At 35.2% G+C, this 144,179-nt stretch overlaps 7 protein-coding genes and 1 long non-coding RNA gene across 17 annotated transcripts; 5 read left to right on the top strand and 3 right to left on the bottom strand.

The window, feature by feature from the left end:
* Positions 1-17,676: 17,676 nt before the first annotated feature.
* On the top strand, positions 17,677-19,742 carry LOC126911029 (uncharacterized). The gene is made up of 3 exons (XR_007705589.1): positions 17,677-17,818; positions 17,969-18,826; positions 18,976-19,742. It is a non-coding gene; the product is annotated as an uncharacterized LOC126911029 (long non-coding RNA).
* Positions 19,743-25,877: 6,135 nt separating this feature from the next.
* On the top strand, positions 25,878-91,688 carry LOC118271140 (carbonic anhydrase-related protein 10). 9 transcript variants are annotated; one of them, XR_004783275.2, is made up of 13 exons: positions 25,878-26,084; positions 69,220-69,322; positions 70,034-70,081; positions 73,124-73,260; positions 78,418-78,609; positions 84,033-84,128; positions 84,212-84,278; positions 84,559-84,713; positions 85,159-85,296; positions 87,771-87,816; positions 88,343-88,430; positions 89,165-89,273; positions 89,927-91,688. XR_004783275.2 is itself a non-coding variant. In XM_035587082.2 (12 exons), exons 2-12 carry the CDS (start codon positions 69,271-69,273, stop codon positions 89,970-89,972), a joined length of 1,086 nt encoding a protein of 361 aa, XP_035442975.2. In that variant the 5' UTR covers positions 25,878-26,084; positions 69,220-69,270; the 3' UTR covers positions 89,973-91,688. The 9 variants fall into 9 exon arrangements, 5 of the variants coding, with proteins under 5 accessions (XP_035442975.2, XP_035442974.2, XP_035442977.2 ...); XR_004783274.2 differs by having other exon boundaries at positions 89,165-89,278; XR_004783273.2 differs by having other exon boundaries at positions 89,162-89,273.
* Positions 46,717-49,241, bottom strand: LOC126911006 (fibrohexamerin-like). Its single transcript, XM_050695719.1, has 5 exons — positions 49,206-49,241; positions 48,575-48,801; positions 47,905-48,044; positions 47,327-47,455; positions 46,717-46,853 (listed from the first exon to the last, which is right to left on the bottom strand). The coding sequence occupies exons 1-5, from the start codon at positions 49,239-49,241 to the stop codon at positions 46,717-46,719; spliced, it is 669 nt and encodes a 222-aa protein (XP_050551676.1).
* LOC126911005 (fibrohexamerin-like) lies at positions 50,700-53,217 on the bottom strand. The gene is made up of 5 exons (XM_050695718.1): positions 53,202-53,217; positions 52,462-52,684; positions 51,813-51,952; positions 51,315-51,443; positions 50,700-50,833 (listed from the first exon to the last, which is right to left on the bottom strand). The coding sequence occupies exons 1-5, from the start codon at positions 53,215-53,217 to the stop codon at positions 50,700-50,702; spliced, it is 642 nt and encodes a 213-aa protein (XP_050551675.1).
* Positions 91,689-99,438: 7,750 nt separating the features above from the next.
* On the top strand, positions 99,439-101,521 carry LOC118271141 (alpha-(1,3)-fucosyltransferase C). Its single transcript, XM_035587087.2, has 2 exons — positions 99,439-100,630; positions 101,206-101,521. The coding sequence occupies exons 1-2, from the start codon at positions 99,648-99,650 to the stop codon at positions 101,498-101,500; spliced, it is 1,278 nt and encodes a 425-aa protein (XP_035442980.2). The 5' UTR covers positions 99,439-99,647; the 3' UTR covers positions 101,501-101,521.
* A 7,584-nt stretch (positions 101,522-109,105) lies between these two features.
* On the bottom strand, positions 109,106-111,007 carry LOC118271458 (alpha-(1,3)-fucosyltransferase C-like). The gene is made up of 2 exons (XM_035587549.2): positions 110,000-111,007; positions 109,106-109,454 (listed from the first exon to the last, which is right to left on the bottom strand). The coding sequence occupies exons 1-2, from the start codon at positions 110,950-110,952 to the stop codon at positions 109,124-109,126; spliced, it is 1,284 nt and encodes a 427-aa protein (XP_035443442.2). The 5' UTR covers positions 110,953-111,007; the 3' UTR covers positions 109,106-109,123.
* A 16,474-nt stretch (positions 111,008-127,481) lies between these two features.
* Positions 127,482-130,231, top strand: LOC118271449 (uncharacterized). 2 transcript variants are annotated; one of them, XM_050695841.1, is made up of 3 exons: positions 127,482-127,711; positions 128,931-129,038; positions 129,700-130,231. In XM_050695841.1, exons 1-3 carry the CDS (start codon positions 127,676-127,678, stop codon positions 130,213-130,215), a joined length of 660 nt encoding a protein of 219 aa, XP_050551798.1. In that variant the 5' UTR covers positions 127,482-127,675; the 3' UTR covers positions 130,216-130,231. The 2 variants fall into 2 exon arrangements, with proteins under 2 accessions (XP_050551798.1, XP_050551797.1); XM_050695840.1 differs by having other exon boundaries at positions 127,495-127,711; positions 129,661-130,231.
* Positions 130,232-137,487: 7,256 nt separating this feature from the next.
* On the top strand, positions 137,488-139,654 carry LOC118271450 (alpha-(1,3)-fucosyltransferase C-like). Its single transcript, XM_050695717.1, has 3 exons — positions 137,488-138,477; positions 138,901-139,011; positions 139,438-139,654. The coding sequence occupies exons 1-3, from the start codon at positions 137,498-137,500 to the stop codon at positions 139,652-139,654; spliced, it is 1,308 nt and encodes a 435-aa protein (XP_050551674.1). The 5' UTR covers positions 137,488-137,497.
* Positions 139,655-144,179: the final 4,525 nt, after the last annotated feature.

Here is a 144,179-nt window from a genome sequence, read left to right as displayed (position 1 = left end):
GACTATTTTCTATTGGTTTTTCGATATTCTCAATAATAGCATGAAGTGTGAACGGTTGGCAATTTCGGGATTTCAGTGTGCCAACGCTAATAGACCCGTACTTATCTTCTTTTGAAGAAATAAATTAAGTTTATACTATTTTGTTGTTTTCTGATGTTGGACGTGCATACTTTTAATAATTATTGCTATTTTTAACCGACTTTCACATGAAGTCGGTTAAAAATTCTAAGGTATGTTTTTTTCCTATGTATGAACACCGAGTACGTCCGTAGGTTTATGAACCGATTTGCGTGTTTATTTTTTTGTTCGACGCGGTTAAGCTCAAATGAGCTTCAATAAAAAGTTGTTTCGGATTCTATGGGCTTGTGGCACCGACTTTTAAACTAGCAGAGGCTAGACATAGACAGTATAATTATAATAGTTTTTTTTGGTTTTTGTTAAAAATGCAACATTGAAAATTAACTCATTACTCGCGTTTGATAAATAAAATTGATTGACGTTGATTTAATACTCGCATTACCATTGGCCAGTAAATTAATAGTTTATAGTTGCTTCTGCCTTAAATATAAGTTTTAATCTTTGTCCTGGCTTAGAAAGCGCGCTTCTCTCGACTCCTTTAAACCCAATCAATCGCTGAACGCTTTTCTATTGTACTTAGATAACGTTTAAAAAAGATCTTGTTGATTGATTGTACGTGTACCTACTTATTTCTACGTCTTTTTTATTGAGATGTATTTTGTATCTGACGTTTTTTCTAATGAAATAGAGTAGATGACTATATTTTTTTTCTATGGAAAGATGCGTACTAGGACTGTGTGCTATAGATGTGTGCTGTGGATGCGTGCTATGGATGTGTGCTATGGATGTGTGCTATGAATGTGTGCTATACCTAAATGTGTGCTATGAATGTGTGTTATGGATGACTTTCTTACTATCGAACATTTTGTTGTTATCGGCAACCCGTATTGAGATAGCGTGATTAGTGCTCATACTTTCTCTAAATGAGACCTTTGGTAAGCAGTAACCACTTACAGGCTATCGATGATGAAAAACGTTAAAAAACACAATCAAAATTAACCACATTTCCACAAACAAATTATGCTCCCATTACCACCTAGTAAAAAGCAGTACAAGCAAATATCTTAAAGTCCCCTCCCCTCTACCCCTTACCAATACCGGGTAAAACTAAGGTACCAAGACAAGACATTTTCACTTCCCTAAGTACATGTGACAGCGACTAAACTTCCCGACCTGGTCGGCAGGAAGTCGGACAGACGGGCCGGATGTGACGTCACGATGCACTCCCCACCGGAACACCGTTAAAAGCCTTCGAATGCATTTGTCTTAGTTTCGTGTGTGCTAGATCAATAGTGGGGGGGGGGGGATGCTACAATTAGATTTTAGTATGGAACCTTGATTTATTTAATGGCTTTGTATATTTAAATCTTTATTAAGAGGTTCATAATTAGTAACAGCTCTGTCTCCTAAGTCCACTACGGCAATGAACTACTTACTACCTCCTCTAAAAATACTGACTGCACAGTTGGCGCGGTGGCTGGGCAACTAACTGCCGTGCAACGTGTAGCGTGTTCAATTCCCGCACGGAGAAACTTGTCTCTTATAATACTTATTAGCTACTCCCACGCGGTTTCCCATTCTGGTCAGCTCCCATTGCTTGTAGCGTGATGTTATATATGTCACGCTACGTTACTAACCTGATCTAACATAAACATCTATTAACCTTACATCCTCTGGTGTTGCGGGTGTCCATGGGCGGCGCTGATCGCCTAGCATCAGGTGACTCGTTTGCTTGTTTGTCTCCTATTCCATAAAAAACCTATAGCCTTCCTCCATAAACGAACTATCCAACACTGAAAGTTCAAATCGAACCAGTAGTTCCAGAAATTATCGCGTTCAAACTTTTCAGCAGGTGATCGTCAGCAGCTCTGGGACTCTTATACATACACCTGCGGAAAGAGAAGGAGTCACAAATATCTCTATCTAATATCTACTTAGCCATCACGAACATTAAACTAAAGTTATGTTAAGTAATATTAAACTTTAACAAACAAAGTTATATAGAAACAGCTATAGTTTAGACAACGTCACGGTCTGAAAGTTCGGGCATTAAAAATCAATGGCTGAACTAGACAGGCGTCACTTTCGCATCGATGCACACAACAGAACAACATCCGAGTTTTATGCGAAATAAACAAAAACAATCAACTGTCTAAATAAATAAATAAACGTATAGATAAATATGTTTTGTATAGGTGACAATTGGATAGAGTAGTGTCTAGTTAAATGTTAAACGTGATTGCAAAAACATTTTTTTTACATAGATAAGTAAAGTTATAAAATGCATATTGATTTTTCTATGTAGCTGCTGCCGACTGCCAAGCGTGGGGATTATGCCACCCCTTTCACCATTTTCATTTAACGATTACTTAACTGAACTATTCGTTAAGTAACCATTAAACGACTCTGAGTGCGGTGGTTAGACTGCAATGAGAAATTTTAAAATAATCTACAAGATGGGCATTAAAATCAAAATGAGGCATCTACCCTATTACCATGCATTTGTTTAGACACTAAAACTACAAGTACAACGATTGTCGTTTTTTTTAAAGGGAAAATCGTCCAATGATTTCTTCCGCCTTGTGCGATGCGAGAGGGAGTTTGTCTGTCTGCTTTTCGAGTTGGAGCCCCAGTAACCTGCTAAGCATTCCGATTGTCGTTACTGGACTCACTCGCGCACTCAGAGTCATTTAATGGTTACTCAACCCAGTCCTTAGCAATGGTTTTCCATTCAAAATCGTTACTAAAGAATACTATAAGTAAGCATTAAATGACTCTGAGTGTGGCAGTTAGCTACGGATCTCGGTTAATAGGTACCTATATTTTAATAAAGAAATATAAAAAAATACAATCAGCCACTCTATTGCGATATTACAAGCGGAATCAAATATTCAATAGTAAAACAGTGGTCGTGAATTTTTATTGTCGGCCAAACGATTTTTTTATGTTGTTATTTTATTCATTATTTATGTTTCGTTCTGTATCGAGTTTTATAGTATAGTAGACTGTGTAAATGCTATCACACAGATTACTTCGCGATGGGGTAGGCAGAGGCGCTTTTGTATTACCACTTAAGTACTTATCAACTATTCTGTTCTAACTTCCACGAATAGGATGTGATATGCAATATCGAAGACGTGTGTGTGTTTCATTGTAGTAAACTTACTGTTCTCTGTTTTTTAAGCGTTCATTTTTCATCATCTCGTATTACAATTCCAATGGATAGGAATGAGCTTGTCCCATACATTAGGCAATAGAATTTCTGAAAACAAAAACTTACGAACGAGGAATAGAACCCGAGACTACGGTAGTCACACTTATAATCACTTAACAAACGAGGATAACTTGGCCCACTTCTGTAAAAAGAAAAAAATAAAAATAATGAAACCGCCTTCCTATTTCTATGCCGTCTCCATTTTACAATTCCATTTTAAAACTTTCTCCTGTGTCTGATAAATACTATGCTGAAAACCGCACCAAAATCGGTTCAGCCAAACGCGAGATAATCACGCACAAACATACATACATATATATATATATACATATTACACATACATACAATACATACAGGTCAAACTGAGAACCTCCTTTTATCAAAGTCGGCTATAAAACATACATAGACCACTTTCTAATAGATACTACAAACTCCATCTATCTCTTCACTCAGATAATGATCAAGATATCAGTGTTAACTGTTCACAGGTGCGGGTTCGATGCCTGGATGGTCACGCCACACTAACAAGGGTGTTACTGCAAATCTCACGCGATCTACTCATCTGTATTCAAGTGATTACCTTGCTTTGTTATCCAATGCATTGTTAAATAGCTGCAAAACTGAGAAAGATCTAATGATATATAATATTCTATAGATGTAATATTATATTCTAGAGAGATTTAAAAAGTATTATATTGGTATAAAACGGCAAACAAGCAAGCGGATTACTTGATCTCCAACCCGCTTTAGCGTGAAGATTTATTTATTTATAAAATCTTACCTAAAATCTATCATTACAGTTTTCCCAATGCGATAGTTAGGCCTTTATACTAAAGCTATATATAAAGATAGTAAGGCCTTTATACTAAAGCTATATATAAATTTTAAAACAAAAAGGAACATAAACTGAATATATAAAACATAACGTATTTATCTATTAAACTCTGAATCTAAGATACCCTGAACCTCTCTTATGTAGAGGACCATAAGTCCAGCAGTGAAAAAGTGTGAACAGACGAATAGTTGTAGATATGTCATTAACACAAATTGGTGTCTGAAATGACGTAAACAAGAAGCCATCTTTAATTGCAATAAAAGCAGCATGGCACCTATTAAAATATAAAAAATACACCACCACCGTAAAATTCGTAATAAAAAAGTATCAATAAAACGGATGCCTTGTTCCGATTTAATTATAAACCGTAGTGCAGGCACGCGGTATCGACTTCATTCATCCTATACGCTTTTATTTTGGCCACGGTGTTGCCAGGATTTAAAATTTTTGTCCGTGGTAACTTTATATTTATGGTACAACTCGATACTAGAAAATGTTTGTTAATGTAGTTTCGTTTTTTTTAGTTAGGTTTTCGCTTCTGGTTGTATTTTTTTATTTCATATTTTGTTAGAATAAAATTAGTTTTTGAATGTTGATTGAAATGTTAGTTGTAAAGCGGACTACAATTTGTTCAGGGATACGAAAAGTTTAAATTTAGTAAATCGAGTTATTAATAGGTACGTTTTTAACTATAGTGGATCATTTTTGACACATGCAAAATGAAAAACTTACTTATTTCTATCTGGTATATTTTGTAGAATGTGTCAAAATAAGTCCACTATAGTTAAAAACGTACTTAGTGATTTTTTGCAGTTAATGATTTCTTGCAATAAGCCGACGAAATGTTGGAAGTCATAATTAGTGAAAGTAAACCATTTTTATGGTTGAAGATGGGTACGCCTGTCGATATGTAGAATCCATAACAGCATGAAAACAGCAATCGCTATTTAATTATCCAATTTAATTTTCAATAATATCTACGTTTTATAAAATATATCTGGCAACACCAACAGATATTATCCGGCACTGTCGTCGAGTGTAAAGCTGCCGACGATTGGTCTGGCTTTTCCATCGCTCCGTATACATCGCACGGCTTAAAATCTGACGTTCGAAATTTAAATGTTTCACTCTGATAATTGAAGTTTTGATGTTTGTGTACCAGGGTTTATAGTGAGGAAATGCCGAAATTACGGCAGAAAATGTTGCCAGTGTATTAAAATGGAATAAAATAAATATTGTATGAATTTGGCTGTGCTGTTTACTTATCCGTTGAGCAGTGTATTTATAAAAGGATTGATTGAGATTATATAATATCGTTTTGTAAAGGGCTCAGAACACTACACAATAATTTGAAAAGTAATTTCATGATGTTTTTGCATGCATATTGCCTATTTTATATCACCTGCTAATTTTTTATCTGAGAGTTTGGTATCATTCAAACATTTCATTTTCGATCGAATTAATGAATCGAGATATAACTCTACGAAATTAAATCAAAACCAACTCACTCATACAAAACAAGAAGACAAAAAAAATATATAAATTCACACAACTAAAGATTTACTCGCAAATCTCAAACAAAAGAATATAGGAGTTATTTATAAGGTGAACAAATAAAAAAATGGACGAAATTTCGTTATACGGGAAAATATGAGTAGCTGCAGTGGTTCCCAACCTGCCGTCTGTAGACGGCAAAATATGGTCAACGAAAGGAAAAAAGTCACAATACATCACCTAATAAAAATATTACGGTTGAAATTCGAATTAAACTTTTACTTAAATTATTACGAATATTTTTGAGTACGAACAGGCTCTGGAGAAAATTTTGTGTGGGACCACAAAATAGAAAGTAATAAGTGTGTAATCGATTTTTTTAGGTAGGGAAAGTCATGCAATTATTTCTCCTCCTTTGGGCTATGTGAGAGGGAGTGTCAAACTCATGCTAACTAAAAACCACCCAGTTCCTACTCCTGCCCTTCGAACCGGAGTCCTGATAAACCCTGGGTAGTCCGCAGCTCGGACAATAGTTGTCCTTGTCCCCTAAGTTAACAAAAATGTGTCTTCTAAAAGTGGTCCCGAATAAAAAAATCGGTTTGGACACCTAAATCAGTATTTTAAATTTTCTTTGTCCTTTTTTGTTTATTGTTTTATTCTTTTTATTAGTTACATAAGATCTTGTATTACATATTTTCATGTAAATAAAGAAAAGGTTGGGAACCTCAGAGATGGTCCCTTGACTTTTATTATGCTCTCTTACAAATTTCCGACAAGACAGATGTTAGCCACTTGTCGGCTAGCCCTAGCTATTTGTCATCGGTGAATTTTTTATGCTTACACCTTGGATTATTATTTTTTTTGCCTGCCATGCTATTTTTTGTAAGTATATGTGAGATTTTTTTATGGAACTTATGTACTGGTGTGTGTGGTAATGCGTTTTGAGGAATGACTTTAGTTGTGTTTAGTTCCGTGATATTGTTAATGATTGTAGTGTTATTTAGTACTATCTGTTGGAATGTAGTTTTTTTTTGAGGGTGGTAAATCATCTAGCTCTTTCTCTATCTCTCTCGCTAGGCAGTCCGCAGCTCTGGGATTCTCCAGGGTTAGAATGTTCTGATAACTTTTCATTTTATTAAGATTGTCGATAGTTTACATCACATCTATAACCATCATCGACATTATCTTATCACACCCTTCAAGCGTCTACTACTATACAAGAGGAATCACTCAATGACTTCCGTGTATTATCGACCGGCTACCAGAGTCATCCAGCAGGCCTCTTTTTTACTTGATGGGGAAAAATCATCGAATGACTTCTCTACGCCTGGGGTGAGGTAAGAGGGAGCATCAGACTTTTACTGACTAAAAACCACCCTGTTCCCATTCCTGCTCTTCGCGACGAAGCTCTGGTAAACCACTAGATAGTCCGAAGTTCCGAGTAGTCTGCAGCAGCTTCCCACAACTTCTAAATAAAGCTTTGAAACACTTTGTAGATGCACCAAAATTAAATTTAAATAACAACACAATACCTCAACATAAATTCGAAGCAATCCTTTAACTATTACATGAGAATTTCCATCAATATCTACGAAATTGAAATTAAATTTATTTGTGGAACATTGCACTGTCTCATAGTCTCAAAGGAGTTTCATCTCTCTAATTTAATTATCTGGTTGGAACTCGGTCGTATTGCGATACCTTTGCGCTATTGTTGATAGCAAATAATATAATTGCATTCCTTGAACATCAGGTGACAAGCAAAGTTTCACAGTTCAGCTGTGTGTCTTGTTGTCTGTGAATTCCAGAGATGTTGATTAATTATTGTGATTAGGCTTAGATGTGAATCTAAGCCTAATTTAATATAAATCTAAGTCAGTGGTGACACTGATATGTCGGGGTTGGTATTTGTTAAAAGGTAGGTGAGTAAGTATCATCCAATTTGTTATGTACCAACGACGAAATTTTATCTAATATACATCTTTAACTTTACATACTTTCTATCTTACGGCACAATAAGAAAAAGCCATATGTAATCTCCACCCTTTAATGTTTTAACTTTAAATGAAATTATTTTAATTTGTCTTAAACTGTATAAAAACAATAAAAATACTTTATGATGGTTTTTATTGCCAAATTTTTATTGCCATAGAAACGATAGAACCCACAATAACCCAAATAGGTAGTGGTAAAAGACGAGATGTATTTAAAAAAAAAAAATGAATCCAATGTTAATTTTATGTAATAATAGTGCGTAGTAGTTGCGGGAGCGTTCCGTTGACACCTGCAGCAGTGAACGTCTTGTAACTAATATGATGATGAAGCAAGGATAGCAAACAAGGTGAAATAGCGGCCAAACATCGACCTAATAAATGTAAAAAAACAATCCAAAACTAAACCACCAAAACCAATCTTAACCCGCAAATACAAAACGGAACAAGTTAGAACACGTCAAAACACTTCGAGAAACAATTAATCCTGCCATTCTTGGCTCATGGTGACGCCACAGCCGAATGGACCAGAACACAAAGTTGGGTATGGGCATCCAATTTGTATCCGCATCCGGACCAACTGCCTGGCATCCAGGTCCAGAAACTTCTGTCACATGTCTCGTGAGTTTAGGCGATTTCTATTGAACTAGGTTCAAGCAGGGTTTCCACAAAGACATAGATTTAATGGAAATGGCCGCGGGTTTATTAAAAGTCTTACGTGTATATTATTATCGACTGTTTTTTGTTGTGATCAATATTCTCAACCCGTGACATGTACGGCTGGATTATGAACCTCTTTTAAGTGAGAGGGTTTGCTATCGTATCTTCGTTCTTGGCTGGTGAGTTGGAAATCGCGGCTTAAAAAGGTTCTAGTTTATTAGAGAGCGCTGCTGGTCGGTTTCTGCCAAATGTGTAGTTTATGGGCTCTTATATGACACCCACCGAAAGAAGAGGTGAAATGTGGTTAAAAAGTATAATAACCGAATGCAGTCTTAAAGACAACTAAAATGGCATATATTAGATGGTAATAAGTGTCGCGTCTCCCACCAATAGCGATGCGTTTTTGTCTATCGATACATAAATAAGCAAAAATAATCACAAATATTTATACTCGTAACGTTGATTAGTTGGAAGAAGGGAATAAATCCTGACTTTATTCCCTTCTTCCAACTAACGTTTTTCATGGCCGCGTGAATCTATACGAAGCAAGTGGTTTTTGTTCCTTTCTTCGAACTCACAATATAGCGCTACGTCTATAGAATATAAAAGTGTAAAAAACTGAATAAGTCAAAAAGTGGCGTTTATTCCCCTTTTCCAATTGGTGGTTCAATAATTGTATTCTACTCTGCTGTAACTACACGGACACAAAATCAACTTGTCTATACTAAATGGTAATTCGAAAGTGCAGTTTTTTTTGCAAAAAAAAACGAATCATTATTATCCCTTTATTTTTTATTGGTATTTGGCTGCTATCTTGTCAGATGGTAAGCGTTGATGCAGCTTAATATGGAGCACGCCTGCCGCTTATAAACAACCTATATTTTTAATAAACAGCATGCCACATCTAGTTTTGTAGAAAATAGTTTTCTAACACCGAGTCGGACGTAGCATGTCTCAGTTGGGAGTTGCTCCCGATGAGTTGCCAAACTTGAGATACATGCATTACGTACAGACGAACTTACATATTTCTGTTAAATATACCTAGTACTTACATATTTTGTTACCGATTGATATAGCTTTGAGTTTTATGCTCTTAGTTTTTGAGTTTAAAAGATAAAAATGTAAAACTACGTGTAATAAAAGTGCTTTTTAGATGTAAATGAATTTGTAAAAGTAGGTACCTATTTTTCAGTGTGATCGCAAGACGACTTTGATCTTAGAGTAGATGGAGAGTAAGTAGTAATTTCAGATTTTAGTTTACGGGTGTGTTCTTAGTGACGAAATTTTGTGGATGCTATATTATTTGCGGCATGGAAAATATGTGGATTTAGACTGGTTGTTATCCGGAGCTGCGGACTTCCTAGCGGGTTTACCGGGGCTCCAGCTCGAAAAGCAGGAGTAGGAACGGGGTGATTTTTAGTCAGTAAGAGTTCAATACTCCCTCTCTCTCCACTCCCTGGCGAGAGCAGTCATTGAATGATTTTCCTCCCTTAAAAAAAAAAAAAACTGGTTATTACACGAAAATATCGTTCACTATAACGAGACACAAGCCAAAAATCGTTGATATCGAGTACTCGTAGCGGGCTATGGACGTTTTATGTAAAATGCAGAATATTCAGTCAAATCTGAATAGTACTCAGTGTCGATCCGAACTTGGTAGAGGCGAAATATCAAGAAGGAAATATGTAAGGTAAGTAAAGTAAGTACTATAAAATTATCTTTTTTTTTTTTTTTTTGAGGGGGAAAATCATCCAATCACTTCTCCTGCCTTGGGTGAGGCGGGAGGGAGTGTCAGACTCTTACTGACTAAAAACCACCCCGTTCCTTCTCCTGCTTTGAGCCGGAGCCCCGGTAACCACTATAAAATTATCTGCCGCGGCTTTAATGGGAGGTAGTGTTTAAAGATTACAATAGTAAATATAAATAATTGATTATGAGTTTTTTTATTCAAATAATCTACATGTGAGTTTGTTATGAAAGAGTTATCTCTTTCACTGTCTCTGTCGCATTATGACGCATCGTGCGTATTTGTGAACCACTTTATTCAGAGTCATCAATGTTCATTTAACTTCTTTATGTTCTTAAATTAAATTAACTCCTCCGGGATACGAAATTTCTTCAATATTGTAATCCCCAAACATAACACTACCTCCCAGTAAAACTGTGGCAGATAATTTTAGAACACCTTATGTAAAAAGTCTGATTTTAGAGTCTGTCCGTTTATAGTCGTGATAGCTCATTAGACATGTAAAAACATGGCCAATATTTTCTCAACATAATCCCTATTTATCTAATACTGCCATTAACGTCACTAAAGCCTCATACTAAGACATTAAAATGAAAATATATGAAGAAACCTTAATCTTACGATGTACAAAGTAGGCTTAATGGGAGAAACGTTTATAACGCATGACGAACGGCAAGGGCCATAGAGAACCATCATTATTTATAATGTTACCAGTTTATATTGAACCCTGACGTACCACTACACTCCCCTTCTTTCATCCTTATTTTTATATGGTTTTAAGGGGCAGGGGAGGTCTTTTAAAGATGGTTTTTCTGCCAAGAATTGTTGTACACGATCTTGAAAGCAAATTACGTATTTTTGCATGTTCGTGAACTAACGAGCTAAGAAAAGATGTTTCTGAAATGATGTGAATTATGAGATACGGGGCTTGATGCTTGACTTGTGTGATGTGTTTTTGATTGTGGGGTGAGTAACCTGGGGGTGGGTTTCAAATAGCTTACTATTTATAGTTTGTTATGCTTACTTGATATATTTAGTGGGTATAGTTTTTCTAGGTTTGTATTTTAAGGAGTTATTGTTAGACTTTTTTATCTTTTTCGTAGTGACACGAAAAAATAACACTTTTCTTTTAGTAAATATTAGCGAGAATACCTGAAATAGAGGTGTTGTGTATTGTTGTATAATAAAACACACTAATATTATAAATGTGAAAGTTCGTTTGTTTGGATGTTTCCACATTTGTCCGTCAATCACGCTGAAACTGCTAAATGGACATTGACGAAATTTGGTATACAGACAAGATACCAGCTGACTTGCGCCACAGGATACTTTTTATTCTCCAGGAACGCAAGCAAAGTCGGTGGCAGAAGCCAATGTAAAATAAAATAAACATGAAGTTAAGTTAAGAAACTTACAAAAGTTAAAATAACAAAATCTATTAACAATCATAGCAAGAACTTCATTAAATAAACACTTCTTCAGTAAGAAAACTTCAGCTCATAAAAACAGAGAAATAAAAGTAAAAACAACACCGCCTCGGGTGAAAAGCAAATTTTTAAAATCGGATAAAACTTGATCGCAAATCTCTCCGAGTCAAACACTAAGCGGAAAAACAAAATGTTAAGCAGTCCATTACTTCTGACTTCATTAGACGATTTACTTTAAAAACTTCACTTCGAATCCGAACCTTACCCCTTAAAACATACGGTTGATTCTTCTGTGGAAGTTGTCTGCAACTGTAAGGCTTTTTTCCTTTAATTTCAGCGACAGTGGTAAACATTAGCATTCCGACTAAGCTGCTTAGCGGTTCTAAGTAAGTAAACAAGTAAGTAAAGATAAAGGATTTCTGTAGTAACATGTAGTTTCTGTAGTAAATTATTTTGTTTTGAAACGTAATTACACATATACATAGTTTGTTAGGAAATACTCTGAAAAAATAGATGGAGATAAATAAATATTTATGTTTTTTTTAAAGAAAACGTTGCCCCACACTACGGTTTCTCCTGTATCTTGGATGCGTTTACAAACATACAAGTTCATAATCATCATAATTCATAATCATCATAATTCTTTATTGCACATCGACACCAGCAATTTATACTACGCTAACTCGAAATTTGGAAAAAACGTTTTTTTATGCCAAGTTGCTTAAAATGTGTGTTTACATACTTCATAAAAAAATTGAGAAGAAATATTCAAAAATAAGAAAGTTACAAATCTTATAAAACGCTAAGTAAAGGTACTTTTTGAAATCACTTGATTTATATTACGCCAACTATTATTAGCGGAGTGTGCGCGGGGATCACTTTGGTCAAAGTCCGTGCAACACTGCACTAACTCATAGTTAGCGTAGTTTAGTGCGTTCGTGTGTATACTTGTTCGTTTGTAAAATGAACTACTTAGCGACTTTTACATAGTAAATACTTATGTGTTAACGTATTAATTAGTTTATTAATGGTACGTTGACTATGTTTTTGTAAGTAAGTACATGTTCTTTATAAAAATATTGAAATATGCATCAGATGATTGATCATGCACTACGACCTCCCGTACTACACTACGCTAACATAAGTTAGACGTGTATAAGATGTAACATTTTTTTGATGAATTACGTTTATATACGGCTAACTTGCGCTAAATCAAAAAATATAACTAAGGAAATATAAATATGAGATATTACAATGAATAAATTAAATATTAAGCATACCAAATTTCAAAAAAGTATCTTAATTAATGTAAAAGTTATCACGTTTTTCCCTTTAAACGCCTCTACTGTAAAGTACGCTTTTTGGACTTAGCGTAGTATAAATTGCTGGTGTCGACATATTCTAGTTCACATACACATGACACCCAGACCCGAAACAACAATTTGTGGATCACACAAAGAGTTGCTTCGTGCGGGAATAGAACCCGCTACACGTTACGCGGCAGCCGGTTGTCCAGCCACCACGCCAACGCAGTCGCTCGTTATTTATTTTAAATCGCCAAAGAACAAGAGTTACCGACAAAGCTCTAAAAATATGTAGGCTGAATTGGCAATGGGCAGGCCACGTCGCTCGAAGGACTGATGGCCGCTGGGCCAGGAAGGTGATCGAGTGGCGACCGCGGACCAGAAGACGTAACGTGGGCAGACCTCCCACTAGGTGGACCGACGACATCGTCAGAGTGGCGGGGAGCCAGTGGATGCAGGTGGCAGCTTGTCGTTCTACGTGGAGGACCAAGGGGGAGGCCTTTGTTTAGCAGTGGACGTCTCTCGGCTGATGATGATGATTATTATTATTTATTGTAAATCCACTTTTTATCAAGTGTATCATAATCTTGTTTTATTACTACGCGGTCAGCATTTATATAGAAATCTCCAAACCTCAAGTTACTGCCGAAGATTTTAATGAAACGATCATAACAGTTAAGTAGGAGTAAAGTACTTAGTTGGAATGCTAACAAAGACTTTAAACAGGTAATGTAATATAAGGTACTCAACTCATAGAAGCTGACTTTTCATATCACAAAACTCAATATCTTCGCTATAGACTGGAAACCTAAACTCAATATGAAACAAGCTAGATTTTCAAGTAGTGCCCGTTTGACTGTGCTATAAATGAACAGATTTCTAAAACTGAAGCTAATCATTTCAGTCACGTATAGTATAAACTTAGTATAAACACATTACATACAAGCAGACAAATGTTTCATTAACATAAAACCAATTTTATTGACATAAATCACTGCGTGAACTATACTAAGGCGCACAATAACTAAAGTTTTACAGTAGTGCAATTCTCTTAAGCAAAAAAGCCAATATTCAAAACGATAAAATGAATAAAACAATTTTTTAATACGAAAAAAGCTAAACATCGGCTGCGGCGCCAACCGAGCGAAGGAAATTCCAAATTCAAATCAGTTCGTGAGTTGAGTGCGAAGCGAGCGGACGTGCTGCGACAACCATTTATTCCGTTACAACTCTATTTCAAATGCTAAATATATTGTCGAAAACGAGAATATTGCGGGGAACTGTTTGCATAATTTACATTTGAGACGAATTTCAGGATCTGCTCGGCTTCCCAGATTCGTTTGTAATCTTGATTAGTGTTATTTGGAGGCAAATTAGACATACGTTGTAAAGTTTTATTGTAATTGCTTTACGTAATTTAGCTCTGTGTTTTGAATTGAACTTGTAATTGTATTCGATTCTATGAACAACCTAATAAACTTAGTTGCTTTTAAATTTATAGATAGATTTCCAGATAACTCAATATTTTTGTAATAACTATCGTAAGACATACTCAATTAACTAAAGTTAAATCAAATATTGAGATTAACTTAGTTACTAACGATAGCCATATATTATAAATGGTGAAATGAGATTGTTTCCCATAAATCACGCTCGTTAGAATTGAGCCCATAGATTTTTAAAGTCTGACTTTCTACTAGAATGCATCGCACTGATAACTAGACTCAAAAAGCTAAATACTTACCTAACCATAACCTAATACTTACTACCACACATACTACATGGTATCATGTATCAAATGCCAACACTAGACTAACACAATGTCCTAAGAGTAACTAAGAACTAACCTTCTAATAAACTACTACATTAATCTAATAACAAAACTCCACAAAAACAAATAACATTACCATCAAAAAGTCGGATCATAATAAAAATATGACAGAATACCTCTGGCTTCACAAGGCAATGTTTCTCAAACTTAATTCTTAACTTCAGTGCGCGCGACGGTAGTTTTTATTAAGTTACAGTGAAACAAACTAGTCGGGAATTTTTCAAAGTTTCCCCAAGCAACATGGCGCCGCGACGAGGCGACGGGGCGACGCTGCCGCGGGCGGCTTCCCGATGTCAGCCTCACCTTAACTAGAAGTTGAATTCATTCAATTAGCTGAAAGTTTTAGTTGGGGCAAATTACGGTATTTTGTCTGATAAGCTGTTTTTTTTTTCATGGAGTGGAAATATTTTGAATATTTTTGTAGTCTATTATGTTTTTTTTTGTATTTAGTTATGTTTTATCGTTTGCAATGTCACACCTTTTATCCCCGGGGAGGTAGGCAAAGGTGTACGTTACGGCACGTAATGTCACTGTACAATGTACACCCACTTTTCAGGGGTGAGCCTATTGCCATATACTAACATAATCCCAGATTCCGTGCTAATACTGAGAAATTTTCGAAAAATCTAAAAAAGTCCAGTAAGACCCGGGAATCGAACCCGAGACCCCTTGCCCGGCAGTCGCACTTACGACCACGCGACCAATGAGGCAGTAGTTTAGTTTTTAGTTCAATTATTTAGTCTGTCAAAAGTGGATGTTAAATATAATGTGAATGTTTGACTACCGTTTCACTAAGTAAAATGTGCAATACTGTGTACGTAGATATAATAATATTTATCTTTATGAATGCTCAGTAAAACTATACATGCTATGTAGTAGGTACGACATTTTTTATAGATATTAAAAATGTTTTTCACCTGAAAATATAGATTCTTCTCGGAAACTTAATCTATCAATGTATCAAATATTGAAACTGAAAAATGTTATATAAAATAAAACTAAAGCCGGTCCATGAAATGGTTGAAGTTATATTGACAAAACCTATTTTCCATGTGTATGATGTGTAGCATGTTTTCACAAGTAGAGCTTTTCTCCATTAATGTACGTGAGTAAACCGTGTTTTTAGTTATTTTACCATGTTTCACCTATTATAATATAGAACTCCTATAATTACCCCCTTCCCAATCCCAGATTTGTAATGCCTCTGATGTTTCGGATGTCCATGGGCAGCGGCGATTGCTTATCATCAGATGAGTCTGCTCGTTTACCGGCTTATACCATGAAAAAAGATACAACAAGTTGCATTTTGTCAATGCACTTTTCTGGCTATCCCTTCGAGGATAAAACTCATGACTTTATAGCACACTTATTAAACAACATTTCATTCCAAAACATTACAACACCACCAAAAACTAAAAAAAAAACTAATCGACAAAAAATCCCCCCAATAACAAAATTGAAACACTTTCCGAAATAAATTTTAAAATCGAACAGAGAATCACTTAGTTGGATCCCGGGGGTGTATTAACCCGTACTTTTATCTCAGTTCGCAGCTTCAGGGGGGATGAATACATCAAATGGATGCAGCCTTTCGACTTTCGGCTCTCGGCTTTAATCGTCGGCTAACCGCCGTACCCTAGGGAACCTTTGATGCTAAACGCTGTATCGTTTCATGGTTTTTTTTTTATCTTTTTCACTATATACCCTTTTTGTTGTATAGTTTTTTTTTTGTATTGATGTTATTTGATAGGTTTTTGGAGGTGTTGTTTTTCTCTGTATGGGTGGAGTTATGAAATATAGTTGTGATGTAATATATTATTGTTTTGTTTACTCTATGAAAATATTTTAATTAATCTTGTAATAAGGTTGACTTTTGCGGGCTTAGAAATTCACATATTAAAGCATGCAAAATGCGTTATGAAAGCATGACGTCATGCTTTGACGATGACAATGCTTTGATTATGATACGTTGCTCACCCTCTAAACCAACAATCTTAGTTTTTCTCAAAAAGTAACTTCCTATAACTGTTTAAACTGTACTTAAGAAAGAACTGCAATATAAGATATATAACTTTAAAATCATTCGAAATCGCAATAAAACATATTCAAAACCGAATAGTTGCAGTAAACGTGACCGTCAAACATATCTATACATATAATAAAATCGTAGAAAAGTGCTGTCTGTACATTGAAAATAAAAATAAAAAGAATAGCAGGGGTTATTGTTATGTCGATGTCGAACCCAAAAATGTAATTAACTTTTTTTTGTCTGTTTGTCTGTTTGTCTGTTTGTCTGTTTGTCTGTTTGTCTGTTTGTCTGTTTGTCTGTTTGTCTGTTCGTCTGTGCGCGCTAATCTCAGAAACGGCTGATCCGAGTTGGATGCGGTTTTCACGAATATATTGTGGGATGCTTAAATTTACATTTAGTGTTTGTTTCATGTCAATCGGTTCATAAATAAAAAAGTTATGTCAAATTAAAGAATCACGTCGAACATTCTATGCTTATACCATTAATCTCCGCAATTATTTGACGGATTTGGTTGAAATTTGGTACAGATATAGTTTAGAACCTTAGAAAGGACATAGATATATTTTTATTTCAAAAATCAAAAAATAAAAATAAGAAATAAATTATCTATACATATAATAATCTATACATATAATAAAATCGTAGAAAAGTGCTGTCTGTACATTGAAAATAAAAAAAAAAAAATAGCAGGGGTTATTGTTATGTCGATGTCGAACCCAAAAATGTAATTAACTTTTTTTTGTCTGTTTGTCTGTTTGTCTGTTTGTCTGTTTGTCTGTTTGTCTGTTTGTCTGTTTGTCTGTTTGTCTGTTTGTCTGTTTGTCTGTTCGTCTGTGCGCGCTAATCTCAGAAACGGCTGATCCGAGTTGGATGCGGTTTTCACGAATATATTGTGGGATGCTTAAATTTACATTTAGTGTTTGTTTCATGTCAATCGGTTCATAAATAAAAAAGTTATGTCAAATTAAAGAATCACGTCGAACATTCTATGCTTATACCATTAATCTCCGCAACTATTTGACGGATTTGGTTGAAATTTGGTACAGATATAGTTTAGAATCTTAGAAAGGACATAGATATATTTTTATTTCAAAAATCAAAAAATAAGAAATAAATTATTTATAAATAATTCTATGTCGATCGTTACACGACTTCGGTTCATGTTATTGTTTTAATTCATCGAAAAAAAGTAAATAAATAGTAAAAAGGTATGAAAAAAATAATATCAATATAATAAAACATTTAGTACAAAGAAAATGCTCTAACGGAGTATAGATAATTCTATGTCGATCGTTACACGACTTCGGTTCATGTTATTGTTTTAATTCTTCGAAAAAAAGTAAATAAATAGTAAAAAGGTATGAAAAAATAATATCAATATAATTAAACTTTTAGTACAAAGAAAATGCCCGAACGGAGTATAAATAAATAATCCAAGTTGTCTTTATCCTCGATAGATGGCGTTGGGATCGAAATAGATCGCGCTATGGTTTCGTTACATTCATTTGGTTGGGTATCGGCCGAGCGCTTCGGTACTATCGTAGAAAAAGTGTATTATCAGTCGTATGATTATTTGTCTGTAGTGGTCCTGCTGTTTCGTATATTCTAAATTGGTTTCGTTGTATTTGTCAATTAATAAGTTTATTTGTTGGGTTTTCCTGGTTTTTTGGTTAAACTATTTAACGTAGGTTTAGTTTGATATCGATTATTAGTAGTTACTGTAGTTAGTTTTTTTAATAAAATTGTAAGTCTAATTTATAAATTAATTAGATTAGATTTAAGTCGTTTCTTTTAAATTATTTAGTTTAAGCTTGGTTATTATAGCATAGAGGATAGGGCGTAATATAGTTTCTTTTTTAATTGTTATAAATTCGTAATTCGTAGCTTTCTTTAGTTTTAAGTTAGTTTAAGTCCGTTTTTAAACTATTTTTTCAATGCCCTAAGTGAGTATACATCTATTAAATTCAAACGCAGAGCTCATTATGTTGATTTTTGAAGAGTTCCCTGGAATATCTTCCACATCTCATTTTTGAAGAGATCCCGCGAGATCGGGAACTATGTGGTTAAAACCAAAAATTTGCCGGAAGTCACTATTCCACGCGAACGAAGTCGCGGGCAAAAGCTAGTTTATAAATAATTCTATGTCGATCGTTACACGACTTCGGTTCATGTTATTGTTTTAATTCATCGAAAAAAAGTAAATAAATAGTAAAAAGGTATGAAAAAAATAATATCAATATAATAAAACATTTAGTACAAAGAAAATGCTCTAACGGAGTATAGATAATTCTATGTCGATCGTTACACGACTTCGGTTCATGTTATTGTTTTAATTCATCGAAAAAAGTAAATAAATAGTAAAAAGGTATGAAAAAAATAATATCAATATAATTAAACTTTTAGTACAAAGAAAATGCCCGAACGGAGTATAAATAAATAATCCAAGTTGTCTTTATCCTCGATAGATCGAAATAGATCGCGCTATGGTTTCGTTACATTCATTTGGTTGGGTATCGGCCGAGCGCTTCGGTACTATCGTAGAAAAAGTGTATTATCAGTCGTATGATTATTTGTCTGTAGTGGTCCTGCTGTTTCGTATATTCTAAATTGGTTTCGTTGTATTTGTCAATTAATAAGTTTATTTGTTGGGTTTTCCTGGTTTTTTGGTTAAACTATTTAACGTAGGTTTAGTTTGATATCGATTGTTAGTAGTTACTGTAGTTAGTTTTTTTAATAAAATTGTAAGTCTTATTTATAAATTAATTAGATTAGATTTAAGTCGTTTCTTTTAAATTATTTAGTTTAAGCTTGGTTATTATAGCATAGAGGATAGGTTGTAATATAGTTTCTTTTTTAATTGTTATAAATTCGTAATTCGTAGCTTTCTTTAGTTTTAAGTTAGTTTAAGTCCGTTTTTAAACTATTTTTTCAATGCCCTAAGTGAGTATACATCTATTAAATTCAAACGCAGAGGTCATTATGTTGATTTTTGAAGAGTTCCCTGGAATATCTTCCACATCTCATTTTTGAAGAGATCCCGCGAGATCGGGAACTATGTGGTTAAAACCAAAAATTTGCCGGAAGTCACTATTCCACGCGAACGAAGTCGCGGGCAAAAGCTAGTTCAAAATACATTTGCTTAATATACACAATAAAACTTCGAGTCCCACTTGGGCGCCAAAACGTCTCGGCAGCACAAATTGACAGCGCCACCTAGCGTCTCGCGACAGAATTGTGCAGCGACGCGCCAGTCCGTGACCGAACTTCACGATGAGCGGACGTGTCACGTTTACGTCTAACGAAATGTACTGAGAATTCTTTTAGATTCATACTTTCTGTTGTAATATAAGACTGGAGAATTTTGTATTCTGTCATTGTCTTTTCGTATTGAATTCACTTTTCAATAAAATGTATTGTCTTTTGTTATTTGGACAGGTGCTTCATTTTCTATTTATAATAAAGGTTGGCTGAAAAATAGTAGCAAACTTCACACCTTTTAATTCTAAGGTGCACAAATTTTGTTCAGAATTTCATTTCAGAATTTTCAGTTCACAATCAGTAACATTAAGTGAAAATTTATATGTAATTTAACTTTTTTCAAACTTGCTATCTGAAATCAATACATACCTACCGTAAAAGCTACGCCACGTAGCAAGCTGTAGCGGTACACCGCGCACCGATATATTAAGTGCTACGAACTCAAGGGCTACGAGTGCTACGCCACGTGCTACATTTTTGGCTACGAATTTTTCTGTTCAAACGATTTTATAAATGTTTAATATTGGGAGCTAGGTAATCGCATATCCTGTTTCTATTCTGTTTGAATTTTAACTGTTGTAGTATACGTCGAAGTAAACATAATAGAGTTTTGTTAACATAGATGTTTTAATTGATATGCGACCTAACATCCTTGACCGACGTGTACCTCTTTATAATATTCGTGTTACAGGTAATATATATAATGTTTCAACTAATTTGCAATACTAGATGCCCTGCTACTGCTTATAAGTTTTCAGAATTGCGAAAATTAGGACAGAGTAGTATAATAATATATCGAAATTAGGAGAGAGTAATATAGTAATATCGAAAGTTGGGAATCGAATCTTTGATTTTCTCGGGCAAAGAGACCAATGAAGTGAATTATAAATTATATTAATTATATGTACAGATGACAGCAAGTCAACCTACTCCGATTAATTAATGTTAATTTTCTTCATTGGATTTCCGATTTTACTTCAAAACAATACAATTAAAAAATGTGGCTAAGGTACTGCCATCTGCACATAACATGTATGTTATTATACTGACATGTACCTATATTATATGTATGTACGAACATGTATACATTCTCCAAGTTGTTGTTTGATTAGGTTGGCGAGTAAATTGTTGATACATTCAGATAAACCCCTGACCTTCTACGTGATAAGACTAGTCAACAGGACAATCAATAACGAATTAATTAAAACTAGTCGGTACTGAAGTGATAGTAGCTGATTGTATTCAATGTCGTTTTAGTTGGCCAATAACACAATTGATGAAATGCAGGTGTACTACATTGTACAGGGGCATTAAGTGCCGTAATGTGCCTGGATCACAATTGTTTATGATTATAATTACTTCTGCCGCAAACTCTTTTATTTTGTAAGAAATTATGTACAAATTTGTTGTAAGATTCAAGAGAAAGATTTATCAATGTTATGTTGTTCGTTAGTTACGCCAAAACAAGAAAACCGCTGGACCGATTTGGCAGATTTCGGTCTTGAATTATTTGTGTAGTTACAGGGAAGATTTAAAATGTAAGAAAAAAATGTTTGAAGGCAATGCAAAGTTTGCCGGGCCAGCTAATTATCAATATATGCCCATTCTGCGTGTTTTCGCACTGATTTACAAGCCCGACAGCATACTGATTACATTGGTAATCATATCGACAGATGATGAATCAGAATTGGAATATCTTTGTCAGTGCCCGATACGTTGGTTTTCAAACTTTTCAGCAGAATACTTATTACTAGCTGTTACCCGCGACTTTGTCCGCGTAGAATAATGACTTTCAACAGAATATGGGTATTTAATTTTCCTCTAAAATAAAAATAAAAAACTAAAATAAAAGTAAGTTTCTCCTGAGTAGATCAACTACTGTGGTAAATTAACTTAATGAATTCAGTAGAATTTACCTACTAAGCTAACTGAGGGACAGTTACTGAGAGACCCTTTGATCGAATATGGTGCTCACGTATACATATTGACAATCTGAAAAAGTGTTTCTACACAAAAAACAAGAATTTCCTTGTTTAATAATAATGAAATGTTCGATACCATAAGAAAGAATTGAGTATTGAAAACTAGATCGGAATTTGAGCAACCTTCTGACTATATTTGAGTATTATCCAGTAGAACCGGTCGAACATGTTGCCAAGCATTCTTATCTTCCAGATAATCTGTTAGTTTATAGTATGCTTGCTTACATTATCCACGTTTAATATAGGGGTCAGTTCATTTCTAACGGAACATGCGTCACGTATTATCAGTCGCGTGACGCCAGAAGAGATAAATGTATAGAAAAACTCTTGACCGTTCACACTCAACCGCTGATACGTTAGTACAACCGATGATACGCTCGACGTATTTTAGGTCAGATATGAACCGACCATAAGTTTTAAATTTGTCAGACACCCAGAACTTCATGACCTTGTAGACGTACCCAACAGTCCAGTTATACTTAAACCACTCTCGGTATAACCCAAAAAGACTCCATCAGATGAAAACTAAAGACTCTTCACTAGTCAGACTTAAACATAACAAAACGAAGACTGTGTTACGCAATGTCCTTCAAAGAACTGTAGGCAAGGACACTCCATCCTCCAAGATATATATAACATAGTACATATACACATATACTATATATCATTGTATATATCAAATGTATTATCGAGGAAGAAGCAAAAAATCAAGTTTCTTAAGAACAAGATTGAGTGTCTGGGCATGCGCGCGATTTGACCACGCCTCTCGAAGAGCGAGATGAGTGCTTATTCTTGTTTCAGCCCTCAAAAGGCTGAAAATCTGATTTCTGAAGATTGATTTCAGATAAAGTTTATGTTAATCAAAATAAAAGGTATGTTGTGTTTTGTGTTTGTGGCTATTAAAGTATTTTTTGTTTGGGTTATTAATCCATAGTATAAGTTCTATGAAATTTTTCGAATTACTTTAGCTATGTCGATAATTCGATATGATATCACACGACTTCTATCCTGTTACTTTATAGCAACTAATATTGAATTTTAAATTTAAATACAAAGTGGATATGCAACTCAAATATATGAGTATATTTCATTTTTGCATTTACTTGAGAATAATATCTTTTTGGCTTGGTACTGCAAACAATTCCGGCTTGTAATTCAGCAAGTCCATTCAAGATTTGTACCCATAATTTGTAATATAATAAAAGATGTATTTGTATACATCTTTTATCAGATAGTGACAAATCAAATTTAATGAAATTGTGTACAATTTTTCTAATTGCCTAATGGGAACGATCTCATAATAAAGGTATAGCTAGCATAATCAGAATTCAATACTATAAAATAAAAACTATTAATCATTTAGATTTAATAAAAAAATAAATAAACAAGAATATAAAGAAATACAAAATACATGATAAATTACCTATTTATTTATTACTGAGTTATAAGTTTATTCACTTTTTTAAGATATTAAATATTAATTAATGTTTTAACCTTCGATAACATAAAGTCACCTTAAACATTTAACTTGTGAACTTGGTGATACGTATAATCTTATGTATATATTTATTTATAACACTCTAAAATTATATTTTTAAACATTACTTATAAAAATAAAAAACAAAATAACATTTAAAAATATAAAAATAGGAGCCGACCAGTAGCGGGAGCATGGTCCAAGCTACCGGTGGTTAGGGCTCCAAAGACAGAAACCTCCTCACAATACGTGCCGTTTCGAGGAGTACTGCCTTCTGCATCAGGCCCTTGATCCATCCGCCTAACCCCAGCCTCCTAAGGTGGTTGTCGAGGCTGTTGGGTATTAATCCGTTGGCCGACACGACTATCGGCACAACGATAGCCGAATCCACATTCCACATGTCGACAACCTCGTGAGCCAAGTCAAGATATTTTATTTGTTTATCTTTTTCAGCTTTCACGAGGTTCTCGTCATGAGGGATGGTGATATCGATTATCATCGTGCGGCGCGCTTGTCGGTCTATCACCACTATATCAGGTTTATTGGCTACAATAGTCCTGTCAGTGATGATAGATCGATCCCAGTACAACGTGATATGGCCGTTTTCGAGAACTGGATCGGGCGCATACTTGTAGTATGGAACCTCAAACTCAACAAGTTGGTAGTGCAAAGCAAGTTGCTGGTGGATAATCTTGGCCACCTGATTATGTCTATGCAAATATTCACCATTAGCCAAACGACCACAACCAGAAATTATATGTCTTATGGATTCACCAGGACTATGACATGCCCGACATATGTCAACGGTCCCATCCTTAATAATATATTTCCGGTAGTTATTCGTAAGGATAACTTCGTCCATAATTGCAAAGACAAATCCTTCAGTTTCTCCAAAGAGATTACTGAATCGTAGCCAAGATACGGACGCCAGAAAATCTACACTGGGTCCATGAAGGGCCCGGAAGAAGCGTCCGTGGAGCTCCTTGCTATGCCATACCTCCTTGCGGTCATTGACGCTCAGTACCACAGGTTTACGCCAGTTCTCTTTTGCTAAAGATAGTGGAGTGAATCCATTGTCCATTGCTGCTACTTCTCGATGCATACCCTCGTTTACTTTCAGGAAATATTCCCTGAGGTTGCACACCTCACGGTTATGAAGGGTCTTAGCATTTAATAAGCCTCGACCCCCACACTTCCGCGGGATATACAACCTCATGATCGATGAACGAGGGTGATGCATACGATTTGCAGTCAGCAGTGTTCGGACTCGCCTATCCAGGGTGTCAAGTTCAGTCTGAGTCCACTTGAGTATACCAAAAGAATACATCAGAACCGGCATGACCCAACCGTTATAGGCTCGCACCTTGTTTCCGCCTGATAATGAACTTTTCAGTACTTTATTCAGGCGGCCAAAGAAGCGTTCCCGTAACGATTGTTTCATGTCCGGCCCATTAATGCCTAATCCCTCTGACATACCCAGGTACTTGTAAGTATCATTTGCGGAGAGCGCTCTTAGTTTTGTGAAATCTGAGAGTTCTAGACCCTCAGATTCCACAATCCCTCCTCGCTTCACATGCATGACAGCACATTTATCTACTCCAAATTCCATTCTGATGGAACTACTAAATTTTTCAGTTATTTTCAGTAGTTCCATCAGTTGTTTGTTATTTGGAGCAAACAACTTGAGGTCATCCATGTAAAGCAAGTGGGATATGACTAGACCCCTTCTCCGCAAAGGATAGCCTAGCCCTGAAGCCTCCAATAATGTATAATCTTTATTATTTTAGTATTAATCTACATTTATATATAACTTTCAATCAAATTGAGACGTTAAATACATTTTACATAGACTTCAAAATCCGATAGTAACTTTCCATATAGAATTGTGATATTAATATTGTGTATACTTATGTGCATATATAGTTACATATAGTATACAAAAGCATTGGATAAAACAATTCAAATGAATTCATTATAATTGTATTTCATCGTTCCAATAATTGTGTGAAAATATTTCATAATGTGATGAGGTTTCTATGTAAATACTCGTTATGTGTAATGCAAAGTTATTTCATATGTAAGCATTATACGAACACCAAAAATGTCTATTATAATATGCATTTATGTTCTAACTTAATTTTCCAATTTACAAATTACATTTTCTCAGAAACACCACAGGCTTTCATTTTCCTATTATCACCCATAGTCTCATCGCACTATCGTTTCAGGATTTTTCTTCTGAAAACTTGAATTCATTACAACGTCGAACGAAGCAAAGTTGAGCTTTTAATTAAAGATATTCAGTGGAAACCCGCCCCTGAAGCCTTAACTCACTGAGACGTGGTTGGCTTATTTTTTTTCAGCACACTCATTCCCGCCTTGCGACCCTCCCAAACAAACAGCCGAGGACTTTGAAAACATTTTTTCTGAAAAGCAACTTTCTACTATATCTCGAGGGGCATAGAATTCAAAATGGTTTGCGAGGGCGGGTTGTATACGTCATTGTGTGATAGTAATGAGAGTTTCAGTTCATTTCGTGAAAGTAGAGACTGGCAGTCGGGAAATACAGTCAGTTGGCCGCGAGCTTTCGCGCGGAAGGACGTGCGCAGTGGTAGTTTTTGTCCCTTCTCGGAAAACGCGGAAAACTTTACGTCAATCGTGTGATTATCGTATTGTGTGTGTCAATTTTTTTCTTTTTATTTTTCTTATTGTGTGATTAGTTTTTTTTTTGTGAGTGGTGGAGATTATATTTTGGAGGTAAGAGTTTAAGAGGTTTTGTTTAGATTACTAGTTGAGGAAGTGTTAATCTGTATTGGTTGGTATAAGCGATGATTTATTTTGTAGGCATTGCAGTAAGAAATCTTTTATGGTCGAAATACTCCTTAGGAAAGTTGACAGTACCTAGGTACTTAGTTACCTATTAGTTTTCATGTGGGGTACGTGTTACTAATTTATTTATTTAATGGGATAGGAAATTTTTAAAAAGGGTAAGTAAATGGCCACGAAATAAATAATTTTTATTTCTACGACAGCTGTATTTTAAATTAATATTTCCATATTGATGATATTTTTTTAAAGTCATACTTTCTTCCGTATAGCACGAAATGTTTTTTCCCCGTCTTATAATTATGCCAAATAATAATACAAATAAAATAATTATGCACTGATTTACTCATGCACAGTTTTGCAGTGATTGCATTAATTTAATAGCGAAGAGCAAATCCAATATTTTTAACCACAGATTTACGCTTAATTTTACTTAAATAGGTAAAATTACATTTTATTTTAATCCAAATTCTGATTATTATAGATAATGCGTATTAATAAGCGATAATAAAAAATAATATTTGCAAACAGTGTTTAAAACATCATAAAACAATTCACTGTTTCTAGCAAAGATAAAATAATATTTAAATACTAGCTGATGCTCATGGCTTCGCTCGCGTGGATTACGGACTTTGTGACTAATAAAAGTATTTTAAGTTACCCCTTCTTAGTAGGTACATAAGCTACCTACCAATAAAAATCCCGTCAATGTCGCTTTTCAGAGATTAGCCAGAACAAACAAACAAACAGACAGACAAAAAAAATTAAAAATATTATTTTGGTGTGTTGTCTGTAAATTCATAATTATACATGTGTAAATAGTGATTATTTCAATATTACACACAGATACTCCAATTTTATTTATTAATCTATATAACTTTTTATGATTACACTTGTCACAGTACATTTTCTATCCGGTGTTTTTACTTTTTTGTTTCTTTTTTATTAAAAAAATAAAACTAGCTACTTCCGCACAGATTCACCCAATCTGCTCGGCTTCTTTAAATCGTAGCGTGATGTTTTATAGCCTCAACCTTCTTCGATAAATTGAGTATCCAAGATAAAAAAAAAATTCATACCGGATCAGTAGTTACGGAAATTAGCGCATTTATTCGAACTCTTCAGCTTTATATAATAAATAGTAAATATAAGATAGAACATACCTAACAGTGATGTCTCTTTGTAATAGATAATATTATTACAATAAAAAATATTGACCGTCCATAAAAATTGAATAAGGCCTCAATAAACTAAACGTTGTGTTCATAGAACCTTTTACGTTTTCACAATGTTTTTTATCCAACAAAATGAAATTTCAGAGAACAGCATGAATTAATGAAAATAAATCCATGATTTTTCTAAAGGGTGACTTACAATGAAACGATGGGATTTATTTTCTTTTACAGATCTTATATGTTCTTGTAGTTAGACTAGTAAAATAAAAAACAAAAAGTCTATAGTTACTATAATTACACTGCGTTTCGAAAAATTTATGGTCGATCCCTTTAAATTAAATAAACCATGAATTTATCCGTGAACAAACAAAAAAATAATTAAAACAGCATCATACATATACGGTCGAATTGATAAACCTCCTCTTTTTTTTTAAATCGATTAAAAATAATCTTATTTCCATACCCAATCAAGGATAAGGTACTACCTAATCAAATCACCTTCTACTACAACTTAAATAACAAAATTAACAGGCAGAGACAGTAAATTAAGCTAATGAAGTGACTAGTAGTCTCCCCACAATATCTAAAGTTATCTAAAACTATTTAGGAACCGAGCCAAACTTGCATTTACGCTACAAATGTACAAGTTACTTCGTATTTGTGCTCGGGAGTAAGCAAATTCTGAATCTTGAACAATATTGAGATTTGATGTTTTGTTAGCAACTTTAAGTATAATATAAACAGAGTTTAAATTACAATACACCCAATTCATTCAGTGCATCGTGAAATTTGTGTCGTTCAAAAAGAAACATGTCGTTTTTTAGGTTTGAAAAAATATACATGTCTCATTTATTTAAGTCGACACAAACATTTTTTCTCTAAAATAAAAAAATATGTGTCTTTTAAATCTTCCGTGGACTTCTCACAAATAATTCAAGACCGAAATTAACCAAATCGGTTCAGCACATTTTTCGAGTTTTAGCGCGACTAACGAACAGAAATTCATTTTTATATATGTATCGTTTTATTTCCGAAAAGATTAATCGTAGGTTTTGTTTTTAGGTAAATTCCTTGGGGTGAGTGGAGACTAGTATGTATGAATTATTTCAAAACCCGTCGGAAAAATAACTAACTACGTATCAATCCATAAGTTTATTATACAGAAAACAACAAAAAGATTATAGTACTTACCCATTAGCAGAATTCGAATGATGTGCCTATATTTAAATTAAATGCAAAATGAATTCATGTTACTCGACGCGGGAAATGAATTCGGTGTAATCAGATCGAATGCGGTCATTTATTCGTTTTTACTCAAGAGTTACTAAAGCGAGACTGGACTCTATTTTTTTATTTTTTTACGGACACGCTCTTTCCCGGTTTTCCGTTTAGATAACAAACGTATTTCGGAAATGGATAGCGTTTATACATACTATGCGTATAATATTTGCGTTTCGGTGACTTCTAATGTGCTTAAAAATGATATTTTCACTTTTAAGTTGGCGTTTTTGGAAAATCATCTTTAGCAGATTAGCAGTCAACACTGGAACGGTAAATTCCCAGTAAAGAATAAAAAAATATACTTTTCATCAAATAGACAAAATATGTTTTCTTACATACAAAATATATTTATATGCTATTCCAGACCATAATCTACCGCTGTTTAAATTTGATCCCTATTCCTTTAGCCGCTTTTGCGTGAAAGAGTAACAAACATAAAGACTTTCGCAATTATAATATTCGTAAGATTATCCAGTAGTGGTTTGTCATAGGCTATCCAGTGATGGTGTAGCGGCAGTTAGCTTGTTTTTTAATACCAGTTAAGTAACTTACTTCGCTTAGTAGTAACATAGAAAAAGTGATAATGAAATATTAGTTAACTACCTAAACTAATGAGTGAAACTGCAATACTATTCTTTTAACTAAAAATCACGGTTTACTCACGTAAATTAATGGAGAAAAGCCCTACTAGTTTCGAGTCACAGAGGGACTCTTTATCATGAGCAGCGTGCACAGACTATTGTTTTATAGATCGACAAAATAGTCGAAATATTTTTTAATTTATTTATTTGGATTATAGATTTATTCCAAACTTCTTCCAAAGTTAAAACTTATGGCATAAAACACCAAAACCGAAAAGAGGTTTTATTCAACTGTTTATAATTTGAGATGTTCTCTTTTTTTTTTGGAAAAAAACGAATGTCTGGACTTTTGCCAAGTTTCGCATGCCAGTCAGCATTTTTCCACTGGTTTTTACTGTTGAGCTCCTGTTTCAAATGGCTTCAACTGAATAAAAGAAAAAAATCAAATACAATGGCCGAAAGGATCAGATTTATTCGCGGTCAAAGGACTTTTAAATGGGCATCTGCTTAAAATTTAAATAAAGTTGCTAATTGCAGTCTTTTCGTCGCCTTTATTTTCTCATTTAAACACCACTTTTTTAAGGGGAAAATCATCATATAACTTCTCCCGCCTTGGGCGAGGCGAAAGGGAATGTCAGACTCTTACTGACTTAAAACTACCCCGTTCCTACTGCTGCTTTTCGAGCCGGAGCCCCGTTAACCTGCTAAGCTGTCCGCAGCTCCAGGCTATGTTACCATTTTAAAAGCAGAAGCTGGTTTGTACGAAAAAAATAGGTGATTTAACGTTCAATTGCAACAGAAAGCAAGCCTTTTGTGAGACACGGAACACAATCCCAGATTGCATGTGCTTACTGAGATTTCCGAAATCGAAATACGCCTTAAAAAGCGGTTTGGCTCGACCAAAGAATATTTTTAAAAATGAGTCACTTATTGTTCAAATTGATATTTATTGCAATAGACTATTTTAAGTAAATAATTAAAACATTTAATTATCAATTGGCTACATACATGTATTCGATCCGGAGTTGCGGACTACCTAACGGGTTTCAGCTCAAAGCAGGAGTAGGAATGGGGTGGATTTTTAGTCAGTGAGAAACTGACAGACTCTCTTTCTCCACGCCCAAGGCGGGAGAAGCTATTGGATGATTAATTTAAAAAAATTAAAAAAAATAATTATAAGTTATCGTTGTAAGTTTTTTATTTCAAAATAAATGTTTTGCTCATTCATATTATATTTTCCAATAAAAAGAATTCTTCAATGCAAATAAATGTGGAATACATGTCATATATTTTTCCATTTCCCCTGAATTATAAAACTTACGCTTGTACACAGAGTTAAAATATTGCATAACGTCACCCGTGGTCTTAAAATGCACATTCAATTATAATAATAATAGGTACGAATCATACATGCCTCTTTCGCTTCATCAACAGTCATCAGTCTTTTCATGCATGCTCGTCGGTTGGGGGTACTTTAAATTTGGCCATTCTTTGATATATCGCCAATCTGGTCGATATACTCATATGTCCGCCCTCTACCGACGGCCCCATTCACATCCGCCTTGTACATTTGTTTCGTAAATCTGCTTTCATCCAACCTTTCCAATAATAATTTATCTATACATATAATAAAATTGTAGAAAAGTGCTGTCTGTACATTGAAAATAAAAATAAAAAAAATAGCAGGGGTTATTGTTATGTCGATGTCGAACCCAAAAATGTAATTAACTTTTTTTTTGTCTGTTTGTCTGTTTGTCTGTTTGTCTATTTGTCTGTTTGTCTGTGCGTCTATGCGCGCTAATCTCAGAAACGGCTGATCCGAATTGGATGCGGTTTTCACGAATATATTGTGGTAGGCTTCAATTAACATTTAGTGTTTGTTTCATGTCAATCGGTTCATAAATAAAAAAGTTATGTCAAATTAAAGAATCACGTCGAACACTATTCTATGCTTATACCATTAATCTCCGCAACTATTTGACGGATTTGGTTAAAATTTGGTACAGATATAGTTTAAAACCTTAGAAAGGACATAGGATAGTTTTTATTTCAAAAATCTTTAGTTTAAGTCCGTTTTTAAACTATTTTTTCAATGCCCTAAGTGAGTATACATCTATTAAATTCAAACGCAGAGCTCATTATGTTGATTTTTGAAGAGGTCCCTGGAATATCTTCTACATCTCATTTTTGAAGAGATTCCGCGAGATCGGGAACTATGTGGTTAAAACCAAAAGGAGATTGACCAATTTGTATGGGACTTTGGCTATTTTTGAACAAGCAGTTCAGCTAATAATATATGTTTGATTTAATAGTTCATATCAGTAAGAATGAAGATACAAACTTAGTTTTGTATCCAGATTTATATTTAGTTTTTTTTTACATTTTATTGAAGCTGTTTATGCATGAAATAAAACATTTTTTTATTAAAATTCTTTATTAATCTGATTCAAATGTAATTAAAATATGGTCTAGCAACTGGGCAGGTGGATTAATATTTTCCTGGTAGGTACCTTGCCCAGCTCAAAAACCAAATAATAGTCATTATATGTGCACAGCAATCTACTGTTCTACGGCCCACCATGCAGTTGCAGCAATATTGTTTTATAGCTGCCCTCCCTTAGTGTTATTCTCATATAATATACAAAATATGTTTTTCTACTAATGTGTCTACTATGTATTTTCCCACGCAATAAACTGCAGTTGACTGAAGGGAGCGGGAAACCTTCCAGTAGGCTGCTGGCAGTATTTCTGCATAATTCAATCGTATAGGAACCATCGCCTCTTATGTGTTAGCCATAGTAGGTAGTAGTAGTGAAGAATCAGAATCCATTGAAGACTTAGAAAAACAACACTCACAATGCAAAAGAACAAAGCGAATAATATCTGTCATTTTGACGCAAAACACAACAGATTGACAGCACTGAAGTCAAATTCAAAGTCAACTGGCTTGGTTATCATAACAAATACTAAAATAAATGTGATTTTTTATACTGCTAATTGATACAAAGTTATTAGGATCAGACATTTTACTAAAATATAAATAAAATTATTGGTAAATTACATTTTTGTTGAGCAGCCTGTTCAAAAATAGCCAGTTTTGGACAATCTCCTTTGCCGGAAGTCACTATTCCACGCGAACGAAGTCGCGGGCAAAAGCTAGTTAAGAATAAATTATCTCAAGAACATTACTTCCTTTAAAAAAACATATAATAAAGAAGTTTACTTACCAGATTTCAAATTCCAAATACTCTGATTCAATCGCCAAACAGGTTAGAGTTTACAGAATACTCGAGAATGTTCCAGAATGTTCTAGAATGTTCTAGACACTTTACATACTCGCGCTAATGGCTGGACCCGGACAGGACGTGCACTGTTTAGACATTTTCACAAAACTTCGAACATGCAGTCGATACATCGGCCAAATATTAAGTTGTTTTGAACTATAGTTTGGATCAGTTCCTCTATGTTTAGTGTTTAATAGAATAAAATGTAAAGTTAATAAAAAGATTTGCTTGTCTTTCTTTCACATCGCGGCCGTCGCAATGCAACAGCGCGATTTTGAAGTATGTTTTTTTTTTTTAATTTCTTTAGTTTTTACTTTAAACACATACCATCTATGAATAAAATGGACTGACAACATAATAAGGATGCTTTTCGAGCTGCGCATCTTCCTCGCACAGCTACATAGCTTAACATGAGTGGAAATGATCACATAGCACATCCCTGGTGGAAAAGCACCCAAAAGTTACTTACCGGTACCGAAAGATGTGAAAGTCGGTTAGAGCTAAAAGCTTATGTCCACTACTGGATATCTGCTGGTAATCAGCAGAAGATTATTATGACGAACAACGAACCAAGCAAATGTTTTTTTTATGGAAAATAAAAACATTTGGGGCAAACGAACAGACGGGTCACCTGATGGTAAGCGACCAGCACCGCTCATGGACACACACAACATCAGAGGAGCCACAGTGCGTTGCCGGCCTTTTAAAAAGGAGTACGCTCTAATCAACTCTAATGTAATACATAACTTCACACCTGTCTCCCATGGGGGTAGGCAGAGACATTGGACCGCCAATTGCTACGGCTCTTACATACCTAATGTAATATACGCCCGAATACTCAAACGCTACTCAATTTTAAGACGCTCTCAAATGTAGTTCTGTCACTATCAATTCTTTATAAAATGACAGAGATAGCACGATATTTAAGTACAACTTAAAATTGAGTAGCATTTGAGTATTCGGGCGATAGTCTTCTAATTATCTCACTACTCAAAGCTCTTAACTAAAGCAAGATGATCGCAGTCACAGATTACAAGCTAATGCAAGTTAATACGTGCCAATGAGCCCATTCAGTCCTTTCACATAATATACATATTACATGGCTGACATGTACGTACATATGTCAACAGTAATGGATTATCTATCAACAGTCGCCTTTTGATGTGGCCTGTTTATACAGTCACATTATGAGTCAGACACTAGTTCACTAAGTACTGGTTTCATGAATATCAAAACGTTACTTAGGTAGTATTTGTGTTTGTAGTGTTTAAAGTGCGTTTATTGTCTTTATTAATTGAGTCAATGGAAGTGTAAGTGCTGCTATAAAATATATATTGTTCCACAAACAATGTTCATATATACATACAGTTCACATCACATCATCACATCGTTAGTCTTTAACACATTGAACGCCGTGGTGGTCACCGGTGACCGGACCGACGTTAGTGGAGGATTTGCCTTCAACAGTTTTCTATTGGCAGTCAAAAACTTAACCGCTTGTATATAAGACACAATAGAAAACAAAATGTGTCTCGCATAGATCCGTTGCGTTCCATACTACGGGTTAAGTGGTCACTGCTAATCAACAAATTCAGAATACAATTAGTGTTACCTACATCAAGGACGGCGAGCAAGGGTAGCTCGCCGCCCGACCAGAACCAGACCCGCTAGTGCGGCGAGTCCCGTTCTGCGTGCGCCTCAAAGAGCCATCAGACCACCACAGATGTAGGGCTGATGCCTGATCCAGAGCTGTGAAAGCAGAAGTAGGAACGTGGTGGTTTTTAGTCAATAAGAGTCTGACACTCCCTCTCGCCTTGCCCAAGGCGTGAGAAGTCATTGGATGATTATCGCCCCTGAAAAAAAAACCTACATCAAGGGAAATATCAAATATTTTGTAAATTCGAAACCCACTTTTCACCATTTGTGTTATAGGCCCCATGTAATGGGGTGAGCCTGTTGCCATTTATATCGGTCCCAATTCCAGACTCCGTGTTACTACTGAGAAATTTTTGAAAAACCGAAAAAAAGCCCAGCAGTACTTTGTCCGACCCGGGAATCGAACCCGAGACCCCTTGTCGCCGACTCAACCAAAGAGGCAGTCAAACAACAGGCGTTAAATACTTCCAACAGCTACTAAATACTTTAAAACAAAACTATACGTTCCATTAATCAATCCAATAAATAATATCTAACGAAATGGCAGCAATAAAGTCATCTGATGCAAACCGCATTGCAGTTATCTATTTATCATTAATTGCATCAAAAGTTTTTACTTTGTAATTAGTAACTGTTAATTGATGCGAGATATAACACCAGATCAACTAATTAGTTTTGTTTTAAACCGTTTTATTGGAATGTAGTCATCAGTTTTAAATATAGTAAATAATGAGGAATTACGAGTATTCGTGTTACGTTTTGTCATTAAAATGTACCAACAATACAACTAATATAAAACATACAACAACAGTTACTTGATATTTATTATGATTAGTAGAGGATCCCACCTAAGAACGACCTTCACCGATCTGTCAACCAGGTGAAAATTATATTTTAAAGATTAAAATATGTTTGTGAATGTATATTAATAGGGTTGCCATTATAAAAATAGTCATGGCTATGATTAATTAAAATTATAAAAAAGTATTTTTTTTTCAAAATTGACTGTCTTGTCGGCCAAACGACTCATAGTCTAATTGAAAGTATACTACATCTGCTATATGCAGTCGATCGGTTGCCTACCTTTTTCTGGTCCCTTTAATCTGGTAGCCAGGTACAAACAGGTAAATTGATATCAGTGATTGCGCTCATCTGTTTACCAACATATGTTTATATAAAAATGTAGGTAAAAATATAGCGAGTAGAGTAGTATAAGGTTGCCTAAGAAAATCTGATCATAAATAACGGTAGCTAGGCTTTGAAGTTTCAAAAATTGGAGCATGGAAATGTGTGTGACAGAGAAGCGTTGCAGTGTTTTAGAAACCCCGATTTTGTCTCATGCCCTTTTTATTGTTAAAATCGTTAGTATACATCATTCTAAGCATCACAGCGAAAATCCGGCATCGATACGACTTTTAGTTTTACTAAAGAAAATATCTAAAGTCTCCCAAAATCCGGGTCCGAAAAATCACAAAAATGTAAATATAAAATAAAATATATGTCGGCGCAACCACATCAACTAATCAGAGAAAGTAGAATAAGTTTGGTTAATTCACTTGATTGTCCTGAAAATCAGTTTATTAATCATCAGTTGATTATTTTAAGTTTAACACGATGTAAAATTAACGTTATCATTGTAATTTCAATACTTAACCTAAAACTTGTAAGCACGTGCTCGTGCGCCGAGTCCTATAAATACGCCCGCACTGTAGGCAATCGAGGCAGTTGCACTCCGATCACCGTACAGTACGGACCTCTCTAGGAGTTGAATAAACTAAGTTTACAGTACTCGTGAAGTTTTTCTAAGCCCCAAAATGGGTGACCATCGTGAGAACAACAACTGTGACGTCAGCAATGATGACGTCACACTTTTTCAAAACACCACGTAGATTTCTCCTTCGTCATATACAATTATTTAAAAAAAATGAAATAAAGTTAAGTTGGCACTCAAAACAAGAAACATTCTGTCCATTTTTGGAATATGTAATGTTAATAGATTATGAAATAATCATTGTTTTTTAGTATTTCTTTTGTATTTTTTATTTCAAGTTTAACGCCATATTAGATTGAGATATTTATATAGTATACTCTTCATACGTTAGTTTATCAACATAAAAAAAATCACAATCTAATTCCGCGTTATTCAAAAGTTATTGGATTTTTTTTATTTTGGTTAGGGTTGTCACCTCCGAATATCCGGATTTATATTTCTTTTTATCGGCGGTTAATACGCATGTCAGTAAAAGTATTATGGTTCTTCGCTTACATTCGGAACAATTAAATTTTCGTCATCTTCATAGTATGGAGTATTGTCTATACTGACATTCACAGGTTACAACATTTATTATTACATTACTAAAACATTTTGAAGGCAGTGCAAGATATAACCAGTCGTCTCCGAGAAAAATGTACATAAACATACATAAAAAAAAATCGCGATGAATTGAGAACCTCCTCCTTTTTTGAAGTCGGTTAAAAAACACAGCCATCATCTGACAAAAAACCCAAAAATACGTTTAATACTATAATGTTTATTAAAGTACCTGTTTATTGTTGTCATGCTTTTTTAGGTTTTATAGACCGTGCCTGTATTTGTTCGTTTTTTAAACTTAAAAATACTGGCACATAACATATTGTTTTTTTTTTATTGGGTTACTATGTTGACATGGCGTCAATAAATTAAAAGCAAATCAATTAATAGAAGGCAAATGTTATACGGAACTTTAAATATTAATTTTATTTGTGATTCAGTTTTGTGACAACCCTAAGTCTAAAAAATCCGGACATTATCAGGATATAACAAAAACTCTTAATAACTTTTGAATAACGCGGAATTAGATTGTGATTTTTTTATGTTGATAGATTAACGTATGAAGAGTATACTATATAAATATCTCAATCTAATATGGCGTTAAACTTGAAATAAAAAATACAAAAGAAATACTAAAAAACAATGATTATTTCATAATCTATTAACATTACATATTCCAAAAATGGACAGAATGTTTCTTGTTTTGAGTGCCAACTTAACTTTATTTTTATTTTTTTTAATAATTGTATATTTTATTTTATATTTACATTTTTGTGATTTTTCGGACTCGGATTTAGGGAGACTTTAGATATTTTTTTTAGCAAAACTAAAAGTCGTATCGATGCCGGATTTTCGCTGTGATGCTTAGAATGATGTATACTAACGATTTTAACAATAAAAAGGGCATGAGACAAAATCGGGGTTTCTAAAACACTGCAACGCTTCTCTGTCACACACATTTCCATGCTCCAATTTTTGAAACTTCAAAGCCTAGCTACCGTTATTTATGATCAGATTTTCTTAGGCAACCTTATACTACTCTACTCGCTATATTTTTACCTACATTTTTATATAAACATATGTTGGTAAACAGATGAGCGCAATCACTGATATCAATTTACCTGTTTGTACCTGGCTACCAGATTAAAGGGACCAGAAAAAGGTAGGCAACCGATCGACTGCATATAGCAGATGTAGTATACTTTCAATTAGACTATGAGTCGTTTGGCCGACAAGACAGTCAATTTTGAAAAAAAAATACTTTTTTATAATTTTAATTAATCATAGCCATGACTATTTTTATAATGGCAACCCTATTAATATACATTCACAAACATATTTTAATCTTTAAAATATAATTTTCACCTGGTTGACAGATCGGTGAAGGTCGTTCTTAGGTGGGATCTTAGACTAGATGTTATCAATTATATATTTGACATTTATTGTGACGTGATATATGTGACATGAAGTGTATATTTATAACATAATATACAGCGTGTAACTAAATACCCATATACATCAAGAAGCACTGAAGAATACAAGTTGAATGGAATCTCTACACATAGTTTCAGCTTCCAATACGTTTAAAAAAAATTGGTACCAAATACTTGGTGTCGCATGTTTCTGGATTTTAAAACATGCAATCGTTTCACAACACAACAGGGATCACTCACTAATTACGAAACATTTCTTCTGTAAATCTGATCGCTTAGTACCTATCTAACTAATTTTGATTCGCGTGAAAAATAATAATTAGAAAAAAACATTATTTCGTTCCATGAAAACATGAGTTTAAAAAACCCTTCCCGTATCGTTTGTTGTTGTGCACTTGATATGTATACCCCCTTTTTGTTACACCGTGTATATACAATATCATGTTTTAATGTAAATAAATGATTTTTTATGTGAAATGTTTAATAATAATACCATGGTAAACATCCTCGCATCCTCGTACATCAGTTTTTACCGTAAAAAGTTGTGAGATCCATATAAGTAATACCAAGTCAGTTATTTTATTTAGTCCCAATTTAAGGGTTTTGATGAAATTTGGTATACAGACAGGCTTTGAGCTGACTTGCGGACTAAACCGCTAACAGAAGCTTTTTTATGAAATCGAGCAAACGTATTACCTTATGGTAAGCAATCGCCGCCGCCCATGGGCACTTGACACACCAGAGGCGTTACAAGTGCGTTGCCGGCTTTTTGGGAGTTAGGAATTTAAGGTTTGTTGGGGAATCGGGGATAGGGAAGATTGAGAAGTGAGGTAATTGGGCCTCCGGTAACCTCACTTACACAACGCAAGCGTTGTTTCACGTCGGTTTTCTGTGAAACCGTGGTATCACTCCGGTCGAGCCGGCCCATTCGTGCCGAAGTATGGCTCTCCCACACTTAAAGCTAAAAAGCTAGTTTAAAAATAAAATAAAACACAAATAAAAGAACTTTTAAAAATTACCGCAAATCACAACCACGACTGCAGTGACAGTCTTCAAAGAATTTTCAACTTAAAGTCTCATACAATTTGGCTGAAAATTCTTTGAGAAGTGTGATTGTATGTGTGAAAGTTTGTCATATTGTTTAGGAGGTGAATAGATGGGGCTTTATATTAAACCGGGACGCCGCACTCAATTTCATGAAAAAACTTATAAACGCCTCTCACACGGAGCTACTAAGTATGGATGTGGTTACCTATAGTTAAATGATTGAAGTATGCATAGCGATGAGATGTATGGGAGAAAAAGCGGACTGATACATAATATTTTTATGTCAATTTTTAAGATCGGATTAATTTGTCATTCATTACAATAGGGGTAGAAAACATAGTCGGCGAAAATTAATGGTACCTACCATAATTTAACATAGAAGTATTCCGGTTTTGATGTTATATTTATCAACTTATGTACCTAAATGTTGTAGAAATAAGGTAAATATGGCAACTGTAAATACTAACATTCTTATAAATTAAACAATATCTAGTAATTTTACGTAGCTATTGTTGATAATATTTGATTGCGCGGTTGGGCAATCGGCAGCCAAGTAACGTGTAGTGGGATCGATTCCCGCACGAAGCAACTCTTTGTGTGATCCACTAATTTTGTAATGAACTTGTATGTTTCTAAACGCACCCACGAGACAGGAGAAAATTCTAGCGTGGAGCAATGTTTAAAAAAAGACAATAATAAAATAGGTACAACAAATATTATGATTTCAATACCACAAAACTACAAAATATAGACAACCCTATAGTTCCAAATACGGATTGAATTTGCAAACTTCCCATTCGAATACCGCATCCATTGTAATTGTACGTTCAGAACGGAAGATAGGATCAACTTTTTGACGCAGTCACGGCAGAGAGGAGCCTTTGTAAAAATGTTCTTTTTAACAAAAGTTATGGCTTATGGATTAAATTTCCTCACACTTTGACACTTCACCGTTTGTGTGAAAATTTCCCTGACAAATATTATTATATGGGAAGGTTTAATTGAATACGAAAATAAAGTTATTCTTCAAATGATCAATTGAGAACCTCAATTTTTTTAAATCGAATAAATAAACCTAAGACCTTCTCATAAGTCTGAAAAATACTGTGCTGAAAACCGCATCAATATCGGTACGGCCAAATAATCGCAAACAAACATACATAGGTACATACAGGTCAAACAGAAAACTGACTTTTTTGAAGCTATTTGAAGTTATTGAGACGCTTTTCATAGACAAGCAAGCTTACGGATCTGGTGGTAAGCGATCTGCGTCGTCCATTGACGCCTGCAACACCAGAAAAGTGTGTGATCAACAAATGCGATCTCGGCCCTTTTAGAAGAATAATTTGGACAATAATGATATTCCTTCAAACTCAAACTCAAAATTTTTATTTCTTGCATATATTACACAGGTCTTAATTTAAATATCTTAAACAGCTTAACGGCCTTTTTCAAGCATTGCAAACTCAAGCCTTTAGACGAATTCATTGTTTTTGTTAATTATCTCTCTTTAGAGACATTTTTATAAGCTAAATTAGCATCACTATGTTTAATCGTATGTGACTTTCAATAATTGTACTGCTACGAACCACATTGTGGTCCAATGCGGCATAAATATGATTAATGATAATGGTTGGCCGCTAATTCACTGATTATGTGGTGTCAAATAAAGTGTTTATAAATAAATTATAAAAGTACAAGTTTTGAAGTAGATATCAGTAATAACTGTATACTTTTAAGACCCTTTTTTTTGATGACGGGGGAAAACCTTCAAAAGGTATCTAGCAATTTGGGAAAAACTAGGAAGTGTGGAATTCGTATCTCTCTAAAACAACTCCAGTGTCCACCTTCAGTGCCTGTAAACGGCACCGAATCTTCTTGTAGACCTGCTTTGGAGGACACGTTCTTTTTTTTAAAAATTGTTGCCCCAAAGTTCACACACACATGATACCCAAACCCGAAACAACAATTTGTGGGTCTCACTAAGAGTTGATCCGTGCTATCTTTTGCACGGCAGCCGGCTGCCCAACCAGCTTGTCAATCGTGCAGCCAAACTCTTTGAGGCCCCTGACAAACTACGCAGCAGTTTTTAACCGCGTAACATTTCAGTGTATTAACACCAATCGAAGGACAAAACCGCAATTGTTGCCGCTAGTATTCTGTTTCCTTAGTGTGGCTAGGGCCTTAAAGGTAAAATATACACATCACCTAATTAGTGAATGGTAAAATAAATACATCAATTACTTCTCCAAACACATTTATCAAAGACAAAACTACAAAGAGGACAACTCAACATTTTCTTTTAATCAACAAACAACAATGAAGAACAAGGAATAAAATCCGCAGTAAACATTAGCACACCGAAAAACCGTACATTGTACCTACAGACAATACAATAATATTGTGTGCGAACGGTGTCAACGGAAGTCCTTTGTGAGGCCACCTCATATCCCTGATTAGCTGGCAGCCAATGCAATTAAGTCTAATGTCACATGTTTTTGGTGAAACCACGTACACACAACAGCAAATCAACCTACACCTTTCTGTAAAGTAACATTTTTAACTTTAATGTGTTGAGAAATAAAGTCGAATTTCAAATGTATAAGTTGTCGGATTGGAGTATGTTGACCTGCTAAGCGTGTAGGTACAAATCTTTTACCCCCTTTTATTATTTTTTAGTCTTTGCTTTTTATGTCTGGCCATTTTCCACGTCATTGAATATTCGTTTTCTTTTCGTTCTGTTTTTAAATTTTGTAAATGGAATATGAAACGGTGAGTGTTGTTTGTGCACAAAAAAAGTGAAACGATATTATTGTGATATTGTATTTTATTTAGTGCTGGTAACAAAATATTTTTTGTAAAGAAAAAATATTTTGCTTTGTATAAAAAGCCAATCAAAGATCTATATGTATTTACATTATTAAATATTCACCACATCATCCGACCACATCACATCATCAGAATACCTAGAGCTGCGGACTACCTAGCGGGTTACCGGGGCTCCCGCTTGATGAGCAAGAGCAGAAACCGGGTAGTTTTTAGTCAGTAAGAATCTGACACTCCATCTCGCCTCTCCAAGGCGGGAGAACTCAAAGCCTAGGATAAAGGCGTACTTTACTGATTCTACATACATTAGCTTTTTCCAAGTTATCCATAACTGGTGATAATTAAAAAGTCCTAAGACCAAAATATCAGACACTATTTGTATAGCACATTTACTCAACCTAGACACTGAACCTGATATTACAAGCTGTCACATATACAACAAAACAAAACATGAATACAGTTTAATAATATTAAAATCATGTTCTAAACATTCCACTACACATCAAGTAATACAAAACCAATATAACCTGACCCTTGAATCTATAGAAAGATCATACAAAGCTAGACCAAGATAAACTGGTTATGTATAACTTTACGTGAAACTGTTGGTACACTCTTTCATACCATTAATGAACACAAAATGCCGAGTCACGCTAACACATTAGCTTCTAAAACATAATTAGTATTAATTAGCGAGCTTTATTAATGTTCATATCTGCACAGTAACAAAGGTTCTATCAAATGTGCCATGTCATTGATGTAGCATTAATTTCAATTTGTATTAAAACAAAGAAGATTGTAAAAGAATTGCTCTCTCATTTGTTTTTAATATAAAGGCAGGGAAGTGAATGGAAATGTGGTTACGGAGTTTTATAAAGGATTTTATTAATGTAACTATGAGGATGCTTTTCCAACAGAGATGTGCAATGTAGGTTTACTACAAAGTTGTAATAGCTAAGGTGTGAAACTATGTGACCGTTTTCACTGATACTAAGCTATGTATCTGTGTAAGGAAGATGCGCAGCTTGAGTACGCGATCTATCGATAGAAGGGAAGCCATCGTTAGCATGCATCTTTCATTTAAAAAAAACATAGCTCAGCTAAGTCCGTTTCCACCATTACATACATATGGTCAAACTGAAAACCTCATTTATTTTGTCGTTTTAAAAAAAACTCGTTTACGTTTAAAGTAATCGAAACGAGCTTATTTAGTCATCTGATTGGTTAGTTTATTCCAGACGGCCAATCAGAGCGCTGAACGCGCTCTCGTTTCGAATACTTTAAACGTAAAGCTAACTCATACTCAGGGTACAGAACACCAAAAACTAAATTCAAAATAAATCCCAAAACTCTAAATATGACACGTAACACCGACGCAAACAAAATGAAAACTTCATCTAATCTTCATAATACATTTGCAATCTCAGAATGTAATCTTGGCACACTTGGACCAGTATCCATTGAATAATAGACGGAAGGTGGGACGTACTACGTTAATATTGTACACCTTAATTATACGGGATTAGCGGAACATTGGATACATGCACCTGTGGACGTCTTACCTAAGCCAAGTGGAGATTACCAAGATAAGGTACGCTGTGAGATGTATTGTGGGAGTTTGAAGACAGTATTCTTTGTTGTGTGTCTTTGTTTTACGATTTGAGAGTGATAGGTTTCGTTTTTTTCTTTAAAGTCAACTTATAAAGGTAGTGTTGTCGGTTTAAGGCCGGCAACGCACCTGTGACTCCTATGGTATTGCTGGTGTCCATGGGCAGGTGACCTATCTACTCGTTTGCCCTCTTCTCTAATACTAACACTACTATATAAGTGCCTGCCCAGTTTCAAGTTCGAGATTGATCTCCGAGGCATGCAAACATTCACTCCTTCAATCAATTAAGACAATTTGTAGCATGACATTGAGTCACCAGCTTAGAATTGTGATATTATGAGACTCATAACATATAACCAGTTGCATCTCTTACACCTTAAGCAATTAAACGAGATATCATAATGAGGTGATGTTATTTTACACGGTTCCGGTTCAAAGTAGGAATATAAATTCAAAGTCAAAGTCAAAGTCAAAGCATTTATTTCAATTAATCCTAAATTAGGCACTTTTGAAACGTCAAATTAAATTGTCCGTCAGTCTGTCTGTCAGTGAAGCTAGGCGCTCGTTCCAAAGTGTTGCTTCGAATGGAGAAGAACGAGCAAGAAACTCCATCGTTACTCTTTTCAAAAAATGTTTTTTACAATATCTCTGATACATTATTTGATCATTTACCTATTGTATATATATGTAGGAACAATGTAACTACAATACGACGTCAAAACTATGGGACAATAAAACCAATTTGTAAAGAATATAAATTAAAAAAGCGGGTTGTTTCAAACATAGTGCCCACATATGTACACTTACAATTTTGAAATAATGCTTCTATACAAATAAAAAATAATCTTTAATTTAATTTTTCAAATAAAAAAAAAAAATGAATAACTGCTTGATGCCACAGGATCCCTAGACTACATTGGAATAAATTAGTACTTTAATTTAACGTGTAACTAGTGATCGTATTAGAGCATTGTCTAGTGTGAGCGAGTGTCCAGTGGAGCCGGACCAACATGCTGCCACACATTTTTATCTTCAATATAATCTGACAGTTTATAATATGCCTGTTTACACAGTTCACGCTTTATACAAGATTTAAATTTTTTCTCGTTCAGATTCAGTATGGTGGTTGGTAGTTTATTGTAACACTTAACACAAAATCCCATGAAGGATTTCTGCACTTTGGACAATCGGAATTGCGGTATAGCTAACTTATTTTTACCTCTCGTATTAAAATTGTGTCTGTCGCTTCTTTTTTCAAACAATTGTTGGTTTTTTCTCACGTACATAATATTTTCGTAAATGAATTGAGAAGGCACTGTAAGAATGTTTATAGTTTTAAATAGTTCTCTCAAAGATTCGCGATGGTCGGGGCAAGTTATATATTGCTCGAATAGCTCGCTTTTGCAAAATAAAAATTGATTCTACATCCGCAGCTCGCCCCCACAGCAAAATGCCGTAAGACATTATGCTGTGAAAATAACTAAAATAAACAAGCCTTGCCGTACTTACGTCCGTTAGCTGCCTAATCTGTCTAACTGCATAAGCAGCTGAGCTTAGTCTCCCCGAAAGTGCTTTTATATGGGGCCCCCATTGTAATCTGTCATCTAATGTGATACCCAAAAATACATTCTCCTTAACAAATTCCAACTTTTGTCCGTTCAAAGCAACATAACATTCGTTATTTTGTACGTTTGGCAAGCAAAATTTAATACATTTGGTTTTTTTCTCATTAAGCGCCAAGTTATTAATAGTAAACCACTCATAGACTCGAAGAATGGAGCTGTTCACGTCGTCAAAATTATTCGTACGTCGACCTATTTTAAAAATCAGTGATGTATCATCTGCAAACAGAACCATTTTTGGTTCATTTTCGAATATGAGTGGCAAATCGTTTATGTACACTAAAAAGAGGAAAGGACCCAATATTGAACCTTGAGGAACGCCCATTTTTATCTCAGACCCTTGTGAATTAACACCGTTAATATGAACTTTTAGCTGCCTATCTCCTAGATATGATTTCAATAGACGGAGCGCAGTGTTTCTAATCCCGTAATGATTTAATTTCAGCAAAAGTGTCTCGTGGTCAACGCAATCAAATGCCTTTGAGAGGTCACAAAAAACACCTATGGCATCCTGTGCTTCCTCCCAGGCACCAAATATTTCTTTCATTAAAGTAACACCGGCGTCAGTTGTACAACGACCTTTAGTGAAACCATACTGCTGATGGTGGAAGATGGAGTTTTTATTAAAATGATGAAGCATCTGAGACAGTATCAACTTTTCAAACAAAAAAAGATTCAAAAATCTTATACTCTCTCGCTTCGCCTAAGGCGGAAGGTGAAATTGCATGATCCCCCTCCCCCCAAAAAGCAACAAAAATCCAGGCGAAAATCACTTCCAGCCATTATCTCCAGCAAATTCAAGAGTAATCTTGCAAGTGGCGTCTAAAAACCATTGGTTAAATAAATAAAGGAACAATCCAGAAGGCTATCCGTGTTACTCGTTGCTAGTAAATAATAAATTGGTCGTTTTGCCCAGGGGTAGGCGTGTAATATTATCATTCCACTCCCCTGTGGTGCGCACTAACAATGCTCATATCTTGTTCCTCTATACACTAAAACGTGACTTGTAGGTAGACTAGATTTAGCTAGGAGTTAAACCTAGGTTTTGTTTACCGTTTTTGGATGCTGATTTTTGATAGATAAATCTGTCTATTCTTATGAAAATAAAGGAATATTTTAAAAACGTTGTCACAAAAATGACGTGGTAAAGAAGAGGTTTAAGACACCCTCTTCTCATGCATAATAGTGCGAGATCAAATCCTATTAACGGTGACTTTTTCCGAGTTATATGTATGTGCTTTCTAAGATTATTTATACAAGCTTTTCTGACAAACGGTTAAGAAAAACATCGTGAAGTAAAACACCTGGGCTTATAATTTCTTACTATAAGTTTAAGTTTACTCAAACTGTCTCTGTGTGAGAAGAGGCCTTTGGACAGCAGTGATGGTCACTCATAGGCTGTTGATATGATGCGTTACAAAAAACATCATTAAACACAAAAATATAAATAGGCTGCGCGACGTCGCCATCCCTCTGTGACTCGAAACTAGTAGAGCTTTTCTCCATTAATGTACGTGAGTAAACCGCGATTTTTAGTTATTAAAAATACAAGCTTTGAATGCAATCAGTTTATTAGTGTGTGAAGCAATAAACAAATACAATTTATAAAAAGGCCATAAAACCATTAATTGAAAATGAGGAAAATAAAGTTCCAGAGACATGCAATTATAATATCAGCCAAACATCATTAAGAAGTATTTCAAATTCATTGGTAAAGAACATTTTTGATGTCTTTTTGTCAGTAGTGTGCAATATCACATATAGAGCTCTGGAAGAACTTGGAAAAGAATATCGGACCCTGCGTTACGAAGATTTCCACAAGACTTATGTCCACCTTAGATTCTACGTCAATGAGTGCCCTCTGAAATCCCGGATCTGAAAAAAACATTATATTTTGTCAAACTATTACTTAATTAGGTAGTATTACAATAGATAAAGATGTAAAATGTTTAAGTCTTTGACTGCCAATAGAAAACTGTTGAAGGCAAAGTCTCCACTAACGTCGGTCACCGGTGACCACCACGGCGTTCAATGTGTGAATATCACTTCCACTTTTTGTTTAGTTCCAAGACAAATAAATACATTGAAATTCTAATAATACTATACCCAACCTGGGAAGCCAAACATCTTTGCTTAGCAATCTCATACAACAATTCTCTCACATCTCTCTCCATCTCACATCCAACCGAGGAAAGGGTTAAGATCTCACCCATTAAAACTATCTTATAAAAATCACTTTACATAATATATATAGTCAGTTCATAAAACTTAAGCCAATGCATTTATCTACAACCAATTCATAATTCATTAAGTTCTAGCCAATTCATTAGCCTTTTTATAAAACTTACCTTTAGTCTTATAGATACCAGGTCCAAGCGTATACTTCGGTTTACCGTCAGCTACATACGTGTACACATGGGCTCCTGACAGCTGAGGATCTTTGAGGTCAGGGATTGACAAGGTCATAGATAGGTCTTCTGTTGAAGAAAATAAAGAGGTACCATTATTAACAGACAGTGTAATTTCCTTTGCATCTTTATTTCATTTTTGCATCTTAGGTTAGTTTTGTAGAAAAAATTTAACATTACGCCTTTTATCCCCCAAAGAGTGGGCAGAGGTGCACATTACGACACGTAATGCCGCTATACTTTTCACCATTTATGTTATAAGTTCCATGTAATAGAGGGTGAGCCTATTGCCATACACTGGGCACAATTCTAGACTCTGTGTTACTACTGAACAATTTTCAAATAACCGAAATAAGCCCAGCAATACTTTACGCGACCTGGGAACCGAACCCGAGACCTCTTGCCCAGTAATCGCACTTGCGACCACAGGACCAACGAAGCAGATTAGTGTTTTGTATGTCTACTTTTATGACAGATTTTCTTAAGAAAATAGATGAATAATCTATTGTGTGTCTTACTGTATTCAATTTCCGTGAAATCAGCTGTTTCTAATGACTCCTTGCCCTTGCGATAGTACGTGACGACACATTTAGGAGTTTGCACCACAATACTGCTGAACTCCACTTCCATCACTAACACGCCTGTAGCTTTGTTGATACTGAAATAATAAAAAACAAACAATTTCGATACAAACCGTTTTGGTAAAGAAGCAACACCACTACCTGTTAGTCATGCAGTCTTGATTTTTACGTTATAAGTCGGTAATCAAGCAGACGGATTGGATTGAATCGCGTACCATCAGGCGACCAATCTGATTTAGTCTGGTTTGAATGTCGAGCCGGCCAGTACAAGACACCCAATTCTCGTAAATAAGGATACTAGTTTTCGAAACCTTTTAACGGCTCGTACCAAGCCGGTAAACATGCTGACGAGTTATATGCACTTTCTATCGATTATTTAGACAACAATGACAACACGGTGAAGGCAAGCGTTGTGAGGAAACGTGGGCATTATAATTACTTATTATAAGCTGTGGTATCGCCAACCTCCATGTCGAGCAAGCGTGGTCCATCCGTGCTGAAGCATGGCTTCGTGCCACAACCTAAAACGGCTATTGAGTTTCTACTCCATAGGCTATTGCACTTTTCTTTATGTTGTTCAAAAATATCGGTTCTCACAAATACTCACTAAAACTCCTTTATCTTCCAATTATTAAGGCCTTTAATTCGCGGATTGTTCAAAGTAAACGTAAGATTCGCATGTGGTGTGGGTAAGTAGATCTTGTCAGGTATGTAGGGATCTGGTGCTGATCCTCCGGTGATGGAACATTGGGTGTTGTAGGCAAAGAACCCTCGGATACAATTTACATCGTGGATGGAACAGGGCGTCACGATGGATTGTTCGTGGTGGGGGTTCTTGGCGAATACATGGTCTGAAAATAAATAAAGTAAAGAAAATACTCTCTTAACTTATATTACTAAGACTTATTAATCTAACACTAAAAAAATAAAAATCAATAGCTTTTGTACTACGCTTCATTAAAGTATTCAAGTATTGATTGCATCCATAATATATACAAGTGTTTAAAAATACAGTATTTAGTCACAAATTATTATAGATAATAATATTCATCATAAGAATCAACCAACAGCCAAAAAACGGACGTGGATATACAGGGCCACGTTTGTTACCTCATGACTTCCATTCTGTCCCACCCGTGCTCGAAGTGCTATGTTACACTTATACATATAAAAACTAATAAAACTGAAACCTCTAAGTTCTAACTCATATCTTTTAGTAAAAAGGTCAATAAACTTACCAGACGAACCGCCATGCCAGGCCCTAAACCCGCCATCTTGAAAACCACGACAAGAACTAAATAAAACAATAAAAAAACAAAAAACGATTCTCATAATCACACGTGTCTCTGTTTTCGTAACAACAATGAATGGTCTAATTAAAATAATTCCGTGTATCGTTAGCTAAATACACCAAGCTTGCATGTTAAAACGAAGGAAATCATTATTACCAATAAAGACTTCAGTAAGAAAATTACACACTACAATGCAAATTAATATAAGACAGGATAATTTGAATATGAGTAATTGGTTAATTAATTACCGTGTATGTACGTTTACATTGTAATTAACCGATGTACCATATTCCGTAATGTTATACCCTTAAGGACTTGGGTGTAAGAGCAGTAGCAGTAGTAGTAGCGGTAATTATAAACTCCATAACATGACGCCTTGTATTCTTCGGAGGAGTTGGCAGAGGTGCAGGTAATATAAAATGTTTTAATCACTTTTTTACAAAATCCTAGGCAAAAAGTAGTAAATCTATTGCACTACACTCAGTAAGTTACCAAACTGCGTACTATATCTAGGTTTGAAAAACTAAAAAAGCTTATAACAGTTTTTCCAACATCAGACCGAGGCAATCAAACCGGAGATCTCTTGCTTAATATTTGCATTTTCATCATTATTGCAATTTCAGGCACTCGACCATGTAGGCAGTCTAATGATCTAAGATTCTCGTTAGTAATCACACTCATCATCATCGTCAGCCGGGAGACTTCCACTGCTGAACAAAGGCTTAGTCATCAACGTAGAACGACAAGCCGCCACCTGCATCCACTGGCTCCCCGCTACTCTGACGATATCGTCGGTCCACCTAGTGGGAATGTAATGGAGTAATCACACTATATAATATTATAAATGTGAAAATTTGTTTGTTTAGATGTTTTACCGTAAATCACACTGAAACTACTGAACAGATTTTAATAAAATTTGGTACACAGGTAGGGTATGAGTTGACTTGGGTGATAGGATACCATTTTTATCCCACGGGATTGCGGTTGTAGCCGCTGGCAGAAGCTAGTATTGTCACCAAGTGTCATATTTTGTGTACGTATAACATAACATTGTTATTTCGAGCTCGGAATAGTATAGTAACTATATGAGCCATATGCAGGCAAACAGGCATCCATCATAAAACATACTGACACGAGATTTAATTTAAACAAATAAAGTAGTAAGGACAGGGAAAAAACAATCAATCATAAAACATAGAGTTGAATATTTATTCATATTTCATAATCCATGCATAGTAGCGTAGTCTCTTTATTTACATTTGAAAAAAATAATAATATAAAAATATCAGGTCCAAATATAGAAATTATTTTTATAGTGTAAGCCGGTAAACGAGCAGACGGATCACCTGATGGTAAGCAATCGGCGCCGTCTATGGACACTTTAAACACCAGAGGCGATACAAGTGCGTTGCCGGCCTAAAATATAAAAATCTTCTTTGTCTAGTTGTAGTAAGTGCATACAGTGCTTTGAAAGAACAAGAAAAAGAAGATTTCGCCTTGTGTCACGAAGGCTTCCTGAAGGCCTAGAGCGACTCTATCCAGTAGAAGCTTGGTTGTTCTTCTCACGTATTCATCTGTAATGAAAAAGTGCATGTAGTTAGACGTCTTCAAAAGGAAATATCGAATACTATGGGCCCACATTAAAAGAAGTAAAAAAGTCTGGTAGAAATACTCTCATTTTTAAAAGAATAATCCTTTAATAAAGTTCTTTATGGTGTCTCTGATTTTTCTATATTTATCTGTCTCAAACGTGATTTACTGCCGTACTAAGACACATTTAATGATTCCGTAAACTATTCCTCAGTAACGGTTTTGTTCAGAACACAATTGCTAAGGACTGGATTAAGTTTCCATTTAATGACTCTGTATGGGCTAGTTAATCTCATTTTTCGACGTTACGCATTGGTCTTTTGTCATTTTAAGTTAATAGACATACTTAAATTTTTGACCAAATATTATTTGACTATCTTAGACTTATAAAGGCTAAGATAGTCAAATAAAGATGTGTCTAGTAAAACCTGAATCGGACTGTATCTATAATAATTGTATAGTTACCTTTATTGTCTGTGAAAATAGGTCCCAGTCCGCTTCTAGGGTTGGAATCACTGACGTATGTGTAGACATGGTTTTTGGACATATCGATGTTATTAATTTGAGGGGCAGTCAGTGTTAGCGATAGATTCACTGAAAGAAAACAATTTAGAATTAGACAACTCTATTAACTAAGAATCACGGTTAACTCATGAGCAGTAATGCAAAAAAGCTCTACTAGTTTCGGGTCACAGAGGGACTCTTCACCATGAGCATCGTGCGCAGACGCTGCGACGTTACACAGCCTACGTCGCCGCGTCTGCACGTGGGTAAACCGTGACTTTTAGTTAATTCAGTATCTCTCAGGATAGTTATTATAAAACAAAAATATAGAGAACTCTAAATTAAAATGTATCTCCATAATTATTACAAACGAATAACTCTGGAACCAGTAGTTCTAGATTTGCGAAACAAACAAACAAACTCTACTTTATAACATTAAGTATAGATTATAAAACTAACGGTATTCTATAAACGCGTAGTCAGCTAAATCCAACGGCTCCTTTCCTTTCCTGTGGTAGGTGATAATGGTTCTTGGAGAGTACACCCAAATTCTTCGGAATTCCACCTCAAATAGAACAGTGTTTGTCTTTTTGTTTATACTGAAACACGTAAATTAGTTAGTAGAAAAATAATACTACTTCTTAGCAATTGCTGAGCATTAGATTTTACTGTAAGATTGGTGACGATGTGAGATGGAAGATGGTATTTTATATAGAGGACTTTAGGGAAAATCATCCAATTACATCTCCGGCCTTGGGCGAAGCGAGAGGGAGTGTCAGACTTATACTAACTAAAAACCATCCCGTTTCTACTCCTGCTTTTCGAGCCGGAGCCCCGGTAAACCCGTTAGATAGTCCGTAGCTGCGGATCTAGAGGACTTAGGAATTTAATGATGAATGATGATATGTAGATCTTGGCGTCTTCTATAGTAAACCAAAATATTTTAATCCGCCCTACCCCTACCTACCCGCCCTACCTACTTATATTGAAAGTAGGAAAAGCAAAAAAAGATTATATTATGTAGTTATTAAAATTGGATTTTTCAATGCCTCAAAACAGGTGCCACTTAGTTTTAGAGAAACATAACTTTCTACAACGAGGTACTTACTAGAAATCAACAATTTTGAAGTCATTGAATCCTTTAATGTCTACATCTGTCAAGATGAATGTGACATTGACATGAGGTAAGTACATGGGTATACTTTTGACCCTGTGGGAGTCTGGGGCTGGTCCATTTGGTAAACTACATTGGGAATTTTGAGCGAAGTACTGCTGGATGCATTTGAGGTCTTGAAGACCACATGGACGCACTATGGCTTCTTCATCTGAATCTGAAAAAGACATAGGAACAACACTTATATGTATAAAGGAAGTGTTTAAAGTTTTTTTTTTTATAAATGGATATTAACAGAATTTGGAAATTGATTTTTTTCTTCAATGTAAATGTCGCTAGTGATAGAGCAAAGTGGCGAACAATTGGGGAGTGGACTGCTATAGGCTGATGATGATGATTCTTCAATGTAATATTTTATCTAAAATAAAAGTAGCGTAAATACCTCTTTAGTATATCAGCTACCTGCCAATAATAAATCAAGTCAAAATTGGTCCAGCCATTACAGAGGTTAGCCGGAATAAACAGACAGACAAACAGACAACAATTGTAAAAAATGTGATTTGAGTGTATGAAGTTATTTCGATATTACAAATAGACACTCCAATTGTATTTATTGCTATTTTCCAACTATCTTTGCGATATTTGTCCGCGTAGAATAATGACATATGAACATAGAACGATGACACGAATGATAAGATGCATGTTATGGCTTCCCTACTATCGATACATCGTACACTCAAACTGCGTCATCTTCATAGCACATCTTTAGTGCAAAAGCACCATAAAATACATGTACTTACAATAACTGCTACCATCTTTGATGATTCGGCCCCAAAAATTGGTCTGACCATCGTCAGCAGAAGTACAAACTTTGACAATTAAGAGAAATATTAAAATCTTCATCTTATTTCTGTACACCCCTTCAATCAATGTAGATCAATAAATCAACTGAAACTTTATAGCGTGGCCGTGGATCGTGTTGCGTTTAAGCATTTATGTTAATTATGAAGGTAATTCATAATTATAATTGATTCTAATCATTTAAATCATTTGTTTTTTACGTTAAATATGTACTACAAATAGTTTAATAGACTGCCTCGTTGGTCGAGTGGTCGCAAGTGTGACTGTCGTGCAAGGGGACTCAGGGTTGGAAGTCGGAAAAGTATTACTGAGCTTATTTCAGCTTTTCGGAAAATGTTCAGTAGTAGCCGGAGTCAAGAATTGTGTCCAGTATATGGCAATAGACTCACTCCCTATTTTACATGAGACTTATAACACAAATGGTGACAAGTGAGTGTACATTGTACAGTGGCACTATGTGCCGTAATGTGCATCACAGAAAACCGACGTAAAACAACGCTTGCGTTGTATTTCGTTGTGTGAATGAGATTAATTAATAGGCCCTATTACCCCTCCCTTCGAAACCTTCCTAACTCTCGATTTCCAAACAACCCTTAAATTCCTAACCCCCAAAAGGCCAGCAACGCACTTGTAACGGCGATTGCTTACCATCAGGTGACCCGACCGTTAGTCTACCGGATTGTACCATAAAAATGGCTTACGTAATATTTCGTCCGTTTAAAAAATCCAAGACTCATAGCTTGACAGTTGCATGTATAACCACTGAACTCACAAGGTAAATAAAGGCCATTGATCATCATTAAACATTTGCGTGATAATATATAAGCAAAATGATCATGCGCAACATTGATTGATCATTTAATTACATGGAGGATTCTTAATTAGTACGTTTGTGCGTTTTGTTTTATACTTGGGTTTTTTAGGTCATTGTCTAGTACATTATTAGTTTAATCAGGTCTGATAGTAATAGTAGTACATATATGTTTGGTCTTATAAGATTTAGCTTCTGTTATATCTGTTCTATTTATTTTTGAGAGTGTTTTTCAAAAAGAAATCGATCAGGATTAGGTTGGGTTAGAGATAGAGTGTCAGTTTCTTACTGACTATAAACAGACCTGTTACTACTCTTGCTTCGCCCCGAAGCCCCAGTAACTCTTTTAAGTTGTCCGCAGCTCTTAAGTGGTACACACCTGGTCATAAAAAGAAAAATCTATTATTAAAATTCGTTTGCACTAAGTTGAGTGAGTTACATTTTATTGGCCTGATATGAGTAAAAGTCAAAATCAATATTGAATCACCTTATATCACTTTCCCCCTGGTCAAAACGTGGACGTAACATCAAAACCCTTAAAAATGTTTTATCCGAATTATTTTCGGGTACAAGTTACTTTAAGAGCGTAAAATTCGGCACCTTCACCTTATAATCCGGAATTTAAAAGTCCAAACAAATTCGTCACCGAGTATCTTGGAAGTCTGAACTCCGTTCATCCCGGATTACCATATTTTAAAAGTAATTCACACCTGTTCGCCTTCCAAGTCGACCGCGCACCGGAACTTTTGGGAAGTCATAGATTTTAGAGTAAATGGAGGACTAATGTGCGGCGTTTGAGAGGTATTTTGGTATGAAATAAAATTAAATGTGTTTTTTTACAACAGTTTACCTCATAAAAATACCAGCTTTCTTTTTTGAGAGTTGAAAATCATTCAATGGCTTCTCTCGCCATGGGCAAGGCGAAAAAGAGTGTTAAACTCTTACTGACTAAAAACCACCCCGTTCCTCCTCTTGGTTTTCGAGGCAGTCCGCTCCTGGTTGGCTCCAACTAACATTACGTTGACGAATGAGAAATAAATATTAACTCCGACTTGGCTCCATCTAACATTACGTTAATGACGAATGAGAAATAAAGATTGATGGCAAAATCTTCAGTGCTCGATCTGTCCATACAATGTTTCTTCATTCAATTTAAGAGTATTCAAGATTAGTACATAATTTAATAATAATTTTAACTTCCAGTCTTCTACATTTAATTTGAATGACAATTCTTTTTTTCAAAGTCAAAATCAAAATTATTTATTTCAAATAGTCCGTGAAGGCACTTTTGAACGTCAAACCAAATATTACAATATAAAGAAAACAAAACGCTCTCCGAATATCTCTTGCCGAACCCATTACCTATCAAAATAAACACGTCAACAGTTCGCACTCCATTAATTAATTACTCTACGTAGTCAAGTAAGGAAAGTCCGCAAGTTCTCTAGTTCAGTGAAATCTGTGGAAACCGTCGCCCCGTCTACTTCAGGTGTTAATTTCACAAAATTGTCTTAACGCTTCCTTCTGATTACTGATTCACAGTTATATTAATTGTGGCCCGAACTTTGTCAAGCGATTAACGACTTTATTGTTTTATGCATGCTAATTGTTTTGCGATTTGTGTTTTTGTCAACAATTTAGAGAACTTTATTTGAAAAAAAGCATTATAGAATTGACATTATTTCGCCTCTGTAATGACAGCAAAGCAAAAATCATTTAAACTACGGTACTTCGGCATATTAGCGCAACGTAACATACTACGAGTTATGTTAGTGTACACCACGGTTCAAGAGATAACCAAGATAAGTTTATTTTAATGAATATTCTACACAATACATACGTACCATTTAAGTGTGGGAGAGCTATATTTCGATACGAATGGGTCGGCTCGACCGGATGATACCACGGCCTCACAGAAAACCGACGTGAAACAACGATTGCGTTGTGTTTCGTTGTGTTACCGACGGCCCAATTACCCCTCCCCCCTTCCAAATTGTCTCAATCCTTCTAAAAAGCCGACAACGCACTTGTAACGCCTCTGGTGTTTCAAGTGTCCATTGGTGGCGGTGATTACTTATTATCAGGTGATCCGTCTGCTCGTTTACCGGCTTATATAATAACAAAAAAAATACCAACACACCTTGGTTAAATATACCTAATTAAGTAAAAGCAGGAAGTGTTACCCTTTAGAAATAGTTACAAAGAATGGTTTGTTTGTATAGCATTATACGCTCGTGTCATGGTGTCTTGTTACCCCTCTGTAATTTCCTTATTAACCTATTGTTAATATACCTACCTTATATTAGTTGGTTACATGTTTAATGTAATAATCCCCTTACAAGTTCTGTAGTATTAGTCAAATTGAGTGTGGTTTTTATTTTATCAAATTCTCAGTAACACTCGTATGTAATTCAAAATCTTAAATGGTATTGTCTTGTTCATGCCCCTAAGCAATATGAGACTGAATATCTTGCCTTATGGTATCCTCTATAAATGGACTATCCACCACAAAAATAATTATTCAATTCAGACCAGTAGTTCCGGAGATTAGCGGGTTGAAACAAACAAACTTTTCAGCTTTATAAGATCTATACTATATAAAACATTACGCTACGATCAATAGGAACTAAGCAGATCAAATATATACCAAAAAAAAGTTGCGCTGCATAACATGGCATGTATTGTAGTTGCATTGTGCACAAAATTATCACGCATTGACATATCTTTCTAACCACAGAACACTTTATACAGATTCTTTATTCGTTCGCCAATTGACACGTTTTCAACAAAATCAATCCATAGCAAGCACCTTCAGTTGGCACACATCGAGGCGAAAAATTCCATCGTTCAAAGAACATTTATATCTAAAGTTTAATACCATTAAGTCGTCGGCGCCGAGTGTGACGATAAACAAGCGACAATGCGCGACCGAATCCACTCAGCTAAATTAACTCAGTGGTAGCTCCTTGTTGCTGCATTAGGCCGCGTGTTGCACCGTCGCGTAACATGTATGAGTAGTGATCTAATAATAAGAATATAAAACAAAAAAAAACTCAAATCATTCTACATTAGATTTTTCCTACAAACTTGCAAAGGTTGAAGAATGTAAGGAACTTTAGGTACTTTATAGTAATTATATTTAGCCCACTGCAATGTATTGTAAAATACCAGTAAGTTAGCAAATAAATGTTTTGACTTTGATTAATATAGTATTATGTTTTATATTCTCAACAATATGAAAAAGTATTTCAGCTATATGTATTTAAGACCGTTAAAAATAATAATATTATCAATAATTGTTGTCAAGATGATTTTTTTGCATGATTGGTACATGAAAAAGCACTAGAAACCAAAATCGAAAATAAAGTTTCTTTTATGAACTGAATTAACTACCAAACAAAAACTCTTTGGCTTTATAATAGATAGATTGCAAAATGAACTACAGAACTTAAAAACACGTTAATTAATCTCATAGTCATAAGAAACAGCGAGTCTTGTTCGCTTCGGTGTAAAGCACATCCACATTTATTTGTATTTCGTATAGGGGAATCCGATACGCGGCCCCGAACAGGCGAATATATTGGATTGGTCGGAAAAATTGTTGGGCAAAATCCTTTGTGATCGTTTTAATGGCATTTTCTATTTCATGAGCAAAGACCGTTTTGATTCCATAACGAGAATTCCAACGGATTGTTTGGTTTTTAAGAAAGGAATATGGATTTATGAATTTATGGATTACGGTGAATTTTTCTGTTCACGATAAAGTGTATTGGATGTCTTTTGTTATTAATAAAAATGATTATTTTTATTTGTTGTATCGAGAGATGTTTTGTTGCAATTGTAGGTATCTAAATGAAATTGTGTGATTTATTATATTTGGGTAAACTTTCTTGAAAATATTAATAAGAAAGACACACTCGTGTGTGTCTGAAATAATAATTAACTGCGATTATCAGCGTATTAGTAAATATCAGTAACTAAAAACAATTTCAATATTCATCATACTTTACACGTACATAAATATGAAAGTTTGTTTGTTTCAATGTGTTTTCCGTCAACCACAATGAAACTACTGAACGGATTTTAATGAAATTTGGTATACAGATAGGGTCTGAGCTGACTTGGACGATAACTTTTTATCCTACGGGAACGTGGGCGAAACCGCTAGCAGAAGCTAGTAGGTAATACATATCTTTGCTTACTTACTTGCTTACAAAGAGCCTTAAGCTATGTCTCATACTTGACCCACAGGACCTTTCAAAACGAACGTTTTCTACAAAAAAAAACACTTTACTTGATATTTGTCTTTATTTTTCTAAATTAGCTTCCATTAATATCAATAGAGATGACTCGAGTCCGTCGCCCCGTCGCACTATGGAAAATGGTAGAACAAACGCATATCAAAAATGCTTTTTACGAATATCATAATTTGGCTAATATGGCTATTTTATTAGGTTCTCTAATAGTCAAATTATAATATTCATTAAGATTTTTTCACTTAATACGCGAAATTTTTTTTTTTTTGTAGATAGAAATACATAGAAGACAGAAGTGCCAAACTCAAGTCTTTGCGTATACATGTTTCAATACCATATTGTGAAAAAAATACTTGGTACAGATATGCAGTATTATACATTTTTAGAAAGGTTATTTTATGCTTTTTGCGATAGAGCTTAATGATTTTAAAAGTAAAGAAAAATATTTCAGTAATTACTTAAAAAGTGACAGACCTTATTTTTCACTTATTTTTTTTTTCGTTTAAGGTTTTCAGTGTTACCCACGTTTGCCCAACCGCTACTTTTTGTGTTGACTAGTAGTCTAACTATTCATAAATAGAATGCAAAAAAAATTAGCTGCGGATATTTGCGGTTTTAGAAGATATGAGAAAAATACTGATAAAAGTCAGAACCCGAAAATTGGTATCTTTTGCGGTTTACCACTTCACATGAACAATATGGATCTTATTGAATATTTTCTTCATTATTTCATGATAACAAAGGGATCTTATCAAATTTGCACTCGGTTTGCGTGGGAAATTACAAGATAATAATGATGTAGGTACCAATTCGATATTGTAAAATGAGTATATAAAGAGAAGCAAAAACTATTCGAACCATCTACATCAGTGTAACTTCAAGTGAAGCAAATCTCATCTGCGCCTATTATTTCTGCAGATTGTGAAGTGTCAAAATGTCTTCCTTCAGCTGTACCAAACGAGACTTCATAATCCCCTATATCGAGGGCGGCAAGACCATCGAATCATTATCCAAAGTTTTAGTGGAAAAGCTCAATGTCTCTGAAAACAACTTGTGTTTTTTGTGTTTTATAATTTTATTAGTGACATACAAAGGCACATTCTTCCTATTTTCAACAAGCGCTGGGCCCTGGCATCTCGGAAAAAAGAAACATTTTTAAAGAAGAATTGTACTTGGTTGGACTCAGGGTATTCGTTAAATTTACCGGATTCTGAACAATATTCTACTCCATTAACATCTGGCCAACGAGGAAGAACATGCGTGGCTTATGGGGACTCCTCAGAATCTACCAAAAAGAGGAAAAACACTCTTCTACTCCAAGAATATGGCTTCGAGCTTATAAAAAACGTCTATGTGCAGGGACTACGGGCTTTACGTGAGTACACAGGAACTCATCTTGTCGAAGAATTAAGAAACGCTGACACTCAATACGGATTGTCCACCTTACACGCCTGGATTCGCTGCATGGAAATGATATTGCATATTTCCTATAATCTTTCGTTTAAGACTTGGTCTGCTTCAACTGAGGAAAATAAGAGATTAAAAAAAGAAAAGAAAGAACTTGTTCAAAAACGTTTCAGGGAGGAGTTGGGATTAAACGTCGACAAACCTCGGCAAGTTAGCGGGAATACGAACAATGGCAATACCGCACGAAGATTCTTCTATAATAGCACTTGCTCATCGGAAATAACAGGTGTAGATGAGGCATTGATTAAACGCCTATACATTCTTTCTTCTGGAATGATGATTGACCCTGAAAAATTTGGGGAATATGCAATAGAAACTGCAAGAATCTATGTAAGTAATTACGATTGGTATTATATGCCATCCTCCGTTCATAAAATACTCATACACGGGGAAAACGTTATCAAACATTTAGCGGTGCTTCCTATTGGACAGCTATCGGAAGACGCACTAGAGTCTCGCAACAAAGACTACTGAAACATACGACTTCATTATGCCAGAAAATGTTCCCGATCTGCTACAAATGAAGATGTCTTTAAAACGCTTTTATACACGTCCAATAGGAATCCAGATCCATAAATAACAAGTTTGAGAAAACCGTACGTAAGAAATGTAAAATAACTTGAAGAAGAGGCACTAAGTCTTTTAAACGTGGAACCTGAAAGTGAACCCACATTTACGAACCCTGAAGTGGTATAAGTTAAAAATAATATTTATATGTACATATTTAGTTATTACTTATATTTGTACCTAGCTTCATCATTTCCTGAAGCCAGAGTATAGGATGTACCTATTAGTAATATGATTTTAATTTAGTAAATTGTTTTCATATATTTTTTTTATAAATATATATATGTATATATATATTGTTTACTTTGCTTGTTTGTAATTAACCATGGTTTAATCTTTTTAGTCATTATAAACTTGTATTCCACTTGAAATAAATTTTTAACTATTTTTTTCGTGATTTTTTTCCCATTTCTTTCATTCTATGCAAAAAAACTTACATAGATATACAAGAAAACAATATAAACTACACATCATTCGAATCTCCAAACCTTACTGCATATTTGTGCCAAATTTCATCACGATACGACAAAAATTCATGAAGTTACAGATTTTTGATCCGATACCGACCTATATTTTCCATAGTGCGTCGGCGCCGAATCGTCGCGACTTCGCGTCTCCTGGCTACCCCTACGGAAACTGTAGCTACTAGATACAGGTTGTTTGAGAAATCTTTTAAATGGGGAAAAAATTAAAAGATCGGCAACGCGTCTGTAACTTCTATGTGGGTGTGTGTCGCTTACCGTCAAATCCATAAACAAGTTTAAAATAATAGTTTGAAGATATCTATTCATTATAAAAATAAAATAAAGACACAAAGCATCAAAAATTCAACACAAAAATATAATCAATTGGAAGAACTATTATTTTAAATCATATTAAGGTATTTTTTATGTATGAAATACAAAATAAAAAAAAACATGAATTACATAATAGTTTAAGTATTTCTCATTCTTATAACATAAACTATGTGTTCACTGAATAAATATTATTTCCCAGAAAATAGTTATGTAATCAAAACTTAATAATTAAATTAAAAAGTCTCAAACTTATAAAAAATCCTATGATAATCATAGCACACTTTGGAACGAGCACCTATCTTCACTCCCGAACAGAGTGACGGACAATTCAAATTGACGTTTTAAAAGTGCATAATCCTTAAGATTAATAGAAAAAAACACTTTAGACTTTATCACTCATAGTATTAAAAACAGCTCAAAATTACCATACACAAACAATGAAATAAACAACAAATTAATTATCAACGAACACTACAATAAAACACAGCCTGTACCTCAATATTTATGTGTGTATGTGTGAGTATCTTACTACTCAGTAGAATAATGTTATAGGGGCGGTTTACCCTCGAGATATGATTCAGGGAATTTGTGATTTACGCATTATGTAGGGGATACACTAGTGGGGGGTGGTTTACTGTGCATTATTTCGATCAAGTGATAAAATTCCGTTGGAGATTACTTTAGTACTTAGATAATTGAGGATGTGAAGTTTTGGATGGTGCCGTAATGTCTCTGAGGTTTTTTCGTGAAAGAGGTGAACGTATTTGTGTTCTGTTTGTTTTGAAAATAATCCCATCAAAAAACATTCCGTGAAAAATCCAGTCAAGTCTCGATAGAACTAATAGGGTAGATGACAAATGTTTATTTGATTGTTCGTCTTGTAGATTATTTAACAAAAAATAGACGCGTATTTTTTTCTTATGGAAACAAATACTTTCTTATGTGATGTCACTTATCTAATAACTTTTCCCGCCTTGAGTGAAGCGAAAGAGAATGTCAGACTCTTACTGACTAAAAACCACCACGTTCCTAATCCTGCTTTTCGAGCCGGAGTCTCGGTAAACCTGCTAGGTAGTCCGCAGCTCCGGATCAGGCATCAGCCCTACTGAGCCCCATCTGTAGTGGTCTGATGGCTCATTGAGGAGCGCGGAATGCACGGGAACAATTTGTACCTACGACCAATGATTCTTTATAAACATACAACAACAATTTTTAAAACTTTATAGTGGGAATTTCAGTACAAAGAACAGTACTATAAATAAGGCCTAGTCATTCGTTCTACGTCATTACCTAGGTAGACCGTGTTCATGGAAAAAGCCTACAGTTAGTTACGTCAACAGCAAGTTTCAGATACACCCACATCCTGTAAACAACGAGCTTTGTCTACCAACCGATGTTCACTTCCGGTTCTGTGTGGGGCCACGAGAGGGCCGGACTTGTTTGTACAACAGTAGATATTATAGTAATTCATTTATAATACTTTTATTATAACTTTCGTGAGATATACTAAGTTGATTATTGTGTTATCGGCTTACTCACGTAACTGTTTCACAAGGAACTCGACTAGTTTCAAGCCATGCTAGAGGCTCATATTCATGAGCAGTATTCCGCGACTCGCGACACTGCTACTCGTCAAGACAAACTAGTCGAGTTCCTCATCAAAATTTTACTTTAATAAGCCGATAACAAAATAATTAAATCATTTACACGTTGCGTAAATATGCTTTTAAATTTTACCCCATTTTTTACCCATAGGCCTAAACTCAGCTATGATGTCAAAGTTGGGGCAAACCTGAAAATAACAAGTTAAGGTCAATATTAATTTGTACAAACCACACTACTCATAATCTTGAAAAATGTGGTGTTATAATGAATTATTTTTAATTTTAATAAGTTAAACTTTTAACCCCTTTTTTTATTATCAACCTAAAAACAACTTGACATCAAAAAGATTTTTCGATAAATGAGTCCTTATAACACTGGCTTTGAACCATCATCCCATGCCATGGAATAATTTCTATTCAAAATTATAGATTCGAAATTCAAATTCAACAGCCAATCAATTAACCGCCAATTAATCGCCAGCCAGTTTTGTGGCCCTAAGCAACAACTGTGAGCGGTTTTAACGACTTAATATAACATTAAAACAATTCTCAAACTTACAGTCAAGACGTAAGGTCGAAAATTGAATACAAAAGGAAGTTAGTGTAGATTTATGATTTCTGCAAATGTATTTTTTTCATCGTACCGTTTCTTTACGGAGAAAAATGTTATGTTTAATGAGCCATTTGTTATTTTGTTATGTTATGTTTAAAAGTCTGTATGGATATTACAAGGCTTTGTTTTTTTTTATTAATTGTAAATTAAAGTTATTAAAAGATAATTTATTTTTAATACGGGCATTAATGTTGGGTGTTGGATAAAATATTACTTTTGTAAATGAATTAGGTATTAAATGGAACTTAAAACTTGAAATAAACTTATTAGGTTTAAAGTAAAAGTTGGCGCTTTGCGAGAGAGATGTGCTACGCAGCACTGATATTAAGCTGTGTAGCTGTGCGAGGAAGATGCGCAGCTGGTATGCGATGTATCAATAGTAGGGAAGGCATCAATAGCACGCATCTTTTCATATTAAAAAAAAAAAGCTTAGCTGATTCCGTTTTCACTAGTGCTTTAAGTTTCTACTAGGGTATGTGTACCAATGAATATGATTGATGGATACCACACGCATCCACAACGTAGCATAGCATATTTCTGGTGGAAAAGCACCTTAAGGAGCATAGATTTACGCCACAATATATTTTGTATTGTGTCTCATTTATCATCCAAGAGTTTATTTATTTATTAAATTACTAAATACTGAAACGCTACTCTATTGGGACGTTTACAAGAATAGTTCTATCACTACAAATTCATTATAGAAAGACAAAGATAACACGATATTTAAGCACAACTTAAAGTTGAGTAACATTTTACAATTTAAAGTTGAATAACATAATTCGATCTTCAAAAAAGTATCTTGACAAAAATTACAGAACATCTTTCGAAACACCAATCATAGCAGAAACGATCTTATTTTAAAAACAAAAGCTTGCAGAATCGACGCCGCCATGTCGCCGAGCAGTCTGGCGCCTGTGCTGCCATCATTTATAACTCTGTCTGCCATTCGCCATCCCAACACTTGGCAAATAACATTTCTTTTCATGTCTCGAGTTTTGTTTATTTTACTGCAAATATTCAAATAATCTACAGCTGTTTCATTCAATGCATTGGTTCAAACTGAGCCGTTCGAATTTCAAAGATTGTGGTTAAAAACATTTTTCATTGTTTTTTTTTTACTAATCCTGGATTACATTTTTATTTATTACTATCTTCTGCCAGCGGCTTCACGCGTTTTCTTGTAGGATAAAAAGTATCCTATCACCCAAGTCAGCTCATACCCTGTCTGTATACTAAACTTAATCAAAATCCGTTCAGTAATTTCAGCGTGATAGGCGAACAAACATCCAAACAAACAAACTTTCAGATTTTAGTGTGAAGTATGATGAATATTCAAATTAGTTTTTCGTTATTTACCTATGTAACAAATTCATTACCAGCCACTTTACCTGTATTGCTATTTAGTTAGATCCAGCATCGAAACTAATCACACAACCTAATTTACCACGTCGCAATAAGGTTCAATTTGCAATGATTTTCATTGACCCACTAATGATTACCTATGTGTAGTCCTTTATTTACCAGTACATATTAATTATTTGACGAGCATTCCGTTCTCTCTAATTTTGAACAACTATTTTAATGGCAAATTCCTAACTAATTGTTTTTAAATAAAACACTTCTATGCGAAGGTGAACAATACATAACATTCAGTTTTTTATTAGTTATTAAATTGTATCTCCATTGTAACACAGGCTTGTTAATAAAAAGGGTGTTTTTCCACCAGAAACGTGTTATATAGCTATGCTACGGAGATGTAATAGCTAAGCTGTGACTATTTCACGAGTATGCGATGTATCAATAGAAGGGAAGCTATCCATAGCACGCATCTTTCCATATGATTATTGTTAAATAAATAAATAAAACCATAGATTAGCTGAGAGATATAAAACAAGCTTCACGCTTGACAAGCGAGTTGGAAATCACTATTATAAAGGTCCAAGTTTTTCAGAAAACATTACATTTGGATCTCCACCACAGACCACATGTAGTCCTATAAACCATCATCACCATGGCTACCATTTGCACCTATAAATTACACCTAGCCCTCTTAAAATCCCGGACAAGAATAGCTGTAGTGACAAAATAATATAGGTATATTCTATTCTTACATATCCAGTCAACATGACAATATTATTACTTTGTACAACACAAATGGATTCAAATGATAGCGAGGCTCGTTAAAGGGTGAATCTCTTACACCGGAAGTAGATCCTATCGGGGTTACACCGGAAGTGGGAGGGGCTAACGATTCAAGATTGCAACCTTCAGGCTTGAAGATTTGCTGTTAAGGTGATCATCAGCTTGTTGATAACTTGGATGAATGGAGGTTTTGCGTTCCAAGTTTATATTGGGCTCGTGTTCAGTTGTTTAACAATTTGATTTTGTTCACGATAAGAAGTTTTTGAAAGTGGTTTTATTGAAATATGGGGTAGTTTTGTTCAGGTTTTCGCGTTAAGTATTTGGTTTTGAGTGTTGTTCGTGTTATATGATAGATAGTCTAAATTTTTTATACTAGAAGTGTATATAGCTACACATTTTTACTAACCTCGAATAATAAAATAGTTAGATTAGTTTGAGTTAATTATTAAAAAAATATCATTATAATTATTATTTTTAAGAAGTACGATATGAAGTTTCATTTCAATATTGGCAATTGTTGTCGGCTTTATGCAGGACTTGCACCTTAATTATAAATTCATTTAAATGTTTAATTGTATGTATTATTTATTATTTTCGCGAGCACAGATTTAATGACATTAATAATTTAATAGCATTCTGGTTTAAATTATATACACTTATTTATTAATAAATAATCCATGTATATTTACATTGATTATTGACATATTCATCATCATCATCATCAGCCGAGAGACGTCCACTACTGAACAAAGGCCTCCCCTTAGCTCCCCGCCACTCTGACGATGCCGATGTCATTGGTCCACCTAGGTCTGCCCACGTTACGTTTTCCATATTGACAAGTTATACATATTTAAATGACAAACTAATTAAATGACTGATTTAATGATATTATTATTTAAAAATTATGTATTGTCCTATGTGTCTATTGCTATCACATAATACCTACAACCATTAGATTAGTTTAGATTTTTAAGTTCAATGTTACTAACAAAATTATGGACATGGCCTAAAATATATGATTATTATTATTATATCAATCCAACTCTGCACACCCCGTTAGGGTCAAAATAGTCATTATACTACATTTATATAAGTAGTAGTAAAACAAATAAAGATAACAGCAAAACATTCAGTTCAATGGTAATTAGTAAGAGAAGGCGAGACACTCCCTTATCTATAAGCCACAGAGTTTGAGATAAAAACGGTAATTTCCCAAGATGTTGTCTTTTTAACCGAAACGAGATAAGTACAGCATCCCAAATGAATCCGCTGGTTAATTGAGGATTTTAGGATTTGTTAGAATACAAACAATTACAATTAGTTCCATTGTGATTGTTTTTTTTTTGTAACGTAGGTATTAATTTTGTCTGTAATCCGCTTTAGTCATTTAGTGCCTAGCTGCACCTAGCTTCACTGACAGACAAGACAGACTGACGGACAATTCAATTTCGAAATTTGGACAACTTGGAGATCATTTCTTTGTGTTAAGGGTTATTGTCATATCGGACTTCTAAAACCACATCAATAAAAATTTAAGTCATGGAAATATTCTAAAAATGTAGATATGATAGGATATGATTTTTTTATTCCATTCGAAGCTATACTTTGAAACGAGCACCTAGCTTACCTAGCTGAAGAACGGACAATTCAATTTGACATTACAAAAGTTTCTTATTAAGGATTAATTGAAATAAATGCTTTGACTTTGATTTTACTTCCACTTTTCGACACTCGAGTATGTTACATTCAACTTTTGTTCTCAAATAAAATAATTAAAAACAAAATGTTCGTCGCAAGAAACCTAATTAGCAATGAACTGTTGCTATTATAAAGACAAATATCCAGCGGCAGTGTTAATGAACTTTACACATGCAAGCTAAATTAATCTTTTTGTCATGTGACTTAAGATACTTAATTATTTGTTTTGACAACAACAAACAATGGTACGAATGCATTGTTTTTTTTTTTTTGTAAAGGAGTAGTAATAAAAATACTTTTTCTTATCAGTTTCGCAGACTTTTTAGTTTAACCCAAAATATATCTGGCAAAAAATACCATATGATACTAAATTTTAGGAAATTAGACTTAGGGACCTTATCTAAGATAGGGGACATTTAACAACATTTTTATTTTCACCAACATGTAAGTGACACCTAACAGTACAAGTAAGGGGTTGATTTAGATGCCACGTCATGCTTAGTAACTTTAATTAAATATAGTCCAGTCAATTTAGGAATTCACCTCGGAATTCGAGATACCCAGCTGTAATTTTGTATATACTTGTATATTGACCCCTTAAAACTTGTCTCAAAACCTACATATGGTAGGGTGTAAGCAACCCTTAAAATTCAGGGTCAAAGGGCCCTTAAATCGTTTTTTTGCGGTTTTTTTGAAATAACTCATTTCCTATGGGTTTTTGGTAATTGTATTCAATAGCAATATTGTAGCATACAAAATTCTCTACAATTTTTGCGTAAACTTATTTTTTATACGGTGAACCGTTTTCGAGATAGAGGGCGGAGAGCGCGCGGTCACTGCATCTCTTCAAAAAATTTTTTTTCGTCTCACCTATCCGTGATGGTTGTCTATGGATAGGATATTAAAAAATACGTCATGGTTCCTAAAACCATTTTTCGTCAAAATCAATCGTTTGAAAGATAGACGCTTCCAAAGTGGAAAAATGAGGTCTATAGAATGTGTCCTGCCCTCTAACTTTTAAAATAAGTGAGTAAGAAAACTAAACAAAATATATGCTGTAGATTTTAATGAAAACTTTCAACGAAAATTGGTTTGAACGAGATATCATAATTAGTTTTTAAGAATTGATTAAAATAATTGAGAAAGTGGAAAATTAAGTGTGTTTTTTATTAAAAATGTATCAATTCTTAAAAACTAATTATGATATCTCGTTCAAACCAATTTTCATTGAAAGTTTCCATTAAAATCTACAGTATATATTTTTTTTAGTTTTCTTACTCACTTATTTTAAAAGTTAGAGGGCAGGACACATTCTATAGACCTCATTTTTCCACTTTGGAAGCGTCTATCTTTCAAACGATTGATTTTGACGAAAAATGGTTTTAGGAACCATGACGTATTTTTTAATATCCTATCCATAGACAACCATCACGGATAGGTGAGACGAAAAAAAAATTTTTGAAGAGATGCAGTGACCGCGCGCTCTCCGCCCTCTATCTCGAAAACGGTGCACCGTATAAAAAAAAGTTTATATAAAAGTTGTAGAGAATTTTGTATGCTACAATATTGCTATTGAATACAATTACCAAAAACCCATAGGAAATGAGATATTTCAAAAAAACCGCAAAAAAACGATTTAAGGGCCCTTTGACCCTGAATTTTAAGGGTTGCTTACACCCTACCATATGTAGGTTTTGAGACAAGTTTTAGGGGGTCAATATACAAGTATATACAAAATTACAGCTGGGTATCTCGCATTCCGAGATTCTTACCTAATTTAACCTTATTTGACTGGACTAATATGGTTTAAGCAACAACGGCTTACCGCCGTTGTCACCAACCTTGTTCCTTGTTCCTTTGAACTATTTTTATTGGGTTAACAAAAAATATATAATTTCCTGTTGATTCTAAATGATTGTTTCTTTTGTTCCAGAGGTAGTATCAGCCAGATGAGCGGTCCGTTGTGACCCGGCGCATCAACACGATGCACCAATGCTCGCTCTTCATACTCGTCCTCCTATGCGTGTCTGTCAAAGGTAAGGAGACAGTTCTCATGATATTTTTATAAGTTTACGTTAAAATATTTACAAACAAACTTCATATTACAACTTGCTTTAGGTACTGTACTGTTATTAATGTTTTATCAATGACTTTTTACTGTCTGATGTGACTTTTGTCGCTTAAATAAGAGTTCAATAGAATATCAGATCACGTCTTGCACATGCTGAACTGTTCATCTGTTTTAGCACAGACTTGACATGGGTGTCTTAACATACACCCATCACATCAACAGCCTATAAATGGTCACTGCTGACCAAAGGCCTCTTCTCGTATGGAGAAGGTCAGCATTAATCACCACGCTTGCTCAATGCGAGGAATTAATATTGAGAGTTAGTAGTAAACTAAACCACTTGTAAACAAATGTTAGCTTCGCTTCCCGTTTGCACAAACTTGCTACGAATACGGAACGGAAGCTACCGGTGGCGTTAGTCACCACAGGGCTATAGTTCCCTAGTAGCTATTGTTGCTACACTCCATAGTTCATAAATTGAACATGTGTCCTCACAATACTAAGGGTTTTTGAAGATTTAAGACATTAAGTAAATCTCTCCTTTTCTCTCATGGGAGAACTAAATTCTAGGTTCTATTTTTCTGAAGTACCTAGTATCTACTATAATAATTTAAGTGTCATGATATTGCAATAAAAATATTTTATTTTAGTTTACAGTTTTAATTTTTTGTTGCAGATATATCCGGTAGCTGGGAAGAATGGTGGACGTACGATGGCATATCAGGTATGTATTTAAAAATATTAAAGTATGATAGTGCCATTTTAAGTAACATTTAGCTGTCATGGCTAACTTTTTAGCCTTAATCGATTCTTATCCTTGACATGTAAGGAATAAATGCTTGCAACGAAGCTAGGCATGATGTGTCTTGCCGGCTTGCATGTACCAAAGTCTGCATTAAACACAACCGTTCTTTAATATTGAACTCAATTCTAATTCTAAACCACGAAAATAGTGTTATACCTATATAGAACACTAACATAAACATTGACCATCGATTTATTTAGAACAATACATTTTGAAGTCCACATACGATCAGATACGGTATCCACTAAACATTATTATACCGTTATCATTAGCTACTAATTTGACATATTTCTGTCCAATAGCCAATTATAATCAGATTATTACAATGCCTAACGAAATATTTAAAATTCACGTACCCAATAATAGGTTTTGAACTATGCCGTGGCGTGAATTCCACATAGAGTACACATATCAGTTCAGTTCCTGGAATCAACCAAAACTGAAACTATTTACAGATTAAAAAATCAACTTTTTACATAATTTCCAACTAGATTTTGAGCGTAGTTATATATCCATCTATTATCATAATTTAATTTAAAATCTAATTTAATCTAAAAGCTTTCTGCTCGCGCCTCAAAGAGCTAGACCATCACAGATAGGGCCTACTAGGACTGACAGCCGATCCGGAGCTGCGGACAACGTAACAGCTTACCGAGGCTCCGGCTCAAAACAGGAGCAGGAATGGGGTGGTTTTTAGTCAGCAAGAGTCTGGGTGAGCCTAATTCGGGAGAAGTCATTGGATGTCTTTTTCTCCTCGAAAAAAAACTTTAATAATAATCCATTTAGATAAGAATTGAGAATGATGCATCTATTATACCTTAAACATTACCAATGTTTAAACAAAAATTTTCTTTAAATCCACCTTTTGAATCAGGACATCCAAAATGACCTCTACTGAAAAAGGACTCAAAGGTCAGATCTATTACATCACAGGTAGAATCACAGCTCCACGGTCTCAATGACACGTATATCGGGGTCATGCTAGCATACATCCATGTAATGGCCACGGTAATGATCACAGATAGTATCTTAATGATAATGCGCGCTCAACCATGTCATTATATTGGATAGTCGATGTTCGGCCGACCCGAAATTTCAACGTACCTACTTACAATGGAATTTGGAGATTTCTTTTTATGGTTTTCTGGTGGTTTTTGGTTGGAATTACCCCTATGTTGAGACTTGGGATGGGTAAAATAACTTGACTATAATTTTATTATAACTTTCGTGAGACATATAAAATTAATTATTATGTTATCGGCTTACTCACGTAACTGTTGTATGACGAGGAACTAATTTTAAGCCATGATAGAGGCTCATATTCATGAGTAGCGTTTCGCGACACATGACATAACTTGACTATCTCGTTTAAAAAGCGATTGCAAATAAATGAGTGAAAGATTGCTTTTCTGTTCTATTGATACCTATGGCACTTGTATATAAACCCTTTTCATCACACTAATAGTATACCGTATATGTGAAAGTACTGAACAAAACTGAAACTACTGCTTTTGATGAAATTTGGTACACAGTCCACCCTGTCTGTATCCTATGGGTAAAACGATACTTTTTATTCCAAAGAAACGCGGGTGAAGCCGAAGACGACACATAACTTCCCACCAACATCAATATGTAAATCAAAGTTTCCCAAAAATCATCCCCCTATAGGTAAAATCAGGTCCGTACTAATGACCCTAATACAGTATAGCAGCTTAACCCTAAACTACGCATTACCTACGACCCAATACACTATGGTGACCAAATTTTGCGGTCTCCGTGACCCCATTGAATGATATCACGGTTTATTACAGGGTTGAATAGACTTCCATTTCAATAACGCTTTACGCAATTTTGGTTTCATCGTCATTTATAACTAATCTCTTTTGAAATGTATGTAATTTGAATTTGATTTGATTTGTGTAGTGAATTTCTAGGGCTTTAGTGGTTCGTTGGTGGGAGGGGGGTGTTAAAGCGGTAAGCTGTTTAATGTGTATTGGGCATGTTAATAATTTTGGTGGTTTTAAAATTGTAACAGATTGGTGAAGTATTTTTACGTATTTTTAAGAAATACAGTAACTATTAAGAAATGTTTGAAAAACCGAAAAAAAAAACAGTAATACTTTGCCTAATTCTGGAACTATTGCCTGGTAGTCGTACTTGTTGTCCTCAGAGGAACAACGAGGTAGTCGTGGCTTTCTTTTATGACCTTCTGAAATTAAAACAAAAAACTTGAGCCTTGCATAGCTGAAAAGCATATCTGAAATGGTCGAAAATATATCGACGATCATCACATACAATTGTAATTATAGCCGAGAACATTAAAAAAAGTCTTTTAATCCACGCATTTAAAGAGTGTCATTAAAAAAAATCTATATCCTTAATTACGTATGGAGTGTCATAAATGCGATGGCAAGTGAATGTTACGGTCGCGATAGCATCTTAACTGCCATATCAATAGAAGATAGCAATTTCTAATGATAGGGGATTATTTTTATTATAGTTTGTTTTATGTGTATTTTTTTTTGGTTCAGTAGTTATTATACCTCTGTTATCAACTGTGTGTTTAGTTGTCCAAGGTTATCTGTAGTATCTAATACTAGGTTTGTACAACTGTACCCTTAGTATAAGTTTGCTTTACGTTTAAAATAATCGAAATGAGAACGCGTTCGGCGCTCTGATTGGCCGGCTCGAATAAACCGACCAATCAGAGCAAGGTTAAAAATTCTTACTCGCACACACAAATCACTCAGATAAAAGAGGGTTTGCCACAATTCCATGCTTGGCAGGTGAGTGTAAAATCACCGTTTTGAAATTCAGGTTTATCAGAGAGCGCTGCTAACCGGTTTCTGTCAAATATACAGCATCATCATCAGCTGGAAGAGGCCCACTGTGAAACAAAAGCCTCCCCCTTAGTTAAACTTGAATATTCAGCATTTTTTTAATTTGACTTTTTCTTTCCAGGTCCCGGGTTCTGGGGTCTGATAAACCCACAATGGAGTATGTGCAACAAAGGCCGGCGACAGTCGCCAGTCAACATAGAACCAGACAAGTTGCTGTTCGACCCCTGGCTGAGGGACATACAGTTCGATAAACACAAGGTTTGTTGTATTTACTTAGTTTATTCTATGACCACAACGCCCGAATACTCAAACGCTACTCAATTTTAAGTTGTACTTAAATATCTTGCTATCTCTGTCATTTTATAAAGAATTGATAGTGACATAACTACATTTGGGAGCGTATCAAAATTGAGTAGCGTTTGAGTATTCGGGTATATGTAAGTAATTCTCAACTGTCGTAGTGGTGCGGAGGTTTAAGACGCTCATACATGCGAGTGCGGGTTCGAAACCTACCAACGGCAAGTACCAATGTGACTTATTCCGAGTTATATGTACTTTCTAAGATTATTTAGACACCACTGAGAAACAGTGAAGGCAAACATCGTGAGGAAACCTGGGTGATTAATTTCTGAGTTTGAAATCGCCAACCCGCATTGAGCAAGCGTGGTGATTAATGCTCAAACCTTTTCCGTGTGAGAAGAGGCCTTTGATCAGCAGTGGCCACTAGATTTTTCACTAACTAAGCAACTAGCTGACTTTACTTACATTCGACATTGCACACATAAAATATAGATATGCACTTGTGTGTGTTTAAAACAAAGTTCATGTTCGTATATTATTATGAAACCAGTTTGCAATAGTACGTAGGTAGAACGCGGTAACAAATTCAATATTATGAACGTGTTAAGTACACTACACAAGAGTACAACGAGTTGGTATTTAATGGCATATAACAAAAGGAAAGATTAAAATAAAAAAGAAATGTGAGCCTTGAATTATTTTTCTTGTGATATTGATTTTATTATTGAAATGCAGAGAAACAATTTATCTTTGTTACTCAGTTGTATAAATTACTAAGTTACAACAAATACACGATTTAAAAAAACATACAAATATTGGAATTGGTTTAGATCTTCAGGGATTAGGATGGTTTAATTTTCAAAGTTCTGTAGAATTGCATATATTGTTTAAATAATACAATAGGGTTGATGACGGGGTATGAAAATTATAAATCTATTTAGTCAATCTATTTATTAGAGTTTGAGCAAATTAATGACGGACGTAACGCTAGTAAAATAATTAAATCGCCGCGTCTGCGCACGCTGCTCATGATGAAGTGTCACTCTGTGACTCGAAACTAATAGAGTTCTTTTTCCATTAAATAACGTAAGTAAACAGTGTTTTTTAGTTATAATGTCTCACGATAGTTATTATAGGAATTAATTCGATTCTCAACATTTCACTTTACAAAAAACGTGCGACCAATCGATATGAAAGGTCTTAAACCAGTAACATTACACCGGCGGCCATTTTAACGATAATCCTATGCAAAAACATGGAAAGCCCGCGACAACACTATACTACAACTTTACACCATTCCCAACGAACATTAACATAAGCCTACAAGATAAAAACAGCTGAATATCAGAAAACATTTACGTATACAGTTTTATGCACTTTATACTAGAATGGGTAGGCAGACGTGCGTCAATTTAATGAAACACTAATTAATATGTTACTCGGAAAATTAAACCGAGACTATCGAGTCTCGTTGGTGACCGTTACATGGGATTAATAACAGTTTTCATAGAAAAAAAAATAGTTTACTCAGGCTACTTGTCTGGATTTGTCCCCGATATATGGTAATAGGCATAAACACCAAATTACATAGTCACTTACAAGTCAGTATTCTACGTAAGCGACAGCTAGGTAAACAATTTATTTATTATCATATCAGCCATAAGACGTCCACTGCCTTTACATAGGCCTCCCCCAATGACTTTATAGAGTTAGGCCGTGTTGGAAGCGACCTGACATCCAGCGGCTCCCTGTAGTAAACAAGATTAATAATTACGTTATTATAACTAATTCGTGAGACATCCATCTAAATCTGATGTATTAGTGGCATTATCGTGCCATAATACTACACCTCTGCCTAACTGTTTGGGGATAGAGGAAAATATATATGACGCATATGAATATACAAGCCATGCTAGAAGCTCATATTCATGAGCAGCATTCCGCGAGTCACGACGCGGCGATTGTCGCGCTTGAGTTCCTCTCAAACAGTTACATGAGTTAGCCGATAACATAATAATCAAAATTATGTTTTTCGACAATTCTTTGCCGCTAATCAGCTATAAAACAAAGTGTAAATAAAAACAATAAATAAATAAATAAATGAAACCAATTACTAATTCAAAGAACTAGCTGTTTGCTGTCAGTGTCATGTTACCAGTAATAAATAGGCACCATCGTACCTCCGGACACGTACACAGACCCCTAATTGATACCTTTGTAATTACGAACATGTAATATCCATTAAAACTAGTAAAAAATGCTTCCATCCTTTGACGTAATTTGTAGGAATAAAGCTAGTTACATACTGACTGATTTTTAGTCGAATCAATAGTTGATTTCGAAGTTTAAAGATAATTATTCGAACAGATACTCATACAACAAAACAATGTAATGTCTTTAAAAAAAGAAAAGCTAATTCTAATGTTAAACTGAAGCGTGAACTTCCATTTTTAAAAACATATACTTATCTTCTTCTAAGTCTAAAAAATACTATGCCTGTAAATAACCACATCAAAATCGGTTCAGCCATACGCGAGATATATAGCGCACAAACTTACATACAAATCAAACTGAGATCCTTCTTATTATCCGTTAAAAAGTCCATCTTTATTTATTCAAAATTTAGTTCATATTTCATAATAATTTTAATGCAATTCTACACGCATAACAATCCCGTAATCGCCCTTCCTTTAACACTCACTTATCACTAACTCTGAGCCCCGTGTCGAGAAAAAGAACAAACATTATACATATAATATAAAAAATAGAGACTTAAAAATAGAGACCAGAAAACTTGTAAATAATTATTCGTCTAGTTTAACGACCGCCATCAGAAGACAACAAATCAGAATATAACAAAATCAGAAGATAACAAATTCTAACTAACAACCTCCAAAAACTTAAACAAAATGAAAACCATACTTACTTTTTATAGCCATACCATACTGTATGTTCAATAAACGTAACATTCGTGCAGAATTATTCATTATAGTGTGTGTTACAAGCTTGCTCAATGCGATGCTAATGTATGCGACTCGCGATAGCCCGATAGGCTATCGGCCACGTTTTTGCAACATACACTGCGCCCGTTTAGGGGCGGCCTGTGTGGTAGTAGCCACGATAGTATATTAAAGAGTCTATGTATGATAGGGTTGTTACTTTTTGCTAATGGTAGGTAATATTTTGAATGGATTGTCTAGTTGGTCGAGTGGTCAAGTGCTATGGATGTCAGATACGACTTTTTTATGGTACGGATGATCTGATGCTAAGCAATTGCCGCCGCCCGTGGAAACCTGAAACACTAGTGGCGTTAAAAGTGCGTTGCCGGCCGTTTGGGGGTTAGGAATTTAAGGGTTGTTGGGGAATTGGAATGAGGGGTAATTGGGCCTCCGATAACCTCATTCAAACAGCAAAACGCAACGCAAGCGTTGTTTCACGTCGGTTTTCGGTGAGGCCGTGATATCACTCCGGTCGAGCCGGCCCATTCGTACCGAAGCATGGCTCTCCCACACTTGAAACTCCCATAGTAGTATCGTCTGTACATAAGTGGGTGTGTCAAATTAAAAATAAAGGTGACATGCTTAGGTTTATCGGAAAGCACTACTGCATAGTCTCTGTCAAATAATAATATGAAATTAGGTTTGTCAGTTTGTACGACACCGACGGGATTAATAGGTAAAAGTATATTTTACAAAAAATCTATATCTTTTTTCGTTCTAAGTGGTGCCTAAGTAAAATTACTGAAGTTGATACTTAAACGTGTTATTACAAAACTCGTAGGCGTCCAAATTACTTGAACTTATATCAAGAACAGTCTTTAAAGTAATTTATTAAAGAAAAATGTTCGTAGCTATCTCTTACATAAGCATTATCTACGACCGCGAGCCAAGTCACTCCCTCAACTAAATTACATGAATATACAAAATATAGAAGTGCTAAGGAATATTGAACACAAGTCCCGTAATATTTTTTTATGGAATAAGTCAGTAAACAAGCAGACCGATCAACTTGATGGTAAGCAATCGCCCGTGGACACCATAAACACCAGAGGCGTTACAATTGCGTTGCCGGTTGTTTTATCGAAGAATTTTGGGGTTTAGGGTTGTTGGGGAATCGGTGATTGGGAAGATTCGGGAGGGGGGTAATTGGGCCTCCGGTAACCTCGCTCACACAACGAAATACAACGCAAGCGTTGTTCCACGTCGGTTTTCTGTGAGGCCGTGGTATCACTCCGGTCAAGATAATGTTATCGGTTTATTCACGTAACTATTTGACGAGGAACTCGACTAGTTTCAAGCCATGCTGGAGACTCATATTCATGAGCATGCACGTCGTGTGTCGAGGAATGCTGATAACATAATAATTAATTTAGTATATCTCACTAAAATTATAACAAAAAAATATTATATTAAACAGACACTTTCATATCCTTAGATCTTCGTCGTTCGCGTGTCAACACGCAATATATCATCTCCACTCAAAGCGCATAAGTTGCCAGGTTCTAATCAAGGTGCGACCCATTGATTGATAGAAACACCCCGTGGGGAGCCATGTGATTCATAGATATTTCGTGTTCATTATTATTTTGGTGTTAGTCTAGAGTTTTGGGCCCTCCATTATCTATATCAGCTGTTTCTTGATTAGGTTATTTTCGTTGTATTGGATTACTTAGTTGATCGTTTTTCTGTCCTTGATTTGTTCTAATTGGTATTAGTGTTATAGTAGATTAGGTATTTTTACTTAATTCAAAGGTGCTCAATACACTAGACTGGTGAGTCACTTTTAATAGGTGCGGGGTGTGCTTACATTTGGCATAATAAGTGTAGATTTATTTAATATTAGCTACTCCCGCGCGGTTTCGCCCATTCTGCTCGCCTCTTATTAATCTTATGGTGATGTTTTATAGACTTATAGGCTTTCTCGATAAATGTACTACCCAAAATAAAAGTAATTATTCAAATCTGACCAGTAAGTGGTTCCGGAGATTAACTCGTTCAAAGCATAGAGTTACTAATGAAACGAATCCTGTGACAAATTAATGCAGTAGCATACGGTACGTCATTAGACACCATTTTAGAAATAATACTAAAGATTATATTTTTTCTTCTTCACCAGGTCAGCGGAGTTCTTCAAAACACAGGACAATCCCTGGTCTTCCGAGTGGAGAAGGACTCGAAGCATCAGGTGAACATCAGCGGAGGACCTCTCTCCTACCGCTACCAGTTCGAGGAGATCTACTTCCATTATGGAATGGAAGACAACCGAGGTTCTGAACACCAGATTGACCACCACACCTTTCCTGGCGAGGTAAGTAGGATTTGTGAACACTAATTTTACGATGAACGGTTTTGTTTTTGATGATATATTTGAAATCTCTTTATAATAGAAGTGTTCATCAGCAGTCCAATAGAAACAGTCCATTGTTGGACTATCGGCCTTCTCTATGGGTAGGAGTAATGGGGTTTACCTAAACCTCAACCATTGGTTTTATCTAAGAATAAATTTCTTTTAAATGTGCAGTCCTTCTTTTTACTTTGTTCCACACTAGGATTTTTTCCTGTTGGGGATGGTCATTCGAGAACCTGAGTAGCCCTACAGGTGCCTCCTGACCACCGGGGAGATTTTAGTGGGGTAAAAATCTACACTCCCATCTTTTTTCCCCAAAATTTTTTTAAATAAAAAATAAATAGTATGCGTTATCAATTATTGAATTTACATAATTATCAACTGCTTATCAATTAACCAAACTAACATTTCAGCAAAATAGTAAATAAATACTTTAACAAACCTCAACATAATGATGTTTAATAATGATTAAACATGTTCTCGGAAATCGTGTAATTATTATTAAATTCAACCTCATCGAAGGAATTATTTCGGTATATCCCTCTCGATATAAATTCATAACAATGTTCAGAATATAGCATCCATAACAACTAAACCAGATACTCGGTTATACTGCGACACATCTAGCTACACATATCCAATATAAACTGACCTTTAAACGTGCTGAAATATCGAACAAAGCGAGACCATGATAAACTGGTTATTAATAGCTTCATAGCCTTGTATATCGGAAAATATTACAAACATACCTTCGTATATAGTGTTTCAGATCAAGTTGTACAAAACCAGTATATCCCGGTCTAGCTTTATAAGACCTTTCCATATATTCAAAGACCAGTTTATACTGGATTGTATAGCTTTATGTGACAATTTCTACCTATAAATATAGTAATGTCAATGGAAACTAAACCATGTTCTATATTACAGCTTTGTTGCAGGTTTTTAATCCATTTCTATTTATATTCCTTTGTGTTGCAAATGCTTGAATTGACTTGCTATTTGCATGTTAGTAAAGTAATAAGAATTGTAAGTAACAGTTAATGTACGTAATGCGTTAGGTGTAGTAAGTCCTACTTTAACTATAAATGTGAAAGTTTACGACGAAGTACATATGTTTGTTAGTCTTTCACGAAAATGATAATGGACAGATTTGGCTATTTGGTACAGAAACAGATATACTTATTCAGGGGGTAAACGGAACACTCTTATTTTCAAACAATTAAGAATTTAATTATATGTTTATTTTATGTTATAAGTTGTACTTAAGGATGATATTGCATAATTGACACAAAAGGTCAAGGACCACTTCTATATCATTCTTGTTGGGTTAGGGGCATACTATTGCTATTACTTTTTTAAGTTGTCTTTGCCACACACTGATACACTAATCTTTCACTTATAAAAATACTAACTTAAAGGTTTTTGAAGGCAGTTATTTCCCTCTGTCATCTCCTTTGATATAGTTTAATTTCAGCTGTAACCGTGATATTTATCAGACAAAAGTGTAGTGTACTTTGCGGACCATATTTCCCCTAACAAATATATGCAAAAATCAAGAAAATTGGCGACATATAAACAACTTATACAGCTAAAAACTACCAAGCTTACTTTCCCATTTATAATACTAGTCGAGACTAAATTCAGTTGGTAGTAAATTCACTATTACGAGGACTCCCCTTTATCAATAGTCAGGTAGTCTAACTATGCAACCGCCTGACCGCAAACTGCGAACTATGCACTCGCATTCCGAACGCTTGCTAACTTCTGAGCCGTCTTCGATTTCAAATTAATTCTGCTTTTATTAAGCAGTTAAGGGTTAAATTATTTATGGGATAGCTTCAGGGGTTTTGAAAAGTGGGGCTTATGGATAGGGGTAGATGGTTGTATGTAAATATATGTTGGAAGTTTGAAGTTTACTGAATATTCGTTATATTTATGTACATGTGACCGCCTCGTTGGTCGAGTGATTGCAAGTGTGACTGCCCGGACGAGGGGTCTCGGGTTCGATTGCGGGGTCGGGCTAAGAATTACTGGGTTTTTTTACTGGGGTTTTTTTCGGTATTTCGAAAATTTCTCAGTAGTAGTACAGAGTCTGAATCTGTGCCCAGTATAAAGCAATTACATGGGACTTACAACACAAATGGTGAAAATTTCCTCCTCTACGCCCCTTCGGGGACAAAAGGCGTGACCTTTTCTAGTCTGTTTGTTAAGTACGGGTTTTAGCATTATAACTAATTAATTATTTAGGTACAGACACTCCAATTTCTATTTTTTTTTTTTTATTAAATTTTCGACTTTAGCACATGAAAACAGTTGTTAGCTAGTTAATAATGTCTAGTTTAAGTTGATTTTTAATAAATAAATGTATTTGTAAGAGGTATCTACAAAGATTCTGTCTTAGATTTTCTACAGTTTATCAACAACATTTAATTATTTTCTACCTATACAAAAATAACGCAACATAACAGCACAAATGAACTCATTAAAATACTTAGTACTGTGTATCACGATAGTAATATCAGGATTTTATCAAATGTAGGACTCTAATTTATTTTAAGTACCGTTACTAAAAATATCGACATAGAAAAACTAAAACACGTATCTATAATCTGCTTAATGTCTAGGAATAACGAAAGTAATATATTTAATGATTTCATAAATAAAATAAATAAACAAAAATAGATTTCCTATAATTTATTTATAAAATAACTGCCCCGTTGGTCGAGTGGATGCAAGTGCGACTGCCGAACAATGTGTCTCGGGTTCGAATCCCGGGTCGGGCAAAGTATAACTGAGTTTTTTTCGATATTCCGAAAATTTCTCAGTAGTATCACGGAGTCTGGAATTGTGCCCAGTATATGACAATAGGCTCACCCCCTATTACATGGGACTTATAACACAAATGGTGAAAAGTAGGTATACATTGTATAGCGGCATTACATGCCGTAATGTGCATCTCTGTTTACCCCTTCGGGGATAAAAGACGACTACTTCAGGGGTAAACTTAAAAAATTACATATTACATATCGTCACGCCTTTAATCCCCGAAGGGGTAGGCAGAACAAAAAAAAAATAAAAAAGCAACGTCACGCCATTAAATAGAACTAAAAATATAGATAGCCTCGTTCACTCATTCACAAAATACCAGAGTAGAGATAATGTATAAATTCACAAGTCAACACTAGAACGCCACTGTTATCGAACACTCATTATTAGCTCGAGGGGTCCCAACGACCGAAGTTCGCTCTTTAACTTCGAATACGATCGTTTTAAAGCTATTATGTCGAAATATTTGACATTATTTATGTGTATCATTTTAGGGTTTTTAAATTATCGCTTTTAGCGCAAATATTTTCTTTCTGCTTGATTTAATTCTGTCTCTACATTATATAATACGACTAACTTTTTTCGCGTGGTTGCACGTGCTCTGCTCGGCTCCTATTAATCGTAGCGTGATATTATATAGACTTATAACCATTCTCGATAAGTGCACTATCTCACACAAAAATAATTACTCAAATCGAACCAGTTCCCCAGATTAGTGCGTTAAAACAAACTCTTCAGCTCTTTACTTATATATTAGTATATACTTACAGATACAGATGTAAATACGTTTTCTTTTTCAAGGGGAAAAGTCCACTTTTTTTAGTATCATGACTTTCCACAGTGAACTAAGAATATAAACTAGTTCTTCATGAGACAAATAACTAACTAATAAAAATACTTCATCAAACCAGATAAACTAGAAAACCTCTCCCTATTTCCAAAAAAAAAACCGAAAAAGTACAACATGGAAAGAAAAGTAAGTAAAATGGAATAGGATTCCATACCATTTTGACAATTGCTCGAGTTTGTAAGAGACATACCTACTCATGTAATTACATTTTATAACTCGCGGAAGTCAATAATTAGGGTATTACAACAAACTTTAAGGGGTCAAAGTTCGGTCTTTATGACCCCAAGGGGCTAATAATGAGGGCTCGATAACACTGGCATTGGAAGTGTTAATTTGTAAACTGCCATCGTTATTTAGTACTATCAAAGTAATGTATAGGGTTTAGGGTTGAATAACCTAATAAAGAGTATAGAATGGCACCCATTCGCTAATCAGTTGTTATCACAGTGAACATAATAAAATTAGTACATTTATAAAAAAATGCAGTTTATTTTCGATGAAGACGTCATTATCGTTTATTTTTCCATAAAAATAAACCATTATAAGCCGGTAAACGATGAGATGGAGCTCCTTATGGTAACCAATCGCCCGCCGCCCATGGTGACTCGGAGTACCAGAGGCGTTACAAGTGCTTTTTCAGTCGTTTGGGTGTTAGGAATTTAAGGGTTGTTCGGAGATTGGGAAGATTAGGGGTAATTGGGCTTCCGGTAATCTCACACATTCCACGAAACACAACGCATGTATAGTTTCACTTCGGTTTTCTGTGAAGCCGTGGTATCACTCCGGTCGAGCCGACCTATTGGTGAAGCATGCACACTCGTCATATGTTTCAATTCTTCACGGAGCATCTTCAGGAGCATTGTCTCTGTTTATGTCAATTGTTTCCACAAGCGAATAAAAACTAAAGATTGATTGTATTGTTAGTGTAAATTATAACAATAAATTGCAACACTCTTCCCTCAATTTTAATAACCAGAAACACTAATTGAATACTCGATACAGAGTTATTAATTTAAACTATTTAATCAATGGAAATGTTTGAAGCTAGTGACGAAAATTTTAGCTACCATTGATTATTTGAAACTGCGGTTGAGGTTTTGTGGTCCAATCTTAATGACTTTTTGATTTAGCCATTATGACTGTTTTAACTTTATTTGTGGTCCAGTATTTTGTTAATGGGTCTCGTTATTTGGTATTGTGCATTATTACCTCATTAAAATCAATGATAATTGAGGCTTAGCAACGTTTAATGTGATGAGAATTGAGGGAATTTTCGGACTATGCGATACAAAATGAATTCTTTTTGTATAATGAGGATTGAAATTTACATAAGTAGATCTGTATCGTCACGCTTTTTATTCCCGAAGGAGTAGGCAGAGGTGCACATTACAGCATGTAATGCCACTGTGCACCCACTTTTCACACACCCAAACCCAGTAATACCTCGCCCGTCTCGGGAATTGAACCCGAGACCCCTTGCCCGGCAGGCCACCAACGAGGCAGATTTATATAAGCAGATATTTTTTATTTCATTTTTCGATGTCTAAACTGATATAATTGTGCAAATGATTGCTCATATTATTCGGTAAGGAAATATTAAAAACCTTCCTTTAAAAAAGCCAATCATATTTTTATAAGACTTTACTCTTTATGATATGAATTATAAGACATAAATTACAGTACCTTTATTTAATATTATTGTCCACAGATCCAACTGTACGGTTTCAATAAAGAACTGTACCACAACATGTCGGAAGCACAGCACAAATCTCAAGGAATCGTCGGCATCTCTCTAATGGTACAGGTTAGTACCACCTACATATAATAAAGGATAGGTAGAAAATAAGAAAATAATATTATTTTTAATGTATTTTTTTTCTGTGTCAGGTTGGCGAACCTATCAACACTGACTTTAGATTGATAACCAGTGCGTTCAACAAAGTTACTTATCGAGGTGAGTACAATTAAAAAAACTTAATAGGTATTACAAAAAAAATTAATTACGGTACCGTACCTACCTATTTATTGCCAAAAACAGCTGAACGTTAACGTTGGTTAATTTCAAATAAGAGTACTTTTACATTTATTCCAATAAATTTTCAGTATTTTTAAAATAAGTGAATTATGTGTAAATGTAAAGTGGGCAGTAAGACAATAAGTTCATTCGGTTCAATACTCATCTCTTTTACGATATCTGACAATGAATATCTCTCTAGCATTCGATTTTCTTCCAGGTGCCTCATTCCCTATAAAACACCTACCACTAAGTTCCCTGCTACCGAACACACAGCAGTACTTGACTTACGAAGGCTCTACGACACACCCTGGATGCTGGGAGACAGCCGTCTGGATCATCTTCAACAAACCTATTTATATTTCTAAACAAGAGGTAAGTGGTTTCTACTTAAATAAACAGTAAATAGTAAGGCACTAATAATCTGAGCTCTTATTTTAGTAGAGTTCTTAATAAATAGAAATAATTTCTTAAATGACAGTAAGCAGTAGTGGCAATCGCATACATTGATTTTTCTACTCATTTAACTAGTAGTGTATATTTTATAACCACTATCGTGAGAAATACTAAATTACCTAAAAATGAGATTTTTATAGCCTGAGTAAAAAATGAGTTTTTTTAATTAATTTAATGGAGACTGTTTCTTTTGGCTAATGTAGCATTCGCATTCTAATTATCATTTTGAAACAAAACTTATACATGGATTCTCTCCACCAAACTTATGAACAATCCGAGAGGGAAAAGATTGGTTCCTTTCAAACTGTCAGTATCAACACAGCAATAAAAAATAAGAAAATGTACAACCTATGCCATTTTCCAGATGTATGCCCTCCGTCAGCTGATGCAAGGATCCCAGTTGACTCCTAAAGCACCGCTGGGCAACAACGCGCGTCCAGTGCAGCCATTACACCATCGCACCGTCAGGACCAACATCAACTTCAACAAACAAGGATTGCAGGTGAGAGAAAGAGACACAACATAAAATATATTAAATTAACAAAAAAATCACGGTTTACTCAAGTAAACTAATAGAGAAAAGCTCTACTAGTTTCGAGCATTTGTGCTCTAAAATGTGTTTTAGCATCGATGTGAATGTGATTAAGCGAATACAATTATATTTTACTAAAGATTACAGTGATAGTATAAACAATATGACGTGTTGTATGTTACTATTTGTACTAAAGAATTCAAACTCGTACAAAATAGTAGTATATAATAATTCCGAGTGGTTTTGAAACTGAAAACAAAGCCTGTTCTGTTAAAATGTGTAAATGTTTTTGTCCTAACCTGTACTTTAAGTTTAATGTTTACGAACCTTTGTTCATAATCGAATTCTGAAAACAATAACATGTTACAATGCAGTACCTACGAGAATAAACTGAATACCGGACACTAGAACTAGTGGTAATACATTTATACAATAAAAAGCAGGTTATCACAAAGTGAACAAATAACTGTGTACACAGAGTTTGAACTTGTGCGTTTGTAATACTGAGCTTATGGCACTGAGTATAAATGAGACCAGGCTCGATGCTCCACTTTTATGGAAAATATCGAGATATTCATTATGACATAGCTATACGCAAGGCTAGAATATATTGCCGTCGGGAGCTGCGTACTACCTAGCGAGTTTACCGGGGCTCCGCCTCGAAAAGCAGGAGAAGGAACGAGGTGGTTTTTAGTCACTAAGAGTCTTAGTTCTTGTCTTCTCGTCCAAAGCGGGAGAAGTCATTACAGTATAATATCGTACCCTGAGTAAAATTAAAGGCTCCACTAGCCTATAATTATTTTAAAAATGAAAAAACGGAATTGATCTAAAAATATTAATACTTTGTGTGAGTCGAACGTACAAAATAAGACTCAAAATCAATTGACTCGCACATGAATATGGTTCCCAAGTGTGGCTTGAAACTACTTGAATATATCTCATTGAATGGTTAAATGAGTAAACCATTAATCTAAATTAATTATTAAATATCAAAATAAAGAGGTGTCTAAGAATCGCAGTAATTGTCTCTGTCTACTCCCATGGGAGACAGGCGTGAGGTTATGTATCTATCTCTCAAGATAGATGTAACACAAAATGTTTACTTTTGGAATCAATCAAAAAGGTGGTCTTTTTGAAACTATGATTGTAATATTAATACTCAAAGGTAGTACAGTTGGTAGATAAGACTTCGTGGCTCAGTGAGTTATGTCCCAGTGTTTAGTGATGCGAATACCGGGATTCGTAGTTGGATGCCTGTGATTATTTTTGGTACTGTTTAGCTTTGGTTAGGTAGCATTTTGGGGACTATAGTATTGCTCTTGAATAAATGTACTTATGTTAAAAATAGTGTGATTATAGTATAAGGTATTTCAACATTAAGTCTGTAAAAGTGTCATTACCCGACCCTAAACCTTACTCATAATTATGATGCTTAGAAACTATTGTTTGGCAACTAAACTGACAAAAATACATATATACATAACTGCACGCCTGTCTCCCATGCAGAGTTAATGGACCGCCAATTGCTACGAATCTTACACACCTCTTTCGCTACATCAACAGTCATCAGTCTTTTCATGCATGCTCGTCGGTTAAGAGTACTTTTAATTTGGCCCTTCTTTAATATATCGCCAATCTGGTCTCTATATGTCCGTCTAGGGCGCCCTCTACCAACGGGCCCATTGATATTCGCCTTGTATATTTCTTTCGTATTGCTTTCATCCATTCTTTCTACTGCGTACCAAATAATTTGACCAACTATACCTATTCTTACTATGGTACTTACCGAGCGCAATTCAAGACACCTCATGAAATACAGACTGCAATAATAACACAATACATTTACAGAGGAAAACACGATTTATCTTATATTTCGCTACCAGTAGCTACATGCAGACTAAAACTGCACCAAATTGCATGGCCCGTAATAAATCTTAAACAAATCCCGGTCTAAGAGTACTTGTCCTACTGCAGAGTAAAACAATTTACGATTGGACACGACGCGTTTAATCAACTTGCTAGTTACAGAACCGATTGCTGGAAAATACATATTATTATATGAATTAAGGCTTTTTTTTTTTGTTGTCACAACAACAACATGTTTTGTATGGTGGCTGGGCAACCGGCTTCCGCACAACATGGTAACGAGTTCAATTCCCACACGGAGCAATTCTGTGGGAACAACTCTTTGTGTGATCCGCAAATTGTTGTTTCAGGTTTTGGTGTGATGTGTGTGTGAATTTATATTTTTGTAAACGCAGTCATGATACAGGAGAAAATCGTAGAGCGGGGCAACGTTTATTTAGAAAAGAAAGAGAAATAAATTCAATTTTGTTAGTAAAATAGTTTTAAGGCGAAAGTCAAGAAATAATTATCGGGGTTGGTACGCGAGTTGGGAGATGGGAATTTATTTATTTTGTAATTTATGTTTTCTTTTGTTACAGGGTTCAAGCAATTGTCCAGACATGTACCGAAATATGCATTATACAGGTAAATACTATTTCTTTTTTAGTCCAAAATAATTATTAATTGCACTATATATACCTTTTTATTCAAGCATCTTGGTTCTTTAGAATGGAGCATGTACAAACTAAAAATAAGAAAAGACCTGCACGATTTTTGTATGTAAAATATCGTGTTTCGTATTGACTTTTAATCTTACATTTATTTTTGAAAAGACTTGCATACTTGAACTACGCTAAGTAACTTTCTACATGTATTTAATCTAAGTTACTGTAAAAAATATTTGGAAGTATAAGTATTCATATTCTCAAAAGTATAAAGTATCTTTCACAAATGTAACTTTTTTTTAAATCATTTAGTCCCACATTTTACCCAAAAAGGCTTGCAAATGTATTTAACATGATGTAAATTAATTATCAATTTACTCGTTACCATCTCCCTCACAATACTTACCATTCTAAGTTAATACGAAACAACTATAGACTGAATGCAACTATCGCTTCAAACATTCTATCTCCACTATTCTTCTACCACATTTTTACTGAACTTTCAGCACGGTATCGCCACAAGCGTCGTTCCAAAAAAAGTGTTGCATGCAAAAGGCACGATAAAGATAGACCAAAGAAATGTCACAGAAATAGGTATAGTTTGATTATGTTTGTGAGAATTATGTAGTTAGTAATGCTTTTGGTAATTGTTTGCTTATGGTATAAGTCGGTAAAGGAGACGATGGGTCACCTGATGGTAAGCAATCGCCGCCGCCCATGGCTACTCCAAACACTCGAAACCCGAAACACCAGGGGCGTTACAAGTGCGTCGCGTCTACAGGCCCGCATCGTACGCATCGCATGCATCGTACGCATTCTGTATGACGGTTATGGTCATCATCGGTACACATCGCACGTAGGCATTGCGACGAGCGGTCCGTACGATGCGGATCAGTGGACGCAGTTGTAAGAGTTTCTATACAAGACAAACAAAAATCCGTTGCGTGCGATACATACGATGCGGGGCTGTGGACGCTTACTTTAAATACGCACAGTACAACACTCTATACTATTAATGAGAATTTACTCTCTTCTTGCCTTGTCTTGTATATTAAGTAGTTCTAGTTTTGTGCTTTGATTGTTTTTTTTTTTATTATTCAAGGGTTATTTTTGGAACAAATTACTAACTTTTCGGGATGAAGGATGATAAAGTAATTATTTATGATTAATTTTTTTTTTTTGTTTCATACTTGTTAGTATTAGTATTTCTCCGTCAAAAGATTATTAACCGTCCAAAAAGAACCCTGTGCATGTAAAAAATTGCTTACATTATTTTTTGTTTACAATTTTTATTTTATTTTATGTTTTTGTTATTTTAAACTTAGAAGGATCAGAGACGCTATTGTCTATTCCTAGTGAAACAATAGCCAATGTAACTACAATGACTACTACAACACCTGCAAGCTTAGTTAACGTAACCGAGAGCAATGACCTCAGGTAATGTATGAATACATTTTATACGAGTATATTTTGCGTCCAATGAAAAAACAAACTACGAATTTTATTTTTAAAATCGAAATGTAATTGTTACATTCCTTTGATGCCATCAATAAGATAAATGACTATTTTTATTTAAATGTCCGTCTTGTAGATTATTTGAAAATGTTAGACACGTATTTTTTTTTTTTCTAACTGAAACAAATACTTTCGCTGATACATCGATTTGAAATATCGCGTGACGTCACTTCTAGTATTAGGTAGATCGATTCTAGATAGAACATTTTCGTCCCACTACTTTCTTCACTTGATTCGTAAGTTATCTTATATGGCAAATAACAAACGTGTCTAATATTTTTTTATTACCTAGCTGACGGACTAAATACATTTTTAATTTTCATACCCCGCCATCTTTCCTCTTGTATTATTTTAAAGACATATATTAAAGACATATATGTATGTAATTCCTGAAGTTCAATATTAGTGTCTTTTTATATTATATATTAACTTATTAATTTATACAGATGAGTAACAGAGATAAATTGTTCCTTTGTTATTTCAAATCAATATCGCAAGAAAAACAATTCAAGACGGCTCACATTTCTTTTTTATTTCAATCTGATTGTAATATAATAATAATATTTTTCCCCCAGCAACCCAATGGCCGAAGGAGCACAGCTTGCGGTACAGAAGCGTTGACGACCTATCTTTGGCACACAATTGAACTATATATAACTTCTAATATACCTTTTATATACTATCGCCATTATAGTTATCAAAACATATTTTTCAAAAACATGTATGTAGCTGTCACACTAAATATCTTATGTAAAACATTTATTTTAAACAACGTTATAAATTATATACTAAATTAATTTATTATGTTATCGGCTTACTCACATAACTGTTTGACGAGGAAAGTCAGTAGCTGCGCGACAGTCGCTATGTCCAGTGTCGCAGACTGTTGCTCATGAATATGAGCCTCTAGCATGGCTTAAAACTAGTCGAGTTCCTCGTCAAACAGTTACGTGAGTAAGCCGATAACGTTATACATGTTTGATTTATTTTATTGAAATACAATTTCAGTTTACTGCATTTAATTTTAACACTCTATTCAATCTAGTTTCATCAAAGTAAAATTAATATTGATTGAACTATTTCTATTCGTTTGTATATAACTATATAATATTAACTATAACGCTTAATTTATATCAATTATAAATTATAACATACAAAAAATATGCTGTTGCTTTTGTATCACCAAGCTCTTGGTAATATTTGCTCATGTATATAAATAAGCACTGCATATAGAACGCACAATTGGTTTGTTTAAAAATGTATCGTTAACTTATGGCTCATATAAAATTCTGTGCAATTATTAATCTTGATGAGGCAAACTTGTAACGAGGTAGACTCCTCAGTTGCTTAAATGTTAGATTAAGTAAATTAACTATACCTATTCCTAGCGAAACTGTATCATTGCTACTTAGAAATGTATAAGGTAGCCTGTCTTAACTAAAAAATAGCGACTACGTATAAAAAAGCCTCAGAAAGAATATCTCAAGGTTGTATAGTCTCAATTTATCTATGAAAGTAGAGAAAAGTATTTATAATAGAAATGGTTACAAAATAAAAAGCAACAAAGATATAATTAGATCTAAAACTAATAATTATAAACCGTCAATTGTGTAGACAATATTTCCGCGATACTGTTAAAGTTAAGCAATATATACAAAATTTAACAAACGCTTCATACTACTTTATCTTGTACTATAAATATATAGAAATTATATGTAGAAATTATAACTGTATATAGGAATGTATATACGAAATGATTTCCAATTTATAATTAAAAAGAAGTATCATAAATTCGTCCACACTTTTAAGTGTATCTATCGCAATTATACGATTGTAAGGCTTATATTTGGTAGGTATATGCGATATTAAAAATATAATATAAAATTAACAACAATATCAAATTATAATATAATGTATAACAGTAGATACATGTTTGGTATAGTGCGGGTTATATATAAAAGTACAATACCGCAATAGTATATATAATTTTTATTAAAATACATTATATAAATGACTTTGGTTCGCTTTACATGTAACATAATATATTAAAAAAGGGCTTATGACTAGATTGGTATATAAATAAAAAAGGTAGACATAGAAATTGGGAATTATATAATCGTAATTTAAAAATGCTGTCTATATCAAAACTCCGGTAAATGTGAATGAAGTTAAAAGTAGGTAAAAAATTAAAAGAGTTTTTGTTAAATTTTGGTAAAATATATATTATAAATAGCTATACGATTATTGTAAGTAACTGTAATGTACCTATGGAATTAAATGTAGTAGTTAGATGCCTGTGTTGTCTTTATGAGTTCAATAATAAAATGTTTAACTAAATTATTTTGTTTTATTTTTTATACAAATTTTAAACGTGCCCAGAGTGTATTATGCATACCGCTTGAACTGCAGTAAACCTTTTTAACCTTTCGTATACTGGTATATAAGACAACAATTAAAATACATTTTGTCTCACGTGGATCTGCGTTCCAGCACACGAAAAGTTACAACAGTGACTAACGCGTGTCTTAGGCTAGATTCCTGCACATGATCAATAAGATCTGCAATTAATATGATATTCAGGACTTTAGAAATAATTTTGATGATATTATGTACCCACCAACGAATTTGATATAAATGTATCTATAAAATCGAGTGCAATTTTAAAACATGAGCTATACGTTATTAAAAATATGGTTAGTCTAAAACTACAAACCCTCTATTTTATTTCCTAGTATATCCCAGTATATGAATACTGTATTATGGTCCTACAAACCAAAATCAGCTACCCTATCAATCCACAACCAACACGGAACTCCTCAACAAAACCCCATAACAATTTATGAAGCCGTATACCATACACAAAACACACGTCTTCGCTGGTATCTAGCGGTAGATTACCCATGAAACATTCAGAGAGGAAGCACCACCGATACATATGTCCCTGCCACGGATGTGTCCGCTGTCTGCAACCCCCCAGACCTCCCAGCCCCCCATCTTCCGGAAAGGGCCCCTGCTACGCTGCTACGCCGCTACGTCGTAGCCGTAGCGCTACGGCGTAGCCTATGCATTGTATAATATTTAGTTAATGGTGGTGCATTATAATTTGTGGGTGGTACTTAATGTATTCTATATATAAGATAATTTTCAAGATATTTGATCCTCTTCTCACGAGTTATATTAGAGCTACGCAACATGCAGCGAGTGCATTGCTATACACAGAAACATAGACTGCATATTTTTACCCTGTAGCGAAATTGAGAAACTTAGTGGACCCAAAGATTGCCTTGCAACAAAATGGACATACAAGTCTATTTAATAAGAAACATTTAAATACGGTAACACAAATCATAACAATACCTCAATATTCCATTTAAAATCATCCTCTACCAGATTTCTTCCAACTAAATAAACTGCATCCACCCTCTATATAACCACGTTAACCTTAACTAACTTAGCGTTAACTTCAGTCAACAATAAACCGTCGGTTAAAAGTTAAACCAAGCCAATGCGAACAGATTTCTATTTTTAAACAACGTTACGCATTTTGAAAAGTTATTAATGTCGCTTGTGGCCTGAAGGCGGAAACTCGGCGGGCGGAAGTGGCCGGCAGCCATATTGTTTGCGGGTGAACTTCCGGCGAACCGTCGCCACTTGTCTTCAGTAAGTTGGTTGCATTACAGCACTTTAACATGTTTTTAAAGTTCTTTGATGTTCAGCGCGCGAATGTGTGATGTCAGCCTGCAGAACGGAAGTGCACTAACGACTTTTTCTGAAATTCAGTTATGTTGTGTCATGGTTATGAAAATGTGAAAGTGTATAAAATTCCTGTATTAGCTTTAGTATGATGGGAAATCATTGCTTTGGGAAAGCTTTAGCTTTTTTTAAATTTTTGGGTTCGATTGCCAGCTCAATGCTAGTAACATTTTTTTTTATTTTATTTTTCTCATTTAATTTCAAGTGTTCGATTCCCAGCTCAAGGCAAAAAGTTCTATTTTTTAATAAAGGTTGTAACTTTCGTGAGGCATACTAAATTAATTATTATCTTATCAGTTTTTCGAAATTTTCTTACACGGAGTCGTAATAAACATCATATCATCATAAACGGCATTGTACCTTATATAGCCGTTATGCCGTCCTCTGCCTACCCCTTCGGGGGTAAAAATCGTGACGTTTCATCATCTACCAAAAATTTCCCCCAAAATCAAAAATATTTCATTCATACATCACATTCCTTTCATATTTCAAAATTGACCTAAAAGCCTTCACTTTTAAACTATGACGTTAAAACTACATTAAAGACCTTAAAACAACAGGGATGAAGTTAAAAGCATAGTGGACTTCGAAACCCAATGTACTGGTACCGTCAGCAAAACAAGCGGTCATTTATAAATTATGGCTCTTGGCCCGCTAAAAAGCCGTCTCTGTAATTTCATTGTATCTTGGCGACATGGGCTAGAGTGGCCCGCGAGTGGTACGGTTCGCAAAAAAGTGAACTGATTAGGAAATTTTAATAATTTAGTTTAAAAAATATAGAAAAATAATTGTAAGCCTTTGTTAGCATATATGAAATTTTTATTACCTTCATTAATTGTATTAAAATCGTTTATATCCGACCTCTTTGCTTTTATTAAAAAGGTACTGGTTTCGTTATGTCAAATCAACAAAAGACGCCATTAAATTTTCTTTTTCTATATTTTTTTTCATGGAAATAAATGGCATCTTAAGTATTTTTTCTACAAAGTCAGCCAGTAAACTAATTATTTAATTGTGAATTAACCTCTTTTCTCCATATGCCTTAGCCTTATGAAATGATGTTGGCTAATTTTTTCGCATTTTAGCTCTACATTGATTCTATTATTCATGAATTATTAATTAATTAATAAATTAAAATTATAACTTAGCACTGTTACTTAATTATCAGAACCACATTAAGTAATACTTTACTTACCTCAAAATTACACAATAAATTTTTGTTGACGATTTTTTCCGGTAACGCTACATGGCGGTTTCCCATCGCGTCACAACTAAGTTACCGTTCATTGACGACGTAATGCACTGCGTACAACGTTTATTGCTCAAACAACTCACTTAGCTGGCTTCTAGAGGAGCCTGTTGTTGTTCTTTCTGCTGCAGCTTTCAATAAGTAATATCAATTTTTAAAAGCAATTATTGGTTGATTCGGAATAGCCTGGAGGTTTAAGACATTCGCTTCTCATGCACGAGGGTGCGGGTTATAAGTTTTAAAATGCCAATCCGTATTTCCTTATAAAAAAACGGCCTTTGATCAACCTTCTCCGTGTGAGTGGCCGCTTATAGGTTGTTAATGTGATTGGTTGAGTAGCATTCAGACTATGTTAGAAAACTCTAATCATCATCATCACTGTTGAGCGACGTACATCCGACCTCTCCATGCAAAAGTAAAAAAAATATAATAGTAATTCTGTTTTTATATGGAATAGAGGGCAAACTACCAGACGGGTCACCTGATGGTAAACGATCAGCGCCGCCCATGGACTCCCGTAACACCAGAGGATGACTAATCGACAAAAAAAAGCGTGTTAATTTACACTAAAATTTTTTAATGAACCTCAAACTTCCACATTACAGTTATACATTCAACCAGTAAAAAATCGAGATGAAAATCTTTCATACAAAATCACACCAACACAACATAAAATAACATCACACACACATACACACACATAAGTCTTAGAACACATTAAACTCGAAGCCACTAAGCCATCTTATAAACTAGTTGTATGTACATAAATAAAGTTACACTCACCTACCCTGAAACCGCTAATTAGGTGTTAAATCACTGAAAACGACTGAAAACTGTGGACCTTACTGTTTACTGTGATTTACACTTGTGAATACACGCTGGTCACGGTGAGGTTATGTTGTTGGTGGATTAGCGATTTTAAATATTGTATAGTTTTTTGAACATTGTCATTTTTGTATATCATATTTTACGCTAGCCACAGTAAACATGTATGACTTACTATTAAAGTTAATGATCACAAAGTTTAAAGTGAAAATATTTTTAACAAGTCTAGAATGAATGCACAACCTTCAATTGTATAACTGCGCCCAGTAGGGCTGACGCTTGATCTAGAGCTGCGGACTACCTTGCAGGTTTATCGAGGCTCCAGCTCGAAAAGCAGGAGTAGGAACGGGGTAGTTTTTAGTCAGTAAGAGTCTGACACGTTTCGTCTCGCCCAAGGCGCCTTAAAAAATATGTAATTGTAAAATATCAATATCAATAAAATTAATTAAATATAAAAATAAATCCTCATATCAACTTAAGTAAAAAAAAATCAAAATAAAAAATCGCTGGTACCTCTCAATAAAACCTAACCCTTAACAACACCGTCCCATCTACTAGCGGTCGCGGTCGACTCGCCCAAATGGAATTGAAACTGTGACAATCCAGTTTGCACTCCCCACTTTTTCTTTACACCATCTACGATTTGATTGAGTTCGTCTCACTTTGTGCTGACATTCGCAGCGAATCAAACAGATCCAGCTTAGTTCGTGGTTTGAGAATCGATAGCGCAGATGGCGACACATGCGGTTTTGGGTTTAATATGTGGAATATGTATCATTGTTGTACAGTTTCCGAGGTTTTATATAACTTTTAAAACACAAAGAGTTGCTCCGTGCATGAATCGAACCCGCTACATGTTGCACGGCCAATTGCCCAACCGTGAAGTAAAAACTTTAAAGTATGCTTTACTTTCTATTCGTCGTTTCTTTTTTATTTTGAACAACTATACGACAGACCCGGGAACAGGAAAGCAACAGCTATTTGAAAGTAACACGAAATCTGAAACCACACTGGCAAAGTGAACAACACTACGTATTAAAACATTACTTCATACTCTTTATCCTAAGAAGTGGTATTTACAACCGTTCGACCGACAACTCAGTCCAATGTCCAACACTTGTATTTTCACCGCTAGAACATCAAACTACTACTAGCTAACATTAGTTTACTTGGCTAAATCTAGCCTTATTGACAGGTGACAAAGTATATTTAGCTAATACAAGTTTGTGTTCCAAGAATGGATAGGCTCAACAATTTGTGGCTAACTATTGAATTAAGTTTCTATATAAATAGATGGTATGTCAAATGGTCATCTATTGGATCTAGGATTCGTGAATCGTTCTAAAGAAATGTCGTAGGGGCCCGGAGGTCTAAGACTTATCACGTATGAGGTCGCGTGTTCAACACCGGCGGCAAGAGCTAATGTGAAATTTTCCGAGTTATTTTCTAAGATTATCTAGACACCACTGACAACAAATGGTAAAGGAAACAACGTTAGGAAAACTAGGTTATAATTTCTAATTTTAAGTTTGTAATCGCCAACCCGCATTGATCAAGCGTAATGATTAAGGTTCAAACCTTCTCCGTGTGAGAAGAGGCTTTTGGTCAGCAGTGGCCACTTATAGGCTGTTGATGTGTATGTATCAAGGAATGTTATACAGTCAAAAATCAACGTCACTCATCTGCAGCGAGACACCACATAACCAAAAGAACTACACAACCTTCATTCTTCGTTCTTTCATCACAAAATTCCACCCACATTTCAACAAACAAACAGACAGACAAAATTATTTCAAAAACATTCATTATTCCTCATTCAAATTTTATCAGCATCTCGAATAATAATTTTAGATAAAAATCTTGAAAAAGAGAATACAAGAAAAAAAAATATTGTCGTAAACATGATTTTTACCGTACAAAGGTAAGGAAAACAATTATGGCTGACATTCAGATCCGCTATTAAGTGCAGAACACAAACGTATCAGAGCCAGTAATGGCGTGCACTTCAAACACTGGGAACTCAAAGAAATCATTATTCCGCGCGCTTCCTACGCGACCACTCGGAAACTTAGGGATGGGGGCATGTCGATAAATTATGTGTGTGAGTTCGTATTTTTAAATGACCTACATTTTATTCAGGAATAGCTATTACCCGTGATATCGCAAACAGAAATTGAAAAAGTACACCTGTCCTTAAGTTTGGTCCTTAAAAATAACGCTTAGCCATGTATAGAATTTATCTTAATCTACAACAAAAGTCAAGTAGAAATTATAAAAAATATAGTTAGAGGTTAGAAAAGTTAAAAAAAAAAATTTCTCATCACATAGAGGCAGTAAAATTGAACACAGACACGATCAAACACAACGACTAAAATATGGCACATCCTATTTAAAAAAAAAACTAAGCAAAAAAATCAGAAAGTCAAAATACGTAAACTAAATTAATTCCATTACGGAACCAGTCAAGCATTGCGTAAATTCTAACAAAAATCCCGTAACAAAATAACTAATACAGATTTTCCAAACAAAAGAAAAAAAAACATCGACACCAATAATTTATCGACAGTTCCAATCCCTACAGCAGGTACGCTCCGCCGCGGGGTAACGAAGCTAATCTGTACTCAAGTGTCGACAATTTGAGGCGTAACAACAGAAAATAAGCAAGACTTGAGCCATGTTCAACTTAATCCGCGGTTTACCCACAGATTCTATATAATGAACGCTGTTTATCGAGTCATTATACACAATACCCTTTTAATTTGAGTATTTCAAATAAATTCAACGTTTTCTTAATGATTATAAATTGTTTCGAGTTGAAATCTGAAACGGTTTTGTTGTTTCTGTTCTTAATTGTCGTTTCTGTTTGTTATTTTTGTCTTTTGTTTAATGAGGTCGTGGTTACAATGTCAATGTTTTATGGTATCAGCCGGTAAACGAGCTGATGGATCACCTGATGGTAAGCAATCGCCGCCACCCATGGACAACCGAAACACCAGAGGCGTTACAAGTGCTTTGCCGGCCTTTTGGGGTTAGGAATTTAAGGGTTGTTAGTGAATCGGGGATTGGGAAGATTAGGAAGGGCTATCGGTAACCTCTTCATACAACGCAAGTATTGTTTCACGTCGGTGTTCTTTCAGGCCGTGGTATCACTCCGTTAGCACTCCCACACTTAAAACGATTTGTTTTAATTTGTTTTACATAATAAGTAACGTATTGAACCTGTCCTTTTGAAACTGACATTTAAGCTGATTTCTGGCCGAACAAAGGCCTTCCCCGTTATCATTTAATAACATAATAATGTTTATAAACAACATAAACACATATCTAAAAAATAACGAACACAAAAAATATTTTTACACAAACTTACACAACACATAAAACACAACTACATACATCCATAATTATCAGAAAAAGATATGAAAACAAAAATATCCACACATTCCCTAATGCGAAATAAATATAACTCGGGCGGCGAATAAATCATTCGTGGGGCTAAAGCACTGCCGAACTCAGTGGTAAGCGACAATATTAAGCTTCACGTAAAATATTTTTTACCCATAAATTAAGCGAGTTTTTCATATACCAGTTTCGCTAGTACATTGCGAAATTAAACACATAAATTACGAAATGTTACAACTTGAGGTACATGTATGCTTACATTCGTATTGGTGTGCTTTGCCTTAATCAGCTGTGTTTACATTGAGTGATTCATATCATTGGTAGCGTTTTTAATTAAATAAATATCGTAGTGTACTCTCCCCTATTACATGGGAATTATAACACAAATGGTGAAAAGTGGGTGTACATTGTACAGTGGCATTACGTGCCGTAATGTGCAGATGCACCTTTGCCTACCCCTTCGGGGATAAAAGGCGTAACGTTGTTAAATATCGTAGTGTAAGTAGACGGTAGAGTAGTACACTTTTTGAAAAAGTAAAAAAGTCGGTCGTCGATTGCACTTGCGATCGCTTGTATAGCAGGTTATATTACGTAATAATTATGGTTTATACAAACGTGATACATTTATAACTTTATTTAAATTAAACTAGGTTTTTTTTTGCGGAGGGTAAATCATCCAATTACTTCTCCCGCCTTGGGTGAGGCGAGAGTGAATGTCAGACTCTTACTGACTAAAAACCACCCCTGCTTTGAACCGGAGCCACGGTAACCTGTTAAGTTATCCGCAGCTCCGGATTTCCAAACTAGTTTACAAATCGTATCCACAACGACATTCTATTTGTGATTCGTTGAATCAGAATCTCCTTCCTTACAACTTTGTTTTAAATCGTCACAAAGTGTTGCCATTTGCGCACACGCTTTGCAAACAAAAATCAAACACAACATCCTTTCGTAGAAATATTCAAGAATTTCCGATTGTTGAGTAAATAAACAAGGACTAAATACACTTACGCTGTGGCTGTGGTTAGTCAGTTCACGGGCAAACAGTGACAAGTGATGAGCTAACACAAATGAGGGACAAAAAGGATAAAAGCATGTACACCTACCACATAAAGGACATGGTGTTCGTGAGCAATTGTAAGAAGAACTTTCTGAAGATAACAGTTTGTTGTGTATTTGGAATAGTAGGTTTAATCGTCATGATACTCCCACACGTGTTAATGTCAAGCCACGTCGTCCACCATCGGCGCAGCACGAGGTACCCCACAGATTTAAAATATATACTCTTTTGGAGCCACAAAAAGCACAAAAATTTGATTCCCACACTGAGCAGACTGACAGAATTTCAGCCTGGACAGAAAACCTTTATTGACCAGAAATGTCGACATATAAACTGCTATATTACTTATAATAAGAAAACATTGACGAACGATGAAGATTTCGACGCTGTGGTATTTGATTTGAACACTGTTGCTAAAATGGATGTAAATTTGCTCAACCTGACTCGGTCTCCAGAACAGTTGTACATATTCAGATCATCAGAAACGTCAGATAAGTATCCACTGTGTGATCATGATTTGGAGCACTTTTTCAACTGGACGTGGACTTACAAATTGTCGTCTGATATACCGCAGCCATTTTTGACCATCTACAATACTATGAACCATTCAATTGTAGGCCCAACTATAAATACGCCATGGGTAACGATAGTGAAGAAAACACGAAAATATGCGAATAAAATCAGACAGAAGAACAAAGCGGTGGCATGGATTCTGACTAAGTGCAGACTAAAATCAAAACATGAAGATTATATAAGGGAGTTTAGATATGAATTGTCTCGATACAATTATACTTTGGACATTTATGGGCCATGTAGTGCAAATAAGTGTCCTGGTGGTAGTGCACTTAAATGTTATAAGATGCTAGAGAAGGATTACTTCTTCCAAATAGTTGTAGAAGAATATTTGACAGAAGATTACGTGACTGAAGTGATGGTTAGTGCAATGTCACACCTGGCGATACCTATTGTTCTTGGTCCAAATGATTATTCCAAGTAAGTTTATTTTTTTTATATATACACTTTTTTTAATGGGATAGTAATTGGGATAGGTGGCAAACGAGCAGACAGGTCACCTGATGGTAAGCCCATGCACACCCGCAACACTAGAGGAATCACAGGTGCGTTTAAAAAGGAGTGCAAAACAATAAACTTAATCTACAACATTACTGTTACTGTTAATTGAATTGTTAAGTTAAAGAAAATAGCAGATAACGGAAAAATAATCCAAATTTTATTAATAACCAAAGAAAGCTAGAGAAATTCATTAATTTCTCGAATTCTAACAATGCAAAATAAATTAATTATTATGTTATCGGCTTACTCTCGTAACTTTTTAACGAGGAACACGACTAGTTTCTTAATAGTTTCTAGATGACTAATGACTAATATGAGCATCTAGCATGGCTTAAAACCAGTCAAGTTCCTCGTCAAATAGTTACGTGAGTAAGCCGATAACAAAATCATTAATTTAGTATGTGTCACGAAAGCTGTAATCAAAATTATTGATTTTTTCAAGAAAATCCTTAAAAATTTTAAATCTGATTCTAATAAACTAATTTTTATTTCAGTTTCCTGCCTCCTGGCTCCTACATAAACGCTCAAACGTTTAGCATGCCAAAACTGGTAGCCCTTGTCGACTACTTAATAAGAAACCCGGACATGTATGAATATTTCTTAGACTGGAAAAAGTATTATTACTACAAAGTGCGTCCCAGGTCATACGTGTGTGATCTTTGCCAAAAATTGAACGAATTTAATGGGACTTCGGTTACTGTACGTCATTTTCGACACTGGTGGGATCCGGACTATAAAGATGAATGCCAAAGATTGAGACTGTTTAAGCTGTTCAATACTGAAACTTAAGTTAACTAAAATTGAACAGAAAATCACCTTTATTTCGTACAAGTAAAAGGAGAATTTGTTTTAAGTTCATATGTAAGAAAAGTTGGATATTACTAGGTATTGTAATTTGAAAAACAAAGCATCCAACTTTACTAAGTTGACAAAATTCCTATTTTAGTATTAAGATTAGGATTAAGTAATGCTTGTTTAATGTGTAAAGAATAGAAGGAAGTTACCTGTGTACGTTTATGTAATTGGTATTAAAATCAGTAATTAAAATATTGTTATTCTTATTACTTTTTAATTGTAGTTTCATTCTATGGATATGGGTTATAACGTGGTGACCTGGAAGTTTAAGGCGCTTGCTTTTCATGCATCAAACCTGCGCGTTCAGCTTGCCGTTGATAACGTTGTCACCAATGTGACTTTTTCTGTATTATATAAATATGTTCTTTCTAAAATTATTTAGACACCACTGACAAACGGTAAATGAAAACATCTTAAGGAATCCTAAGTAATTATAATTTCTAATTGCGCATTGAACAAGTTGATTAATACTCAAACCTTCGTGCATTTGGTAAGCGTGGCCAGTGATTTGATTTGATGTATACTCAATTCTTTATTGCATTCCACAATGTAGGTACTTAGGTGGTAAACAATTGTCTAGGTAACACATTATGGACCCTGACCGGGCACAGCAATAGATATTACAAACATATGATATGTGTATCTATGGATAGCAAATTGCTATTTTATCTTCGACCTAGATCTAAAAATTAAATTATTGGATTATATAATGACAAGCTGTTAAAGCATGCAAACACCAAAACCAAAGAATGTTAAATCTTCAAAAGTCAACCAAGAGCAAAAAAAACTATTAACAAAATATCCCCAAAAAAATATATACCATAGCAATTTCAATATCCAACAAAGACTGTGATTTTTTTGCAGAAATCCTTTCAATTTTGCATTAAAAGGAGTGCCGATATCACTCCTTCGGGACACATCTGTGATCGACATCCTCCGACTGAGATTTATTATTGAATACTTTTTAGCCTCCTTATACACAATGAGACGGCGGCCATCTATCTTCTTTACATTTCAATGTTTTGTATGTTTTATTTCCTTTTGATTGTATTGTTATGGTAAACGGTAGAATGCTGGATTCTTCTCTTGAATGTCAATATTGATTTTTAGTTTTAGGTCGCTGTGGTGCTTGTGTATTTATATGATTGCGTTTTTAGTCTTGAAATTGATAATGGTGTCTGAAGTATTGGTGTCTAAAATTGAATGTTCCCAGTTTGAGATTTAAAATAAGTTTTGAAATATTGCATGGGATATTTATAATATATTTCTGTGATGTAAGCTCTTGCTTCTAAATAAGAAATTGTTTTCAGAAAAATCAATGTATAGGAATTTATAATGAAAGCCTTTTTTCGATAGTAATACATATTGAGGCCAATAAACCACTAAAGGATGAATTTGTTCCACAATTATATCACATATATTAGAAAAGGTGTAATGAAACACAACTCAGTATAGAAAAGTTTAAAAAATAACTATGACTAAAATATTTTCAACTTAAAAATACCTTCAAAAAAATAAAAACTAACTATTTTTATGGGAGGAAAATCATCCAATGGACTTTTTCCGCCTTAGGCGAGGCGAGAGGGAGTGTCAAACTCTTACTGACTAAAAACCACCCTGTTCCTACTTCTGCTTTTCAAGCCAGAGTAAAACCGCTAGGTAGTCCGCAGCTAATAAAAAAACTACTCGATGCGTCGATTTTCACACAATTATTTAAATAAGAAATAATACACTGTACCACATAATGTAAATATGATTTCATCTCAATTTTAACATTATGAAGTTGATAATAAATTGCAAGCTCGCGAGTCATCCATTACGGCCACAAATAAATACAGCATCACACTAGGGTTCCCACGTCACCTGTAATTAAGGAGATTGGACTGATGAGTTATTATACTAAGGATGAGCATGAATAAGCAATAGTTCATGGATTTTGATAGTAATAACTAATGTAGACATTGTGTTAAAAACTAATGCTCAATTATCTTCGCAATCCCCAATTTCCCATCAACCTCTTTTTTAAGGAGGTTCAAAAACCACCGCGTTCCTACTCCTGTTTTTCGAGCCGGAGCCTTGGTAAACCCGCTAAGTAATCCGCAGCTCCAGATCAGGCATGGGCCCTACTGGGCCCCATCTATGGTGAGCCACCACCATTTGAGGCACACGCAGAACGCGACGTGCCGCACGCACGGGTCTTGTTTTGGTCGAACGGCGAGCTTCACCAACACGCCTTAAATTCCTAACCTAACCCCAAAAAGGCCTATAACGCACTTGTAACGCCTCTCGTGTTTGAATGTCCATAGGAGGCGGCGTCTTTCAGCCGACGGCGATTGCTCACCATCAGATGATCCGTATGCTCAACTAAAATAAAACTTTTTGTACTGCCAGGCAAATAATTGATGGGTTTCGATTTAGAAATCTGTAATTGAATCTGATTTTTGATAAAAAGATCGTTCAATGCAAAAGGATTACTACAAAAATGTATGTGCCGAAATATATTTTCCAGATTGTGTAAATAATAAGACGACCTCATAATCATCGTCATCAGTACAACAAAGGTTTCTGGCCCACCACGCTGATCAAAAATCTGTGATTTATTTTTATTGTGAAATGATATAACCCGATTTTCAGGTAAAAGATAATGCACAGGCATTGAATAGTTCTAATACCATTTCAAAAAAATAATATATATTCAGTGAGCTTTACAATACACATTTTATCAACGAACATTTCGTGGTTACCCTCGCGGCGTAATATCAGCAACAGCAACTTTGTACCCAATCGGTCGCTTGGGATGCAATCAGTTATTTAACGCGATCCACGGCTCCAGCCCAGTGTGTGAATGTTTGACGCATGACGCTTAGGGAGACCTTTGTCATGCCTGTCAAAGATTACTTCCTTGAAATCACCCCCTTAAGGACATTTGAAGGGTATAAAGGGGTAATGTAAACAAATATTTCATATTTATTTATAGGTTTTTGGTGATATTGTCATTCCCATAAGAGAAAGAGTCGGAAGGATATGTTTGAACTCAGTATTGTTTCTGATAATCATAAAATCGAAAAGTGTCATAAATATTTGATCTCTCGTTTAGCCTAATGCACGCTACACAGTTTACAGTGCGTATAGTCACACATCGACAGGCAGTTTTAACGATACAATTAAAATCATTTCAGTCACCAGATAAAGTTTTTTTAAAAAAAAGAACGTTCTCCATACTAGGATATTATCCTGTGTCGTGGGTGCGTTTACAAACATACAAGTTCACATACTCATGACAGCCAGACCACACATAAAGTCGCTGCCTGCGGGAATCGAACCCGCTACACATTGGGTAGCAGCCGAGTTACCCAGCTACCGAGCCAACCGTGCAGTCAATTGAAATACTTCTACTAGTAAGACAGTCAAAATATTATATTGGCAGCAAAATAGTTGTAGAATAACTTCTTCTAACACAAGTAATCGCCTTATTTTAATAAATCGAAAACTTAAATGAAGACAGCTTTTATTAGTTGACCCAATCGTTTCAGGAACTCAGTTAAATAAACAGTAATGCTAAAAGTTTATTCCAAACTGTGGGCACAGGTGTTTATTCGTATGCGAACAACGCATGGCTAATAGAACTAGCTAACTGTTCCAGTACACTACTATTGTTCTAGTCTTTGGTTGAAAACGTATAATTTTTGAAACAAAACTAAACATTCATCGGACATAATAAATTCGATTTTTAAAACACATTGACTTTAACTACAGTCAAGTATACGCACATGTACTCACCGATTATTGGCTCCAATATTTAGGTTCTTTTCATTAAAGCCCTCCAGGATTTCTTCTATAGTACATTTTAATCCACATTACCAGTAGCAAAAAGTAAATGCTTAGACTTCAGTATATCATTTAAATGGGAGACAAGCATTTGAATCACCTGGTGGTGAGTGGTAAACGCCAAACCAGGAGATTTACAATAGCATTGCCGACTTTTGGCGAGAGGTTTGGCCTCCGGCAGAAATTGTCATTCCATTTCTTGATATCAATCCTTACTAAATACTAGAAGATTTACAAGAGCGCAGAGACAAAAATCGTCATATCAATCTTTACTTTACAAGAGCGTTGCCAGCTTTTGGTGAGAGGTTGGAGCCTCCAGCAGAAATTATCTTATCAATCATAACTAGCCGGCCCATTTGTGCTTAGGCATGACTCTTCCACTTTCAAAAAATCGCAACCACATCCTTCAATTCCTTGGTAGGGGATAACACAGGACCCAGGTGCATGTTAGTTAGTTAACACCTACCAGTCGATATATACCGGGTCTCATCGCTATCCCACTGTGATTCAATTACACAATGTGCTTAGCTGTTCACTGCTAATCGCTTTCGAAATAGACACAGGCTGATTAGAAGGGGTAGGCAGAGCATATTTTGGGGTAATCTTGTCATTGAGGTAGTGACTGATTTGGTCATAAAGTGCGGTTGTGGATGGAAATATTCTGATGATGTCGCTGATGATGATATGGTGCAAGAGGTGCATACATTAAATGTAAAGCTCATTACTAGTTAAGTTATAGTGTGTAAGACTCCGAATACAACTGAAATTTAAAATTGCTTACTTATTTGCTAGTTTGAGTATGAATTTGTGGCCAAAAATAACATTTATAAAGACCACAACTTTTTATTAAGTATTCACAAAAAATAAATATGTACAACTTACAATAACTTAAATGTAATTAATTAAATAATCAAATATCCTTTAGGCGTCGAAGTACTCGCATCACTGTCACTGGAGAACGTTCCTAGAAGACTGGCCGCATTGCCATGTTAAATACCAATGCTAAAGAGCAAAAATAGATTTGTTACAATCACTCATAAAGAGGGTCTCATAAAATAAGTGACAAAAAAATGGATGCACCTTAAATTCAGCACCTGAAAACTCCTGTCGAATAATCCTGCCCATAGCCCTTATCCTTACACCTTATCCTGCCTCCATATTTTAATTATCACCACGCCAACCACTCAAGGACCTGACCAGGCATAATTCAAATCGCTAGCTCAGTGGCGCCCTCTCGCGCTGAGGAGTGTCGTCGAGACTTCTCGAATATTCATCAGGGTGGCTTGATTACTTCATAAGTATCTGTGTTATGTGTCTAACCGTTTGGAAGGTAGATGATCAATAGTTTTATATAATTAGTACATTTTGAGGTATTTAATATGATTTTGTTAATGGTGAAATGGTGGTAGGATTTGGGAATGTGTTCAGTAGGTTCATCAGAACCATAAGAAATCTCTTAATTGACGGTAATGATGAAAATTAAAGTGCAGTTTATAATTTATAAGTCTTTGTTGTAGGTATAGATGCATATTTTTTTTAACTAAACACTACTTCACACTAAGATTTTCTTCTATGTCATGGGTGCGTTTACAAACATAAATTCACATACATAATTATGACACCCATACACACGAAAGAACAATTGGTGGATCATTCAAAGAGTTGCTCCGAACAGGAATCGAAACCGCTACACGTTGCACGATGCATGGCATCTGGTTGCCCAGCCACATCAACCGTGCAGTCATTATTTTGTTTATTTGGTTGTTTTTTGTAGCTATTATGAAAACCTTATAATAAATGCCTTACTATTAATAATAGTTTACTAACAAAATCAACCTGCTTTATAAACTAACATACAACTTAAAACAAAACACCTGTATAACAATAAAACAAAGACAAAAAAAACAAAAAAGCAAATCATCCCTCATTCTCACAAACCCGTCGAAAAACAACGGAATTCAAAAGAAATGCAAATACATTGAAAAATTCATACATTTCATCAGTACCGTCGGCAACTCAAGTACTCGGCATGGTTAGCATATCGCAGAGATGGCCTGCTCGAATATTCAACAGCTCTTTGTTTCTGACCCTACTTACGTACTACGCTATGGTAATGAGTGACGTCACCGTTTGTTTTTGATAGCGTTTGATTTAGCACTCAATAAGAATACATTTTTGGAAAATGTTTTCTTTATGTAGTCGAGGTGTGTCGGTTAAAATTTTTTGTGTTATTGGTTTTAACCGATTTGAAAAATAAGGAGGTTCTCTAATACTATACTCATCGCATAATATATATAATAAATTGGGTAGTTTCCTAGGTCAATAATAAATTATTTTGATATCTCAATATAATAAATATCCTAAAATAATCGTATTTTCATTCATTCATTTGACGATATACTTATTTATTTAATTTTTCTTGCTATTTTTTGCGTAATAAGTATGCTATTTGACGCAAAAAAAATATGACGTCATAATTTGCAATGTCATACAAAATTCATAGAAAAGTAACGTTTTTGACATTTCGATAAAAGTATTGAATTTGACTAGTAGGATAATACCCTATTATTGTATATTGTACCTAACTATCTACGTGTGAGTTTGTTACGAAAGAGCTATTTATTGCTTTCACTGTCTCTGGTCCTAAAGCCGTGATAACTCATTTTAGAACACATAGTCAAATTTTTAAGCATGCTAAGTAAAAACTTCATTCTTATTTTTTGTACGAAAGCCATTTTATCAAACAATGAAAATAAAATGTCGCCAAAGACAAAGAAAGACAGGTGACAAAAGAGGTGACCTTTTGAGAGAAAAAAGGCATTTTCATTATAAACAGTAAACTGATCAGGCGTTAAATGTTTGTAGGATGGCATCTAAGTACATACGAGTATATAGGAAGTTTTTGAAAGAAACAATTGTTCATCGTATACTGGGCACAATTCTAGACAGATAATTTTTCGAAAAACCGAAAAAACTACCCAGTATCATACTTGCGACAGTTAAAATTAAACCAAGACCATTAAAATGAATCCAAATGAAACTAAATCTTTAATCCACCAACTAAGTGCGGAGAGATGAAGCCGGGAGTTTAGTTTAGCAGTTCACGACGAGTAGGCGATGGTAAAGAAATAACACCGAATATGATTGTAATTTTATTACAAGTATTTCTAGATAATTACATTTATTAATAACAACATAACGTAATTATATCACACTGGATCTCTTTTACAATTTCTAATACAAATCCTCTATTACAATAGTTGCATCGATTACAAAAATGAAATAAAAAAATTACAAAATTGCAATGATATTTAAAAAAACTTATACACACATTAATCTTAAGACTATCAATTTTCCTTTTTTTTAATATACTTACGTACTTACCTAATTACGTTTCGAAAATTGCATTCACACTTTTAAAACGATGTTAAAATTTGGTACCATAGATACCATGATTTTAGTACTTAATAGATACTAGTCCTCAGCTTCTTTATAGGTATTGCATTTTTTGTTCTAATCAGAAAATTTACAAAATAAATATAAGAAGTCATGCTTTTATATTTATTTTGTAATTCAGACATGCTATAAATCTGGCTAACCTTTTCTAATATTTGTTACTATTTCACAAAATTATACCAAGAAGATTCTTGATAAATTCCACGTATTATATCCATTAGTGAGTTTTTGTTCACACCGCATATTTTTTTAAACTCTTACAATATTTTTAGTTTAAAATCTAACAGTCTCATTCAGATAAGCTGTAATTTCTGATAATTTCGTAGTTCCTTTTGGTAAGCATTTGTCTTTCAGAGATCCATAGTACCACCACGACCTGAAGTTTTCATAAGTGCTGAAAGTGTTGAATTTCTTCTTGTCATTAAGTAATTTGCAAAGGTCGCAGTATCCTTTGAATTCGTCTGCTTTGTTTACGGTGTAGTATTTCTTCCAATTGAAGAAAGCGTTGTAAACTGCTGGGTTGGTGATGGTATAATGCAGGTAAGCAGCCAATTTATCTTCAGTGTAAAAGTGATAATTTATGTAGGAATTCTCTGGTAGAAATCTGGAAAAAAAAACAATTGGTAAGTCACATTTAAAGTGTTGTTCAGTTGATCACTTTACTTAATAAAATATTGCAATCGGCTGCCGCACAATGTGTAGCGGGTTCAATTCCTACAAGGAGCAAATCTTTTGTTTTGTGTCCGTTTTCGGTGTCATGTGTATGTCAACTTGTATGTTTGTAAACGCACCCATTACACAGGAAAACAATCGAATGTGGGGCAATGTTTTTATAAAGAAAAGCTATTTTTGTTGATTTAGAATTTCGCCAAATCGTATCGTTTTCATATCGTACGTATACATAGTACATATTCATAGATATAACCCAGACCCAGAACCACAGTTCATGGCTCACACAAATATGTAGTTATTTCGTGGAAGAATAGAACCCGTAACATATAATGGTATATTTGTGGCATTATATCAATTATGGACTAAGAAAATTCACTCTTTTGAATCATCCATTATTTTTAACACAATAAATATTGAATGCATACAACAACAACTCATTTATACAGTTACAAAATTACATTAAAAGTCTATCTTTACCTGGTAAAATCTGCTCCTCCAACAACAATAGGCACGGCATCATTAAGATATGCCTTCAACACCTCAGTAGTAACATAATCTTCAGCCATACTCCCGTCATAAGCGAAATAGAAGTAATACTCCTTCTGTATAGCCTCAGCACACCCTCCTTCAGGACAGTTCAAATTTCCACAACCATACACATCGAGTGTTAAATTAAATTGTTTCAAAGCTTTGCGTAACTTTGTTAATCCAAACATAGTGTATATCTTTGGGCCACACTTGTCCATAACCCAAGCTACAGCTTTCGTCTTAGTACTAACTCTAACTGCGTCACTTTTGGTCGAAGTTCTCAAGTCGTTCTTCCAAATCACATTCCTGTTCGGAGCCACAACGTTTCCCACAAGATTCTTTACTTCAATAAAAGGACTGTAGATATCAGAATAAAATTTGTAAGTCCACGTCCAGTTGAAGAAGTTTTCCACCCGAAGGTTGCATATAGGATGGCTGTCGGACGGAAGCATTCCGTAAAATACATATTTTTGACGTTTCGCCCTGCGCTCTGGGAGTTTAGAGAAACCGCCGGGTTGCCAGAATATGCTCATGTTAAACACAATGGCGTCGAAATTCACGTAGTCATCGTTTAGTATCGTCTTGTTTGTTGTAATGTAGCAATTTATTTCGGGACAATCTCGCTCTATGAAGGCTTCTTGGCCCTCGTATTGTAAGAGAGTCTCAGCTTGTTCCGAGTTAGATGACCAAACAAGAATATATTTGAGGTCTTTCTCAAATCTCTCAACCACAGCATCGTAGTTCTTTATTTTACTGTTTTCTTGAAACTTTCCGATTTGAGATACTGTGGTGTACGCAGTGTGGAACGAATAAAAGGCGAGCGCTACGTACATAAATAGCCCGGTAAAACTGACTATGAAAAATAATTTTGCAAAAGTTTCGGTTCGGGAGACTAAATACATTTTTGTCGGTTCGTTCGCGCCGCGTCGGTTGAACAATGGAAAGAAACGTCGGCTTCATCTCGATAAATAAAGAAGAATGCGTCCGCTGTCTCATTAGATGACGGTGGTAAACAAAAAATTCTTTTGATTTCAAATAAACAAAGCGAGTCAGTACACTGTACACAACTGCCTCAGTGAACAGATTCTTTAGGCATTACCCGGAATCGACATGGCCAGACAATTTTGTATACAATTTGGGTTCCTGTTTTAAGTAAGGTAAAAGTATTTAAGAACTTTCTGCCCACGTTTCGCTCACATTCCCGTAGGATAAAAAGTAGCCTATGTGTTATTCCAGACCACAATCTATAACAACCCTGTTCCAAATTTCATTCCGATCCTTTGCGTCGTTTTGACGTGATTGAATAACATACGGACACGCAATCGCACAAACTTATCCTTTTTTGAAACAAATTACAGCTTCCCATTTGACATTTTATTTAAGAAATATATCTAGCAATTCAATTTGTTTTGTTACAATAACTGCTTGACTTCGATTACTCTATATCTAATCCTAAATCTAGTTCAAACCAGTCAAAACATCTACCTACAATATTACAACATCGGTAGCCAATGAGGTTGCATAAACCGTCAACCGTCGGAATGCAGGCATTCTCGTCAAATTCCACGGATACCGGCAGATCAGAATATTTGAGGTCACCGTCTTCAATTATTTACCTTAATAACGCTATTGATTGGCCGTAAGGTATTGTATATTATATCTGGTTAATTATGTAAGGTTGTGTTTAGAATTATGTTGGGTAATATTGTTCGTGATGCTTGTTTTGTTACTTGTAAGTAGCATGAAGGAACTTTTTTATAGATTGGTGTTATTAAAATAATATTTAGCGAATAAGATTTTCACGTGAGCCATGGATGTGTAAACATAAAAATACATATCCACTCATCCTTTTTTAAGGGGGGGAAAACATTCAATCACTTCTCTCGCCTTGGGCGAGGCGAGAGGAAGTGTCAGACTCTTACTGAATAAAAACCACCCCGTTCCTACTCCTGCTTTTCAATCCGGTGTACCATAAACCTGCTATGTAGTCCGCAGCTTCGGATATATTACCCATCCTAGCCTCAAAACCACAATTTGTGGACGACCTAAAGAGTTCATCGGAGAATTGAACCCGTGAAAATTTCCACAGCAGCCTATTGTTCACACATACATATTATACACTATGCAGTATATAGGATAACTAGTTAACCAGCTACGAAGACTTATATGCGCATCATACACATCAGAAACATGCAACATCATAATACTGAAATATATTTATTTATTTGAAACTAACTGTAGTTATGGTTCGTATACGACACGTCTTTGGCTGTCACGTGCTCAAAAGGGGTATATTTTTATGGAATACGTAATTCTGTTTGACTTCATACGCGGTGTCCATATTTGCCGAAGACTCAACGTCCTACATGCAAAGAGAATTGCTTGTTTCCAATGTTTGATACGTCACGTGAATTCGGTTGGCAGAATTCAAAGGAAAATATTCGTATATTTGATGTTCTTTTTTTTTGCTGTAGGTTGTGTTTTTTTTTTTTGTTAATATTCTGTTTGGGTAAATATTGTGTCCATTTTTATTTTATTTATGTTTTTATTCGTGGTTTTATACAGTTTTTTGGTCTCATCAATGTGACGATCAGAACATCCAATATGGAATGTAGAACTTGCCGTATCTTACTTAATAGTATAAATGCGAAAGTTTTTGAGTGGGTTTGATTCAATCACGTCAAAACTGCTGAAGGGATCGGGATGAATTTGGAACAGGGGTAGATTATGCTCTGGAATAACACTTTTTATTCCACGGGAACACGGACGGAGCCGCTGTCAGAAGCTAGTTTCGTTATAATCTTTCATTAATTCATAACAGTTGTTACCATTTACCATAGTTTTTATAGTTCCAAATTAAATTACACTCTAAACAACTAAATAACTAACTAAACACTTGGAAAATGATAAATATAAACTAAACGTCTTAGATACAATGGAACTACGCACCGCCTCTAACGAAACAGGTCTTAGCAAATAGAGGGAGACATCGGCTGATAGAAAAATTTTCTCGAGAGCTTTTTGGCTGCGAACAGACAGACAGACGGACGGATCTCTTTGAGAGGTCTCGAAGGAACATTTTATGTTTGGCATAAAGAAATAGGACAAATAAAGTTGTCGTGTGTCGTCTTTGAAGGCTGCATGCCGAGTGGCATTTAGTGAAGCGATAAGCAATTCTTTTTTTGAAAACTTGCTGTCTTTTTTTTAAACGTTCGATTTTATTGGCTGGCATTTTTATTTTTGTCGCCAGTTTTTGCCACGTCATTGCTTCTGTAACTCGCAGTTGAGGTAAATATGCCAATAATATAGACTCGTAAAACTTATGATATATTTTTGACTCAGTATTTGACTTGTTCATGGATAGTGACTTTCAGTCAGTATACAAACGAAACATATTGATCATACTATCATAGAAAACTTAAATTAAGGACAAAAAATTCTTGAAAATCTTTTATCTTATACTTCTTACATAATTCTACACTAATACATAAAGCTGAAGAGTTTGTTTGTTTGCTTGAACGCGCTAATGCCTGGAACTACCGGTTCAATTTGAGAAAATATTTTTGTGTTAGATTGCCCATTTATCGAAGAAATCCTTAATCTATAGGTTATAAAACGCTACGACGAATAGGTGCCGAGTAGAACGCAGGAGTAGCTAAATACGGTGTCCTAGAAATCGTACGACTCACGGACCAACGTAAGTCATAATAATAATATAGACTCAGTGCTATACTATTATGTAATTACATTGTATGTCATCCGTAAACATGATTGTGTTTGTTTACTAATAACGACTGCTTCCACTTATTATGTAATGCCGAGGTGCGTCAAGGAAATTATGTTTTAATAATAAATTGAAATACAAAGATTCGATTCAGTCAATTATTGATGGCTATTCTTTAGTTATTATATTGTGATAAGAAGTGGTCCTATTAATAGTAAGAAGTAGTAAATAATTGTTGTTTTATGTTAAATTGTGTTGTGTTAAAGTTAATTGTACAATTGTTACTATTGAGTAACAATCATGCAATTTTCTTTTACGGGTACTTCTGTCTTACTGATTGACTGGGTTTGATTCAGCACTGAACAATTTTTTGTGTGTACTGTAATTTAAAGTTGAATTTGGATAATAAAAAATATTATTCAATTACTACTCTATCACTCAACAGCTCAAGCAAAACTGAAGGCTTAATACGAGTTTGCTTTACGTTGAACGAAAATGAAACGAGAGCGCGTTCGGCGCTCTGATTGGGCGGTACGAATGAACCAACTAATCAGAGGGCCGAACACATTCTCGTTTCGTTTTCCTTCAACGTAAAGCAAACTCGCACTAAGAGTACTGGTTATTCAGCTCAGCACAGTAATCCACACCCATTCATAGACAGTCATTTTTTTTTTTGAGTGGTGAAAATCATCTAATGACTTCTCCCGCCTTGGGTGAGGCGAGAGGGAGTGTCAGACTCTTACTGACTAAAAACCACCCCATTCCTTCTCCTGCTTTTCGAGCCGGAGCCTCGGTAAACCCGCTAGGTAGTCCGCAGCTCCGGATCAGGATTCATAGACCATCATAGAACCACAAGTTCATGGGATAAAGTTTTTCACCCAACACTCGCGTCCGATAAAATGTCGCCTGTACACATCCGACATGTCGTTTGTCATCGGAACATTGTTTCGGAAACAACCGATAGGATGTAATAAATGACGATCGGGAAATTCGTAGTCACCCCTTTGGTTTTTATTTTGTCCCGAAATAAATTGTGAATTGGTTTATCAACGGGTTGTTATCGTTCGAATATATTTTTGTGAGATTTATGTTCTGGGGTTTGGGCGGTCGCTTTCCGGAGTTCAGGTGTTGGACGGTTTGTGGGTGGTTTCAATTAGTTTTCTTTTTTTGGGTGTTGAGGTGAATTCTTTTAGTCTTTCTGTCAGTCTTTCTAATCTACGACTAATCAACGTTTCTTGACACCTTTATACGAATTGTAGAACACACTGTACACTATGGATGCATTAAAGTGATTTGATTTGAAACTAGTACCCTTAGTATGAGTTTGCTTTACGTTTAAAGCAATCGAACGTAGATAACGAGATCTATCTTATTGGTCAGCTCGAATAAATCAACCAATCAGAGTGCCGACTGAGCTCTCGTTTCGATTCAAAACTCGTACTACGGGTACTGTATTGTTTGTGAGCTCCGATTGAGCTTAATTCTAATCTAACTTCTTATACCATTTCAGTCAGAAACTAAATAAAGATACCTAATGACAAAAACTGAAATAACATGCAAAACACATGCACACGTACTTGTAACCATAATTTAATAAACCAAAGCCGTGGTGGCGACTTTAAAAAACGCGGTAATAAGCATGCAGCCCACCTGAGGGGAGTAACTCCAAACTTGGGAGGAATGAGGTAAAATCGAAGTTCTGAAGGCAAGTTTAAAAAGTCTAATTTTCCTTCATACGCGACTGGAGTACATGAGGCTACGGTGCCGTCGGCTTTAGGATAGTGTGGATGGGACATAACTATATTTTTTTTTATAGTTTTGTTTACGTTTGATTGGTCGACGTTTGGCTGCTATTTCGCCTGGTGGTATGTGATAATGCTGTGTTATTTTCTTGCTGAAACTACTAAATGGTAATTAAGTGGTTAACGTGCTATTATTTTCGAGGATCTATCTTCTTTCATATCGACGACATATGAACTCTTTTTTTGTTTGAGAAACTGAGGGTAAGTTCGTCTATGCCGACTTCTGTCACTTGTCATATTCTATTAATACTTTGAATGCCGTAGTGGGCACCGGTGGCCGACGTGAGCGGAGGATTTGCCTTCAACAGTTTTCTATTGGCAGTCAAAGACTTAAAGAAAAATTTCACCTATACACAATCAAGATAATACTAAAAAAATAGGATTCCTTTACAAAAGCATTTAGCATTAGGGATAATATTTTTAAAGGAATTACACAAGAAAATATATCAAAATAAATAAATTTGTGACCTGAGATTCTTATCCACGTTATTCCATCGCGCAGGTAGCTCGCAACATCGGGCTATGCTATAATAAGGCAAAGTTGGCGATCTCACTAGTGAGATTTTCTCCCAATCATAACTTTCAAAGAAAAAGAAAATGTACCGTGGAATTGCATCTAATATTTTATCATATTAATGTTTTCCCTGTCTCTCTGTCTTAGTTTATTCATATGTTAAACTATTTATGGACTGACTAATGCATACGTTTTTGAACATAATTGATTACCAAGTCTATCGGTGCTATTTCTATTGGTGTATGTATTTTTAAAACAACAGAATTTAGATTTGGGTCCGTCACAAAATATTATTATTGTATCGAGAACGGAAAGTGTTTTGGGAATAGAATTTTAGATTCTACTATTAAGTAGAAAATTCCAAAAAAGTATAAAAGTTCCGTTACTCTATTCGACGTAGTAATTGCTGTCGTGCGTTAGTGAGAGCACCCAACAATTGCAATATTAACACATTGAACTCCGGTCACCGGTGACCGACGTTAGCGGAGGATTTGCCTTCAACAGTTTTCTTTTGGCAGTCAAAGACTTAAACTATAAACTACTGGATGACTCCGTACATTTTTTGTCTCACCTTATAAACCTCCCCCTTCCACAAATAATTCAAGACTAAAATTTGCCAAATCGGTTCAGCCATTTTCGAGTTTTAGCGAGACAGATAAAGTAGACTAATTTCTACTACTAATAATGAGACATTAATTATATGACTAAGTCCAAAGAATCCCTTAAGAATATATAATAGCACATTATTTTAATAAAAAACCTGCGTGTAATGTATAAAATGCAGGGCGCGGTAGGTGCGCTATAAATCGTCGGAACATCTTCGCGTCGCGGACCAATTAGCACAAGATGGCGCCGCGGCAACACTCGCGGGATGGTCTCATGTGATACCACGCCACGAGACGTAATTATTATTCTGGTATTTAATATATTCAGCACTAAGTATACAACTCTCGGGGAAGTGAATAATGCAACTACATTTCCTACGTTTCCTAGTCGAGTACAAAAAATTGTTTTCCTTCAAGAGGTATAGTCTAACGGCGGGTAATCTTAACAGCGCGATTCAGAAAACGACACAAAAAGTACAACGCCATCTATCGAGCGCGATGTTCAACTTACCATCAAACATAATTGTCGAATGATGACTAAATTGGTGGAAATGATTTCAGTGGCTTTTTGTGTATGACGATTTTGTTGCTTGTTTTATTTTATAGTATAAGTTGAATATTTTGATTTCTCCGTTATATCTGCTTATTCTTAGTGGGACGAACGTGTATAAGTATATGTATATTTTCGCTCTATCCTGAAATAAGAAATCCCATCAAAAACATCCTGTAAAAAACCCAAGTCTCGCAGCTCAGTCTTTCTACCGTCAAAAGTTGTGTGATCCATGTAATACCAAGTCGGTTAATCTATTTAGTGTCTACTTGAAGGACCTTCTGTCTTAAGTTATTACATAAGTTATTATCATGCCAATATTAAAAATATTTAACGTTTTAAACAAATAGATCGACTTGGACATCGCTTGATTTGATTATTAGTATGTATCACACTACACAGCACGACGGGCCAGCGACCAACAGGAACGAGAGTTTCAATCGCGTGAGGCGCGAGAGACTAAAGAATCTAATATAATATTGTAATATTCATTTTGTTTTCATGCGATGTCCAAGTCGATCTATTTGTTTAAAACGTTAAATATTTTTAATATTGGCATGATAATAACTTATGTAATAACTTAAGACAGAAGGTCCTTCAAGTAGACACTAAATAGATTAACCGACTTGGTATTACATGGATCACACAACTTTTGACGGTAGAAAGACTGAGCTGCGAGACTTGGGTTTTTTACAGGATGTTTTTGATGGGATCTCACTTCTTTTTGTAGAGCCTTTCTTTTTGATACCATCTACTTCTAACGAATTTTGTTAAAGGTCTTATGATATTTTCTTATATTGGCGTATATTTTGCTTGTCAGTCATAGAGTAAAATAGAGGCCAGTCTGTCTGTAAGGAGGCTAGTCGCGCTAACAATTTATATATAACAGATTTAAATTATAATATATTGTTTTATTAGATTTTCGTACTTCAAGACATGTCCAATCATGTGTTTTTCATTACGTCGACCATTTTACAAGTAATAATGTTGTTCAGTTTCATGGGCTAAACACACCCTTACCCACCCTATACCCCCTCCCTTGCCTCATATGGTAGGTACCTATCTACACCTATTAAATTTATAACCACTACCAACCACCACCTGCATAAATAACTTTGTAATCCCATATATTTATATGGGATTACAAAGTTATTGATGCAGTTGGTGTATTTGGAAAACAGGACCGAAATTACAAAATATTTAAGTTTTCCCATGATTAAGACACTAAACTCTATATGTATTCCAAATATGAAGCTTCTAAGTCTGCTAGAAGTGCCTTGGACTTTTGATGATCGGTGAGTCAGTGAGTGACAAAATTTAGAAACTTTAACAAGTTGTCATTCTTAAACTACTGGTTCAAATTGACTGAAATTTTAAATATTCCGTGTTTATACAATGCCGGATTAGTTACTGAAGATTCAGGTTTCTTGCTTTATCCACAACCGAATTATAGGGGGTCGAAAAAGGCCCGAATTGCTTCGAGAAAAGGATGGTACGGCCGTGCCGCTTTTTTTTGCTCGACTTGGCGGGGGCACTGCCGTGCCCCAGATTCCTTGAAAACGTACCAAAGAATAAACCAATCTACAGAGTGATAAAAATAAAATTAGATTGACTCTGACTTTCGACAAGTTATATTAAAACTCATGCAAGCTCGACTAATCCAAGATAAGTCATTTAATATGGCATCCTTAATTCCTTGTAAACGTTGCATAACACCGTTCTATCTGTTGGGTTGGCGGCGAGACTAGTTTTTAACGAATGCTATGAAAGCGTTAATTACTTTTGCAGTAATTAATATGATTTAAAGATCTCTGAAATATGGATGTATACATGTATCACGTAGGTTAGCTTCTTCAACCTTTTATACTAGTTGTATCTTTTTCTTGAACAGTAGAATTATTTTTATTACAATTTCACGACTGTTTCTCGCTAAAGTGGAGGAAGTTCTGAAATTTGCACATTGAAACAATTAAATCATTTTTGCAAGTAGGCTACAAAAGGGCACATTTACACGTCAAAATTATTAAATATAAAAAAAATCTAGATGACGTCGCGTGGCATTTCTTATCGTTATTGTCACTATCGTGAAATGATCTACAATTTTAAAAGTACCTTTTAAAGGCGAAATATGGGTCAAATTCCTATGAAGCCACTGGTGTTAGTGTTAACTAAACTAACTGAGAAAGTAATTACTTAGTCGATGCTTTTTCGCAATATGTAGTTACCTATCAAGTTACAGATTAAGAGATATTTATATACTACAAGTGCTTAACGATGCATTGCAGAAAGGCAAGTTTTTAGCAATAGTTCGGTTTTATAGCAATAGTCAGATTTTGTAGCAATTGTCCGCTTTCTGGTAATAGTCCAATTTTTATCAAAAACAAACTTAGGACCATTTGAAAGTTTTGCAAATAATCACAAAGACCCCCAACTTCTAATACTCAGAACCACTCATCATCACCCACCTGATCGAAATCAAAAATATACAATAAGACAACCAAAACAGCAATTAATATCAATTAAAACAAAACCAATCCATAGGTTAGGCTAAGCTAGACATAACCATGTTTTGCTTCAATCCTTTGAGACAGTCTCTCGACCTGATTGATTATGTCGAAGCGAACCAACACGAGCATGTGCAAGAGAGACAGAAGATTAAGTCTGATTGACGACTAAAGACAACAGACAACACGAAGACATACATGTGTTTGCCTGGAAGAGACAGGCGAAAGTGTAAGTAAAAGGTTTTTTAAGTATGTGTTAATGTAGCAATGTTGAATGGAATATTTTAACTCAAAATATTCTTCATATTTGGCACTGAACTCATTTTAAATGGCTGTATATATTTATCAGTACATAATAGCCAACAAAATGGACTACAAAAATAAAGATCACGCATCAGCAGCACTCTTTTAACTACAGACAGCGGTTTCTCTCTTTTAAACACCTCATTCTTTTAAGACTGTTAAGAGTGTAAGTTATAACATACACTCTTATAGAGATTAAGACCTACTATCCAGCAGCGAACTGTCATTGCCTATTGATAATGATTGCGTATTGCAGGACTGCTGTCTTATTTATTTACATGAATAAACCATTGTTTTTAGTTAACAAAGTCTAATGCTGTTTTTAAGGAAAGGAAAGTCATCCTATGACTTCTCCCGCATTGAGCGAGGCGAGAGGGAGTGTCAGTCTCTTACTGACTAAAAACCAACCCGTTCCTACTCCTGCTTTTCGAGCCGGAGCCCCGGTAACCCGGTAGGTAGTCCGCAGCTCCAGTTAGTCTAATGCTTAGATACAACTTTTTAATGTTTGTTATCTTCTGAAGTCACTACATCATCTGTGACCCTTCTGCCAATGACTTATAAGGCCAGATGCCACATGTCTATGTACCAATAGCATATGTAATATATCGGAGAGCAAGGATTAGACCACAAGCTATCACGTTGATGCATTGCGTCCATTGTATGGCTGGTGAATCGGCGTGGCAGTGCATGGAACAAAGGTGTCTTACTGCCATAGATTATCTGTAGTCTCTAGTACCTACCGCGGTTGTCTATAGTCGGCCGTCTTGCGACATACATGCTGTTTGGTGTGCAAACTATTCATTATTTACTTATTGTAAATTAGTTAGCTATTGTAATTCGTTACTTTCCCTGGTCAGGCAAATTGTTTTCGGTTTTTCGAACATTACTCTATAGTAGCACAGAGTCTGGAATTGTATATGGCAATGAGCTTATCCTCTATTACATAGGAAATGGTGAAAAGTGGCTATACATTGTACAGTAGCATTAAGTGCCGTTATGTGCAGATGCACCTCTACTTACCCCTTCGGGGATAAGGCGTGACGTTGCTATTGTAAGTTATTAAAAAAATACTTACAAAGCATGTTCTAACCAACAATGTTCTAACAAACAGAGTGGTATCTGTAGATATTATAATAAGAACTAATATTTTTTTCTGTTCAAAATGTTCGTTCAAACATTCGTTGATTAGTAGTATAATCGTCAACAAGTTACGAGCAGTTAAAAGCCATTAATAAAGTGACGTAGTTTCCTTGCCTATCAGAAATCTTAGCCACCCTAAGATTACATCCTTATTTTAGACGGTAAACAATGCAGAAACGAATCTCCACATTAAGCGATCATCTCACAGCATGTTGGAGAAATCAGATCCAACATTCCTCCACCCTCTATGTTCACATCCAAGACCCAGTGGGGGGTCGCAGAGAGCATATCAATCTGTATATTGACAACTGCATTATTCAAGTGTTAAGGAGCTCGAATATTCTACGGTTACACATCAAGTTATACAAAACCAGTATAAGTTGACCGCCAATTGTGTAGAAATATCATACAAAACGAGACCATGATATACTGGTTTTTAACAATGTGTAACAGCTCATCAAGTTACCCTGTTCTATGTTTAAGGCATTTTCGATTTTATTACAAGGATGTAAAGTTGTGAATGGAAGAGGTAATTGCATAGTTTTGGGTAGCTTGACGAGCTGTCGTTTGTGCTTAATAAGCGTATGAATAATTACTATCATTACAAGGTGCTAAAGGAATTTACAACGAAGCGTGTTCTAATAATGATGATGTTTAACTCAATGGAAAAAGTTTTTGTCTTTCAGTCTTCTTCTCATGTCATACTAGTTAACTTCATTGGTCATGTGGTCACATACAAGTGCAACTGGCGAGCAACTCGATTTTTTTTCGAGTAAGAAAACAATTTTTAGATACGCAAATATTGGAACTTTAAATAGTAGCAAAAACCCTTTTATTTACCCCATCCATTCTTACCCCTGCGGAACCCCGGAACTGCGGACTACCTAGCGGGTTACCGGGGCTTCGGTTCGAAGAGTAGAAGTAGGAACGGTGTGGTTTTTGTTAGTAAGAGTCTGACTTATTCTAGACGGGAGAAGACCTTGATAATTTTCCCTTCTCAAAAAAAAAACTATTACGTGAGAATTCACAACATAAAAGACGAAGAGTTGGTATTCTATTAATTTGTGCGTTTCTGCTTATCCTCTCAAGGCGTTACGTCCACTGTCATTCCTAAACTTAATATTTCATACAAAAGGTTAATAACCGTCACCCTTTTCCACCTGTACAAAACATTTCACCAGAAAAATTCCAACAAAAAAATTCTTAACAAATCACAAATGGTTGCTTCTGTAATTTATCAAAGCTATTCACGAAAGGATTGAAATAAAATTCAAGTAACACGAATAGGGTCCCCCGTGGTCGTCTCTCGATTCAGAGACGTGTTGCCACGAACGTGAGCCTCGCGAGAGACCATAGAAGCTTGAGCGTGACATTCAGAAGCTTGAGCGTGACATTCATAGACTAAGGCGACAACCCTACACAAATATGAACATAAAAAGATTGCTTTTGAGTTCGTCTTTTTATTCCTTTTCATGGTAAAGGTGAGTTTTGTCAGATATTTTTTGTCTCTAATAAGATTAATGGATGTTTGTAACAGTATATTTAGTACGAGTTTGTTTAATTGGTTGGTTTATTTGAGCCGGCCAATAAGAGCGCTGAACACGCTCTGGTTTCGATTACTTTAAACGTAAAACAAGCTCGTACTAAGGGTACAGATGGCATCTTGTTATATTACTGATACAATTCTTTATTCCCACATACATATAAGTAACTACTATTTTCAAATATACAAAAAATTAAGACCAGGGATTCAAATAGCAAATCAGTAGCACTTGTAATCACTCAACTACGGAGGCAATCAATAGATACATAGTTAAAAACAAGTTATTTTTGGAAGCAATTTTAAGTTAAAAACACATAGGTACAACATTCATGGCCTTCATACGGCATATTTCCATTATTTACACTGAAAATTCCAATGAAAGTTGGTTATCTAGCGACAGAGCTCGACACAGCAGCGCCTGCAGGCTTGACCTTTGCCTTGAGTGCGTCACGTCGTCACGTTGTCACGCCAGGCTAAATATAAACCTCGTACTGCCAACCTTGCACCGTTTAAACTGGGTTTCGCACTATCAAATAAATTGTTCTATACCAAACGCTTCATTTGAACCGGGAACATAATTTATAGCCTTGTACGGCGACAATGGGTATAGGTGTATCATTTTTGACACATTGGTAATATCGACCAATAAAAGAAACAGCACCAAGGCGATTCTTAAAAAAAAATCACAAAAAGTTAACGGCGTCATTATCCCCAACTAAAAGTTAACAATTCTGCCGATTGAAACACAATATTTGGTTTCATTAAATTAAGCTGTGTCACTGCTCTTGGATTGGTTAATCCAATAAAAATAAGGATGATAATAAGCTACCATGATACTTAATAAAGCGGGAGAATAATGATTTGTTAAATAAAAGTTAAAGTTTTTTGAAGAAACACACTCCAAGAGGAGACATACATTCCAATCCCAACACTATGATTCCCAAAAGACACTGAATACAGTACATCTCCCTTTCAGCTACTGAAAGCTATATCAACATCGTATTAGCATTAAAATCTGTGCCCCATACGGGCAGGGCCGTATTATCTTTAAAGAAAAAATTGGCTAGTGCCTTTCATAGGGAATTGGCATAACAGGCGTTGCAACATGGGGGCTCCAGGATTGGTCTACTAAGAGTACCCGGTGCCTCCATTAGGTTCAGATGATGGCCACCTAGGAGGTTTTAATGAGGTAAAATTCCACTCCCTAGTTGGGCGTTAAGCTGGAGGCTTTGCCCCGTCAACAAAAAGAAAATGTCTTGGACGCCAGCTTACGCCGCGATACGCTCACGATCGAAGGTGGCGGCTGTGGTAAAAACAATTAGGGGCGCCTATGAGATGCGTACCTAGTATGCTCTCTAGGCTCAATCCGCCTCTGCATACGGGTACTGGGGACAGACAAATCGCGCGCGCTTACGCAATTTGTCAACGTAATCCTTCACAAAAGGTTCAGGAATAAATTCAAGTAACACAGTCGTGGAACGAATCCCTATGGTGTGGACCAGGAGTGAAGAAACGTGGAGAATGCGGTTGTTGGTCGAAACTTGTGTTCTATGTATGTATTTTATATTAGGGCCATTAAAAAGTCACCACTTTTTGGATGCTGAATGAAACTGCTATCTGTTTTACCTATTGCAAAAAAAAATCGTTTTATCAAATACATATATGCGACCCGACTTGATAATTATATAAAAATCATAATTATTTATTTCGTTATTAATAAGTACCTACTGCGTATTTGGTTATAACAATTTAAAACTTCGTGTAATTAAGTTAATCGTTACTGAGAATTTTGACTGTTAAAATTTATATTTTGAATTAAACATTATTTATAATTAATCCAAACTCCAAATTAATCCTGATAATAATCCTACATAATAATTAAAATTAACATTATACAAAACATTTATTTTACCATTTTAATTCTCTGGCTTCAAATTTTATTATCATTCTTATTACAAATTCAATTCTAAAAAGGCAAAAACAACAATAATTTTGTGAGGCGTTTTCTAGTTTTTAATCGACTTCCCAAAAAGTAGGTGGTTCTAAATTCAGCCGGTAAGTTTTTTTCTATGTACACCGATTACGTCGAGGTTTATGGACCGATTTGCGTAATTCTTTTTTTTATGATAATTTTACTCCTAACTAACATATGACATATCCACCCACTCTACCTGTATTCGTAGCTCTACGGTAGAGACGAGTACGTGTCACTATGAAGAGCCGAAGTGAAAGCAGTGTGACGTTTATAAAGTTGTTCTTAAAGGCTCTACCGGCAGTGTCTAGGAATCCAAGTGATGTATTGAATTAGCCGTAATGCGATGTACATAGAAGACATTTTTGTACTTTATATGTTGTGTTGGTGATGTGATTGGCTTGTGGTTTTAAGTGTGACTTGATTTCTAAATTGAGTGTGACATAAGTTAATTCTGGAACTATTTCCAACTTGATTTTATTTGTATGAAAATCTTATAAAAATATTATATTTGTATCACGACTTTAATGAAATACTTATTTTTTAATGTTTGTGTTAATTATGGTACTAAACGAATTGTTATATTTCGAATTTGTATATCCATAGGGGCAAAAATTGTTATGGGCACTAATTTTAACAATAGCATCTTACATGTTTACTGTATGCATATCGCATGCATATAAATGATCTTAATCTTTATCAGGCTATGCTACTGGAAACATGAAACTACGTTATCAAAGGACCCCCAAAGCGAAGGTTTTAGCGAATGTGTAGCACTCGAATCATTAGTTTGTAAAATGTGAAGTAATTTTCTCTAGTTCTAATTATAAAACTAAAAAGGTCAGACACAAACTAACAAAATCCAGTATCCCAAAAGCATCTTCAACACAGAAGACGCAACGCATCGCACGTACACTTGAAGGCACTCACACTATCAAAAGAAGCTCCTGTCAAAATATATTTCCAACATGAAAGGGCTTGGCAAAAAGGCAGAGCGCACTGGAAGCCAGGGAGGCACTTGAAAACATGCTTTTTCCACGTAATGCCTTTGAGGAAATTAAATAAACTGCAACACCGCATCATAAGCATCCTTACGAGCGCGCCGAGGCGAAGCGAGTGCACATTGTTGCACGATACGTCAATTTATTATTGGGTTTTGTGTTGGTAAAATATTTATGCGAGTAAGATATATTTTGTTGTGTTGAATGTTAAATTGCTGATGTTATTTTGTTTTGTTTTATTTGTATGTTGTCGCTTTAAACTGATTTTACCGTAATGGTACCTTATAAGAAACATTAAAAAAAACATCAAACTAAAAAGAAAATGTTACTATAATATAACTTAGCAGTAGTTTATAATTTGCTCAAACTGTTTCATATGTGCATTGAAATCAAACCCGGAGCTGTGAACTACCTGCTTGCTACCGAGGTTGGTTTTTAGTCAGTAGGAATTTGAAACTCCATTTCGCCTCACCCAAGGTGGGAGACGCAATTGGATAATTTTCCCCCTTAAAAAATGAGAAGAACAAATCAAACTAGTGAATATGGTTTGAACACAATACAACAACCAAAATAAACAAGTTTAACCAATCGTGTCGTCCCGAACATTGGAACCACGCACTTGCGGCGTGCGCGCAGCGGGGTTGTACGTGCAGGCTTCCTTTTATTTGCGGCCAAATGCGATTTTATCCGGTTTGCCTCCCCGCATGCAATGTTATGAATATGCCAACTTTTTCGCGTCAGACGTCATTAAAACCAGGGATTATAATTTAGTTGTGATTGCATTTTGATGTTAAATTTTAAGTTATTAAAACATTTATCCGTGTTATAGTATGTTCTTTGTATTTATATTTGTGTAGGCTATATCATTTATTAACAATTTTAATTTCCTTTGCTGCCTTTTAAAAAAAATACAAAAGTTTAGTTAGTAAAACAATACACCTTACACGCACCTTCCACGATTAGATAGAGGTCTTTCTAATCGTGAAGTTTTGTATTTTGTAGAAACTTTTGTGTTTAACAAGACCTCTTGTTAACACTTTTTATTAGCTACACATTGTACGAAGAATTTTGAAAACGATAAGTAACTAAAACCGTAAGCGCATTTTTGACAGATACACACTTTTTTTGATGACGGGGGGAAACCTTCAAAAGGCACCTAGCTTTTCGTCCCGAAAAGACTAGGAAGAGTGGAATTTTTACCTCACTAAAGCCACCCTCTGCATCTGTACGGGGCACCGAGTCCTCTAAATAGACCTCCTCCCTCCTCCTAGAGCCAACGCAACGCCAGTTACGGCACATCCCTAGGGATACGGAATAAGTCTTCCCTGAGGCCGCTTTTTTTTTTTTTTTTTTTTTTTTTTTTTTTTTTTTTTTTTTTTAATAAATAATTAGGGGGAAAATCATCCAATGACTTCTCCCGCCTTGGGTGAGGCGGGAGGGAGTGTCAGACTCTTACTGACTAAAAACCACCCCGTTCCTTCTCCTGCTTTGAGCCGGAGCCCCGGTAACCTTTTACGTTGTCCGCAGCTCCGGATCCCTGAGGCCGCTGGATGGGCATCTTGAGCCCCCACTCTATGCATCCATGGCCCCATTGACAGACACACACACACATACTACATACTACGAAATAATCTACACAGATACGAAACTATCTAAATATAATCTAATCACAAAATCTCTCACCAATTATCCAATGCTCATATTTTCATTCAATTTCCTCTACAGCACAAACTAACACCGGCAATTGATACAACTATCTTACTACACCGGAAAATACTACACTACAATCCACTACAAAATTATAATAACAACGTCGGTACACATCTGTATCAATGAGGCCATTGATCACGTTTTAAAATATATTTTTATAAACATATTATTGTTTCAAAAGAACAATTAAATTGATTTCTCTTGGAGGCTGAGCAATGACATTGTCTTAGTTGCAGTTTGAAAATTATAAGCGGAACATGTGTCATTCGGCAGTCATTGCAGTCATTGTGCTCGTGAGTAGAATAATTTTATTAATTTGTGTTTTTTTTTAATGGTAAAGTCAAGAAAAGTGTGCCCTCGACGTGAAGTCATAGTTGTTATTTTTAGTTATCTTAAGATAGTGCGAATAAAGTCTCAAGGTTGTCTACAAAAAAATAAGAAAAAAGGGGTTAGTAAGGGATATAAGAAAAACAGTGTCATGTAACTGTGGCGTTATTACCAATTGACAAAGATTCGATTATGATTTAATATTTTTAATATTACTTTTATCCTCATCTTTCCAGATTTAGTATAAGAGGTTTTTGGTATTAGTATTTTAGGCGGTATAGCTTGTCCCTTTGTATGGTTTTTGTTGGAAATTATATAACAATTTACATTGAGGTCAATTTTGTGTCTTAAAAATGTTACAAATGACTACATTGAAACACGTCAACTAATTATACAGTATTACAATATTATTTTAATAAATAATTACAATATGAAGTGTAACATCCAAACTCAATTTATTAATTATCAAATAATTATGAACGATCGCCGAATCAGCTAATTTAATTATAAGTAATTGATTGTTCGAGCACCTCAGTAGTTACACAATGATCGATAAGTGGGCAAAATATTTACTTAATGAGAAAATATCAAAGTGAATTATGTGAATAAATATTATTAATATAAAATACTGAACTGTTTTCTATGCGTTAGTACCTACTTTGTTCCCATTATTAGATACCAGATTGGCGATATATTAAAGAAAGGCCAAATTAAAAGTACCCTTAACCGACGAGCATGCAAGAAAAGACTGATGATTGTTGATGAAGCGAAAGAGGTATGTAAGATTCGTAGCAATTGGCATTCCATTGTCTCTGCCTACCCCCATGGGAGACAGGCGCGAGGTTACGTGAGTGAGAGTCCGGCTCGACCCGAGTGATACAATGGCTTCACAGAAAGCTGACGTGAAACAATTCTTGCGTTGTGTCTCGTTGTGTGAGTGGGGTTTTCGCAGGCCCAAATACTCCTACTTTCCAATCCCCGATTCCCCAACAACCCTTAAATTCCTAACCCTCAAAAGGCCGGCAACGCACTTGGAATGCCTCTGGTGTTTCGGGTGTCCATTGGCGGCGGCGATAGCTTACCATCAGGTGATCCGTCTGCTCGTTTACCGGCTTATATCATATTTTTTTTACTTTATTCTCTACTTTATCATTATCAGTATATTTACCTGTATACTTTGTTCAGGTCGGTGACACCACGAGAATAGTGGCGGCAGCAGCAGAGGCCGATGCTTGGACCACCATGATGGTATCTGCTGAACCTTCCCGCAGCAATGAAATTGCCAACGACCATGTCAGTAACTCCTGTGATTCTGTTTAAAATGAGCACCTAGTCTAGAGCTATTCTAGACCTTATCATCTTCACTAGAAGTGTGTCGTGGTGGCCCGGAAGTTTAAGAGGCCCGCTTCTCAGGTTCGAAACCTGCCAACAGCAAATACCAATGTTGCTTTTTCAGAGTTATACTTACTTTCTAAGATTATTTTAGAAACCACTGACAAACGGTAAAGGAAAACATCGTGAGGAAACCTGGGCTTATTAGGTATATCTATTTAAATCGCCAAGCCGCATTGAGCAAGCCTACTGATACTCAAACCTTTTCTGTGTGAGAAGAGGCCTTTGGTCAGCAGTGGCCACTTATAGGCTGTTGATGTGTTGATGTGATACTTCCCACTATTATAAAATTATTGACCTTAAATAAAACAAGGTCTATATATCTGAAATGTGGAATAGTTACCAAAACCTGTACTTGACAAATATAAGTATAATGAGGATCATAAATACGTGACCAAAAAATTAAAGGATCCTGATATGTATCTCGCGGACACTTTTATAGGCCATACCTAATTTAGTCAGGGACCTTACTAACTGTTATTAAAAATGAATCACAGAATCGACTCCCATTTTTTATTTTCAGGTTATAATGCAGATATTAACGGACCCTATTGTTCCACAGTCGGTAACAAACGGAGACACAACAGACGATGTCCAAGGGAATGCATATAATGGATTCTATTCTTCTACAGTTAACTTCAACGATATCTATAGTAACAACTTGGTGGTGCTTGGTGAGGATCCTGCCCCGCCACCGGCGCCAGCACCAGTGCCAGAACCAGCCCCACCTTCCACAGAAAAAGAAGAAGACAGTTTCCAATTGAAAAATTTGCCAGCGGAATATGTGGAGTTTCGTCCGCAAACACAAGCAGTATCTCCCGCGACCTTACCACCGGCAATTTATATATTGAATTCTACATATATATTAAACATTAACACTACTGAGAGTTCTTCTACCAGTACAACAATAACTACAGAAGTCACAGAAGAACCGGCGGAGAACAGTGTTAAAGTTATTCCTATAAAGAAGGATTATCAAAGAGGGATTCTAGATCTCCTGTTCCCGGCTGCAAGAGTAAAAACGTTTAAGACTGTATTCGATACGTTTAGACATTTAATGTCGCATACGTTCCGATAGTTTATAAAATTTAGTATTTTTTATCGTTATTTTTTTTTTGTATTTATGTGATGAGTGCCTGGTTGGTACAGTGACTTGGCATCAGACTGTTAAGATGTGCTGTGGGTCTGATTTCCACATGTATCAACCCTTTGTATGATCCACAAATTGTTGTTTGGTGTCTGGATGTGATTCGTATGTGAATTTGTTATGTTTGTGAATGCAATGATGTAGAGAAAATTTTAAAATATAAGTTTAGTTATGGGTTTGCCTGTGATGTTTTATTTTATGTTATCATTGTGTTTCATTTAATAACCACCTTAACAATCCGCCTATTTCATATACACCAACTACTAACAAAAACACACACAAGTTTACTTTTTTTTAATATTTATCAATATACATAATGTCATACGTATCCTATTATTTAAATAGATTACTACTTGGCATGCTCCTTACACAAGCTGGTTATTTTCTCTGCACCACTCAATGGTCAATTAGGCAGAAATATGTGCGTAAAGCTTTTAAATAAATAAATATACCCTTTACCAGACTGATACCATACTAACACTGAGAATTTTGGAAAATAAAATCTGGAAGCCCAATAATTCATCAATATGAAACTAATTAAACCTTATTTCTTTAGCTGTAGAGTCAAATTTACAATCTAAGTACCCAGTAATAAGGTTTCAAATGCGTTACTTAATTAAAAAGTTAATGACGTCAATGTGGGTCGTAAGTATTTAAGTGGTGTTAGTCGAGTGTCAGTAAAAAGCGCAGTAACAGCCTCCAATGCAATGTGGAGCATTGAGTTCTGAAATTTCGAGTGTTCCTGCTACTATTGTGTCTTTACTCATTCATAGTAAACAAATTATAATATAACGATAGTAATAATTTTTACTGTGAATGGAAATGGTGTTTACACGTGATATGGGAGAGTTATACTTCGTAGGCTACTAGAATACTAGCCCCTCAACTCTGTATTCTCCAAAAACTGGCTACGTATTATTTCAACTCCTCTAAGATGCTGGGTGTCCATGGGCGACACGATGATTATTGACCTAAGTGTAACTATTGCGGTAACTCAATCAAATAATAAATTAATTTGTATTAGAATGGGCCCTAAATAATTAGGTAATATTGGGACTAAATGTAACAATATGTTATTTGTATTTAGGGTTTGTTAACCGTAGGTCGCAGTTGAATGGAAACTTTTTTGCATGATTATTAGAAGCTTCTCTATTCGTTTGTCATAAAGTTGGTTTTTGTAGTTCAATTTCTTGACAAACGAGCAAAGGGATCACCTAATGGTAAGCAATCGACGCCACCCTTGGACTACCACAACACCAGAGGCGTTTCAATTGTGTTCCCGACTTTTTGGTGTGATTGTGCCTTCAGCAACTAACTCACATGTTTCTCCCACGTGGAAAATACTTACTGATAAATGATAAATGATATTTATTTCTGTAAATAGATTATAAAATAACACTTTTACACGTCAATATTTCAAATAGCTAGATGAGGCCGGCATTTCCTATCCGACTACTCTGAGAAGAAATGCCGAAACAAACTCAGAGGTACTATACTCATAATTATCTCACAATAATTTGTCCACAAAGGCCTACATCACCAATAGTACGGCGCCACTACTCTGTACAACAGCACACTTGACTAAAACGTGATTCACACTGATTGCACTAATTACACTCGACACGCTCGCACTTGAGTCAGAGCGCTTTTAAGCGTTTAAGCGCTGTTGAGCGAACGCTTGTCTTCAATTAATTTTTTGGATTAACGCCAAATGTTAACGGCGGACCATTCCTTAGCGAAGATAAGTTTTAGTGTTAACTTGCGATCGCTCGTAGCAGTTGTAGAAGTAATTATTTTCTTGCGGTTAATGTCTTAATTAAGTATTTAGAGGAAATGAGAAACATGTGTCATGTTGTACGTAGGGGGGTATTTATTACTTTCTAAGAAAGTTCGTGTGTATAGAGAAGCTACCGTAAGAATTCTAGCCCATGTTCTATTAAAAAAAAAGTAATACTTTACGGAGTTGTCTGTCATAATTTCCATAAAATGTTTTCATAATTATAGTCCCACCGCCGTATTCAGAGTAATTAAATGGGTACTTAATCCAGTCCTTAGCAATTGTTTTCGATACAAAATCGTTGCTAAGAAATAGTTTAAGTAAACATTAAATGTCTCTGAGTGAGACAGTTAGTAAAACAATAATATAGAACAAACCACAAAATTCAACCCTCGATAACCCAAAAACCGGACTACACGAAAAAATAATCTTCAATAACAGAGAAAAAAATCAATTTCGCAGAAATAATAGCTACAGGCTCCTGAATAAGTACCGGAGCCATTCAAAATCAACATTTAAACTTAATAACAAGAATCAATTGAATTTACGTAGATTTGCAACGACGAAAAAAAAATGGCTGCCCGGCATTTGGCGGAGACGGCGACATTTTTTTTTCTTTTTTTTTTATTAAAATGAAGCAAACGCGCCGACTCAGGCCGCGAGGTGATAATTTTATATTCACGATTTATCCGAGGGGCGCTGACAGACAGACTTTCCAGTCAAAATTATGGTTACAATGTCCCCGTGATAATGTTAAGAAGTTATCTAATATTATTTCACGGGTGGGTTCGTGAAATTTTTTGTTTAATTAAGTCCTTCTTTTTTGCTATCTGGCGGGGTTACTTTTTCGGTGTTTCTTTTTGGTAAAGGTGATTTTTGATGATTTTGTTTGATTAGTTTAGAGTGATTGTATATATTTGGGTTAACACCAATAATCTGTTTCAATTCACAACTGGACAATAAACCTCTACATAAGACCTTATCTCCAATCTTGTTTATTGGTTAAAGATCACAGTTAAAAAGTGTTAAGCCATGCTAGATCTCTGTCATATGCGTGTTCCATTAGTTAAGCTGTCTGTGTTTGTATAGACAGGCTGTATATAAAATGTAAAATGCAGCCTATCTGTATATCAACATTCCGTTCAGTAGTTTCAGCGTGATTAACGATCAAACACCCAAACACACAAACTTTCACATTTATAATAATAATATTATTGTAATTAAAGTAGTACGTTTTTTACACTGACTGCCTCGTTGGTCGAGTGATTGCAAGTACGACTGCCGGGGTCTCGGGTTCGATTCCCTGGTCGGGCGAAGTATTACTGGGTTTTTTTCGGTTTTTCGATAGTTCTCAGTTATAGCACGGAGTCTGGAAATGTGCCCGATATATGGCAATAGGCTCACCACCTATTACATGGGACTTACAACATATATTGTGAAATGTGGGTTGTGGGTGTACGCATTACGTGCCGTAATGTGCACTTCTGCCTACCCTTTCGGGGATTAAAGGCGTGACGTTACGTTATGTGTGATTTAAATAGTATTTTTTTACATAATTCCATGTTATATCACAAACTAATTAAGTCCAAAGTTTAATATTTTAACTAAATAACATAGTTTGTATCGCTACTGTCGATAAAATGAGATGAGTAGTGACAACTAAGCGTTCGGAACAATGGCTGGCGAACAAAGAATATGCGGGCAACACACACCACAATCAATTTACATTTGAATACATTATTTACTGCATTGTTAATGTATCACAGTTTAGCAATCACTTATGTGTGTGTTATGTTTTACTTTATTAATTACCTAGTTACAATTTGTTATGATGAAGAAAGTTTTAATTCACCAGTTGTTAGATACTTAGGGTACTTCGCCACCAGTGATATGCTATGTAGCTATGCTACGAAGATGTAATAGCTAAGCTGTAAGCTGTGAAACTATATGAGCGTTTCCACTGATACTAAGCTAGGTAACTGTGCGAGTAAGATGCGCAGCTCGAGTATACAATGTATCGCATCTATAGTACCTGTGTATAGTACGCATCTTTCCATGTGATCGAGCCGGAGCCGGAGCCCCGGTAACCTACTAGACAGTCCGCAGCAGCAGCCGTACCTTAGCACGAAAAAAATTTGTGCTCTATGTATGACCATAGGCATATAAATTAAGAACTCTCTCTATTACATAAAGGGAGCTAGTGTACTCATAACACAAAATTACTGGGGAATACAGGATAGCCTTAACGTTATCTTATGGTTAAAACACCAACTAAAAACTCGTAGATCCAACAAAAAGCATTCCATAATCTGAATATCACCACAAAACTAAGTTAAAATGTTAATTACATAGAAATAATACGGACTGAGGTCAAAACATTAACGAAGTTTAGCCCAAAATGAAATTTAAACCTCTGAATACAAATCAAAAAGTTAGATTTAATAATCAGTAATAGGATAACCCGATGGTGCGGAAACAAACTCTCAAGTAAAATGAATTAAAGAGTTTTGAATTTAAAATTCATTGTGCGAAGGTACGTTTTCATTTGATTCGTTTTCAAGATTATATCTTTTAAGATAAAGTTTTGCAATTAGTTTTATTTTAATTGTTATTGTTTTTGGAATTCATTTTGTTCTATGTTATAGTGAATTGAATTAGGTGATAATTGTTCAGATAGCAGTTATACTTAGGTCCTTATCGGTTGATAATGCTCATTGAGCCTCTCGCCTGAAAAAGATGAAGGGGACTGTTAGGGATTTATTCCACCAGAGATGTGCCATGTAGCTATGTTACGAAGATAAAATAGCTAGTTTCTATCGATACTCAGCTATGAAGCGGTGCGAGTAAAATGTGATTTAAAAATGTACCTTTAAAGTAGCTGCATAAGGAAAATACGCAGCTCGAGTATGCGATGTATGGATAGTAGGGAAACCATCCATAGCACACAATCATCTATAGCACCTTTCCATATAAAAACTTAACTTAGCTGAGTAAAAACACATATCTTAGTTTAACTTGTTTATACCAGTCCTAAGCTATGTGTCAACAGGCACTTAAGTTTCTATACATAGACATTCATAGCTAATAACATAAAGTAAGTATATATTTAATCAAGAAATATTAATTTAGATACTCCAAAAAAAAAACACATAAACACCACCCACACACACACACACACACAAATATCCAACAAAATCTTAATCTTTTCGAAACCAAAGTCACAACAGACCATTTATTTATATCTACATGTACCTACGTGTTAAAATTTGAAATTCAGCGGGCGGCGCCGCGAACGCATACAACCGTTAAATGAATGAACTTTTTAACTTAAGGTCTCAACTTACCGTTTAATACTTACTTTGAAGCCGCTATGATGAACAACGCCCTTACTTTTAATGACTTTTTGCTAATATCTGGCGGCTTTCGGCTTTTGAGGGCAAAACTTTTGGGGGGCCTTCGATTTTTTTACTTTTGGAATAGAGGTCGAGTATTAGATGTTGTCGTATTTTGGTCTGATGTTTAAGATTTACTGGGAGTTAGATTAAACTGTTTGATGTGATAGAAAGTTGGTGAAATTAATGATTTGACGAAAACTATTATTTTCTTTGTTCCTTTTTTATATGCTTTAGGACCACAAATAACACAAAATATAATTGAACCTTACTATTACATGGGACTTATAACACTAATGGTGAAATGTGGGTGAACATTGTACAGTGGAATTACGTGCCGTAATGTACACCTCTGCCTACCCCTTCGGGGATAAAAGGCGTGACATTACTCACGAAAATCTCATAAAGCACTCAAACTACATTTAAAAAATATTTTCACCATGAAGAAACAATAAATAAAAAAATGTGTTGGGAAACACCGTCCCGGGACAGAGGACACCGAGTTATGCAAATCCCGGGGTAAGATGTCACACAATCCCGGATCATAGTCAGGGGTTGTTCGACACGACGTCACTTTGACAAACATAAGGAAATCATTGAAAATAGCTACTTAAATTATTCTGGTTTTATCGCATATTTAGAAAGTGTGTTGTTTGTTTTAGAGTTTGATTAAAATTTTACTTTCACTTATTTTCTGGTCACAAAAAATTATAATTAAATCAAATTATATCTATTATACATAAAGGTACAATAATAATAGGGTAGATGACTAATTATTATTTTAATGTCCGTCTTGTAGAGTATTTTAAAATATTAGACTCAATTTTTATTTTGTTACAAACACAATAATATGAACCCCAACAAAACCCAGCGAAATCGGTTCAGCTGTTCGGGATATTTACGCTTAGCAACATAGCAACACATTTAGCGATTCATTTTTATATTATAGATAACAATCCACTTAAATACTTATGTATTATATACCTATCCTATAAAAAAAATATACTGCCTTCCTTTAAAAGCGATTATGTCGTACTTAATCTAAAAATTTTAGAAATTTCTAAACATTTTATTCTGAAGGCTCGAAACCTTTGAAAAACAATTTATTAATGATGAATATGCAAACGAAACAAAAGCCAAAGAGCATATTGTAATGTTAAGCAGTTCCGGGGCGGGAGACAGCGTTATGCAAATCCCGGGACAACTTGTCACGGGATTCCGGTCCCGGGATCACGGTCGACCGCCGATGTCGACACCAAAGCATCTTGGAATTGTCTGAAATTAATATACACGCTATAGATATATTTGTTGGTGTAAATTGTTAATGGTAACACTTTTAGGAAGGAAATTGTGAAGGACAGATGCAACTATAAAAGTCACTTCATGTAAAAAGTTAAATTTAATTTAAGATATTTTCTAATTGAAAAATAAACTAAACAAATGAATGTGGGATAATGTATTGTAAATTTGGAATTAAACTTTGACGACGAAAAATTTGAAGGCTAATTCCAAGAATATTAGCATATTTTTAACGGTTAATGTACCTAGTTAATATATAAAGAAGTAATTTTACAAACTTTTTCTCAATAAACAACCAACGCTTTTACTTAACAATGAAATCCCATCCAACAATGTCCTTTACACTTATATCGCCTGCGTGATTTTATACGTATCACATTTTACAGTTAAAATAAATCTCAGCTTGGCCACCACTAGTGGGGGCGCCACTCGTCTATTTATCGTCATTTGCATACCGGACGCCGACACCACCACACGTTCGCGAACGCTCGTGCGAACAAAGACATTTTAATATTTAATTTTCTATTTAGTATAATTGCCCACATATATCTCGTTCACTAAAAAGTTTTACCGCGTTGATTTCACAGTGCAATTCCCACTGTTTAACATCATAAAGCAGTGCATTTTTTAATTGACGTCAGAAACATTCTTCCTCGTAATCCTTCGTGGTGTTTACAAAGCCTTAACTGAACTGTAAACAGTCCCATTATTTCTTTAAGCATAACTGAAATACTCTTTCTCAATCATGTTTAAGATTTCGAGGATTATCATTGTGTGTGGTTACACTTACTTTCTTATCCAATATTTAAAGTTATCCTTAAAACCAGTGATAACAGAAATTAACATTGAATACGTGTACCGTTTGCCCCGAACTATGAACAAACACAACAAAATGTTGACAACACACTACAACGTAAGTACATACCTAAGGTCGTATAGAAAGCCAGAGAGATTTAAAACTGATTTGAAATTTATACTCAAGTTTACGGCAACGTTTTCTGAATCTGGAACATTTGTATTGTTCAAAAACGGGCAAAGTCCTTTTATTGAAAACAATTGTACGTATTATAACTGCTATTTAACAACAAATAAGAAATACCTAAGAGATTTAAGAGATTTCGATGCTATAGTGTATGATGTTGAGCACTATTGGGATGGACAGGTCATGTTAAGACATCCCTATCAAAAATTCATCTTCATGGCTTCCGAATCAGCTGCCAATTTCCCTCTATGCGATGATCTGTACGACGATTATTACAATCTGACATGGACTTACAAACTCAACTCAGATATTCGCTGGACTTACATAACTATTACAGACAAGAAAGACAATTTCGTTGGTCCAAAGATAAATATGACTTGGGTGGATCCTATGGAGCCTACACCTGAAGAGGTTAAGCAGAAAATTGCTGGGAAAAAGAAAGCAGCTGCATGGTTCGTGTCTAACTGTAAGGCGAAAAGTGGACGACAAAACGTGACGATGATGATTGAAAAAGAATTGAAGAGATACGATAAGAACTTGACAGTAGACGTTTATGGGTTTTGTGGTCAGAAGAAATGCCCAAAAGACAATATAGAAGAATGCTTGTTTCTCCTTCAATCGGATTACTATTTCTACATGGCGTTTGAGAACTCGATCTGTGAGGATTACGTCACTGAGAAGGTTTTGTATCCGCTGCAGAATTACGCAGTACCGATAGTGTTCGGTGGGGCTAACTATTCCAGGTATGCAATTACTTTAATTGTGTAGATAGGTTTCGGTAAATTATATTCTGTGTAATTATTACTCGGAGTAACTAAGTGGGCTTTAGATTTAGTTAGATTTTATAGTTATAAAGTTTAATATTACCTCTAAACTTGAGTCCATATTCGAAGAAAACCAAGAAAAAAACATTGAACTTTTTTGTTGGCAAAAATTTTGTTGTATCCTTTTTCGGATCGGAAAACTTCTAATAACGGTTTCTGCCTATAAATTCAAATTAATTTCATCTCAAAGATTCAACAATTATCAAGATTTTTTTAACATTCTACATTATTCTTTTACTTTTAATTATTTAAATAGTTAACGTTTAGTTGACGTTCATTATATTTTTCGTTTCCATGTATCAGGAATAAAGTTATAGATTTAACCGATCAAGTCTATTTCAGGTTCCTTCCACCTGGTTCATACATCAACGCTCGAGAGCTGTCCGCCTCTCAAGTAGCTAATTTGATCTTTAAAGCTATGAATAACCCAAAAATCTATGAAGACTACTTCAGGTATGTTATGACAGAGGTATCGACACTCGCTTATAAATCTGAACCATTTTAAATGCGATCTCCAAGTCATCTGCTAAGCGTAGAGATTATAGCAAAAACTGTAGCAATGGACTGCTGTTGAGGATCATCCAGATCTACCAGGCCTTTCGTGAATTACGCCATTGTGCGTGTGGCGCCTCAAAGAGTAATCAGACCACGACAGATGGGGCCCAGTAGGGCTGATACCGACCCGAAACTGTTGACTTCCTAGCGGGCTACCGGGGCTCCGGCTTGAAAAACAGGAGTAGGAACGGGATGGTTTCTAGTCAGTCTGACACTCCTTCTCGCCTCGCCCAAAGCGGGAAAAGTCATTGAATGATTTTCTCCCCTTAAAAAATATATAACGCCATTTTAGAACTCTTAAATTGATCCTATTCATCATTGCAGATGGCACAACCATTATAATTATGTAAAGACTCCACCAAACCACGACATCTGCAAGCTCTGTCAGATCCTAAACGAGGATGGTGGTAAGCACTCCTCATACAAACACTTCAGAACCTGGTGGAACCCTGACTACCCTTCAATGTGCACCAGGGGAGTTGGAAAGTTCATCGGAATGAAGCCAAACTCCATGATGGTGGCAGAAGCTGAAAGAAAGTGACAGATTGTTTTGTTTTTAAAAATAAACGTTGAGTTTTGCTTTTGTATCGAGGGTGCGTTTACAATATACAATTTCACATTGACCCATGACTCCCAGACCCGGAACAATGATTTGTTTTTCGAACCCGCGAAATAAACGTTGCGTTTATTTTTAAAAACAAATCACACACTCACATAATTCACACACAATAGATAATTCCTAGTCCCGCACTAGGATTAACTCTTTTGTCGTGGGTGCGTTTACAATACATTCAATTTCACATGTTACACTTGATTACCAGACCTGGAACAACAATCTGTGTATAACACAAAGAGTAGTTCCGTGCGGGTTTCGTACCCGCGACACGTTACGCGGCAGCCGGTTGCCTAGCCGCCACGCCAAGTGTGCAGTCTGTAGTTTAAATAGTCAATTCAGTTTTAAATGTTTAAGAATAAAGATAAGAGAATATCTTTTGTTTTATTGCCTCTGGGTGTGTCATTTATTTATTTTAGATAATGAACATAGTCAAATATATTGAGGTCAGCAACTCCTCAAAAACTGTATTATGTCGTAATTGTAATAAAATTCCATTCCTAAAAACAATTAACCCAACATATTCAAAGCGACTCAAATATAAGCAAACAGCATCGAATAAATGAAACATTAGCAGAAGTTCAAAGCAGAAACTATTAAGGTTTACAATTGTATAATACAATTCAAGTCCGGTAGGAAAGCAATCCTCTTAGTTCGCTCGTTATAGGGACTCATTATTCAAAGCCTCAAATTTTCGCCGAGATAATTCCAATTAGGCTGCCATTGGGCCGGCTATTCAGAAGTACAATAAAATGTAACTTTCATAACAAAGGGAAAAGGTTTTGGAAGGCATTTATGTGTTTAGTGTAATGAATTGTGTATGTATTTTTGTTACTAAAAAGACTAAAATTAAATGATGTCGTATGACCAACTAACATCTGCCAGCGGCTTCACCCACGTTACCGTAGGATAAAATACAATCCCTTCAGTCCTTTTTTCCGTTAAGAAGTAACAAACAAACATACATAAAAACTGTCGGTTTATAATATTAGTTTATTAATAGGACATCTGATAAAAAATTACTTACTTAGTCACATTTATAGGACTACGTTAAAGTGGTATATTTTCCATAATATTATTATAAAAAGTTTAAGAAATACGCCATTACCAGATTATGCTTTTGTATTTGTTTGTTTATTCAGGGATTTTACTTTATGCAACAAATATACATATACAAGAGTGGGCTGAATGTCACAAACATTTTTACTAACCAAAGTATTTATCACCTAAACTCACCATATTGTAAAAACAATTGAGCAAACATTTTCCAAACATATCACAAACACTTACAATGCACAAACCCAAGACCCCAGTACTGAGTGATACTTCTGCTTGCTCCTATAGTATAATCACAGTCATCGTCACCATCGGCATTTTTTTCGAGCGACATAATTAAAATTTCCGCTGACACCTTGCGAAGATTAAAGCTATTAAATTCTGATGACTGAAAGCCATCGGCTGAAAAATTTGGTGAAAATTATCTATTTTTTTTTTCTTTCATTTTGACTTTATGCGTCTGCAAAAATTACCACGGTAGAACCAGTTAAGGTTAGTGAAGAGGTTTTAAGAAACATGCCAGTGCGTACTACTTTTAAAAGGCCGACAACGCTCTTGTAGCTTCTCTCATGTTACGGGTGTCTGTAGACGACCTTCTTACCTAGTTTACACCCTTCATATCCCTATCCCATAAGGAACGGAGACTTATTTCAAAGTTTTATGAACGTTGCCCCAGACCAGGATTTCTCCTGTGTCGTGGCTGCCACTACAAACATACAATTTCACATACACAACACACCCAGAACCGAAGCATCAATTTGTGGATCGCTCAAAAAGTTGCTCCGTGCTAGAATTGAACCCGCTACCCGTTGTACGGCAGCCAGTTGCCCCGTCACCGCGTCGTTGTCCAAAATCTGTGTGAATTTAATACATTAACTTTCCATTCACTCACCAGCATTTAAATCTACAAATACAACCACCGACAAAACGAAACCGACAACAATCTACTCTATATAAGCATACATATATAAGCACATAAGTACATATTATACAGAGTGCGACTGAACTAAATGCCGGACAACTGACGTTAATTACACAACCCGTTAATTGTAATGCAAACCACTGCTCCTAATGATGATCTTATTGTTGTGTTTTGGATAATAGTATACTAAATATATACATTATAATGTGGTTATTAACGCTCATACCTTCTTCGTCTGCGAAGCCATGAGCCTATAAGAGAGAATAAACCTACGACTAGTCATGAATTATTGACCCTTTATCTTTCCCCTATCTCCCCATTCTGTCGAAGAACCTGGTTTAAGGTACGGCAGACTCCAGTGTCACCCGACCTCAGATCACTAGCGTCACGGTCGGGCGATACTGTTATAATTCAAATTTATGAAGGGGGACGAACTTTTTTAAAGGGGAAAAATCAACAATGACTTCTGCCTCTCCCGCCTTGGGTGAGATGAGAGTGTAAGACTCTTACTGACTAAAAACCACCCCGTTCCTACTCCTGCTTTTCGAGTCGAAGCCCCGGTAAACCCGCTAGGTAGTCCGCAGCTCCGGAGAAAAGCAACCTTAACACCATGTTTCGATTTAGAATATGTTACGTATTTAGGAATTATCTTTCTTGTCAGACGTCTCCCAAGAACACGACTTTACCCTAAACCCCTTTGATTTGAATTAAACATAAACTAATAAAAATAACTTGGTGGTAAACTTTACTAAAAACTTGTTCATACTTAGCGCGTAACGCGAAAGTATTCACAACTTAGCTTATGAAACTTAATTTAACTTAAACTTAATTTTAAGTTTGGTGTCGTGGGACGGGTTTAAAATTTAACTTGTAACTTTGGTTATGACGTCACATGACATTAGTGTACAACAAACACGTGTTTCTGTGCTAAGTTTATTTAAAGTTTAAATAAATTGTTAAGCGTATGCATGTGAAATGAATGAGAGCATTTCGAAGCTAAATGAAGTAGACATTCTGTGTAAATGGTGTTTCTTCCGGTCTTAGTAGTTTGTTTAGTTTATTTTTATGGTATAAGCCAGCGCCGTTACAAGTGAGTTGCCGGCCTTTTAGGGGTTAGGAATTTAAGGGTTGTTGGGAATCGGGGATTGGGAGGATTGGGAAGGGAGGTAATTGGGCCTCCGGCAACCTCACTCACACAACGAAACACAACGCAAGCTTTGTTTCACGTCAGTTTTCTGTGAGGCCGTGGTATCACTTCGGTCCAGCCATTCATGCTGAAGCATGGTTCTCCCACACATAAAACTGACGGTTCTCTCTCCTTTGGCACGAATGGGCCGGTTCGACCGGAGTAATACCTTTAGGGTTTTAGTCCAATTTTAATACAGAATATGATGCTCCTACTGTTAACCAATAAATGCAAATCCGGACTGAAAATCAAAGTTAGATATAAAAACTAGTCTACAAAATTCATACTACTACCAGACTCACATTAAAAGAGCTATGGATCCCAATCATAAGTTAAACATACTTTGAGACGCAACTTATTTAAGTAAACTGCAAGTTGACTGCAAGTTGGGGAGTTCATCTTAAATATTGCCGTGCAATTTATTTGCAGTGTTTACTCTAAGTAATGAGATGGTCTGTGTTTTTAGTCTTAAAAGGTATTTTAATTTACCGTTACCTTCTAAAGTGATATTAATTTATTTATTTCTTTTATCCCTGAAGGGATAGGCAGAGGTGCATATTTCGGCGTGTAATGCCATTGTACAAATTATCTATACTCACATTTCACCATTTGTGTCATAAGTCCATTGTAATAGGGGCGAGCCTATTGCCATATACTGCTGTGTACAATTCCAGACTCCGTGCTAGACTAAGAAATTTTCGAAACCCAAAAAAGAATAGAACCCGAACCTCTTCTCGCACGGAGAAGGTTTGAGCATTAATCACCACGCTTGCTCAATGCGGTTTGACGATTTCAAACTTATAATTAGAAATTATAAGCCCAGATTTCCTTCACCGTTTGTCAGTGGTGTCTAAATAATCTTAGAAAGTACTTTTAACTCCGATGTGATTCGGAAAAAGTCACATTGGTACTTGCCGTTGATAGGTTTTTAACCCCTTCTAGCTTTTGCCTCCGAGCCACTTTTTTTTTCGATTCGATCAACAGCAACATTTTTTTTATTAACAAGCTAATAATCATTAATACACTATTAAAACTAACACAACCCCCAACACAGCTGTTCATTAGTAGCAGAAGCAGAGGGGGCTTCTAACGAAATAAAGTGCGTAAGTACCGAAACTGGGGAAAAGCGAAGTTTTCTACAAAAATAGCTGTTCCGTTAACGAAATCTCTACGAAGCGGTGTCTGTACGAACTTGTTAATTAGTTTCACATCAACTACTTTCTGTCTGTACGGCTTACGACTACTGTTTGTATCATCAACGGTTTATAGACCAACCAGGGTCTTTGCTA

The sequence above is a fragment of the Spodoptera frugiperda genome, chromosome 9, assembly GCF_023101765.2.
Source record: "Spodoptera frugiperda isolate SF20-4 chromosome 9, AGI-APGP_CSIRO_Sfru_2.0, whole genome shotgun sequence".
Classification (NCBI taxonomy): domain Eukaryota; kingdom Metazoa; phylum Arthropoda; class Insecta; order Lepidoptera; family Noctuidae; genus Spodoptera; species Spodoptera frugiperda.
The sequence above is the reverse complement of the archived record's forward strand: the minus strand, read 5'-3'. Positions and strand labels throughout refer to the sequence as shown.

What these genes read in the sequence shown, in the direction of transcription:
- LOC118271140 (XM_035587081.2), top strand. Translation starts at nt 69,271, where the DNA reads ATGCACCAATGCTCGCTCTTCATACTCGTCCTCCTATGCGTGTCTGTC. An exon ending in ACCACACCTTTCCTGGCGAG is followed by an intron (nt 78,610 to 84,032) that starts GTAAGTAGGATT and finishes TATTGTCCACAG; the next exon opens with ATCCAACTGTACGGTTTCAA. An exon ending in TTTATATTTCTAAACAAGAG is followed by an intron (nt 84,714 to 85,158) that starts GTAAGTGGTTTC and finishes GCCATTTTCCAG; the next exon opens with ATGTATGCCCTCCGTCAGCT.
- LOC118271450 (XM_050695717.1), top strand. Translation starts at nt 137,498, where the DNA reads ATGTTTAAGATTTCGAGGATTATCATTGTGTGTGGTTACACTTACTTT. An exon ending in GGTGGGGCTAACTATTCCAG is followed by an intron (nt 138,478 to 138,900) that starts GTATGCAATTAC and finishes AGTCTATTTCAG; the next exon opens with GTTCCTTCCACCTGGTTCAT. An exon ending in ATCTATGAAGACTACTTCAG is followed by an intron (nt 139,012 to 139,437) that starts GTATGTTATGAC and finishes TCATCATTGCAG; the next exon opens with ATGGCACAACCATTATAATT.
- LOC118271458 (XM_035587549.2), bottom strand. Translation starts at nt 110,952, where the DNA reads ATGTATTTAGTCTCCCGAACCGAAACTTTTGCAAAATTATTTTTCATA. An exon ending in GGAGGAGCAGATTTTACCAG is followed by an intron (nt 109,455 to 109,999) that starts GTAAAGATAGAC and finishes TTTTTTTTCCAG; the next exon opens with ATTTCTACCAGAGAATTCCT.
- LOC118271141 (XM_035587087.2), top strand. Translation starts at nt 99,648, where the DNA reads ATGAGGGACAAAAAGGATAAAAGCATGTACACCTACCACATAAAGGAC. An exon ending in GGTCCAAATGATTATTCCAA is followed by an intron (nt 100,631 to 101,205) that starts GTAAGTTTATTT and finishes TTTTTATTTCAG; the next exon opens with TTTCCTGCCTCCTGGCTCCT.
- LOC118271449 (XM_050695840.1), top strand. Translation starts at nt 127,676, where the DNA reads ATGTGTCATTCGGCAGTCATTGCAGTCATTGTGCTC. An exon ending in TCATTGCAGTCATTGTGCTC is followed by an intron (nt 127,712 to 128,930) that starts GTGAGTAGAATA and finishes TACTTTGTTCAG; the next exon opens with GTCGGTGACACCACGAGAAT. An exon ending in ATGAAATTGCCAACGACCAT is followed by an intron (nt 129,039 to 129,660) that starts GTCAGTAACTCC and finishes TTTTATTTTCAG; the next exon opens with GTTATAATGCAGATATTAAC.
- LOC126911005 (XM_050695718.1), bottom strand. An exon ending in TTCAAAATTGTTGATTTCTA is followed by an intron (nt 51,953 to 52,461) that starts GTAAGTACCTCG and finishes TACGTGTTTCAG; the next exon opens with TATAAACAAAAAGACAAACA. An exon ending in TATTTTCACAGACAATAAAG is followed by an intron (nt 50,834 to 51,314) that starts GTAACTATACAA and finishes TTTTCATTACAG; the next exon opens with ATGAATACGTGAGAAGAACA.
- LOC126911006 (XM_050695719.1), bottom strand. Translation starts at nt 49,241, where the DNA reads ATGGCGGGTTTAGGGCCTGGCATGGCGGTTCGTCTG. An exon ending in CTGGCATGGCGGTTCGTCTG is followed by an intron (nt 48,802 to 49,205) that starts GTAAGTTTATTG and finishes GTATTCGCCAAG; the next exon opens with AACCCCCACCACGAACAATC. An exon ending in TGGTATCTATAAGACTAAAG is followed by an intron (nt 46,854 to 47,326) that starts GTAAGTTTTATA and finishes TGTTTTTTTCAG; the next exon opens with ATCCGGGATTTCAGAGGGCA.